This window comes from Cryptomeria japonica, chromosome 6 (assembly GCF_030272615.1).
Source record: "Cryptomeria japonica chromosome 6, Sugi_1.0, whole genome shotgun sequence".
In the NCBI taxonomy this organism is placed as follows: domain Eukaryota; kingdom Viridiplantae; phylum Streptophyta; class Pinopsida; order Cupressales; family Cupressaceae; genus Cryptomeria; species Cryptomeria japonica.
Window position 1 is genome coordinate 676,549,390 of NC_081410.1, and position 144,179 is coordinate 676,693,568.

The 144,179-nt window shown below is 37.4% G+C and overlaps 2 protein-coding genes across 6 annotated transcripts; both read left to right on the forward strand.

Annotated features, from left to right (window-relative positions):
• Positions 1 to 5,679: 5,679 nt before the first annotated feature.
• Positions 5,680 to 96,146, forward strand: LOC131044306 (phosphatidylinositol:ceramide inositolphosphotransferase 1). Of its 5 annotated transcripts, none has more exons than XM_057977607.2 (13): positions 5,680 to 5,789; positions 37,908 to 38,170; positions 38,267 to 38,356; positions 39,454 to 39,540; positions 39,933 to 40,001; positions 42,901 to 42,981; positions 93,356 to 93,427; positions 93,613 to 93,673; positions 93,778 to 93,880; positions 94,926 to 95,021; positions 95,189 to 95,238; positions 95,363 to 95,493; positions 95,708 to 96,146. In XM_057977607.2, the coding sequence occupies exons 2-13, from the start codon at positions 38,138 to 38,140 to the stop codon at positions 95,786 to 95,788; spliced, it is 954 nt and encodes a 317-aa protein (XP_057833590.2). In that variant the 5' UTR covers positions 5,680 to 5,789; positions 37,908 to 38,137; the 3' UTR covers positions 95,789 to 96,146. The 5 variants fall into 5 exon arrangements, with proteins under 5 accessions (XP_057833590.2, XP_057833591.2, XP_057833592.2 ...); XM_057977604.2 differs by having other exon boundaries at positions 5,715 to 6,101; XM_057977605.2 differs by lacking the exon at positions 5,680 to 5,789 and adding an exon at positions 6,298 to 6,433.
• LOC131856151 (uncharacterized) lies at positions 53,625 to 54,976 on the forward strand. Its single transcript, XM_059207571.1, has 2 exons — positions 53,625 to 54,378; positions 54,494 to 54,976. Exons 1-2 carry the CDS (start codon positions 53,755 to 53,757, stop codon positions 54,875 to 54,877), a joined length of 1,008 nt encoding a protein of 335 aa, XP_059063554.1. The 5' UTR covers positions 53,625 to 53,754; the 3' UTR covers positions 54,878 to 54,976.
• Positions 96,147 to 144,179: the final 48,033 nt, after the last annotated feature.

The following is a 144,179-nucleotide window of genomic DNA, read 5'->3' on the forward strand; positions in this document are numbered from 1 at the left end:
TAGTGAATGATGCTAGAAGAGATTGACATATTCAATTGAACCCTGCTCTATGGGCCTACCATACTAGTATCTGCACACCAACAGGTGCCATACCTTTCTCTCTTGTTTATGGATCAAAAGAAATACTGCTAATCGAAGTAGAAATACCTTCTCTACAAGTATCATTAAAAGGTATTATCCCAGATGAAGAACAAGTATCTAGATTGCAAGAGTTAGAATTGATCCATGAATGAAGACAAAATGCCTTTGATCATTTAAAGGTATATCAAGAAAAAATGTGTCGAAGTTATAATCACAGGGTCAAACCACGAGTCTTTCAAGTTGGGGAACTAGTACTAAAGGAAAATCCATGAAACCAATCAGATCGAGAAAAGAAATGAAAGTTTGAACCAAACTAGTTAGGTCCATTTGTGGTCACAATAGTATTTGGGTCAGGAGCATATCAACTATCAACATAGGACAAGGATCGGCTCGACGAACCCATTAATAGCATGCATCTGAAGAAGTTTTATGTCTGAAAAAGCAAAAAATCCCAAAACAGTGAAAAAGCAGAAAAATAAAAAACAGTGAAAAAGCAGAAAAATAAAAAATAGTGAAAAAACAAAAAGTCCAAAAATAGTGAAAAAGCAGAAAAATAAAAAATATTGAAAAAACAAAAAGTCCAAAAATAGTGAAAAAGCAGAAAAATCCCCCCAAAAAAGTGAAAAAGAAGAAAATAATAAAAAATCAAATATGAGAAGAAGTGCAATAAAAATAGATGGTGAAAACTTGACAAACATGCGTTATCTGTCTGCTAGCTATTCCATCTATTAGTTCATGCATCCTTCCGCTTGCATTCATTCAACACTGTTCATACCCATAATAGAGCCTTGTACATATGCAAACATCCTGGGTGGCTTCTTGCCATGGTTTGGATCATTGGGTATATCATACTGAATTTGTTTCTAGGCTTGGGGCAAAATCCTGCACCTAGCTGGGGGCAAATTTTTTTTATGATCATTTTGAGCTTAATCAAACATGTAGAACAATAGTCGTGTAACTCTTATCAAGTGAAAACTGAGACACATCCAACATTGAACACAAGATCAAATTATCAACTATCAAACTATCACAAAGTCAGTCTAAGCACATTTGCACACTTTTCAATGGATGATATCTTTTGGATAATGATTTTAACATGCTTGTTCAACTTTTCTATCTTGATTTTCGCTATCATGATTTTTGAGTAACTCCAGGATGTCTCTGACTAGAGGAACAAGGAAGGAACATGATATTTTTCTTGTCTGCTATTTGTAAATTAATCATTAATATGTGCAAATTTATCTCAGGACATGATCAATGGAGTGTTGTCAAAGACATTTATGATTTGTGTATTGAAATGATTAATACTGCCTGTTTTATGCAAGCAACACTCAGGTCATCTCAGTTCAATTATACCTCGATGCTTGTGCTAACTTGCCATATCAAAATCTAGGAAAGTCGTGCTCAGGTCACCATGGTTTAATTATACCATTGATGTTAGCACTTACTTCCCACATTTAAAAAAGCTCAATGATGACAAAACGCAATAACCCAACGACTGGTCCGGTCATAGCTTTGCATTTCATTTGCATTGGCATTTGCATTTAGCTTGCATTTCATTCTTGCAAGGGATCCCACATGCTCATTTTATTCAAGGTTAAATCTAGCGCAGGAATCATCAAGGTATTATCATAAGTGTACACGCAATCAGAATGATGACTCATCTCTCTCCAGATATTATTGACCTAACAAAAATCTTATGCTACCCTCTCAACAGAACCAACATCAACATATCTGAATCTTTCTACAACTTGATATCAACAAATTGTCAGTTCTATACCCAATCAACCTTATCAATTCTATTAATCAATCGCATCTAAATTGATTCTATCATGTCTTATACATGATGTATCTTTCCTGAAACCAGATGTTTTGATCATGTCTTATACAAGATATATTGTTCCTGAAACCAGACGCTTTGATCATCTTTGTCTTATACAGGAGGTGTCATTCCTGAAACCAGATTGAATCTCGATCTTATCAATCTAATCAATTAAGCTTTATCAACCATCACATCAAAAACCACATCACCATGATCATAAAACTTGCACTTTCATCAACCACAGTTGTAGACATCGAATCATTTCTAATCTGGATATCAATTTCGCAAAGATCCAAACACTCCAAAGGTCAATTATCTCAATTGATCTCCCGAGGGGGCATCATCATACCGTATTCTATCAATCAATGTCTGGGGCATCTTATCGAACCAATATCATCATCAAAATGAGATTATTCTTTGAATCAACATGTCATCACACCTCGCTTCAAAGAGGGGCAAAATGTATACACCTAAAAATGGTCTCAAGATAAATTTTTTTTTAATAGATAAATAACTGCAGAGGGGCAGTACCCATTTCTATTATCTATTAACAAAATTACAACCTGATTTAAAAAGGAGTGGTAGGGGGAAAAAACCAGGGGAAGAAAACCCCCTACCATAGCTCCAGAAAAACCAACATACTTGTTAACAAAAAGCTGGATCATATTTTTAATACAGAGCTAGGCCCGTGACGTTCAACCATCCGCCATGCTAACTGTAATACATAAGTATCTATATATTTTTACAAAAAAGGGATAGTAGGCCAATGACCATATTCATAATCTAACTAATTCATATTCTTCATAATATAATATGATAGTAGTCGCAGAGGGAATTATAGACCTTTATTTTAACAAAAACAAACCAGAGGGTCCGAAATTTGGTCTGGAGCGAGATCAAGAAGCCTCGCCCTAAGTACTGCTCAGACCTCCAGTGTCAAGGGTTGCTTCCTCGTCTGAGCTCGAGTCAAGGGAACTATGCTCCTCCGCTAGAGTAGCATCCAAGATGATGGGACACTCTTTACCACAGGTAGCGTGTGCTGCCGACTGAGCTTTATCTTTGGGATGTCTGCATTGTCTGAAGATAATTAATTAAATAAGCAGTTATTTAATTAATCCCCCTTCCTAATTTAATTAAATTCATTAGGAAATTTGATTAAATTCTCCCTTTCATCTACTTATTAATAAATCTAAGGATTTATTTAATAGGTTCATTTCCATAGTCCCCTTTGATTAATTAATTCAAAATAATTAATCTTCCCCCCATTTAAAATAATTCTTCTAATCCTCTAATTAATTAAAATAAATCAATTTATGAGTTGTTGAGAATTAATTAGTCTTTTCCTATTATTTGAATTTTTAAATTCAAATTACCCACATGCCACCTAACCTAACCATCCCTGTAACCTAACCCATTCCACCTAACCTTGGGTTTAACTAACCCTATCTTATTTTGCACATTCTAACCTCCTTATCCTAACCTCCTATGGTGTGGATATTTTCTTCTTGAGACACATGGCACTTTGGCCACATGTCTCCTCTCTTGGACACTTGCCCTTTTATGAGCAAAGCTCCTCGACACTTGTCACCAGAGAGATGACAAGTGTCTCTTCCTCCAACCTCTTCTCCAACCTCCTCCAATTTCACCCTTGATATCTTCAGACTCAATCTTGACCGTTGATTCCAGCCACCTCACCCCTGGCCTTGGAAATCCTATAAATATCCCCCATTTTGGAGCAACAAGGACCCCATCTCATTTTCATCTTATGCATTGTTACTATAGGCATATCATTTGAGCATTGTATTTTTAAGCAATTGCATCTTATGTTTAGTTTAATTTGATAATTTTTTAGCATAATTGTTGAATCATGTAGCTTAATCAATCTCTTTTCTAGCTTAATTGCATCATCATCATAGCTTAATCATGCATATCATTAGCTTAATTAGTCTCTTGGATCAATCCAGCATAATCCATCTCATCTTTGCATATCATTATCATTTCAAATCCTCCGTCTAGGTGTTGTCAAGTCACTGGGATTGCTTATCTAGATCTGAGAGCAAATCCATACTCGCATCTCTTAGGAGGCGATAGGTCGCTTTGTCATGGTGCATCTTTGTTTGCTTATTATTCGCTAACCATGCTTGTAATGATCTATTAAGTGTTTTGTGTTGCAGCTGTAGGTATCACACTTCACAGGCACGACATAATGCATTTTTTTGTATTTTATTTGGTTTACACACTAACCATTAGGCCTTAGATATTCCCCTCTTCATCTCCTATACAAATTACTATGATATGCATTATCCTAAATTAACTTAAGTAAAATGCAATTACATGATACATCAATTACACGAACTAAAATCTTGGGCAATGATGCTGACAATGAAGGGAATTACAAGGAACTGTTTAAGTTCCTTACTAATGATTGGAGCCATATGCTCAAATAGCCACTAGTTGGCTGGTTTTATTTCTCTAGGCTTTTTAGTCTTTGTTGTTAAGATTTTATTTTATTTTGTAATGTGGTCAAGACTCTATATGGTTTTTGATAATTGTTGTTAGAAAACGATTAGTCTATGTGCTACTAATGTTAATGCTGCCGATGACTATTAGTGTAACGGGTCAACACCCTTGTTTTGTTGTTTTTAAGATTATATATATATATATATATATATATATAGAGAGAGAGAGAGAGAGAGAGAGAGAGAGAGAGAGAGAGAGAGAGAGAGAGAGAGAGAGAGATTTTGAGAGAGAGATTTTAATTATAATTATTATATAATTAATTATACAATGTTAAAATACATTTAAATTATATATCAACCTACCCCTACCTCCTACATGTACAAGTGCTAGTTAATATTAATATTTTGACATATAAATGATTGCCAAATTTAAGTTTTAGGATAAAAGTTTTCAACACACTCAAATCATTACAAAGACCACCCCTTACTTTCATTAGAGAATGCTTCATTAAAGATGTAAAAAAAAGTGAATGAAAAGTTTAAAATAATACTATGAAAGAAAAAAACAAATAGAAAACAATAATATTATATTATATAATTCAACCTAACTTACAAATATTATAAAAAACACATTTACAAATTGAAATCAAATTTAATTAAAAAGTCCTCAATGCTTAACTAAAGATTATCTCTAATTAACACATTAAAAATATGTGAATAAAAAAGTTTTAAATAATATTATGAAAAAAACCAAATAGAAAACAATAATAGTTATATTATATAACAACCTAACTAAAATTATTATAAAAGACACCTAGAAAAACTGAAATCAAATAATAAAAAAATGTCCCCACTTCTTAACTAAAGATTAACTCTAATTAACACATAAATTTAACCTAAAAGAATAATACCTTAAAAAAAGGTTGAGAGGATTTGTAATTTTACATAAAAGGAATAAAGAAACATTTTATCCATCAATAGTATTTACCGTACGAGGATGGATACAAAATAAAAAGTCACTGGGTACTATAAAGGAATTATTTGAAAAAACAGATTATAAATATAAAAATAAGTACAAGATGGCTTCATTCTATATTACAACAATATCATGCATTGACTAATTAAATAGCACATTTAAAAACAATAATGTAAATGCATGTAATTTAAATCCAGATACAAATCAGATGAATTTACTGTTTTTAAATAATATCAACATTTATTTTTTAAATTTCAATATCATATTATTGTAAGTTTGAATATTTAAATTAAATAAATAAAATAATTTACTGAAAAAGCAAAAAACTGACTTCTAGAACAATCAACATATGCTGGTTTTTTAAAGTTAAATACATTCTCCTAAACATGCGGCGTGCTTGAAGCAGCCATGCAATCAATTTCTCGTCACATAAACTGTTCGATTTGTGGACGTAATTAAAATAATTTCGTCTCAATCAAATTTACTTTTCAGCTGCTCTTAAAATTCAAATTGCATAGTGTGTTCTGTTGCGCGAGCTTCCCACACGCGACGTCAATATTGTACAGATTCCGCTGTTAATAAAATAATATCATGTCCCCTGCGATTTTATTTTTCAAACAATTTTCGTTTTATTATCTGGCTATCAGAGCGAGTTTGTTCGATCTCTAGAAATCAGCAATTTGACGGTAAATTCTGCCGGCGAAAAGCTGCAAATTCTTAGGGTTTTGCCCGGAGTTTATCGGTGAAGTTCGGGTTACGATTCGTAAGTTTTATCCATACTTTTAGTTTTGTTATTTCGTAATTTTGTAGTTTCGTCAAATTGATAGGTCGAATTGACGTTTCTGTAACCTGAAGACTTTTTTGGTTTTATTTTTTTAAATTTTTTTTGTGCTTTCGGCTTGGAATACAACAATTATGATGAAGAGTGAGGATTTTTTTTATTATTTAGGGTGTAGCGCCGGGAGTCCAGAGTGGCAATCGTAAGGATATTTTTTTGCACGTTTGGTATGCGCTGAAGTTTGTTTTACAGTTGAAGTGTTTTTTGCATTCGAGTAATTAGCCATGAAGTTCAAGAAGAGAAGGGACACGGAGGCTGTAAGTGATACTGTCCTCACTAATTTTTGCACGTAACTGTATTTAATGCAATTTAGAAGGGTTTGAAGATTGAGTTAGTTTACTTTTTAGCACTTTAGGGTATAAATTTTTGAGAATTCAGGAGTGAAATCAGGGTTGATTTGCGTACTTAGTAGAAGTGTATAGAAAGTTCAAGAATTAGGTTTAATAGGGAAATTCTATGATTACGTTATCCCCTGTCAGACTGATTGACAAGGTTGGGTGTACTTCCGAGGTAACATATTATATATAAGGTAAAGGGAAAAAAGCCCCCGGGTAGGCTTCGTTGAGGGGGTCTCACAATCCAGATTGGAATCTGGCTTGGAGTGACATAAAAAAAACCTTTAACTTTTATCTTTTCATCCCTATTCTGACATCCATGCTTAAGGTTTTTTTTCTTCCTTTGGCTGGTCCTTTTCAAGTATTTACAATTCACCTGTGAAATTGGTTCTACATTTTTGTGACTGCAACTTTTCGAGTTCCTTAAGAAGAGATTCTTTTCATTGAAAATTAAAATATTGCCTTAAAGTGGTTGACTACATGTTTTGAGATTTCAATTGTGAAAATAAGGGTCAAAAAACAAAAATACCATAGAGAACGTGTATTCTTTGAAGGGATGAGATATGCTTTTAATATCCTCTAGGCAAAAGTGGTCTGTTAAACCTATCAATCATGTCGATATGTTTAAAAGAGTGCTTCAACTGGTTTAGTTTAAAATGAATCCCCCAAGCTTTTTTCTTGATTCGCTTTATTGAAGATTTAGAAGAACTAGGTTCTGATTGCAAATAGTTGTGTGCTTTTTCCTAGCAGAAAAATTACAGCATTGTCAGTCATTATTCAAAAATTGCCTTTCTGAAAATAAAGTGTTGATTAGCCTTCCACTAGCTGTGGTCTGTTGGACGGTGAAAACTCTGGTTTAGGAGAAGCATTTACAGAGAGCTTATTTTGATTCAAGGAGCCATGTCTGTAATTTAAAAAGCTCAAAAAATTGGAACTAACATTAGACATCTTTCTCTGAAGTGTAGTGCAATAGTTATCACACAACATGACATGTCAAAAGAAAGGAGTTAGAAATGCTGAAGGATTAATAAGTTTTAGGCAGCCTTAGGTGTCCAGTGTCAATATTGATGGACCAAATGCATGCTTAAATACCATTTCTCAGACTTCCTGTCAAAAATATTGTAGGGATGGTGTGCATGCACTCCAAGCTCTATAGAATGAATTGGCACCTTTACGTGTTTGGAAATTTCAAATTTGAGCCAGTTTAGTGATCACTGGTGGAAAAGGATTTAACAATTCGAGTGAAGGATTTTTGTCATATTGTAATAAAATCTGTCATAACAAATTAATCAGTTGCTGCTGCTGTTATTATTTTTGTGCAATATTTGGAAACTTTCAAACTGGTAGGGTCTTCTATTTCCAATAATCACAATGGATTAATGTAAAATTTATGGATTATATATTATATCTATAAAAACTGCAGAAAAGCTATGCATTGTTTATTTTCATTCCTTCAGAATTTATTAAATTTGTATGCATTTCAGTTATATTGCTCTCCATTTGTGTCATCCTCTTTTCTGTCAAATCCTTTGTACTTTCTTTTTGAGTGATTTGGTTTTCTTGTTTTTTAGCTTTTAGAATGTATACAATCATTGGCAAAATGTTTTGATTGACAATTTTCTCCATTGCAATAAATTTTTTTGAAAGACGCGTTCTAAAATTTTAAAGCATAAGGGTTCATCCCTAGACCTTCTCTTCAAAGACCTGTTTTCTCATCAATGATCAACATTGTATTTAGTAGATGACAATGGGTGGGGGTTTTTACTGACAACATTTCATGGTAGCCCTAACATATAATGACACACGGGTTATTTCAATCAAAACAATCTGTCAGTTGGCGAAATTTTTAGCTGACAAGCTTTTCTAACAGTCAAAATTCTGGAAGCTTTGTTATATATAGGCTTTAGACCATACAAAATTTTAATTTAACTAAGGCATGCCTTAGTAATTTTTTAAATTCAATGGAGGGGAAAGAATCTTTTGACATTCAATGACCATTGCAATTTTAATGAGGTAACTTCATCCAGTACCAGAACAGGCTCCAGAAAGTTTAGAGTTTGATGTATTGTTTATCAGCAGTCTGTGGGGATGCACTTGTAATGGCCCTAGTGCAGGCAAAATTTTGCTAAGGATTACCTCACGCAGAATTTCACATGGGCTAGGTTCATAATAAACAATTTTTTGACTAAAATGCAAGCTTTGTTAAGTCAACAGTAGCCAAGCCATTTAGCAAAATTTCCAAAGAATAACACTAGCTTGAGAAAAATTATAATTATTTTTTTCAAGGTAGAACTTCATTAAATTTTTTTAAGCTCTGCCTAGTTAAGGGATCAATATATTATTATATAGCTAAGCCGCTTTACTTCAAAAGGCATGGTTCTGCCACATAATTAAAAGGAAATATATAGGGTTCTGCTATAGAAATCTCCAGCAAGCTTTGCACCATAATATATTTTCAGATCCAGGGCCAGACCACATCTAGAAGCTTGTCAGGAGCAAAGCCTCAAAGTTGCGCCCAACCATATAGCTTCTGGAAAAGGGGAAATATTAAAATAAAATGCCCAAAACTTTTTAACAGTAGAAATGGTCCTGAAAAAAAAAAATAAAGCCTTTAAAATATTATGCTCGGAACCATAAACGGGAAAATAAAATCTAAATCCTGGCATCCAATGGTCAGTGAGAAAAGCTTTAGCAAGATCAAGAATGAGGAAGCTATGAAAACCTGATTGAAGGTCTGTATAGTAAAAAGGGGGGAATGGTCCATCATTATTTTGAATCTGAAGCATTCAGTTCATAAAAAACTCATCAACAGCCAATGAGTTGAAGAAGTCCATTTACAGAGATAAAAAACTGCCATTCCTCTTTAAGAACCTTCTTAACACTATTTTGAAGACATTAGATGCAATTCGTGAAAAAGAACAGTGAAAGTTTGTACTTCATAGTCTTTCTCTGCTCAAGAAAAATAAAATTGCCATGCATTTTTGCGTGCTTGGCATCATTATTTGAATGCTAATTTGTCTCAGGCAGGCTATGGAGCTTGAAAATTGAAAGCTGGTGCTCCCTATCATACACTCATCAGATAAAAAATCACATAGACAATCAGTTACTATGTGACTTAATAAGCTGGCTGCCAAAAAATGTGAGTTAGAAATGTCCATCAATGCCAGTGAACAGTTCACATACTGACACTTGTTTGTCGCATTTTTATTTTATTTGGATGACAATTTCTTTGTGATGGATGTGGTTTTCTTTATCATTTCAGCCATGATTCTTTTAAAATTATTTCCTTAGAGAGTGAAGGAAGCTACTGGAGCAAGTAGGTGTGGTAAAGCGGCTGTGTGTCATTAGAGCCAGATCATAGAGCCACATGAATGTTGCATCTCAGTTTAAAATGCCCAGGTGTCACTGAATTCCTTTTATTCTTCTGCTGGACTTTGGACCAACTATTACTTTCTGTGTAGCAGTCTGGGATATAGATGTGTAATGCATTAGAATGACCAGGAACACGTGTTTTTGTGATGTTGTTATTGATATAAACGAAATTACCTAAAGAGGCTCAGATATTTGTATATGACATAGGATAGTAAAATATTTTTTTATATTTTTATAGGTTGATTTTATTTTTTTATACATTTGCCAACTGATAAACTATTCCTATAAGCTACACTTAGAAAGGTCAATGGGCAACTGGGACATCACTAAGCCAATTGATCTTTATAATACATGAATATCATGGACCCTAAAGTTTTTATCACAATTGTGTAGGAGCTTTTAAAAAAATTTGTCATGTCCCCTCTTTAGCTCTGTCTAGCAGAGACATGCGAGTCAGCTTATTATGGGGTCTTGTAGGCTGACAGTGGTGGATAGAGACTTAGTGAGGATATTCAGTGTTTGGGATTTGGTGCTCTGGCAATAGTAGACCAGTTTGGAGCAGTTCCTTAATTTTAGGAGGCAGTTCCTACATTTGTGGAGGCTATTCCTACTATTTAGGAGGTTATGACAGTATCCAAGGTTGGGTTTCCATGAGACTATTCCTTGGTTTCAGTTTCAGAAGATTTGGGTATGTTTCCTGGTTTTTAGGAGCATCCCTAGATTTTAGGGATAAGATTGCCAGTGGATCCATGATTTCCGACTTCAGTCATAGACAGGTGGCAGGTTCCGTTTCAGGCTTTTGGAGTCATTTGAGCCTTTTGCAGCTATTAGGGTTATATTTTTAATATATTTAAATATTTCCTAAGTTAGTGTTTAATTAATTAAATAAGGCTATGTTTATAGCCATTTTGGAGTAATAAGGGGTTTTTGGCTTCATCTAGATGCATATGCCCATGTGTTATAGCTTGTTGGAAAGGTCTTGAACTTTTCTAAATGTTTCCCATTTGTCAGGGACCCTTTTGATAAACGAAATTCTTTTATATTAAAAAAGTGGCGTTTTCTCTATACTTGGCGACTAAAAATGAGAAATAAGACTTTATAAGCCTAAGCGCACTTTTCATACACTTTTAGGGTTTGAGCTAGAGGGGAGGAGTTATAAGGAGATGGTAACCTAATTATCATCCATCTTTTACACATTTCATCTTTGATTTGGAGAATTTGCTCTGGAGAGCGATTTGGCATCTGGGACAAAAACCCCAGGGTCTTGCTTGTCTGGGACATAGCCCCCAGCACAGTGGTTATTTGGTTCTTGCATTCAGTTTTCAGTGCCTTAGAGTTGGTACGACATCTTTTCTAGAGGATTCAGTGGACAGAGTTAGGGTTCAGCGTGGAGATTGGGGTTTCCAGCTTGGCGTCACCTAATAGCCGTACGACTGTACTTTACAGCCGTTTTCCTTCCCATGTGGAGCTATGTAAGAGCTTTGGGCGTTTGCCATAGCCTCCTTCTTGATTACAGTATTCACTCTTCATCCAGGTTGGACTCATTGCTTATTGTAATCTTCCTAGAATTGTTTGGAATCACTATCTAGATAATTATTTGATTTAAATAATCAGAAATTTGCTTGGTACGATTCTGATTTGGCTGTGTATGAACATTTATTTCCAGTACTCTTTTCATGTACTTGTTCTTCAATTATTACTTGCTGAAAAAATATCAAAACATAAAAAGAATTCAACCTTCTGCAACTTCTGTCTATTTCTAGAAGATTATAGTAATAAACAGGAAATTCAATTAAAATAATTAAAAAACTACAGCAGATCAGCGAAGGGATCCATCAGGGATATTTCAGTGGTAACAGAGCTATTTGCCTGCCAGCCTGTGGGGCTAAGTTTTAATTTTCTTCTATGCATCTGGGAAGAAGTGACTTATACAGATACTATACCCATAGAAGAGCTCAGTACGAGCATGAGAGTGGAAGAGAACAGGAACCTATCATGGCAGATGAACAAGTGGGTGTCGGAGTAAATCAGGCTGAGGAAGACAGACAAGAGAGAGAGATGATGAGGACTCTCATCACTACCCAGCCCAGGATTGTTCAGACCTTAGACAGGATACAGGTTACCCTGGAGCGGTTGGAAGTGGACAGACACAGAGGCAGACAGAGTAGATCAGTATCTGTGGCTGGAAGCCAACATAGTCAGGGATCTCATACATTAGCTGGGAGCTCTCATCATTCCCCTAGGCGTGAGAGACATCATACACCAGTTAGGGATAGACCATTACTTCCTCGGTTTATACCAGGTGAGCAGTCGATACAGGTAGAGCCACCAGAGGTGGATTTTTCAGGATTCAGTCAGGGCGGCTACAACTGAGTGGAGAGCCCTACCCCCAGAGGTTAGGGATGTTTTTCCTTTTCCACAATATTGTGCACAGCGTAGAGATACGGCCAGGTTCAGAGGAGACCGGGGCAGAACTATGACCTCAGTAGAGCTATTGGGAAGATCACATTGGCTACATATGATGGGACTTGTGGTACGAGTGCACGAGCATGGGTGCACAAGCTGGATATATATCTATCATTGAGACCCATGCCTGAGAGTGATGCTATTCAGTTTGCTGTCGTACATTTAGATGGGGTTGCCTATGACTGGTGGCACCACGGATTGGTCACCCAGGACCACGCCATGGTCCAGTCCTATGCAAAGTTCACTGAGCGCCTCATTTCTAGGTTTGACCGTAAGGACACAGAGCTCTATTACAGGGAGTTAGCACATCTGAGACAGACTGGGCATGCAGAGGCGTATATTAATGAGTTCTAGCGTATTTCAGTTATGGTACCTGATATGCCCCAGAGGCGCAGTGTGATGCTATTCATTGAGGGACTACAAGACAGACTTAAGGGATGGGTACATGCTTTCAAGCCGACCACTCTTAAGGACGCCATAGATGTGACATTGAGATTGGACACCACTCCTACTTCTTATCAGACAAATAAGAAGCCGTTCAGGGATTCACAACCTCCTCAGAAGGCCAATACCTCTCAGTTTAGAGATGGACAAACAGCTAGACCTCCCAGGATGGACCAGGAGACACAGAATGATCTGTGAAGGAGGAAACTATGCTTCTCATGGAAAGAGCCTTGGGAGCTCGGGCACCATTGTATGGGCAAAGGCAAGGTTCATTTGATTGAGGTGACATCTGAGTTGGGAGATGAGGAGGTACCTGACTCTGATACTGAGGATTGTACAGAGGAGGTTGAACAGGAGCAACCACAGGTGGAGATAGGCACCCCTGAGCCTTTGGCATTAGCCAAAGTGACTATTGCTACCCTCTCCAGTTATCCCAGGTTTCACACCTTTCGATTGAAAGGTACACTTAGGGGTCAGCGGGTTATGAGTTTGGTAGACACAGGCGCCACGCACAATTTTATTGATCAGAAGCTAGTTGATAGGCGTGGGTTATAGTTTGAGGAGTTGGGGGGGTTTGGAGTTAAGGTTGCAGATGGTGTAGTTTTGGGCTGTACTAAACGGATTCCACAACTTAGTATTCAGATGGAGGATTATACTCTGACAGATGACTTTTATGTGCTTCTGTTGGAGGATTATAATTTGGTTTTGGGCATGCAGTGGTTATAGGGTATTGGGCGATACATTATTGATCACCATCGTATGTAGTCAGAGTTCCTTTCTGGAGGGAAGAAAACTATCTTGAGGGCAGCTTCAGACGGTGGACCTAAAGAGGTGTCTTCTCGTAGGATGGAGACTATTATTAGACATAATGATGTGATTTGGGCTACACTTTGTTTTGTGAAGTTCAAAACACCTACACCTCAAGATAGCAGGGCATTTCATGTTGATATTCAGTCGGTGATGGACAGTCATGGGAGAGTCTTTGGTGACATACCTCCTGGTGTACCTCCAGATAGAGGGTTTGAGCATGGGATAGAGATGGAGGATGGAGCTAAGCCAGTGATTACCACTCCGTGTCGTCATCCTAGAGCCTACAAGGATGAGATTGAGAAGACTATTCACGAGTTGTTGGACATGGCTTTCATTCGCTCGAGCTCTAGCCCCTTTGCTTCTTCTGTAGTGCTTGTTAAGAAGAAGGATGGGACTCTGCGGATGTGTATAGATTACAGGGCTTTGAACAAGAAGACAATCAAGAACATATACCCTATTCCACGCATTGATGAGTTGTTGGATGAGCTTCATGGAGCTATCTACTTCTCTAAGATTGATCTTCGTTCAGGTTACCACCAGATACGTGTACGAGCAGAGGATGTACACAAGACTACCTTCCGTTGTCACTATGGGCACTATGAGTTCCTGGTAATGCCTTTTGGCCTCACCAATGCACCGGCCACCTTCCAGTCTTGTATGAACCATATCTTCAACAAGTAGTTGAGGAAGTCGGTTCTAGTGTTCTTTGACAACATTTTGATTTACAGTCGCACTTGGGAAGACCATCTCAGACATGTTGAGGAGGTACTTAGCATTATGTGGGTTTGGATTAGAGAGGTCTTATATTTGGGTCATGTGATCAGTGCTGATGGAGTGAAGGTGCATGAGGAGAAGATTCATGTTAAGATAGACTTGTCTCTTAATCAAGTTAGTTTAAGTCACAAGTGCATAGAGATAGATTAATTATGGTTAAAACAGGTCTAAACCTAGTAGGGGGCATTACATGCCCCCTCAAAGAGGCCTAGGATTCATTAATGCAATTATATTATTTTAATGCTATAGAGATCTGTAATGTCCCCTCTTTGAATAGGATTTAATTATAAATAATAAGAATAAATTAAAATACATAAGAATAAAAGTAAGATTAAAATTAAGTAATAAAAGAATAAAATTAAAATATAATTAAGTTTAATGAATGGTCAAGAGGTGTGAAATGAAAACTTGTGAGGGGACTCCCTCAAACATGAGATATAAAAGGGAGAAGAGAACATCATTTGAAAGGAGGATGGGGGGAGGAAGAAGAAAGAAGGGAGCATGTGAAACAAGGAGGGCTTAATGGAAGTAGAAAGGAATGGGTAGAAATGATGAAGATTTGTAACTCTTTCTAAGGGTGATAATTATTAGAGGTTGTGAGCCTTGCAAAGGGAAGATAGGATGAAGAGGTGTGACTCTCCCTCACCTGGGAAGATATAAAGGGGAGAAGATTTCATTGAGGAATACATCCATCGGAGATCAACTTGGGGAATAGAAAATAAACATTTTAATGAAAATCAGAAGTGCAGATCTGATTTGAATAATAAGACAGCGACGAGGAGACATGGCCCGTTTGAATGGATATCTCTTTCCAAAGAGATGTTTCCCCTCTATGAGATATGAAGGTATAAAAAGAGTAAGCAATAATGGAAGAGGATCATCATCGAATCTCTCAAGCAGAATGACATTCCAAGCATAGTCAGTAAATAAATACATTTGCCAAGGAAGATTGAAGTATTCAGCATAACAGCACTTTGGTCCAGGATAAACTCATAGAGGTTGAACAGCATATAAACCAAAGTGAATTCATTTTCAGATCAGGCATAATACAACAGACTGCCTTTCTCAACACTATCCTTTTTACAATCACTTTTTGCTTATGCATAATAGATATTGCTTATGCGTATGTTCCTATAGAATATAAGATATGCTTGATTGTCTGAATCTCATCTTGTAGGAAGGGCCTGGGGTGTAAGATAAAGGGGTTTAAGAGGACTAAGTAAGCTGTCCTAGAGTTGACCATAATGGCTCCTAAGACCAGAGGGCACTTACGTAGAAGAGCCAAGGAACCCACTTACGACCTTTTTGCCCAACTCCGTGAGATGGCACTTGTCTTTAGGGAGATGAGACATTGACGGGGAAAGCAGGTACAAGCAACCAAGTAGGCCACCTCGGTGGATGTCCTTATTGACTGCCCACCAAGGTCAAGAGGGCTCTGGCATTCACTCCGCTCTTGGGGGCTTAGTGTATAAATGTCTTCCGGTGGATCCATCACGTCTCTTCCTCCAAACCTTAATGTGCTTGTATAATATTATTGATAATATATGAGTAGGATGTGATATTGTTTAACCCTAATAATTGGAAGTTCGAGTATATATATTGTAGGATTCAAATTCATAATCACATTATTTAAAGAGATATTTTACTTGGTAAGATTTAACCCTAACCCTAATTTGTTGCAATTGTGATTCTAGGGCAAATTAGGAAGGGGACATTACAAATGGTATTAGAGCATGATCTTGCTATCCTATAGGGTAAAGATGAATCAAGGAATCATTCTAGTCAATGAGAAAGAATCTAACAATATGTGTATTCGCGTGTATGCTCCGTTTTTGCATATATCCATGTGTATGCTTCATGTTTTCATGTGTATTCGCCATGTTTGGTTTAGACCTGATGTATTTCTAGCATGTCTATCATGTTAGCACAAGTTGACATAACCAAGATACATCACAAGAAAGAGTACAAATTCCCAAAGGTTGATTTGGGGGATCCTCATTTTGGTAGATGACTCAGTTTGAGAAAATTAAAATTGACATAGTATGCATTTTATATTTTCCATATTTTTGGTATTGGAATAGTATTTTGTAGGGAAGTTTATTACATCTGATATCAGAGCCCTTTTGAGGGAAAAGGGGGGACAATTTTTCTGTTTCTGATTTTTTCCATTTACAGCTGAATTACTTGCAAAGGGTTGAGTGCCTCATATTGGTCTTCAAAAAGGGTGATTTTGGATCCATTGGAGGGAAGACTTCAAGTGCTTTTTGAAAAGTGGGTACATTAAAGATTTGAATTAGTTTCAAGGGAGATATAGCGATATGAAGTTGACTTTGAAATTATGATTTTTTAGAAATTTTTGATGCATGGATTTTGGAAGAAAAATCATATCATGTAGTCCAAGTGAGGATATTTTATTTTGTTCTTTTGCAAGTGCATAGAAATATTTAAATATGCTTTTCAAAATTTATTCTTTTCAGATCTATTGTAGGAAAAGAGATTTCTTGTAAAAATTATTTTTTGAAACCCTAGATTCATGCAGTTTCTTAAGTTTGATGGAAGTAGTAATGCATGAGGTTGGATGTGTTTGTAGAAGATTTGCTTGTGATTGCATACTATAACAAAAAGCTTGCATGAGGTTTTAAAAGATTTGCATGTGATTGCATACTGTAACAAAAAACTTGCATGAGGTTTTAAAAGATTCACATGTGATTGCATGCTATAATAGAAGGCTTGCATGTGGTTGTGGAAGATTTGCATGTCATAAAAAAACTTGCAAGCCATCATAGAAAGCTTGCATGTTGTAAAAAACATAAATAACAAAAATTCAATTTGTAGTTTTTATGGCTACTTTAAAGAATGATTTAGCTAAATTTATGGAATTGATGAAGGCAATGGTGCTTATATTCATTCCTATGTGCAAGAAGAATATGAACATGAAATAGTTGTTTGGTTAGATAAGGAGTATAACTGGGAAGAGTGGTATGAGTTTTTTTTTCAGCTGGATGAAACCAATTTATTGTGGCTTCTCTTCCAAGAAATCCCTCTACATGTTGAAAAAAGTTCTTCGTATACATGGTTGGGTGATTCTCCTCTTTTTTGTAAGTTGACTGATGAATATGTTATGCAAGAGGATTTTTCAACAAATAATATTTTCTTTATCTTCCACTAGGTATCTATGTTGTTCACACATGTTATGTCATCTCAACAAGCAATGACTAATTTTGATCACTTGTTTGTGGGAGTCATCTCCAAGCAACAAAAATGGAAGCAAAAGAAGAAGAAGACGAAGAAGATGCATGAACTAGCTTCAGTTTGATCCTTAAGTTTTGGGGATATTATATTTTGTTATAACATATTTGGTACACGAGCTATTTCCTTCTAAAGCTCTGTTTAGTCCTAAATGTATAGTTGGTGAATAATCAGATAACACAGTAGTTCCTATATGTACCAAGCATTCATGGAACAAAACAATTGTACATCATAACATAAATGACAAATGATAATAATTAGACCAGAAAGTTATATCTTTATTCCGATGTCCAGAATTGTCCATACATAATCTCCCTGCCGAGGTTCCAACCAAACAATATATAGACCCAATGGTTGGCCAAGTTGCCAACCGTCACCAACTCCCAACTACCCGACGGGAACCTCTCGGCAACAGCAAAACATAAACACACATAACACACTTATAATTAATATTCGTACTAACATACGTTTTAACCCAACATTAGCCCCCCCCAAAACGTAGTCGTCTTCCAGACGACTCAGACAATCGAAACTGGAATGAAAAACATAGCTAAGACCAAGAAGAGGGAGGAGGCGTCCCTGTAGTGGTTGCGGTAGGAGGCTGCTGTCCGGCCTGGAGTTTCAGGTTCTTTTCTGCTATTAACTGCCGTTCCCGAGCTTTCTTTACCATGTGAGCAACTTCTAGTAGCTTTTTATCTTTTTGTTCCAGCTGTGAAGTGAGCGTCGCCACTCGGGTTGCTAATGCTTGTGCCTCCTTCTCCTGTATGCTGCAGCGGGCCTCACAGGTAGTCATCTTCATTTCCATCTCCTTCCTCAAGCTCCTCTCTACTGTGGCCAACTTTGCCTGCTTCTCACCCTCCTTTTCCAGGGTTGTTATGTACATCTGCTGAGCTTCTTTTTCCACCTGATGCTGCTGCATCTGTAAGTACACCTCTCGGAAGGCCCCCTCCATGCTGCGGAAGGTGGTGCCCAATGTACCTCCTATCAGGTGCCTATGGGTCCAATTCTGAATCATCTCGGGCATACTATGGCCTGGCCACCCCTGCTGCTCAAAGTGCTGTGTGAACTCATCCTTGCACCCCTTGGTCATGAAGTGACACAGCTGTGTAGCGTCGGTTGAATTGCCGGCCTCCATCTGTCCAGTAAGCCGAGCCATGCTGCGTGCAACATCAGAGAGCCCTTGTAGCTCCTCTAGGAATCGTTCGAGTGAGCCTACTGGGTCATCTGGGTCAGGTGGTGTAATATGGAGTCCTGCAAGAGCTCTTGCCAGTCCACTGCTCTGCTTGTCCCTTGCCGTTCTTGATCAGTGGATTTCTCTCCTGCTAGGTCTGGGATAGAGGTCTCTCTATCTGTGGTCATGCTTGGCCCAATGGCCATGTTATGTGGTGTAGGGGAAGGAGGAAGGTGTGGGGTGAGTGCGAACTGCACTAGCCATCCATCCAGCGAGGCGTCTATATCTTCATTTGTCAGAGTGTCCAAGGCTGCCTCTAAGTTAGCTGACACCGTACCGGTTCCTGTTGACACCGTACCAGTTTCTGCCTCCAAGTCATCCGTACCAGTTTCTGCTGGTACCGTACCGGTTTGTGCTGGTACCGTACGAGTTCATGCTGGCACGGTACCAGTTTTTGCTGGTATCGTATTGGTTTCTGTTGGTACCGTATTGGTTCCTGCTGGTACCGTACTAGTTCCTGTTGGTACCGTACCAGTTCCTGCTTGCATAGTACCAGTTCCTACTAGCACAGTATTAGTTCTTGCTGGCACCGTACAAGTACATGTTGGCACCGTACCAATTCTTGTCGTACAAGTATCAGTTTCTGTCGTACCAGTACATGTTGGCAACGTACCACTTCTTGTTGGCACCGTACCAGTTTTTGTTGGCATCGTACCAATTTCTGTCGTACCAGTACTTGTTGGCACAGTACCAGTTTTTGTCGTACCAGTACTTGTTGGCACCGTACTAGTTTCCACCGTACCAGTTCATGCTGGCACCGTACCAGTTCCTGTTGGCACAATACCAGTTCTTGCTAGCATCGTACTAGTACATGGTACAGTACCAGTTCTTGTCGTACCAGTTCCTACAGATATCGTACTAGTACAAGTTGGAGCCGTACCAACACTTGTTGGAACAGTACAAGTACCTACTGACACTGTACCAGTACCTGTTGATGTTGTACAAGTACCTAGTGTGGCCTCCTCTACCATTGTCTGGTTTGCCATACTAGTACGGACCATTGGACCAATTCTTCCTCTACACCGTACGGGTTAACTCGTGCACTTCCGCTCCTTGGTCGTACGACCTCTTCAACTTGTGCCACCCCTTCACTCAACTCCTCATGGATGGCACAAATCTCTGCACAGATACCCTCAAACTTTTCATACAACTGCTCTATGCGTGTACGAATGATGCGAAGGAGGGGATTGTACGGATCCTGCATGTACGATATGTCTGTTTTCTGACTGTACAGTCTTTCTCCTTTATTCGTTGCTAGTTGTACAAGATCGTATGACTTAGTTTCCTGTGGGTGCAATGTTCCGCCGTACGATATTCTTCCCCTTGCAGGTCGTACACCGTACGGGCTATGCCAGTCTCCCTTCTTTGCTGACCGTACGCCGTATAGATAACTCAAACACTGCCAGTCTCCCTTCTTTGTCAACCGTACGTTGTACATATAAATCAAACACTCCCTCGATTGGCGTACGTCGTACGAGTGATCTAGTACAGGGTTCCAGTCATCCCCTACTAGTATCACCTGCGGGTCCTTGTACTTGCGTAGATTGATTTTTTTCACATCTCTTTCCTCGTACTTGATGGGTTTATCCCGTTCAAACTGGTGGGTTGGTGTGTCGTCCATCCGTGCCATTCCCTCTTGGTATCTACCGCACTCTGGGGGAAAGGGTTGTTCTTCCACCCCGCCGCTTGATTCTCCTATCTCACATATTTGAAGCATGTGATACTCCGGGTGGAAGACCTCATAGTCCTCCATTTGCCAATGAAAAAGTCCTGCCAGTGAACTGGTTCCATCCTCGGAACATCCGTCCAGTTCCAACACTCCTTCCTCTTCAGGTGCTTTCCCTCCTCTGTCTCCTTCAGAGCTCCACTCCCATCGATTGGAATCTTCTGAGTCGGAGTCCGATGACGCGAGCTCTTCGCTGACGGACTGGTTCCTGAGATCAATTACATACTTATGGCCGTCATTCTCGATTGAGAGCGTATTCCTTTTCCAGTTGTGGTTCGCTCTGGCCATGATCGGCCACCCCCTTCCTAGAAGAGCGTCGCACGCTTTCCTTGCCAAAGGAGTGACTACAAAATCGATAAGGAATTGTTGTGTCCCAATTATCACCTTTTGTGCCATGAGGGTGCCAAGGGGTTTGATGTCGTGCTGATCCGCCCCGACCAGGTGGAAGGTTGGTGGCCATAGTGTTGGTTTGCCGAGGCTTCGCCAAGTTTCCTCGGCTAGTACGTTGACTCCGGACCCACCATCAACAATGGTGTTTGTCAGCTTTTGTCCCAATATATCCATCTCTACCACTGCGGGTTTCTGTCTGACGCCCACCGCTAGTAGCATAGGGTTCGTGGCATCCGTACCGGATCCCTTCACCGGGTCCATACCAGACGTTGTCATCGTTTGGTGTTCCTGACTGATGGTATTGTCCCCGGTTACATTTGTCAGAGCCATCCTTAACTGTGGCATGGTTTGTAGAAGGTCAGACACCTGTACGGGTATTGTGGTTTGTAACATCTGCTTGATGATAGTCTTCTCTGGTTCCGACCGGATTGGTGTATCGGCAGCCAGGTGCGAGGCCCTCCGCTCTCCAGCCATCGCCCACTCGATATCCGCCCTTGCCTCCTGGAGTCTCTCTTTTTCTGTGTGAGGGTTCGGGTACATGGCTTTCTTGTTCTGCAACCTTGTGATTGCCAGTACGTCTTCTCTTGGTCCCTCCACATCGAGCATGTTCACCCCTTTTTGTTTTGGACAATCTATGTCGTGATTTCCTGGACCACGCCATCTGCATAGCAAACTTCCTACATCACCTCTGTTTTGGCATTCTCCGGCAAAGTGAACCCATTCGTTGCACTTCCTGCACTAAATCATGGGTCGCCCCTTCTCTTCATATTGAATTATGCTCCTAGGTGTGTTATTGTTGGATCTATTGTTACCCCGCCGATTGTTTCTGTACCCTCCAGGTGAGGTGTCAGAGTTTGCTGTTGGCTTCGACGGTGTCGCTGATGGTGTGGCTTGGTCGGGTTGGGCATAGAGCACTTGTGTGCTCCGTGCTTTCAAGTTGTACGGGCATCCTTAGTTGAATGTCCCATTACTTGGCAGATGTCACAGAAAACTTTACGGGGACAACTTCCTTTAGTGTGTCCTTCAGTCTTGCAGTCAATACACCATAGTTCTTTTCCTTCCCTACCACTTTCTTTGTCACCTTTTAACAATTCCATCATCCTCATCATATCCTTCTGGAGTGCTTGCACGGTTTTGGATCCCCTGTCGTTGTCTTCGTCCATGCTGTCACCATCACTGGTCCGTCGCTTCCCCCGGGATGTCTTGTTTTTCACTTTCAATATCCATAGCGCGGTTGTATGCTTCATCGTACGATGGCGGAGGGACTACTTTCATCGTCCTTCTCAGGGATGGTACCAATCCTTCCACGAACCACTGCTTCTTGAGGTCACCTGCCGGCTGGTTCTCCATTTTGTTAAGTAATTCCCTCACCCTTCTGTTATATGCGCGCACACTTTCGTTTTTTCCTTGTTTGGTGTTGTAAATTTCCGCCACAATCTTGTTGTCATCCTGTAGGAGTTTGAATTCTTCCTCGAAGGCCTTCAGATTGCTCCAGGGTATTTTATGCTCAGCATCAAGGTCTGTGTACCAGTCAATAGCTATTCCTCGCAGAGTGGCCGGAAATGCCTTCACCCAGTAGTCCCGGTCGTCCTGGCCATTTGCTTCCTAGATGGTGACGCATGTCTTGCAATGCCTTACAGGGTCCTCTGACTCGTCACCCATGAATTTTGGAAGTTTTTGTTTCTCCGGGGTGTGTGCCATCGTTCTTTTCTGCGCGGTTTTATGCGGTGCCTGGAAATGGCTATATGTCGGGAAGGTACTATGTGCCCAGAGGGTACCGTACGCTCCTGGTCTGGTTGGGCCCCTGCCAACTGGGCTTTGGTCACCTTCACTTTTGTAGTCCCTCCTTCCCGGGATTTTCGGATCCGATCTTCCTATTTTGATACCCTCTGACAAGGACAAGTTTTTAATGGCGGATAACGTTGCTTCGAAAATAGTGGTGATTTCCTCGTGCAGGTCTCGTACCGCCTCCTCTCCTTGTTTGGAAAATTCCGATTGGGTGCTTTGTGATTCGGTTCTGGAGTCTTCTTCACTTGACGTCAAGTGTGGGGCTTGGTTGGCGAGATCTTCCTCCGCTACGTTTGGAAGTGGCAGGTTCCTGGCGACCTCGGCCAACTCCTTCCACGTACACGGTTTTTGCCTCTCCCGACTACGACTTCGACTCACACTCCGAATTTTGCTGTGCTTCTCCGGACTCCTCAAGTCGGCAACTTGTCTTAGTCGTTGTCTCCTGTCGGCCTATTATTTTATGCGGAGGGATCGTCGTACAGTTCCCTCGTTTACTCCTTGGGTAGCAATGGTACGTCTGTCTTTGTTCGGCCGTAGGGGCATCAAGTGCCAGAGGTACGACGCTGATTGGCCTCCCTCTCCTCTTCCTCCCTACGACTCCGTTCCTCGTACCATCGGAGAACTTGTTGTCGCCGAAGTTCCTTTGCCGTTTCCTCCCTTTGGTCTTGGAGTGCAATCAAATTCCTGGCGAGTAACCTTGGAATACTCCCGAGTAGGTCAAAGACGGGGGGTGTTGACGGTGAGTTCACCACGTACCGTACCTTCCGAGACAACTCTCTCCTAAGCCTCTCGCCGTACGTACTGCGTGATCGACACGTCCCACAACTCCACCAAGTCTGCCGTCAACTGATCCTCTCATTCCTCTTCCGCGGTACTCTCTTCGTGCATGTTGCTGTCCATGACAATTAATTACTGGTTAAATGGTCTGCCCATTAATTGCTTCCGCCTGCCACCATGGTTATCTCCAGGTTCGTTCAGGCAACGATGCCAAAATGTTTAGTCCTAAATGTATAGTTGGTGAATAATCAGATAACACAGTAGTTCCTATATGTACCAAGCATTCATGGAACAGAACAATTGTACATCATAACATAAATGACAAATGATAATAATTAGACCAGAAAGTTATATCTTTATTCCAATGTCCAAAATTGTCCATACATAATCTCCCTGCCGAGGTTCCAACCAAACAATATATAGACCCGACGATTGGCCAAGTTGCCAACCGTCACCAACTCCCAACTACCCGACGGGAACCTCTCGGCAACAACAAAACATAAACACACACAACACACTAATAATTATTATTCGTACTAACATACGTTTTTACCCCTAACAAGCTCCAATTTTGTTGCATGCTATGTGGTGACTATTAGGTATTTTTTCTCATTTTTCAAGGACAAAACATTCTAAGGAGGTGGGAATATAATGTTCTTAAGGATATGGTATTTGGGTGTGCTAGTATTAAATAATTTGGTAGTTATAAATAAAAGATACTATCTAATTAGTGCTTATTCCACATGTATGCAAAACAGTAGTTAAGTTTAATAGAATTAGTATAAATAAGAGGCATTGGCTGGTGTACAAGCATCAATGAATTGTATTGTGAAAGAGAATTGCTGAAAAGAGGTTGCCCCCTCAAAGAGGTCTGCAATTCATTAATGTGATTCCGTTAGTTTAATGCAATACAAATCTTCCATTTTTGTATGCATTTTATATTTTCCCTATTTTTGGTATTGGAATAATATTTTACAAGAAGGTTCATTACAAAATCCAATATAGCAAGACTAAAGTGGCCATGAATTTATATGATTCATGTTCGCATTCTAATGTTTTTATGTGGGAATATAAAATAATGAAAAACTACACCATTAATTAATGCCTAGAGAGTGCAATACTAGGAATATTTGGAACAATTTATGCCTCAATTATTTAATGCCCATTTGGTTATTGGAGTGTTGTAAATTTGCTCATTACTACTCCTTTGGCTATTAGATTCTACATTTCGGTCGGGAGAAAAGAACATCCAATATTCAATTGGATCACATTCTACTAGTTTGGAAGCGTTGGCTAAAAGCTGGAAGGACAATTATATTTCTAGCAAAGTCTTTACACACCTAGTGGCTTATTATGACAACAATAGCGTTGACAAGAAAATAAGCTACCATAGAAACTATTTCAATTTCACAATCTTTATCTCCACTTGACACACAAACTAGCCAAAGTTATGGATAGAGTGGCATTGTTTATTTTTTCTTATTCTTGATCAGCTACTTCTATAAATTATCTTGTAACTGGTACATCTATAATGCCCCATTTGAAGCATGTAGAAGGCGTTCTTTTTAGTTGTAAGGATTGTACATTTGTATTTTTGCTATAGTGTAATATTGTGTAAGAGTTGAGTGTAATTGAGAAGACTAGGGAATAGCCTCAAAGTCGTTTAGGTGTTTGGGCATCATATTCATCTTGTGAGATGTTTGTGAAGGCCTCAAGCAAGCTATAAACCTTTTAAACAACAATGAATATAGTGTCTATAGAATGTACAATCTCATTCTTTTATAGTGTTTATTGGGTTTCTCCAAATCAATTTTTGTGATTTCTCTCAATTTAAATTGTTTATGTGCTCTCTTAATAGGTTATAATCTTTCTTAATTTTGTTTTAGATGTATAAACTATAAACTCTGATTGTATGGCTTTAGGATTGTTTTTTATCTTTTCACCTCAAAATTATAAGTAAATGCTACACCCTTAATCTTATAGTGTGCATAGGGATATGAGTAGCCAACTTGTGGCTATTGAACTCTAAATTAAGTTATATAATTATTAATATAGTCTTATATAGGTAGTCAAGTTTACTTGGGTAGCATCTAGGGCATAAGTATGGTATATATAGGAGGTTTTGGGTTTGATTTAGATCTAAAGATGGATTGTCACCCGAATAATTCTCTTTTAGGTACTTCATGCCAAAGATGGATATGTAAAAATTCAAGCAATGTTCCAACCAATCAGCTTTGTGAAATGGAATAGTTCTTTGATCTTCATCACGATCCATGTTAACAAAAGGTTGCAATGACTTCCTTATACTTGGAACTAGATCAATTCATTTAGTATCATTGGCTATTTGAAGAGAAGAAAATTTTTGGGTGTGCTATCACATTGTCTTTTTTCTAAGAGGAGCTCACTACACATTATGGTGACAATATTATGAATAGGTACTTTAGCCAATTTACCAAATTAAAGAAAATAGGTACAATCAAGGAGTCTGCTAAATAATTCCAAATTGGCTTTAAGAGTGGAACATGTAATAGGTGGAAATTTGAAGGAATTATTTCTAGGGAGTTTAAAGGACAACCTCAAATATGAGGTACACATGTTGTGCCTAAATTTTATGTCTCAATCAATTATTATGGCAAAGCAAGTAGAGGAAAATCTTTTAGCTAATAGAAGTGAGGAATTCTCTAGCAAGAGAGATTGGAGGACTCTTGCATCTTCATTTCTTTGACCTATGAGATTGACACCTCAACAAGTTGTAGAAAAAAGGGCAAAAGGGTTACATTTCAATTGTGATGGAAAATACAAGAAAGGACTAAAATGTGTTGAGAAGAAATTGCTCTACATTGAGGGCACCTATGATGAAGAAATAAATGAAGAAGAGGCAATTGTGGTGATAGAAGACTCAACAAGATGTCCAACCAACAATCCCTTGCCATGCTTTGTTAGCTATTGATTGACTTAGGGAGTACTCGTAACTTCTTCGATAGCAAGTTGGCAAAACAATTGAATTGTTTTGTTTACCAACCCTAAGATTTCAGGTTATGATTGCAGGTGGAGGTATAATTAGTTATTCAAGGAAATGTCATAGCATTAAATTCATCAAGGAAGGCTACATGCTTTATTGTCCAATGTTTGCTATTGGAGTAGACATTGTTTTGGGAGTTTAGTGGTTTACTATATGAATATTTGAGATGAACTTCTACTAATTGTTCATCTAGTTTTACTTAGAGTGAAAAACATTTGAATTGAAGGGGTTGCATGTAAAGTATCCACAAATGGTAAGCGTGCACCAAATGTAAAAGATGTTTAACGAGGAGGTAGATAGAGGTATGCCTCAATCAATTTCATTGGAATTGCAATAGTTAATGATTTCTATATCACTAAATATTTAAGCTACTTTGAAAGATGGGCTAAGAGGATTGCCTCCCAAAAGAGATCTTAAACAAGTCAGTCAATCAATACTAAGGTACCATTTGCCATGCTTAACTTTTTTTAAGGTATACCAAAAGGTTAAGAGCAATGGAGGAACACATTCAACACCAATAAGGGGTACTTTGTAGTCACAAGGAGAACAAGGCAAAGGCGCATAATAAAATAAAATAGCGAGTTAATCAACTTAGAATTTTAACGTAGACAATCCTACCTAAGCTCGATGTTGAGGGAAGTCTCATCTTAGAGCTTGAGTTAATTTTCTAGAAACACACAAAGGACCTGAGGACTAGTGACACATAATTTGCTTGTTTTGCAATTGATCATCACTGAGGACAACACTTGTGTGAAGATGTAGGGGGGTGGGGGGCATGTTATGTCTTTAATCCTATAGTGTGCATAGAGATACGAGTAGTCGGCTTGTGGTTACCATAATTCTTAATTAAGTTATATATAATTATTAATATAGTCTTATACAGGTAGTTAAGTTGGCCTAAGTGGCACGCATGGCATAAGTATGGTATATATAGGAGGCAGTGGTTAGTTTATTATCATCATTAGTAATGTAAACCATTAATTGTGGTTGACTAGGCTAAATTTTCTTTTTGATCGTATCAACTTAGTGGTTGGGTTCTATATCTTTTCTTCTTGTATTTGCTTTGTTGTCCTCTTTGGGCAACAATGTATTTTTTGATTATACGCATGAAGGGCATGAACCCCTAGTCCACATGAGCTCACGTTATCTCCACAATTGTCGTCGTCGTCATCGTCGTTGTCTCCCATGAATTGCATTGTTTCAAATAAAAAAGGATACGGTTTGAACACCTCCTTCGCCTTGCCTTGATCCTCATCAAAGCTACTACAAGTATTGAGCACAATCTTGAACTTGACTATAGACTTCATCAATAGCCCCTCTTTGGTTTCATAAAGAATATTGTTTTGCCTCCATTAAGGTTGCAATCTCATACGATGTAAAGCAACTCCACCTTCTATGCATTGGCAAATAAATCATATTCTTCTATGGTATTGCTCAACTTAGGGAAATACAAGTCCTAAATGTATGTGTGTGCCAAAACCTCCACAATGACAACCTCCTTGATAATGCCCTCCATGTGGATAGGTAAATGGAGGCCACATTATTGTTGAGTCTGTGTTAACAACTCATTTTGAACCACCTTTTTGATTGCACTTTCTACTTATGGGGAGTGAATCATAAAGACTCACTTGAGCCAATTGAAATAAAATTGAGCCATATTTTGTCTTTCCCATATGGTAGGTTCTATGTGGATTGTTAGATTCATTTTAGATGTCATTGCACTTGCCAAAATAGGTGTTTTGTTCTTGTTCTTGTGCCATGCAAACTGGTTGTTCCACCTATATATAACTCAACTTCTCCAGAATTCTCATGAATCTTGGACATTCAAATATGTCCTTGTTGAGATTAGAAGCTCAAGTCCAAGTGTTACATGGAAATTTTCTTCTTGATCCTAAGATATTGTAGTCCATCAAGTTTTCAACTATATTGTAGGAGGGTACTATTGCCATGTATGTTCAAAGATGATAGTTGCCCCTTTAGAGCTTCACACATTCAAGTCTTCTTATGCACTTTGCGTGTTATCCTAAATGTGATGAAGGCCATCACTCATCCCATCAAGATGTGTCCTTTATGATCACTTTTTTTGGTCCTTATTGTCAATGGCTTGGGTGGCAAGGAAATGGGCCACATGAGTGGCTCTCTGCAACAATAGCTTCATTTGTACCTATGAGAATTTGCCAAGATCTAGAGGCAATGGAAAGCTCAAATAAGAGAACAAAATGTGACAAGAATAAACTGTATTCCTATCAATGATGTAAAATGTGATCGACTGGGTCATCAAGATTCTTGTTACATACAATGTAGGATAAACCTTCTTATAAAGGCAAGGCTAAGAGACAAGAGAGCACACAATGATGACATGTGGCTCAATGAGATGCAAGGGTAGGTACGGGTAGGTAGGAGAAATAGTAGAATATTCCATATGAGGTGGATCACCCACCGAAGGTGGAATTATCACTCCACAATAAGTGGATATGATAAGGTAACAACAAGAGCACACCATAAAAGGTGGAAATTCTTCTACATACACACTCCAATATGCACATCTCCCTAAGTGTTTTATATGCAAACTACTATGATATGCATGTACCTAAGTAAGCTTAAGTAAAGTGTAATTATATCCAAGATGAATAAATAATTACACCAACAGTACTTTATGGATGAGCTCAATATTGTCCAAGTTCCTCTCAAAATAATGTTCGATTTTCAATCTTGGAACCTGTTGATGTGTATTTTGTACACGACCAAACACAGAATAAAATACTTGAAGGTACCTTATCCTCTCTTGATTAAAGTCTCCGAATGCTGAAGATGTCGCGAAAATGATCAATCGGGATGACTTCAAGGTTCTTTTTTGTAGGATCTCTACGTGTGGATAAGCACCAATGGTCGTTATGTTTGCTGTTTCTTCAAGGGGCCTTACGCACTTTCAAAGAAAGCTTGTCCGTGTTACTTCCTTTCAAATGAGGGAACAGGATTTTCCTAACACTAACAGATTTTCAAAAAATGTCAAAAGATAAGGGTTTCGGGGAATAGAGACTTAAACTGATCCTAAGAATGACTCAATGAAGGCTAGACTTGATAAGATTCTACCAATTTCAGTATCGCCAAGAAATTACAACTCTACTGGAATTGATGCGATCTTCTAAGGGGATTCAATAACTTTCAAATCATCAAGGATATAGATACTATCATAGAGATACATATCAATACTTCCAATAATGATTGAATTCTTAATCAATCTTAATGTTTCCAGTTGACCACACAAGGCGTCCTCACAATCAGTAAGAAGCTAGTGGTTTGGAATGTGAATCTTATCAAAGATCAAGCACAACAATTCGTCCTTCAAACTTAAAATTTAAATGCTATTTCAACTGAGAGTGATTCAAGAAGATAAACAATCATGAAGATAGCCACAAGTATTGCAATAAAACACCATAATTTCAATATTTTATTGATCTCATAGCCAAATGGACAACAATTGTTCAAAATTCTTTCTTCACTACTCAATCTTGCTACAAACAATGACTAATTTCTCTCCAACTTTCTAACTTTCTAAACTTCTAAACTCTTTTTCTAACCCCTAAAAATGAAATGAGTGAGGGCATATATAGCATCCTCAAATACAATGAACGGCTTGGATCAATTCGAGATCAATGGCCAAGATTTTACAATGAAACCCTAATTAGGGTTTGTTACAACAAACTTAATTCTGACCAATGAAATAATTGCATTATTTGGACACATGTCCTCTTTGGAATATTCGACCAATGGATAGTCGGGGTAGGTACATCGAAGTTTGTGCCATCTTTAATGAGTCAGGTACATTGAATCTGAACATGCTGAGGTGGACCAACCCGATTGGAGGAGTGATGATTGGGATGCCACCTTGTCTAACACTTGGTTGATGCTCAATTTGGTGATGCTTTCCTTCAAATGCTGGACTGGAAGATAGATGGAGAAGGTCATCCTTAATGAAACTGGATTGGAGGAGGTCGTCCTTAATGATGCTGGAGTGGAGGAGATCGTCCTTGTTCTGGCTTGATCTTCTTTGATGAGAGTCTGCCAAGTAGTTGATCCTCCGGCTTTGGGGGTCGTCATTTGATGCCTACACAAAAATTTAAAATTAGTCTTTGAACATCATACCTTAAAGCATAGAATTTAAGACCTTTCAAGGGAATGATTTAAGATATTAATTTGAAAATGACATGATAAATCCAAGAATTATAAATTTTCAAATTAATTACAAATGGAAATCAGATTTTACAAGACTTAGATTTTTAAAAGATTGTTATGAAATCAAAATAAGTCTTGAATAGAAACTTCAAAAATTTGATTCTTCATACCTCCTTCCTTGAAAGCTTAACTACGAACCTTGGAAAATGGAAGAAAGAAGATCAGATTTTGCTGGATAAGAATTGAATTTTGGTCTCCCTTTGGATGAATTATGCCTCAATTAATCTTCAAAAGAACTTCGCCTTCCACTAGCCTCCAACCACTTAGCAAATTCTGGAAATTAGCCTCCAATTTAGCAAGAAATTCGCCTCCAATCTGGTATAATTCGCTCCTCCAATCTGCTCTTGAAATTCGCATGAGAAGAATAATGAATGAATGATTTGAAAGTGCTACAATGCTCCTCTCTTATATAGGGCGCTCACCCTAATTAACCATGAGGCCGACCTAACAAATTAGCAATAAAATAAGATAAAATCCGTTTTAAAAGGGGGCCGACTTGCTCGTAAAAGCAAATGAATGAATTTGAGCGCTCACCTTTATTTTTTAAATTTTAAAATTAATTTTAAGGCTTGAAAGGTGTTCTTTTTCATTTGTTTTAAGGCTTAAAATTAATTGATTTAATTACAAATGCCTTAATTCATGTGAATTTGATCTAACTTCCCAAATGTCTTAATTTTGACAAATTTAGTGAAAATTGAGGAATATTGAGGTTTGATCAAGGCTCAATGAAGCTTCTTTCCTCCTTAGGCATTGAAATATCCAAGATGATGAAGGTCTAAACCACTTCAAGGCTTGTTTGAACTTTACATCCAGGCTTGTTCACTTCATGAATTGAAATTTTCACAACCAATATTTGCAAATTTAATGTCCTTGTCTTCACAATCTTGCAATTTGTCCTTGACTCAATCTAACAAGGTTGAATGATAGGTTTTTTGATGATTTCGCCTTGGACCCTTTGGAAGGGTCAGGAGCGATTTTTCCAATTAGGTCTTGAATATCTCATTTCTTGACTCCAAAATCTTCCAGAAGGCGAGCTCATGTTTGTTTTGACTTGACAAAGTCTTGCATTCCAAATTTTAGCATTTCTCATGAACGAATTAGATGAAAATGTGATTTTCGCCCTGGACCCTTTGGAAGGGTCAGGAGCGATTTTTACTTTTTAGGTCAAAATTCACCTTAGTTTGATCATTAACCTCCTCCAAGGCAATCTCCAGGGTCTATTCATCTCAATCATTGAGTTGGCTTATCAATTTTTGAAGGAAATATTGTTCTTTTGGGAATTTCGCTCTGGACCCTTTGGAAGGGTCAAGAGCGAAATTCTCTCCTGAGCTCAAAATTCTCATTTTTTGAAGGTCTAAATTTCTTCAAGGCATTCCGAATGGCTTCTTTTACTGTAGTCCAGGCCTAGTTTTACTTGAATTTTGGAGGAAAAGGTGTCTTTGATGTTTTTCGCCTTGGACCCTTTGGAAGGGTCAGGAGCGATTTTCCTTGCTTAGGCTTATTCCTCCATCATTCTGACTTCTATCCACCCCTCAAGGCTAGGCAATGGTCTTCTTCATTCACTCCACCCAAGCTTGGTTTGTTCTTGCAAGGCAAAATAGGGGATTTTGAGATTTTCACCCTGGACCCTTTGGAAGGGTCAGGAGTGAAAATTAGGTTTTAGGCAATTTTCCAATCCTCTCATCTTCAAATCACTTCCAAGGCATAAAACATCTTGCCTCCCTCCTCTCCAAGTCATGAAAATCATAATCTTGTCTTAAATTTGCAAGGAAAAAGGAGAATTTAGAAATTTCGCTCTGGACCCTTTGGAAGGGTCAGGAGCGAATTTCTCTCTTGGCTTCAAAACTGGCATTTTAGCAACCCAATTCCACTCTAAGGCAATCCAAATTCTCTTCTCACACCCTTGTCCAAGCTTAGTTTTGTCCAAAATTTGGAATAAAGGATAGTTTTTAGGATTTTCGCTCTGGACCCTTTGGAAGGGTTAGGAGTGAAAATCATGTTCTAGGCTCAATTGCTTCCTCTTTTCAACCTCAATCATCCTCAAAAGGCAAAAACACACTTCCTCATACCCATTCAAGCCATAAAAACCAAAAAGTTGTCTTGACCTTGCAAGGAAAATAGGTGTTTTTAGGAATTTCGCCTTGGACCCTTTGGAAGGGTCAGGAGCGAAATTCACTATTTGGCTCAATTCCTTCACTTTTCTATGATTTCTTAGCACTTCAAGTCATTCCCAGGGGCAATTCCTTCTATATTTCACCTTATCCCACACTTGACTTAGCAAAACTTGATAGCAAAGAGTGATTTTGAGAAAATTCGCTTTGGATCCTTTGGAAGGGTCAGGAGCGAATTTCTCAATCTTGACCAAAATCCTCACTTTTTAAACTTGAAACTTCTTTGGAAGGTGGGATTTCATGTCTCATTGTGCTAGGAATAGGATTTCATGTCCAAGAAAGGCTAAAAAATAGGTTTATAAGGAATTTCGCTCTAGACCCTTTGGAAGGGTCAGGAGCGAAATTTCCTTTCCTGGCCATAATCCTTCATTTTCATGACTTCTAAACATGCCCAAGGGTTTCAACATGCTCTTTCTCCTTTCATCATGTCGTAGACACCTCAATTTGACCAAACAAGGCAAGAAATATCTCTTATAGAGATTTTCGCTTTGGACCCTTTGGAAGGGTCAGGAGCGAATTTCTCATTTTAGGCCTATTCCATCATCATTTCAAGTTGAATTCATCTCTCAAAGGAAGAAAACACTACTCCTCTCTCATCCAAGCCATAAAAACCAAAACTCGACTTGATTTTGCAAGAAAAATAGGTAATTGAGGAATTTTCGCCTTGGACCCTCTGGAAGGGTCAGGAGCGAAATTCTTCTTTTGGGCAAAATCCTTCATTTTTCCAAGTTAAAACATCTTCAAGAGGCAAAAGCAAGTTGTTCTTGTTTCATTCATGCCAAAAACTTGACCTTCTTCACTGCACAATAAGAGCTTTTGGGAATTTCGCTCTGGACCCTTTGGAAGGGTCAGGAGAGAAATTCACCATTTTGTCCAAAGTTCTTCATTTTTACAGGCTTCCAAATCTTCAAAGGTATCAAATAAAGTCCAATCTTCATTCCAAGAGACCCTGCACATCAAAACTTAGCCAAAGTTAGGAAGAAATAAGCTCTAATAAGATTTTCGCTCTGGACCCTCTGGAAGGGTTAGGAGCGAAATCTCCATTCCAGGCCAAATTGCTCAATTTTCAAGTTTCAAACTACCTCACAAGGCAAAGTTAGGTCTTTTCCAAGTTAGGAACAAGACTGCAAATCTATCCACGACAAGAAATAGGGTTTAGGATGAAATTCGCTTTGGACCCTTTGGAAGGGTCAGGAGCGAAATTCTCCTTCAGGTATCATCTTGCTCTTCAAAAATCAATCAAGTCCCTCTCCAGGCAAGAACATAACAATCTACCCTCAAACATGCCCCAGAAAGCATCATTCAATCAAAAATGAGAAGAAAAAAGAGGTTTACAATGATTTTCGCCCTGGACCCTTTGGAAGGGTCAAGAGCGAAAATCCTATTTTAGGCTTGATTCTAGACATTTTGAACTCCAATTTTCCTTAAAAGGCAAACATAGACTTTTCCTCATGTATCTCCATCAAGATCCTGCTTTTCACTAGGCAAAAATGAGAGCTTTTCAAAATTTTGCTCTGGACCCTTTGGAAGGGTCAGGAGCGAAATTGATATTTGCAGGCTAGATGTTACCTTGATTCGCTTCATCCTCCATCAAACTCGATCAAACCAACTCCTTTTCTTCATTGGCTCTGCTCAACTGACTTAGATAGGGAAACAAACAAGACTCTGACAAGAAAACCCTCAAATCTAGTCCTGACCTGACCTGAGGCCTATTCACCTTGTTCCTTGATCAAACCAACTTGACTCCCCTGAAAGGCATGCTTCATTATAGCAATCTTGAGGTTTCAGGCAGACGACTAACAACTCTAAAACTAGGCTAGACTCAGCTTGAAAGAAACCCTAAAATGAGCTCCAGAGATTAGCCGTAATCTAGCCAGCCTAGGCAAACCACTCACTCACTTAAAAAAACCTAGAAAACAGAGAGAAAAACAAGCAAAGAGAAAGCAAAACCTAAAGCAAAAAGAGGGGGTCCCCATTCTAATGGGGCGATGTGTGAAATGGTCACAACAAAACCCTTTTTCGAATTGCATTTGTCATTATCATTAGTCACCTGCAATGATGAAGTGAGTAATGACGCAATTCTTGGCCATGGGCCTTGGGTCAAAGCTTGTGTCTTAGCCTCTTTGTTTGTGCCCCTTTGTAGCTTTACTGAGGCAGGCTTGGTCAAGAACCCTCGTGAATCCTTGATCATGAAACAAGAGACGATCTTGGGTTGCCTCTTCGTGCACCATCGAAATTGATTTTGGAGAAGCCTTCCAGGGGTGGTGTTCAATTGACCCATGCTTTGTCAATTTTTGTAGTTTTATCACCTACAAGCTCCTAAACAAGGGAATTTATATATTAATATTTATTATTATATACGAGCAATTATTTATAAATACATTCAAAAATATTATATTAAGTATTTAATTTGTAAGAATTTATATATTTGTGTTTGTTCAGTTATTATTTTTTGATTGGTAATAGATTGTTTTTTATATTAAGATATCGGGTTTAAAACCTGGCTTGAACTAGTTGGGGCTACAACCATGGAGCCACCTCCCCACAAACAACAAAGCACCATAGTGCAAAAACCTATTAACAGGTAATAATTACTTGAATTTACCTCCTCCCCTATCATGTGAGCAGAGAAGCATATTAAAGGTACTTTCTTCCTTACCTCTCTTGACCCTTGTCCCCTTCACTATTGTCCACCCTTCGTCTTGCGCTTTAGCATTTAGCAACACCTCCTTAGATGCCCCATCAGAAGACCTTACCCTCTCAACCAAACTTTGTGAACCAACTTGTTTATCCTCCACCACAGAGCAGCCTCCCATTTTATCATGAGTTTTAAACAATGCCTCTGAACCACTTGAGGCCTTTGTGAGTTTAGGAACCATTCCTTGCTGCTTTTCCACAACACTATCTCCTGAGGTTTGGGAACAGTTTTGACCTCCAGTATCTTTCTTCACTATATAATGATGTGGAGAGACCTTGTGCCACCATGAAGCAGGCTTGTCCAATCTATGCCTGGAGCATTGGGCTGCAATGTGTCCTATTTGGAAGCACTGCAACATCTAAAAGGAATCCCTTCATAATCAACATGTTGCAACAACCCTTGGCCGTTTTCAACGAGATCTCCTCAAGAAAATCTCTAGTCATGTCTATTTAAACTAATAAACGAGCATAAGTAGTGTGAAGAATATTTGAAGAACCCTGAAGAATATTTGAAGAACCCTCATCCACCAGAAAGAGTCTTCTTAATGAATTACCTATGGCCTCAAAGCAAGATTCAAAACCAAAATTGAAATGGCAAATTTGGCAACCTTACCAGGATTGGAACCTTGTCAAATGATTCCGTAGCAGGGTTGAAAGTTGTGTACCAAGGCTCTAGCATTAGCAAGTGCTTGTCCATCTAGCTTCATAGGTAGTCACATAGAATCTTGTTCTTTTCCTATTCATTGTCAAAGATTACCACAAAGAAACCTTGGGCACCCGGATAGATTTGAACATCCCCTTCAAGAATGGGACCCCAGATTTTTGAAATCCATTTATTTAGATTACTAAGGCTTGGCCAAAACCCTTTAAACCTCCCAATCACACCTCACTCTGCTAAAAACCTCTCATTTTCTACCATTTCATTTTCCATCTCCTCATCTAATGTAACTGTTATTGCTCTAGCAGGCTGTTGCCCAATACAGAGTGACTTTGCCTTGCCACCATCCACAACATCACCTTTGAAACTCCTGCTTTGCTTTCCATAAAACCCTTGCCTCGCCATATTCTGGGTACACTCTGCTGACACATGATGCTTACATCTATTTGCCCATGTCCCCTCCGCTCGTTTTGATCACTCACTCACATTAGGGTTGCAGTTCCATTTTGACAACTCGTGGTTGAAAGGGGGATAACAACATCCACTAGAAGAGAAGTTTCCCCCCTTCGACGCTCACCCATATCGTGCAAACCTACCACCATTGATAGCATTTCCTGTCCATTGTGGGGATCTGCCTACACCAGACACCCGACAGCCCACCTTATTCCTCTGATTTGCAGTTGCAGATCTGCCCTGCACTCTCTAGAAAGCCTTAGCCGTGGGAGTCTCCTTTGGTAGCAACGACATTATTTCTCTCCCACAATACACAAGAAATTAGGTCATTTTATGTAATTATATGTGTTCATTCAATTGATTAAAACTAGTATAGTTATCTTAAATAAATCTATTTGAAAAGCGTTGACAGATATAGTATAATATAATTAACAGAATATATTGTTTTTATGATTATAAATTATTTTTATTTCCTATAATTATTAATTATTTTATGATATTAATTATTAAATAATCATAATTAAACTAATATTATTAATATTATATTTGATTTTAATGACTATTTTTAAACTAAATATAATGCAAAATATATTATTGTAATATTTTAATTCTCTCTATAAATAATATATTAATTTTTCCTTGTTATTATGATGTGTAAATGACTAAGCTTCACTCCTCACATTGGAAGGCTCTAGACTCGGTTGTTAGGTTTTTATTTTTTTGGTTTACTTATTGTGGGTTACTTTTACAAGTGTGAGATTCAACCTGGTCCAAATCTGCAACCATGGTTTTCATCATCAAACTTGAAAAATTAAATTCAATTTTGGACCTCAGCTTAGCTTGGATGAAAAGGTTGTTAGTCTTATCGCTCCCTTCGTGTAGTTCAAGAAAATAATAATTAAAGCATAAAAAAAGGTACAAGCGTCTTAGATTTTTCTAAATTTTGAAACTGATATAAGTTTAATGTCTTTTCCAACATCATTTGAATAAAAGAGAAGCTAATGCAATGACAAGTGTGTAATCTTTCTTTTTTTGAAATTAATGTAAATTTTGTCTCATTTTTAACATCATGTCAATACAAATAAATCTAATGTTATAGAGGATTATTGACACTGATGTTGTCATCTTGTAGGTCATGTAAAAAGAAAAATTTAATGCGCATCAATCAAACATATGTACAACAGGCAGAACTCTGAATGTATATAGCCCCTGCCATTGCTTGTACACGCTACTTGTAATACCTAACCACAAGCATCCCTAAAATATAATTTTTTTTAGGACACCTGTGTCTCTACATCTCAGTCTTGTGGCAGCATTAGCACCCGGACTAGCATTAACACTAACTCGCATACAAATTTGGGGATGCCGCCTTATATTGCTCGTGCAACTTCAAAGGTATGTGATCATTCATATTCACTTTTATGTTTTTATAGGGTTTTAATTTCTATTTTGGATTAATAGTTTACTTGTCTGCCTGCTGTCGGAGTCTAGGTATGGAGAAGAATAAGTATGGAAACAATGGTAGAATTGCCACTCTTCCTTGAAAGATGGAAATTTCTACTGTTCGGTCTTCTATGCCAGGTCACCAACTCTTTTCTTTTTGGGGATTGAATAGCAACCTCTTTTCTTTCTTTCTTTCTGTATGTATGTATTATATTAGGGCAGGGCATATGTGATTGGTATTTGTAGTACAAATGACACAAGTTGGTACCTAATTTTAATGTGTGCATATCATATGTCTAAAAAAATCCTAGATTATGAGGTAGGTTGTGTCTAGACTCTAAATGCACAAATTAGTACCTAATTGTGACATGTATATATCATAAGTCTCAATCAATACTAGATTGCCAGACAAGTCTTGTTGAAGCTATCTCATCTTACATCTACCATTTTTCTACCATTTTTCTTTAGAAATGTTTGTACACGAATCATTTATATGAGGGAATTGATTTAGTTCTATATTTTGCTAAAGAATTTGTGGATCATCAGTACATTCCCACTTCTTTGATGATTATAATCCTTATAAAAATATCTTACAAGATCCTCATTCACTTTTTGGCCAGAGGAGTCTATTTACCATCAATGCTAACCCAAATTGCTAGACAACAGGTTCTGCATAAGTTGAAATGCAGTTTTAGCTGTTTTGATGATCTTGTGAGGAAGGAACTTGATCCCCAGTCTTTACTTGATGAGGGTAGAGCCCTATATCAATGTTTGTTTGAAGACCGTCGTTTTGTGCAGATAGAAATTTGTAGCGCACTTCCAGCCCTGCTTTTGAGTTTTCTAATAGCATTTTGATTATGATTGAATCCCATTTTCTCAGGCTTTGTGTAACTGTTATTTTAGCAAAGGTTCATGTTTTAAAAATATCCGTAACACAGTTTTCTTCATAAATCAGAGTTAAAGCAAGCATGGCAACATCCTAACTCACCTGTCACTATTATTGAGTGAAATTATATATCAACACATTGGATTATTACTCATTCCCTATGATGAACAAGTTAAAGAGACTTGTATTTCCTATTCTCATTTGCTTGTTCTCATAGATTAAAGGTTCTCTCAATTGCACGAAAAGGCTAACTTAATCACAGAGCACTTTGAGAACTATTCCTTAATTACAACCTTTGAAAAGTTCCATGAAAGATTTACTAACTATCTGTATGTTTAACATTTTGCAGTATCTTCATGGTTTAGCTGCTCGAGGAGTTCATTATCTACATCATCCTGGGCCAACTCTTCAAGATGTTGGGTTTATGGTTATTCCCGTAAGTTCTGCACCATTGTGTAATAGATTTGGAATGTTATATTAGTCAAGATTGCTAGATTGCCTATGTGACTGTCTTGTTGATATGAAAAGGATGAATACTTGTCTAGATTTGATGATTGATTCATACTAAACTACTAATAGCTTGGATTTCAATGAATTTTAGTAGCTTGTGAATGGCAAACTTAACCTTTAGGCTTTATTCTTGTATGACAATTGTTTCAATATAAAATTTTCTTTTTTGACATGTTTCCTTTTTTTAATTTCATGTATTGTTATCCTTGTTCAAAATAATTTTGCATTTACATTGAGTACAAATTAACTAAGGAAGTCACAGCTTTATCCTCATTGTTGCCTATAATGATATATTCATTATTTTTTTAATTGCTACAGGAACTTGGGCAAGAGAACGCCTACATCAGTGAGACACTTTTCACCATTGTCTTTTTTACCTTCATCTTAGTAAGTTTGCTTCTGTTTCCAGATTTATGTTTCATATTCACAATTCAGCCTATTTTCAGTTGTTGTTTGACATTAAGCAGCTGATAAGTTTAAAATATCATGATATTCTTAAATATCCTTTTATTTCTTATATTTGATTTTTTTTCTGTAAGTACATCATAAATGACAGACTGAAAAAGCATGTGTAAGTTGATATGTTAAAGGTCTTTCTACTTAATGAGTTAATTCTGGATAGATTATTAGTTTTTCACAAACTTGTATGTGGTTTAGATCAAAACCTGGCTGGTGAATAAAATAAAGAATGTGAGGAGGTCAGCTCATATTAGTAGGTTGCCTTAATGTGACAAGAAATTAAAAACACTTTTCATTGCATAAATTCGTTCCCTGTGGGTTTGGACATACGTTATATACTTATTTATATTGACATAAAATGGGCATACTATTCTCTATCCATATGCTTCTCTATATTTTCTGTCTATTGAGTTCAGTATGTACAGAGTATGTATCTGTGTTGAGATACAGTTTAATGATAGAAATGGATATTGAACTTCTGAAAACAAATAAAATTGTTTCTTATTCCCATGATTACATGGGGCATGTATTGTGAAGTATCCTACTGATGGGATCAAAGTGTATTGAAAAAAGTTAATAGAAAAAGTTGAACATGGATAAATATTCGAGTCTTATATTAGAGTGTTCTAGACTTCTGATCGGGTATAAAGTTCTTTTACTGTTTTGTTCTTTTGAACATTTACTGCCTTAGGTTCTATATGTGTAGCTGTAATGTCCCTTTTTTTCAGTGCCCCAGTTTTTGCCCTAAAATCACAAATCCAGAATGAAATAAGGGCAAACATAGTTAGGGATATAATCTTCATTTAAGAATAAGATGAGATAAGCCTATTTTTTCGAAAACCGCAATGAGATTAGTCAACAATGTAGATATAACTCATGAAATACATCCAATTCTAGGGTTAGGATATGTATATATTGATCCACACAACCCATAACAACAATTACATGGAAACTCAACCATAACGAGGTGTGAGTTGGAAGACATGATGAGGTGTCCCACGTATCTTGTACCCTAGGCCGAACAGCAAGACCTTATCCTCTGTGGCCTAATGTGGTCCTTAACTGATAGTCCTCAACCATCATCATGAGGTGGCATACCTAGTGAGGGCTTTACACCATTCCCCTATATCATATCAACCTCTCACCTCTTATGATTGATTCACTTTAACAATTGATCCATGTGGAGATAGTAGGGAAGCTCCAATAAGGTGCCTTTGACTGTCATCTAGTCATCATCCTAATACCTTAACGATTTTACTTCTTGTATTTGTGAGCCATGGTGGAGAAGAGGGGAAAGATTGCGGAGAGAGCCCTAGAAATGATCTCTTCCTAGACCCAAAGACCGTACCCTTTGTACTCCTTTGGCCTCTATGGGCTCATCTTGTCCCACTTCGAGGTGGCGTATCTAGAAGAATGCTCATACGCTGTACCCCTCTAGCAATGCTCTCAGACCCTCCTTCACCATTGCCTATATATGTATAAGTGATAAAGAATCAATACATGTATTATAACAATAATTGGTTATTGCTGAATCCATTTATCGGATTGATATTAACAGTGTCACTAATAACATTATTTTTGTGTTGTATTATTCACATTGTTTTATGTAACTTACATTTTATTATATTACATTTCAGTATTGTGTTGCATTGATAGTATCTTACTCTATTAGCAATATTATATCAGATTTTGTTAACCGTATAAACCTCAGAATTTATTAACATCATAATATTATTTTTGTGATCTTTATATTATATTACACTAACCATATTACTATGCTAATATATGAATAAATTAATATATTGTATTATATTAACAGTGTTAGCAGTGTGTCATATTATATTAGCAGCACCTTATTATATTAACAACATTGTATTATATTTACTGTATCATATCATATTAATCATACCAAATTAAATGATATTAATAATATAAAACACCATCGTATGATATGGTTAACAATCTCTATGCTCATACTGTAATGTATCCCAGTCAGTGTGACTGCAGACCACAATGGTCTTCCGTGTTCCTATTTTCATATCTCCCATGAGTCCCATGCCGGAGGAGGTCAGGCAGGACGTGTCTCCTTGGGCATGTATCCTTTGGATCGTGTCCTTCCAAAACAAAACTACCAATTCATACATGTATAAACAAGTCTCGGTAAAACCGATGCCTTTGTAATATTTATGTTTGCTATATGTAATACACATATAAATAATAAATTGTGAATAACTCTATAAATAATAATACAACTTTAATAATAATAAATTAAACTGTGGATAATTCTTATATTAATTGTAAATAATACAATAAACTTTTAACGATAATAATGTACAGAAATAACTAAGAAATCAACTGAGTGGATATGCACATATATATAGAATATGTAAATGAACATAATATAAGGGACATTACAGTAGCTAAAAATGCTGTCCCAAGCTTGGCCAAAAAGTAATGACTGAGCTCAATGAGCTGCTTTCTTATTGGCTTGATGAATGATTTTTTTTGCAGTTGTCACTGCATTAAACATATTATTTTGACTATCATCGCAAATTATAATTGCGTTTTGAGCACAGTAAGCAAGGCAAATTGTGCAGGAGGTATAACATTCAGCTAGTAAATAGAGTTAATTGTGGATGGCAATTTCTTAATTACATCTTTCATGTCAGATAATGTGGAGGATTTGAAGTACAGAAACTAATTATACTTCTTTTTTTAAGAAATCAAATTTGATTTCTGATTTATTTTTTTGGTTACTATTGTATAGTTTCATTTTGAAGGATTCTCATTTTTGTATCTGATTATTGCTGTAATCCTGACTGTGCAGTGGACTTTTCACCCTTTCATATGCCATAGCAAGAAGTTCTACACGGTGCTTTTATGGTGCAGGGTATTGGCATTTTTGGTGGTAGGTTTGTTTGCTCGTCTTTCAGGTTTATTTCCATTTTTGTAAGTCAGATAAATTCTTTGGGTTCAACCAAAGTCTTAAGCTATTGAACTCTAAAAATGTTAATTATAAAATTTCTCAGAAAATTTGCGGGAGTTGTCAAGTTTGTAATCTTTTCACTAAGCAAAGGCCAACTACTGCCCTTGCTTAGGAAAAAAAATGAAATTTGGCAATGATTATTTTTTTCAGCGTTATAACTTCCATGTAGAAGATTATTGTTTGTCAAGTAGGCAAAATCTTCCCATGATTCTTGGCAATCACATAAACTTTTTCCTAAATGCATTTTTTTCTTGAATCTCATATTTTTTTGATATCAGCTTTTCTTTACTCTGCTGGTTTTTTACTATTCCTTGATATGAATCTAGTGAGATTTTTTTTTAGGAAATCTGCATAAAAATTTTTCTTCACCTCTGATAGGTATTGACATGTTGAAGAGATCAAAGCTAAGAACATTTATTGCAATGTTTCCTACCACAAATATGAAATGATCCTACGGTTTCATATTCTGCCCCAACCTTTACAAAAAAGGTCTTCACACCACATAACACTGACAGATCTGCCTGCTTCATTATTATCTGTTAACCCAAATAAAAATTTTAACACAAAGAATGCACAGCTGATAACAAATTCAGATGATAAGTAATTCAGATCTGAGTCAAAAACAAGATTCAGGACCTGGCATATAACTCATCAAAGTTTGCTGTTTTTTTTCGTTTTGAACTAATTACATATGCCTGCAACCTATTGTGTGATAGTTGCTGGATGATTAAAGTGCTATTGCCTTCGAGCACCTGCAGTCGCTTTCCTATGAACACCTGTCCTGAGATTTGTGGTGTGAAAATTCAACTGGCAGCAACCTTTTTGTCTGATATTTGGTAAGCTTCCATGCAATGAAGTGTCCTGAATGTAGTTGCACGGTTGCACCTTCTAGAGTTGATCCTTGCTGTGATACTCTTTCCCAGATTTGTGGATCTGGTCTGAAATTATGCATATACCCTTTAATGACCACTGCAGATGTCCAGATTTAATGGATATTGTCCGAAAAACCTCCTTATGTGGATGACGGTAGGTGTTTGGGTCTGGTGAACTATATTAGGCCTTCACATTGTAGTTTTAAGACCTGTTTCCTGCTGTTTTAGGACCTGGCAATTGCTTCAGCCTTCTATTATAAGGCTTTAACCTTGCAGATTTAAGACCCGATTCATTGCTGTTTGAGGACCTGGCAGCTGCTTCTGAGCAGTGGATTACAGTAGATAACTCCAGTGACAGATCTGATTGTCCATTCGCCCTCCTGTCTTTGACTGTGGGCTATCCTCAAGTGGGGCAACTTTACTTTAGGTCAATCAATTTTCAGTTAATGAAATGGGTATTAAAGGGGGCTGAGAATAGGGATTTCAGCTTACCTTAGGTTGGCTGTGAACTAGGGTTTTTGTTCCAGGGCATAGCTTAGAGAATTTTAAATTTTATTTTATCCTATGTATTATTATTTATTAATCATTAATTATTGTTATTTTTTATTTTTTCTCATTTTAAAATTTATTGGTGTTGAAACTTGATAAACACTTTTAAGAGGGCCCAAAATGTGTCAAAGTTGGCCCAGGAGAGGGGACAGGACAAAATAAAAGCAAGGGAAAGTAAAGTACATTTTTTTGGTCCATGATGCATTGCATCGTATGCACCTAATTGTGTTAGATTCTACACATAAGCAATAATGCCAATAAACTATCCAAGACCTATTCAAGAAATAAATAAAATGAATCTGTTACAAATGATCTAGAATCAAATTGCAAAACAGAGTAAGAACCTGACAAATGCGAGAGATCTGCAAAATGCTATAAGAAAAGCACACTCTCCATCTGATTATTAGATATGAGAATAGGATGCTGAACATATAGCAATAAGAGAGGTGAAAACAACCAATAGGAGGAGTAACTCTAAGTACCAAAAATATGTGAGAGTTAACCTAGTTGGAATTGTTAAGTTTAATTAAATTCTGTGATCAAGAGGCTAGAACAGATGAAAGGTACAGTCTGGAATTTACTTCGAACTGCAGTAGTGTGAATGAAGGAAGCACAACACTTATAAATTTTCGGTATTGTCCTCCTCCCCATTATATGTGTGTTATATATCTAAGTGAATGAGAGGGTATGTAGGGAAGAGATATGTCTTCCCACGTGGAAAGACACATCTCTCCCTATGTACCACTCAGCACGTTAACAAACATATCGCGATTTATTATAAATCGTTTAACCCAGCCCGTTATCATTAAGGAGTGTAACCGGTAGCATAAATAATATCCCCAACCCGATAACATAAAGGGGTGTGACCGGTGGCAATCACCACAATAAATTCGATTTATTTATTGTTTATTGTTAACGTGTAAACTAAAATGTTAACAAGTAAGCATCGGAATTTTGAAGTTGTACGACCGACGTTACCGGAATTAATGCTCCCTCTTAACTAGGGAGGACACATTTAGAGAAAAATCACAATCCATCCATTGATTGTGAAGAGAAGAGATATCACACCATAGTGATATCCAAAGATATGGTTCAACAATGAATATCAAGTCTCATGATACTTACCATAACTCATAGTTATCAAGTAAGGTATGTGCACTGGTATCAAATCACATGATGCCTACCATACTGATAATGATTCATGGCATGTCCACGAATATCATGTCCATAATATTCACCATGAAGATCTCTATCATAATTATGGTTTATTTAATGATACCAACCAACTGATATCTACCATAATGTCTCAGATATATATATATATATATATTATCATGACATGTCCACAGATATCAAGTCACATGATATCCATCAAGATAGATAAATTGATAATTGTAAAATCGTCACCTTAGAATATCAATTTGAAACAAGTGTTCATTGTTGAAAAGTCGTCACCCTTCAATAATGTTCACAGGAGGGCCCATGAAGTTATGGAGTTACACACATGACAAATAAAAGAGCTTACACATTAAACATCTTAAATATATTAGTATATCAGAATAAATGAGACTCTATCTCAAAATTAAATAACATTTTCAACCATACCAAGTTTATCTCTAAAGTGTTCAATCTTGATTCTGAAGAGAGGCTTGGTAAGAATGTCTGCAATCTGATCACTTGTACTAATATAATTCAGTCGGTTCACATTCCTTTCCACCATATCTCGAACATAGTGATAAGGAATCTCAATGTGTTTGGACCTGTCATGAAATACTGGATTCATTGAAAGTTTGATGCAACTCTGATTGTCGCAATAGATGACAGTAGGATTTAAGGGCTGACCAAACAGTCCTACAAGCAGTTTCCGGAGCCATACTACTTCTCTTGCTCCCATGGAGGCTGCAATGTATTCAGCTTCTGTAGAACTCTGAGCAATTGAAGACTATTTTCTACATATCCATGAGATCATTCCTGATCCTAAACTGAAGCAACATCCTGACGTGCTTTTTCTGTCAACTACGCTTCCAGCGCAATCGGAATCAGTGGATCCATGTAGGTCAAGGTCTACATGTTTATATTTCAGACCAAAACCAATAGTTCCTCGAAGATATCTCAGAATATGTTTTGCAGCAACGAGATGTATTTCCCTAGGTTCACACATGAACTGACTTAGTGCATTAACAACATAACATATATCAGGTCTTGTGTTTACCAAATATATCAGAGATCCAATAATTTGTCTGTAGAGGGTAGGATCTACAAACTCTGATTTTGCAGCTGCTTCCTTTAGCTTGTGCAGATTTGTCTCCATAGGTGTGGTCATGAATCTACAATCCATCATTCCAAATCTCTTGAGTATATCAATGGTGTATTTTCTTTGATTAAGGATTATACCATCTGCTTGCTGCCAAACTTCCAATCCAAGGAAGTAGTGAAGAATTCCTAAATCCTTCATATCAAACTCAGCGGCTAATTCTTTCTTACATCGAGAAATACGATTATCTTCTCCTGTGATTAGTAGATCATCAACATAAAGAATAAGAATTAATAATTCACCATTGATTACTTTGTAGTAGAGATTTGGATCTGCTTCATTCTTGGAAAACCCTAATTCCAAGAGATAGTGATCAATTCTTTCATACCATGCTTTGGGGGCCTGTTTCAGTCCATATAAGGCTTTCTTTAATCTGCAGACATGTGATTCAGCCTTATGAATCACAAAACCTTCAGGTTGCTCCAAATAAACTTCTTCTTCAATCTTACCATTTAGAAAAGCAGTCTTAACATCCATTTGATGGACTTTCCATCCTTTAGATGCTGCAATAGCCAAAATTGCTCGGATAGAAGTGTATCTGGCAACAAGAGCGAATGTCTCTTCATAGTCAATACCTTCTTTCTGTGAGAAACCTCTGGCAACAAACCTTGCTTTGTGCTTCTCAATGTTGCCATCTGTTGCATGTTTGATTGTGAAGAGCCATTTAGAAGATACCACAGATTTGCCTTTAGGCCTAAGCACAATATCCCAGATATCATTTTTCAGAATTGACTGATACTCTTCTGACATAGCATCTTTCCAAACTTGATGCTTGAGAGCATCTCCAACACAGGAGGGTTTTGCATCAATTGTCTCACTCATCAAGGCAACATAACTAGAAAATTGGTTAGGTCTCTTACTTTCTCTGAAGGTCCCCTTTGGAGCAGCATAATTTTTAGCTTCTTGAAGCATCTTTTTAGCCTAGAGTGGTCTCTTCCTAGTTTCGGGATAATGTTCTTCTAAAGGTAATTCTTGAACTTCATGCTCAGCATTTTCAGGGCCTCCCTCTGAATCTCAGGGGTGGGATCCTCATCCATGCTTGTAGGAGGATCTTGGTGTTCTAATTCATTAGAGTTTTTGGACCTCCTGAATGCTATGTCTTCTTCAAAGATGACATCTCTGCTTAGTTCAATTTGCCTTTGTCCAGGTATGTATACTCTGTAAGCCTTAGAGGTTTCACTGAACCCAACAAATACCCCTTTCTTTCCATAAGGTTCTAATTTTGATCTCTTTTCTTTGGGAACATGAATATAGACTGGACACCCAAAGATCCGGAGACGAGTTATGTCAGGTTTGTTACCAGTAAAGGCTTCTTCAGGGGTTTTATTATCAAGAAGAGAATGAGGAAATCTATTTTGAATGTACACAACTGTCCTAGATGCTTCAACCCAAAATGAGGTTTCTATATTTTGGTCAAACAACATAGCCCCAACAACTTCGACTATAGTCCTATTCTTTCTTTCAGCTACCCCATTTTGTTGTGGGTTATAAGGTACAATTAACTCCCTCTTAATCCCAACATTTATACAATAATCTTTAAACATATCAGAAGTGTATTCCCCCCCATTGTCTGTTCTTAAGGTTACGATTTTCTTACTTGTCATGTTTTTTGCAAGAGCTTTGAATTCCTTAAATTTAGAAAGGATTTCTTCAGACTCTTTGTACTTCAGAAAATATATCCAGGTCTTCCTAGAATAATCATCTACAAATATTACATAACATAAAAATCCTCCTAAGGAGGGTACAGACATGGGTCCACATAGATCAGAATGAACTAATTCTAATACATTTTTGGATTTATTATTGCTAGAATTGAAAGACGCTTTTGTATTCTTTGCCAAGGCACACCCCTTGCAAGCTCCTTCGGAACTGTGACTTAGCTTGGGTAGGCCAATCACCATCTTCTCTATTTTAGATAGGGCATGGAAATGAAGGTGCCCTAATCTTCTGGGCCAAAGTTCATTCAAATCTGGGGTCTCATGAATCAAGGCTTGAGGTGGAGTGGTGCAAAGTCTGTAGAGGCTCCCTTGTCTTACTCCAATGGTGTGGGCTTTCTTGATGGTGGAGTTGTTTGGCCAAGCAAGTACCTTTCCTTCCATAAAGGTTAATTTGTAACCCTTATCTTCAAGTGCAGAAACTGAAACAAGGTTTCTCTTCATACCAGGCACAAATAGAACTCCAGTCAGCTGTAGGGATATGCCTGACTTTAGGTTGATATTGCAGGTTCCTATTCCCATAACTGGATGATTTGAGTCATCACCAATTGTCACTTCTTCATTTGAATTTTCCACAAGTGTATCTAGGTGCTCACGAAATCTTGTGATGTGTCAAGATGCTTCGCTGTCAATCACCCATGTGTTGGAACTGGAGGTGACTTGACTAGAGAGGGCTGAGTAGAAGACTAGTCTTTCAGAATCACTCCCTTTCTTAACTTCTACCATTGAAGCCCGTTGTTTGATCCTGTCTGGACACTTCATTGCATAGTGCCCATATTGGTCACATCTGAAACATTGTACTTCAGAAATGTCTCTCTTCTTCTTTGAAGACCTCTTTCCATTTGAGCCGTTGTCCCTTCTTCTCTTACAGTTCTTCTTCTTTCCTTTCTTGTGGGAATTTGAGTTTAGAACTTGAATGTCCTCATTGCCATTGTTTTGTTTTATTCCTCTTGTGACAAGTCGAGATTCCTCTTGAATGCAATCGGTTTTATTTGATGATTTATAGCTTCAGTTAGATAAAATTAAATGTTAAATTGGCCTTAAGGCCTTCAACATTTAATTATATATATCATTATGTTATTTATTATTATTATTGTTAAATTGATTAGATAATAATAATTAATACTATATATTTTGGTTATGTTCATCTATCGATTAAATCTTGTATTTAGATATATATCGATTAACATAAATAATATTAAATAATTGATTAATGAAAACACATTAAATATTGAGTTGCATATAATATATCGGGCTGCATATATTATCGGGTTGCATATGATAATCGGGTGGCAACATAATGAAGATCACCGATAGTTATCGGTGTGTTGCCAATAACTATCGGCTGTTAGCATTAAGCCAACACCGATAGACATCGATTGTAATACTACTTACACCGCTTGGCATACACCGATTATATCGGGTGTAAAAGGAGAGAATGCTATGCTGTTTGGAAGTATATACAAATGAGTTCGTGGCCTGCAGAAGCATATCCGTGTGGAATCAGATCCTTCACTTGCTGTATAATTCATAGAGTTATTTGCTGTTCATATAGATACTACATAAGTATACAGTCCGCTGTCACAATTGGGGAAACCAAACTTATATATGCTGTGCATGATCATCAGCAAATTCATATAACTAAATTTAGCAGTCTAGGAGAATCTAGCGTCTAAAAGATGAATTAATATCCTCATCATATTAATATTTTGCTTCAGATTTATAATATCAAAGATAAATTTTAATTCTGATCCATAAATTTAACAGTTTTCAATCTATCAAACTTAGGAAATTTAGAACGAGCACTGGTTCCTTGAATGAACGATTCCCATGAGGTAGGGAGTCCATTTAGGGCCATCATAGCAAGTTCTTTGTTGTCTACGAGATGTCCAATAGTGGATAGTTGATCCCTAAGCTTAGTGATCCTCAAGAAATAGGATGTAACTGTCTCTCCTTTATTCATCTTTATATGGTGTAGTTGATTCTTCAAGGTGAGAGCCCTGCTAGTGTTGTTGATTTCATAAATGTCAGCTAGAGCTTTGAACATCTGAAAGGCCGTCTCTTATTTAGAAATAACTGGCACAATGTGGTCTCTCACTGAATCCACAATTATCTTAAGAGCCTTCTCACTGTCCTTGCTCCACTGAATTTTCTCCGTATCATCAGAGGGTTGAGGAATTTCACTTTTGACATGGGAGTCAATTTTATTTTCTTTCAAGACAAGCATGATCTTGAATTTCCAAGATACAAAATTTGATGCTCCATCTAGTTGATCTTCAAATCTAACTCTGGTTGCCATTAGGATTATAGGAATGTGATCTACTAAGAGCCGGGTGAATGTCTATCTAATCGTTACAGAATTTAATTTGATCTTCCTTAACTTAGCTCTGATACCATGTTAAGTTTAATTAAATTCTGTGATCAAGAGGCTAGAACAGATGAAAGGTATAGTCTGGAATTTACTTTGAACTCCAGTAGTGTGAATGAAGGAAGCACCACACTTATAAATTTTCGGTATTGTCCTCCTCCCCATTGTATGCGTGTTATATATCTAAGTGAATGAGAGGGTATTTAGGGAAGAGATATGTCTTCCCACATGGGAAGACACCTCTCTCCCTACGTACCACTCTAACACGTTAACAAACATATCACGATTTATTATAAATCGTTTAACCTAGCCCATTATCATTAAGGAGTGTAACCGGTGGCATAAATAATATCCCCAGCCCGATAACATAAAGGGGTGTGACCGGTGGTAATCACCACAATAAATTCGATTTATTTATTGTTTATTGTTAACGTGTAAACTAAAATGTTAATAAGTAAGCATTGGAATTTTGAAGTTGTACGTGTAAATGATGTTCAATTTACATTAAATATGCAAGTTATATTCTATTGGCTAATTTTATTATTTCCTTGATGTATATATCTGACTATCTTCTTGTTTGTCGTAGGTGAGAGGAGCATTTAAAATTTTCTATGTCCTATCTCACGAATGCCACTCAATATAAGTATGTAACAAATGAGTCACGATCAAGCAATGCCTTGATGGGTCATGACCGATCAAGACATTACTTGATCGTGGCTCTTTGTTTATACTAAACAAATGTATGTTCCACGTTAATGCCAATCGGTGGGAGTAGTATTACAACCGATGTCTATCAGTGTTGGCTTAATGCTAACAACTGATAGTTATCGGCTATGATACCGGTTCTCCCCTTTTTTGCCTGGGTCCTGGTCCTGGTCCGGTTCGCCTTGGGTCCCACCCGGGTCCTGCCTAACCCAGCCGCCTGGGCAGGACCCGGGTGGGACCCAGGGCGAACCCAGGAGGACCCGGGTGAACCCAAGCCCGTGGGTTCCCAAAAACGGGGCCCACGGGTTAGAAAGCATTTAAAAACAATAAAAAAACAATATTTTTAATCTTCTAAATACATCTAAACCCTAATCCGCCCCTCTATAATGCATTTCATGCATCAAAACATGCATTCAACCTATTCTACTTGCATTTTTGAAGATTTTTTCTCTACAATCAGGGTTCTTAGTTTTTGTATTTTTCTTCGAAGGTGACGACTACGAAGGTGTGAGACACGCATCAAAGGCATAGGAATCACTGGAGAAGAAAGATTTAGCCATTAAAGGTAAGTGAATCTGAATTTTTTTCAAGTTTTCAAGAATTTTTCCAAGTTTTTTTCAAATTTTTAAATTTTTTTAAAAAGTTTTTTAAAGTTTTTTTAATTTTTTTTAAAGAAGTCTTGTATATTTTTTTACACTTTGTATGCATAGTATGGGGTTATAATACCAAAATTTTAATAATTTTTTTCAATAATGTTGTGCATTCTCTTTTCATTTTAGGTGCACTATTCATATAATCATACATAATGGCTGGAACTGGAAGTGCAAGTGCAAGCTCTAGTTCAGTTGCAAATGTCCGAAATGAAAATACCCCCTTTAAAATTGATCAAGATTCACCACTTTGGCATTATACAACAATGATCAAGCCAGTGTCTGGTGGTGGGGGTTTTGTTTGGCAATGCAACCATCGTGGCACTGAGTATACCAGCTCATACTATCGAGTGAAAGGCCACCTTTGTTTCATCCCTGGGCGTGGAATAAAATTTTGTAAGGGATCAGATGGCAAGGGGCTGCCAAAAGCTCTAGTTTTGGGATATATTAGAGAACAAGAGGAAGCTGATAGGAGAAGTAGCAAAGCAAAGACTGATCATCCTCTTGTCCATCGAAGCTCAATGTCTAAGAGGCCTTCTAGTAGCATGGGCTCCACAAGACCAGCTGGTTCACATCCTTTCATGCAAAACCCACCAGTTGATGCAGTAGAAAATCAGAATGTTGTGGCTACACGGAAAAGAGGCCCATTGGATTTTGCCTTCAAAAATGAACTGAGAGAGATTGCAGATTCCAAAATTGCACGTTGCCTTTATGGCAATGGGCTTCCTTTCAACCTTGTTAGATCACCTTACTTTCGGGACATGGTGCATACTCTTTGCAATACACCTTCTGATTATGTTTGTCCAGGGTATGAAAAGGTGAGAACCACCTTATTGGCAAAGGAGAAAGCATCCATAGAGTTACAGTTGAAGGTCATCAAAGATACATGGCAGGAAACAGGTGTGACCATTGTTTCTGATGGATGGAAAGATTGTAAAAATAGGCCATTGATCAATGTTATAGCAGTGTGTCCTAAAGGGGCAATGTTTTTGAAAGCAGTGGATTGTGAGGGGCAAGTGAAAGATGCAAGTTTCATTGCCAATATCTTGATAGAATGCATTGACATGGTGGGGCCTCAAAATGTTGTCCAAGTTGTAACTGACAATGCTAAAAATTGTAGGGCAGTAGGGACTATAGTGGAGGCTACATATGGTCACATCTTTTGGACACCATGCGCAGTACACTCACTCAATTTAATCATGCAAAAGCTTGGCACACAAATTGATTGGGTGAAAAAACTATATGCGGAGGGCGAGGAGATTCAAATGTTTGTGACTAATCATCATATGTCACAAGCCATTTTCAGGACCTTCTCCAAGTTGGAGTTGTTGAACGTAATTTATAATTACTAATTTTACATTTTATTTTTTAATTTTTTAGTTTTAAATTTGTATTTTTTATAGACTTGCATTTGATATATGTTGTGTATTTTGTTATGTCATGTTAGGTTGCTGAAACACGATTTGCATCTCACACGCTCGTCTTAAGACGACTTCTGAAGGTGCGAGACGCCTTGAGTTCTATGGTCATCAACAGCTTGTGGAGTGTATGGAAGCAGTCCCACATAGAAAGAGCTCTAAAAGTAAGAGCATTGATCCTTAGTGAGAAATGGTGGGATGATGTGGAATATGTTTTGAATTTCACTGAGCCCATCATGAGCATGATCAGGTATGCTGATACTGATCGCCCATGTTTGGGCGAGATTTATGATGGCATGGATTGCATGGTGGAAAAAATAAAAGAAGTAATAAATAGAAAAGAAAATGACCCAACGGAAACATTTTTCAAAGTTGTGCAGAAAATTGTTGTTGACCGTTGGAACAAGATGACCACCCCCTTACATCTCTTAGCATTTGCTTTGACGCCAAAATTTTATAGTGCAGAGATGCTTGCAACACCAAGGAGGGTGCCACCATATAGAGATGCAGAGGTTGCTTCTGGCTATAGGGCTGCCTTTAAAAAGATATATCAAGATGAGGAGACAAGAAATATTGTCATGAGGGAGTTTGGCCAATTTGTATCTGCAAAAAATCATGATGTTGTAGCTCTTAATGCTAGATATGGGATGGATGCTGATGAGTGGTGGTATGTACATGGTCAAGGCTCCATTTACTTGCAGCCTCTTGCAATTAAACTTAACTCCCAAGTATGTATCTTTTTATTTTTTATTTTTATAGTTTTCCAATTCCATTTGATGCTATCATTTTTTTATTTTATAATTTTAATTTGTAAATTTCTAATTATGTTTTAACTTTTAACAGGTTGCAAGTTCTTCTTCAGCTGAGCGGAATTGGAGTACATACTCCTTCATCCACTCAGTCAAACGTAATCGTTTGGGTGCAAAGAAAGCTGAGGATTTGGTCTACGTACACTCCAACCTTCGTTTGTTGTCACATAAGGACCCTGAATATAGTGAGGGTGTAACAAGGAATTGGGATCTAGCCCCTGAGTGTGCTGATTTAGATGCTACAGTTGCACAACTTTGCCAAGTCTCTATAGACGAGGCGGTTATGGAATTTGAGAGAGACATAGCTAGTGGGAGTGGCATTCCATTTGATATTGGTTCAATTGATGCTGAATTTGAACCACTTGATGACCGTGAGCTTGGGTTGGATGCTTCAGATGAAGATGAATATGGAATTTAAATCCCATAGATGGCTTGTAATTTGAATGTTTAACTTTATACTTTATTGTGTCATGACATTTTCACATTTTGAAACTTGAAACTTGAATATTATCTTTTTTGCAAATTATGAATATGATATTACATTTATGATAGATGATATATCAATATCAGAATATTTATTGGCATTGGCAATTATGGATTTATGATTTATTGATTTATGATTTATCTGTTATCATCTATGTATCATTGTATGGGAAAGTTACATTGTATGTTTGATGTTTCATATTTGTATGTTTGAACTGTGAACATATATAATTTTGATGTTTGAAGTTTGAACATATATATATATATATTAAAAAAAATTAAAATATATATATATATATGTACGAACGAACCCGTACCCGTACCCAATTTTTTTTTTTTTTTTTTGCCGAATCCGCGAACCCGTACCCGAATCCGAACCGGAACCGGTAACTTAGGTTATCGGTGTTATCGGTGTGTTAGCCTTAACGACCGATATCTATCGGTGTAGACTAACACACCGATAACTATCGGTGATGTTATATTGCCACCCGATATATCATATGCAACCCGATAATATATGCAGCCCGATATATTATATGCAACCCGATATTTAATCTGTGTTTTCATTTAATCATTTTTTTAATATTATTTATGTTAATTGATATACATCGAAATTCAAGATTTAATAGATCGATGAACCTAACCAAAATATATAGTATGATTATCAATAGGTTGTTTATATGCAAATGTAGAATGACTATTAAAGAGGAATTAATTTCTTGAAGGTTTTATCATTGTTTTCGATATGATAAATGATTGAATGAGAGACTTCATTTTCTCTCTCATTCAATCATTTATTTTACCGAATCTATCATGCGTTAACACCATGCGTTAACACTCCCTCTTAGCTAGGTAAGATGAATGTAGACAATATATTCAAGCATCACAATTCAATTGATAGTAATCATTTTAGACATTCATGGGAAATCATACCACCTAGTCATATGGTATGAAGTATCACCTAAACATGTGATACTAAAGTACATCGCATCAATCTTGTGATTTACAGAATATCACCTTAGCATGTGATATCAGTATTGCCTACACACGCAATACTTAAGGATAATCATAGGAGGAGGATTAATCTCTCACCTTATCCAAGTTGTGATATGTGCACTAACACTTTATACAAATGTTTTATCACAACACAATCATGGCACATCCATGACACACCAGAGATCCAACATGATAACTGGTTTGGACATTACAAGATCGTCACCTTATAATGTCCCCATACAAGTGTTCACTATCTTGAACCTAGGGGATAGAATCCAAAAATTGTCCTAACATGACAAAGAGGTTTACACATTAAACATCTTATAGGTATGCAAAGATAGATTACAATGCAAATTACCTTTCTATCATACCTAAACCTTTTCTGAAGTGATCAACCTTTACTCTGGAAAGGGGTTTGGTCAGAATGTCTGCAGTTTGATCTCCTGTACAAACATATTCTAGTTGGATTGCATTCCTTTATACCATATCTCGCACATAGTGGTATGGAATCTCAATATGCCTGGATCTGTCATGAAATACTGGGTTTACTGAAAGTTTTATGCAGCTCTGGTTGTCACAGTGTATAACAGTGGGTTTCATAGGTTCTCCAAATAACCCCACAAGCAACTTCCTAAGCCATATTGTCTCTCGGGCAGCCATAGAAGCTGCAATGTATTCTGCCTCGGTGGAACTTTGAGCTACAGAAGACTGCTTCCTGCTGATCCAAGATATCATAGCTGAACCTAGACTGAAGCAACACCCTGAAGTGCTTTTCCTGTCTGTCACACTTCCAACCCAATCTGAATCTGTAAATCCATGTAGGTCTATATTAACCTTATCGTATTTGAGACCAAGGTTTAGAGTACCTTGTAGGTACCTCATAATGTGTTTCACTGCAACCATGTGTATCTTCTTTGGTTCACACATAAACTGACTTAGATCATTAACTGCATAACAAATATCTGGTCTTGTATTTACCAGGTACATCAGGGACCCAATCATCTGTCTGTATTGAGTAGGATCAGTGGGTTGTGACTTTGCTGCCGCTTCTTTAAGTTTATGTAAGTTGGTTTCCATAGGAGAGGTCATGGGTCTACAATTTTGCATTCTGAATCTCTTCAAAATATCCAAGGTGTACTTTCCTTGGTTTAGTATAATGTTGTCAGAATTCTGCCATACTTCCAATCCTAGGAAGTAATGAGGAGTCCTAAGTCCTTCATATCAAATTCTTTGGTTAGATCATTCTTGCATTGATTTGTAAGATGATCATTTCCTGTGATTAATAAGTCATCAACATATAAAATCAACATTAGCATATCACCTTTATTTCTTTTGTAGTAGAGGTTAGGATCTGCATCATTTTTAGAGAAGCCTAGTCCTAAGAGATAGGTGTCAATTCTTTCATACCAGGCCCTGGGAGCTTGTTTAAGCCCATAGAGAGCTTTCTTGGGTCTGCACACATGAGACTCTGCATCATAAATTTCAAACCCTTCAGGTTGCTCTAGGTAGACTTCTTATGAGATCTCACCATTTAGAAATGCTATCTTAACATCCATTTGGTGTACCTTCCATCCTTTTGCTGCTGCAATGGCTAATACAACTCTTACTAATGTGTACTGGCAACAGGTGCAAAGGTTTCTTCATAGTCTATTCCCTCCCTTTGTGAGAAGCCTCTGGCTACAAATCTGGCCTTGTGTTTCTCAATGTTGCCATCTGCAGCATGTTTGATTTTGAATAACCATTTAGATGAAACCACAGATTTCTTGGTTGGCCTAGGAACAATCTCCCAAACATCATTTTTCATAATGGATTGATACTCTTCAGACATGGCATCCTTCCATACTTGATGTTCAAGTGCATCTGATACATTGTTTGGTTCAACGTTAGAGAGGTCATTCATAAGGGCAACATAGCTAGTAAATTTATTAGGCTTTTTGCTTTCTCTGAAGGTTCCTAAGGGAGCAACAAACTTCTGAGCTTCTTCTACAGTTTTGGTGGCCCATAGTGGTCTTTTCTTGAGGTTTTCTCTAGGTGGACATAGAGTTTCACTCATAGTTTCCTCAAGATTCTCCCTCTGAAGCTCAGGAGTAGGATCTGTATCTAAGCTAGGGTTGGGAATATAGACTTCAGGAGAGCTTTGGGCTCTTTTGAAGGCTAGGTTTTCTTCAAATATCACATCCCTACTTAGTTTAATATTCTTTTGACCAGGTATGTATATCCTGTAGGCTTTGGAGGTTTCACTGTATCCTACAAAGATTCCCCTTTTTCGAGAGGGCTCTAATTTTAATCTTTTCTCCTTAGGTACATGAATATAGACAGGGCATCCAAAAATCCTAAGGTGGCTTATATCTGGTTTTGATTTAGTAAAGACTTCCTCAAGAGTTTTGTCTTCAAGATGAGAGTGAGGACATCCGTTTTGAATATATAATGCAGTGCTAGTTGCTTCTGCCCAAAGATTGATATTTAGATTTTGATCAAGAATCATAGCTTTGGCAGCTTCAACGATTGTCCTATTTTTCCTTTCTGCTATCCCATTTTGTTGAGGGTTGTAAGGTATTGTTAACTCCCTCTTAATCCCTGAATTTTTACAAAACTCTTTAAACAATTTTGATGTGTATTCCCCCCCATTATCAGTTCTTAGGGTTTTAATTTTGTTTCCTGAGTAGTTCTCTGTTAGTGATTTGAATTTTTTAAACCTAGTAATGATCTCTTCTGATTCTTTACATTTCAGAAAGTAGATCCATGTTTTCCTATAGTAGTCATCAACAAATATTACATAATACAGAAATCCCCCCAATGAATTTACAGACATAGGTCCACATACATCAGAATGAACTAATTCTAAAATTTTACTTGTTTTCCTAGTACTACTCTGAAAAGCACCCTTAGTATTTTTACCTAGGGCACATCCTGTGCATGCCCCTGAATGATATTGCTTTAGCTTTTGTAGACCTGTGACAAGGTCTCCCATTGATGATAAAGCTCTAAAATTTAGGTGGCCTAGTCTTCTATGCCATATTTCATTGACATCTGTAGTTTCATGAATTAGGGCTAAGTTAGGCTCTGTGCATAGCTCATATAAGTAGCCTTGTCTTTGACCAATTGTATTAGCTTTCTTGATAGATGAGTTCTTCGGCTAAGCCAACACTTTGTTGTCCATGAAGGTCACTCTGTATCCATTGTCCTCTAGTGTTGATATTGAGACAAGATTCCTCTTAATGCTTGGAACATATAGCACTCCTCTAAGTTGAATGATACACCTGACTTTAGTTTGATGGTGCAGTTTCCAACTCCTTTGACAAGGTGTGTGGAGTCATCTCCGATGGTTATCTCTTCATCATTCTCTTCGTTCATGGAGTCTAGTACTTCTCTGAATCTTGTGATGTGTGTGGATGAGCCACTGTCGATCACCCAAGTGTTCACTTTGTTTGATGCGTGATTTGTGAGTGCTGAATAGAGTACATACTTCTCTGAGTCCTCTTCCCTTTTCGATTTTCATGTTTTGGCAAATGTGGCTTGTTTAGCTCTTTTTGGACATTTGGCAACATATTGCCCAAATTTGTCACATTTGTAACACTGAATTTGATAGAGGTCCTTCTTGAAAGAGTTCTTGCTGTGACGACCTTTTCTCTTCCTGAATTGCTTCTTCTTGCCCTTTCCGTCTGAGTTCGTAGTTAGAACTTGAAGGTCTTCATCTATAATCTTTTGTTTGATTCCTTTCTTATTTTTCCTTGATTCCTTTTGGAGACAGTCAACCTTTAGCCTATCGAATTTTGGAAAGTTATCCCTTGCACTGATGCCTTGGACGAATGTTTCCTAGATACTAGGCAACCCATCTAAAGCAATGAGGATTAATTCTTTGCTTTGGATCTCATATGCAAGAGTTGCTAGTTCATCCCTTAAGGTAGATATCTGCATGAAGTAGGCATTGACTGATTTATCTCTCTTTTTAGAGCCAAGGTTCTATTGGCATTGGATATCTCAAAAGCGTCTTCAAGTGCTTTGAACATGTTGAAGGCTGTTTCATGTTTCTTTATAATGGGCATAATATTGTTCCTTACCCCATCAACTATTATTTTGATAGCCTTATCATTTCCTTCTCTCCAAATTGCTTGATCAGTTTCAGTCTCAGGTTCTTTAGTTTCGTTCTTTACAAATGATTCAACTTTGTTATCTTTTAGAATCATTTGAATTCTGAATTTCCATGTGGAGAAGTTGTCTCCTCTTGCAAGTCTGTCTTCAAATCTGATAGCACTGGCCATTGATAGGATTGTGATGTTGAATATATACTTGATTTGAATTTTACGTAAAATTGAACAGCCTCAGGTTCGATATAACTATAGCTCTGATACCATGTAAATGATGTTCAATTTACATTCAATATGCAAGTTACATTCTATTTGCTAATTTTATTATTTCCTTGATGTATATATCTGACTATCTTCTTGTTTGTGGTAGGTGAGAGGAGCATTTAAAATTTTCTATGTCCTATCTCACGAATGCTACTCAATATAAGTATGTAACATACATTTGTTTAGTATAAAGAAAGAGCCACGGTCAAGCAATGCCTTGATCGGTCATGACATTAACGTGGAACATACATTTGTTTAGTATAAACAAAGAGCCACGGTCAAGCAATGCCTTGATCAGTCATGACCGATCAAGACATTACTTGATTGTGGCTCTTTGTTTATGCTAAACAAATGTATGTTCCACGTTAATGCCAATCAGTGGGAGTAGTATTACAACTGGTGTCTATCGGTGTTGGCTTAATGCTAACAGCCAATAGTTATCGGTGTGTTAGCCTTAACAACCGATAACTATCGGTGTAGACTTAACACATCGATAACTATCGGTGATGTTATATTGCCACCTGATATATCATATGCAACCCGATAATATATGCAGCCCGATATATTATATGCAACCCGATATTTAATCGGTGTTTTCATTTAATAATTTTTTAATATTATTTATGTTAATCAATATACATCTAAATACAAGATTTAATAGATCGATGAACATAACCAAAATATATAGTATGATTATCAATAGGTTGTTTATATGCAAATGTAGAATGGCTATTAAAGAGGAATTAATTGCTTGAAGGTTTTATCATAGTTTTCGATATGATAATGATTGAATGAGAGACTTCATTTTATCTCTCATTCAATCATTTATCTTACCGAAGCTATCATGCGTTAACAGTACGACTGATGCTACCCGAATTAACAGGAATATATGAAATTAATGGTTACATCTTCTCAGAAAAAGACAATTAATAGGTTATAGCTAGTACATCAAAGATTGGGAGTAATTCCAACTACCAAGAATAGGTGGGAGTCAATGCATTTGTCACTTGTAGAAAAAGCCATGTATCCCGATTCCTAATAATTATCATGTCTAAATAACCTAAGCAAGCTTTATAATATGTAGTGAAAATAAATATACCCAAACATAAGGGAAAATGAAAAACCCAGACTAAAAAATTGTGTTTAGAATGTGGTTAGTACTAGGCATATGAGATCAACTATGCACTTAACTTTGCTTAAAATACAGGGTGTATATACCCTAACCTCGCCGAATTTGGACATGTACCTTTAAGATGGTAACATGGGTAGGTGTACTGGCGCCAGTTTTATTGTATGAGTGAGGGTTATTGTTTGCAGTATATTGTTTTTTCTTGTTCTCTTTCCCAGTTGCTTTATCTTTAATTTATCTAGAAAACATGCTTATGGAAATGAAAAGCATTTTTTTTCTTTTTGATGCTGCAAGTACTTGAACTTAGTTAAATGATAGCGGTTTTAGTGTGTGTTAAGAGTAGTTGTTGTGTACATGAAAAATGTAGATTACATGCATAGCCATGCACAACATAAAGATAAAAAAGAAAACCCCCAAAAAACCACATAACACAAGGTAGAGAAAACTAGGTGGAAGTGGTAATTGCAAATCTTCCTCTCCTTTCTTGACCAATGAAACACAAAGAGCTGTAAGAGCATCAACTCACATTTTCTTTGTCTCCTATCTTTATATTGCTATGATGGAAAAATTTATAAGATGCATAGAGTAGTTCCAAGTTTCCAACTAAAACAGTTGGTCACTATACCAAACATCATCAATTCACTGCTCCATGCAGAAACTCGGTCTCTCCCTCCTCTATTTGTTCCTTAATTGAGATTTATATCATGTTTATAATGTTGGAAGTATCTTATCACATACCAAATGATTCTCAAGCATCTCGAAACTGAAGAGACATTGTTTTTTGGCCATTCCTTTGCTTGCAAAATTATCTTGATGAAATCACTGCATTAAGCAGTTGACAGTGACAAAACCACAACTTTATGCAGGCATCAGAAAAGAAAGTGTCATTTGACAGCAGTGAAACTGCCACTTTTGCAAAATCAGCCCTTTAAACAGACCGGTCTTTTTGAACAGCCACTGGACAATTTGGAATACTGTTAACTTTTCACCTAGTTTTGTAATTTGTTTTGGTCTCTGCACACTTCCTATTACAAAACAACTGGCTCACACATCCCTCGTGTTAATGCATGATAGCTTCGGTAAGATAACTGATTGAATGAGAGATAAATGAAGTCTCTCATTCAATCATTTATCATATCGATAACTATGATAAAAACCATCAAGCAATTAATTCATCCTTGATAGGCATTCTACATATGCATATAAACAACCTATTGATAATCATACTATGTATTTTGCTCATGTTCATCGATCTAATAAATCTTGTATTTAGATGTATATCGATTAACATAAATAATGATGACACCGATTAATATATATTGGATTGCATATATTATATCGGGTTGCATATAACATATCGGGTTGCATATAATATATTGGGATGCATATCGGGTGGTAATATAAAGGTCACCGATAGTTATCTGTGTGTTAGTCTACACCGATAGTTATCGGTTGTCAAGGCTAACACACCGATAACTATCGGCTGTTAGTGTTGGGCAATCACCGATAAACTTCGGTTATAATCCTACTCCACACCGATTGGCATTTACGGTAAAACATGCATTTGTTAGTATAAACAAAAAGGCACGATCAAGTAATGTCTTGATCGGTCATGACCGATCAAGGCATTGCTTGACCGTGCCCCATTTGTTATATACTTATAGTGAGTGGCATTCGTGAGATGGGAGATAGAAAATATTAAATGCTCCTCTCATCTGCCACAAGCAAGAAGATAGTTAGATATATACAATTTGGCAATAATAAATACAACAAAATTAGATAATAGAATATAACTTGCATATTGAACGTAAATTGAACATCATTTACACCTTGTACATTCCAAGGAAATGCCTTTCTAAGTCAAAGTATCCAAGATAGATGTAGTGGTGCAATCTTCCTTCTCATGCAACATGGAAGGATCCTAAGAATATGTTCATCCTCAAGGCACATTCTTGAAACCTACAATAATATAGCCTTCCTCAATTTTGACGAGCAGTGGCTTGAGTTGGCATGAGTGTTCTTACTCATTCAACATTGAAGAGTGAATCAATTTGCCTCGTAGAGTTGGTTGTTACTTGTTCCAGCCTCTTGCCTCGTTGAAATATGATTGATTTTGGCATCTTTACGAGGGTTCTTCCTCAAATGTTGTCAACTCATGGCTGATCCATAAACAGGGAGGATATTCCTCTCTCATGTTCATTGACAATTGATATCACTTGAGGAAACCCTATATAACCTTCTAAAACTCTCTTTAACCACTAGAAATGGTTAATCTATGTTGTTTATTCTTCAATCGGACTTGTAACATTCATGAAATAAAGTGAAATAAAGATGCATTGAGACAACATGCAACCAAAACACACAAATTATAGTTGGAGAAAGAAAAGCGATTGAAGCTCCCCATGTCACTATATTAAGTTTTAACTTTAACAAAAACCTAAATGTGTCTTTCATTTTCATTAAAAATACGTGCTACGAAAGGCGGAAAAGATGACGCGGCGAGGGCACCAATCGCAGGGTTTTTGACGCGACGAAAGGCGGAAAAGACGTGTACGACTAGGGCACATCGATTGAAACAAGATTGCAGAGCAGGTTTTTTACGAATTTTTTTCATACTGAAACAAGCAATTCGAATTTTTTTTGTCTACGATTCTGTTACATTTAGATTAAATTTTAAATTATAATATAACAAATTATAAATAACAATTAGTGTTAACTGTTAACTGTTATTTAGAAATAACAGTAATATAACAAATTATAACAATTTAAATTGTAATATAACAAATTATTATATTACAATTTAACAGTGTTAACTGTTAACAGTTAATTTGTTAATTGTTGTTAACTTATTATATTACAATTTAACTATTATTTAGAAATAACAGTGTTAACTGATAACAAATTATTATATTAAAATTTAATATACTAAGTAGTAAGTTTATTAACAGTGTGTTAAATTTTTAATAACCTATTATTAATTATCACTGTTATTTAAAAATAACTGTGATAATAAGTTATTAACACTGTTATTTTTAAATAACAATGTTTATAACCTTAGTATATTAAATTTTAATATATTAAGTTATCAACACTGTTATTTTTAAATAACAGTGTTAATAATTTAATATATTAAATTTTAATTGTTATTATTTATTAACACTGTTATTCACTGATATAGATAGGATTAGGAAAGTAATAACTAATAAGTTATAACAGTGATATTGTTCTCTAAATGTCGTCTCTCTCTTTTGCTAGGTTCTCTTCCAATTTTTTTGAAAGAAAATGGCTTCTAGTGGCAAAAAGCGAGACCTTTGTTGGAAACATGGGACACCAGGTCCAAAACGAGGAGACGCCATTTGTAACCATTGCACCAAGATTATAAAAGGTGGCATTAATAGGTTCAAATATCACCTTGCATAGATTGAATGCCGAGATACTAGAAGATGTAAGAAATGTCCTGAAGAGGCTACGAGGGATGCAATAGCAACGCTTGAAGCATATGATCAAAGGGAGGCAACAAAAAAGAGAACAACAGAGGCAATGGCAGATTTGAGTTCTATAGGGTCACATATAGATGTGGGGGCATCTAGTTCTTCGGCTTCCCTTGGGCCACAGATATGAGGAATGGGAAGTGTGGGCAGCCATATGGAAAACTACTTTGTTCCACGTAACACTCCTAGTGCACAACCTGGATTGCTAGGCACTGCATGGAATAAAGAGGCTCACCAACAAGCAAAGGTGGCGTGTGCTAGATTTTGGATCTACAACGATGTTCTGATCAATGTTGTTTCTAGTCCATCTTGGGACCAATTGGTCACCGCATTGATTGTGGCAGGTAAGGGGTTCAAGTCCCCAAGTCGTTATGAGATTAGTGGACCGTTATTGCAAGATGAGGTACAAAACACTCACGCAATAGTGGAAGAGCAAAGGAGTATTTGGGAAAAGAATGGCTGCACCATTCTTTTAGATGGGTGGACAGATGGTAGGAATAGGACACTCATCAACTTTCTAGCTTCTTTAGGGGGACAACTATTATTTTTAAAATCAATTGATGCCTCCAATGAAGTGAAGAATGCAGAGACCTTGTGCAACATGTTGGATGAGGTGGTGATGGATGTGGGAGTGCAAAATGTCATACAGGTTGCGATTGATAATGCAGCTGCATATGTGGCATCCGACAAACTTCTAATGGCTAGACATCCGACATTATTTTGGAGCCCTTGTGTTGCCCATTGTCTTGACTTGCTCCTTGAGGACATAGGGAAACTAAGTTGGGTAAAGAAAGTGGTTGAAGATAGAAGGAATATCACCAAATACATCTACAATCACACATGGGTCATTAATCTTATGTGAGAGCACAATGATTGTAAGGATCTTGTGCGATTGGGGGTCAAACGCTTTGCTACCAATTTCCTCACCTTGCAAAGCATACTTGCTACATTGCCCAACCTGAAGCGGATGTTTGTGAGTGAAAGATAGTTGGGGAGTCCTTATGCTACAAAGCTTGAAGCGGAGAAGGTTGTGGTTACCATTTTTGATTCTAATTTTGCCAAGATGGTGGAGGAGATCATCAATGTAAGTTTTGAAACTTTAATTGATGATTTATTATTTAATTTTCTAATATTACAATCTGCTGATTTTGTTAAATTTTTTATATCTAGGTGTCAGAACCTTTGGTGAGGGTGCTACGAATGGTGGATGGGGATCATAACTACATGGGGTATCTATATGAGGCCATGGATAAGGGCAAAGAGGCGATTCAACACTTATATGTGTCAAACAAGACCAAGTATGAACCCATATGGTGCATAATTGATCGGAGGTGGAACCATCAACTCCACCAACATATTCATGCTATTGCCTACTTCTTGAATCCCAAGTTTTTTTACTCCCCGAGTTTCATAGTAGATGCAGAGGTTAGAATTGGCCTTGACACATGCATACGAAGATTAGTTGATGATGAGAACCTTCGAGACCTGATACTTGATGAGTTGTAGAGCTATAAGAAGGCCATAGGGCCATTATTGTCTTCACTTGATTGCAAATGTAGGAGAGACACCTTACGACCAGGTGAAAAAAACATGTTTAATTTTATTTTACCATTTATTTCTCTCTTTAAGATTATTAAAATCTTTACAATAATAAATGACATTTTTTATCCTTGCAGATTTGCGGTGGGAAGATTATGGTGCCACAACGCCTAATCTTCAGAAGCTTGCCATCCGCATATTATCGCAGCCTTGTAGTGCTTCTGGTTGTGAGCGCAACTTGAGTGTTTTTGAGGCCATCCATACAAAAAAGCGCAATAGGTTGACTCAACAACGCTTGAATGATCTTGTCTATGTGCGATACATCATTCGATTGCATGAGAAGAAGGTGCAAGGGTAAGATTCACATGAAGCACTTGACTTGGATGACATTGATCCATATGCAACAAAATGGGTTGCTGCTCCTGATGATGTTGATAATGATTTGGATCCATTCCTTACTGATGAGCAGCTAAGTGAGTTGGAGAGGGCAGGAGAGGAATGGGATGCGGAAGTGGTAGCACGTGAGGAGGAGCACGAGGTTGATCATGCAGCAAAGGCACCTGTTGAGGATGTTGCCACTACTTTAGCACCACCCCCCCAGCAGCAACACTCTTTTTTGAGTTTTAGTTGTAGGCGCAATTTATGATTTCTCATTTTCATTGATACCAAAACTTGAACTTGATATTTAATCAGAATTTCAGAGGTGGTTGTTTTGTGGTCTATGACTCTATGACTCTATGTCACTACGAGTATGATACATTGAAATGTATTGAACTCTTATTCATATGTTGCACTTGTTTTTGGGTTTATGCTATGTATTTAACTCAAACTTTGATTTATATATTATGGAAATCAATATATGTTATACAAATTTGCTGTAAATGTGTGTTTTTGAATAATATTTAAAAAAAAATGTATTTTCAAATGTTCGATAAAGTTGCCGAGTATTGCCGAGTTTTGGTGAGTCCTGAGTTTTTTTAAAAAATTGGCCTTGCCGAGTGATTGCCGAGTCCGAGTTTTTCAACCTTGGTGGCAACAACCCCTTTGAAAGGTCACCACCTTTCCTTTCTCCTTAATCGGCGGCAGTCACACTCATAACAATCATAATGATTTAATAATAATACCATTAATAATTGATAATAATTATTCTTATTTAATTAATTAATTAAATAATTATTGTTAATAACTTAATAGTGTATTTATATTCTTGGACTTAATTATTTTATTTATTTCTGATTTCATTGGTATGTTAAGAAATATGATTATCATATAATAATCAATTAATTATTAAGTAGTTCATTCAAATCTTTAATTTGAATGAACAAATAACTCATAATAAATTTATTAAATAATTAACACATAAGCATATTCACATAGTGATTATTACTATTTGAAACTATGGGGACATCACAGTCCCACGGGGATATTCTACTGCTCCTTATGTCTAATAATGCCGTTGCATCTTCCTCTTCCTCAATGAAAGAGTGACAAACTTTTCCCTGTCCTTTTCTTCTTAACATGGAGAGTAAGCTAAGAATGATGCTGTTACAACTCATTTGTTAGTTGAATGGTGTAGGGCACCTAGCACTCCAAGAATGTAAGCTTTGATTTCTTTATAGTTTGTGAGGTAATGTGTGATGTGATAATGGACCAACCATTGAGGACTCAGTAGAGCCATGGTTGAGTTGTCCAAATTTTGGTTTGAGTCGATTCTGCTCAGGATGCTGTTAGCCTGAGAAGTGATATGCTTAGGTAATTCACAGGCAAAATACTCCAGATGAATGTATTCATGATTTAGGAGTCAATAGAGTTGTGTTTAGGTCTTCTAGGGTGTTTGAGGACCTTTAGGAGTCTTAGAATGCAAGAGAATGCAAATTTGCATCCTGGAGCAAAAGTTGTCAAAAGTTGCTGAGCAACATTTGCAATTTCTTGCAAAAGTTGCATTTTTGGTTATGGGCGTCAGGAAGTTGGTTGAACCGACTGAAACAAGTGGATATAAGCCAAGTGTCACTTCATTGTAAAGGTTGGAAGGATTGGAAATGCAAGAACAAGTTTTTGGTTTGAGAAACAATCTTGTTTCCACGGGTTTTTGACAGTTTTGTCTTGTTTTTCATTGCTTGTATGGTCTAGTACGGACTGGATGGTGTAAACTCATTGCCATCTTTGTATATTCATTGTATTTGCTTTCAATAAGGTTGATTTGCAGGTTTGATTGTTCCAGGTTGTAGAGATTTCTCTCATTCTTTGCAACTAGGAGCAAAACCTTTGCAAGTAGGGTTTAAGAGCAAGAAATGGCTCTAGCCTAGGCATTCTTTGATGGCACTTGTTGAAATCATTAAGATTGCTAGGTTAGGGTTTGTATATAGTTTTGGAATAGGGTGTGTGATGTTGCAGGTCCAGGAGGAGGAGAAACAATGAAGACCTAGGCTCATCGCAGGGAGTAGGTGAGTTAGGACAGCAAGCAAAGTGCGATTTGTGAGCACATGGAGATTGATGTAGGCCCAAGTGGCATATGAATGGAAAGCCCTCTGAGTGCCCTTGAAGGTTCCCAAGGTGTTTAGAGCAGGAGATTTGACTAGTGAAAGGTTCTAGACCAATTTTGTCAATCCATCGGTTAAGCCTAAAACCCCACAAAATAGTGCAGCATTGGAAACCACACTTGTACGGACAACCTGTTGTACGTTGCACACGCTCCCTGTCGCCGACAAGGTCCCCCTTTCCTGTTTTGAGTTTTCGATCGTTGTCCTAAGGATCCAAGCGGAGTTTCTCGTGTCTCTTCGAGCGAGCTCGTGACCAATCCGTAAGCTGATTGACGTTGAGGAATGAACCAGTGAGTCCTCCTGACTAGTCTAGCTCTCGGGCGTGAATGCCAAGAGCTTTGTTCCAAAATTTTGAAAATTGCCTTGGATAGGCGTAAGATGGTAGGAACTAACGGATCCCGCCAAGCCAGAGCTATGAGACTGATTACATAAGGTTTGCTACCCGACCTTTGCAAGGTTTAGGCAAGGGATGATTTTCGCCCGCTAAAAAGGATTGAATTGCCCAGCTGAGTGCCTTGGTATTCTGATGCCTCCTAGGGCCAGATTCGTGGAGCCTGGCAAAGCTAGTGGCGGGCCCGACGTTTCGTGCAAGTTTCCAAAATTGTCTAAGGGGCAGATTTCGGGCCCCGGAGCGAAACTTCAAGGCAGATGCTCCCTACTCAGTTCGGAAGCAACAAAGTTCTTTTAAAGTGTTGCAAGAATAGCGGTTCAAACTCAGAAAATCACTTAAAACCTTATTTTCGGACCCCCAGGTCCGAGGTCTTTTTGATAAAGGCGAAGTGTTTTAAAAAGGACGCACTAGGTCCGAAAGTCCGAAAGTCAAGTAAAAACGATTTTCGGACCCCCAGGTCCGAAATTTAAATCGTGCAATGTTTTAAAAACAAGATGGTGCTTTGCTCCGAAAAGTCACTTAAGTTCTTTTCGGACCCCTGAGTTAAAAGTGAATCGCGAAATGTTTAAAACGCAAAACAAAACGATTTTCGGACCCCCTCCCTCGAGAATAAAGTAAGGCGCGAAGTTGAAAGAAACCTTCCTTGGTCCGAAAACGCCTCCGACCCCCGAGAATCACTTAAAGCCTTCTTTTTCGGACCTCAGGTCCGAGTTTTTTTGATAAAGGCGAAATGTTCTAAGGAGGACGCACTAGGTCTGAAGTTTAAAACGCAAAATAAAAACGATTTTCGGACCCCCAGGTCCGAAGTTTAAATCATGGAATGTGTTTTAAGGCAAGATAGTGCTTTGCTCCGAGAAGGCACTTAGGTCTATTTTCGGACCCCCGAAGAAAAGTTTAAAGTGCGAAATCCTTTAAAAGCGCCCCCAGCTCCGAAAGCGCGAAGAGTCCATTTTCGGACCTCTGAGGATGAATGATAAAATAGCGAAGGATGGCATAGGTAGAAGTTTGGCGAAACTTGCGGATTCATATTAACTCTTCGAGGTTTCGAGGGCATTCGGCTTATGCGGCGAGTCCTCCGAGGTTTTTCCCAAATTGCTGAGGTTTGCGAAAATGTGTTCCGGCTCCGAAGTTCCAAGTTGCGGAAGCATGCGAAAAAGGGGGGGGCGCTCAGGTCCGAGGTTTTGCGGAGCTCCGAAAACGTCTCCAGCTCTCCTAAAACTCCAGGGACTTCCGGAATTCACCAGCGGGTTGAGAATCTCCGAGTTTACAAATAGCGTTCAAGCTCCGAATTTCGTGCGGGCTGGGTGAAACCAGGTTAAATTCCGAAACCTCCTAATTCGTCAGAAATCCAAAGTTGAAGAGAAAAGGCAATTCAAAATTTGAAGGAACTCTCCAGGGTCCGAAAATAGGAAGGTAAGGCGCTGCATTCCCCCCTCGACCATTTAAATTCAGATTGCAAAGGGCAGAACCATTTAAAATTGATAAATTCTCTCTCATCCGCCAAACCGCAAAAACTTAATTAAAGGGATAACCGTTGGGATTCAAACTTTGCAGGATCATCCGTTCACTTCACACGACAGGGTCGGGTGATCTCTCGCTATCCGCTCCCATCAGGTAAGTACGCTTTATCGCGTATGATCATTTGGAAATGCTCAAATCCAGTGGGCAAATGCGTTAAATTTGATCACAATGCTTGAATTCTTGAAATCTGCATTTTTTTGTTTTCATAAAGCGTTGTTCAATGCATTCGAAATTTAGAATTCACTCCCAAGGTTTAGCCCGAAATTGCATCTCTTTTCAAACTCAAAGAAAATTTCCATGTTTTGCCTCTGTTAAAATTAATCCAAAATCCGAAAGTGATAAGTATAAATGCGTAGTCGCAAATCTTCAAGAATATGCTGCGGTTAAAGGTAATCAAGTTGTTAGCTAAAATGATATTGCTCCATGTCCGGACTAAACTCTAAATTAATCCCGGCCTGTTGGAGCACTTCTTTTGTTATCCAACCCGCATTACCGTTCTTGTATCACCTGGTAATCCGCATCCTGCTGTGCAGGATAGATGCCTAAATCAGCGGTGGAATCATCAAAGACACCCGCTGTAGCCGGAACCTCACGAGCATCCAAATCAGACATCTCGCGTAAGGTTGAAAGGATGAAGTATCAATATCAAAGGGGAGGATTAAGGGAGTTAAAGGTTCAGAGCGTCTGGGACAACATTGGTGACACCGACCTTGGCCATATTGATATTCAGGACTTCAAGAATCGGGTCTTCTCACCCAATGCATATGGCAGGCCTAGGCAGATGGTGGAAAGTGGCATCGCCCAAGCAGCGGGTTTTCCTCCAGCAATCCAGAACTATGAATTAGTAGTAGAGGCTGCTCGGCATTACGAACCAAAGTCTAGATTAGTGCTTCTGGAAAATATGACTATCGCTGACTTCTCCCCTGAGGCTATCGGTGATGCATTTGACATCCCCTTTCCGAATAATCCCACAGCTACAACCATAGACGAAGCACAGGGGGCGTATGACATGAATCCGGCCCGATGCAGGGCACTGGTTAACGAAGAATGGTTCAAGGAGAAAAGGCCTCCGAACACCAGGATTGTGAAAAGGACCCCCAGAAGTGATTTTCATAATGAGCATGGGGATATGGTCACCCTACTCAGCCGGGTCATGGGACTTCCTAAGTCTAGTTACTTTGAAGAATGGATGTTCTGTTTTACAGAACAGGTCTTCGCCGGAAAGTCCAAGTTTGACTGGGCCTAGATCATAAGCGATAACATCCACATTCAGCTGATTGAGCTTGAAGCAAGGAAGTACTTCACCATGACTTCCTATTTGGTCTATATGTTTGCAAAGAACCAGCCACTGCCAGGGTTGATAATGAAAGGTGAGATCGGGAATGGGCCTGGTCAGGTGAAGGTCTATGATTGCTACCCACAGCTGCACTGCCAGGATATAGCTCAAAGGGAGAAGAACAGCCCGGCTTACGCGGTTGGTCAGTATGAACGCGTCAACGATGCCTTTACAATGCGCCTGGTCAGGCTAATGCAGGGAGGGTTGCACATAAGGCTCTCGGAGCAAGCTACCACTTTAGTGCAGAGGTATGGGGCCTGGTTCATTCAGTTCCCAAGATTTTCCTACATCTGAATAGCTGGCTTCGATGGTGCCCCCCTTCGACTTCCACGCTACCCAATCAATAAAGTAATCCTTATGGAGGTGGCAAGACAATCACGCCCCGCCGGCATCTTACTTCGAGAAAGCAAGCAGGCTGGATTCACATTTCCTATGATCATAGGCAAACATGATGTCCAATTGAGATCCCCCACCATAGCAGAGGAGTCCCTGGCAGAGCTGGCCTCTTATGGCCTCCAAGACCATTTCCCGAGAAAATACTTCGACCACAATAATTTGGCAAAAAGGGCCTATGGTCGAAGATACAGAGCAAAGGAGTCAGTTGAAGACTATTGGAAGAATTGCTCTGATGACTACGAAGTCAGGCGATGGGAGTATTCTAGGTTGAGTGTGCAGCAGATGTGACTCTTTGAATACCGTCAGGTCACGGATCAGCTCACGGACTCAGGAAATTGCCTCCAAGTCTGAGAATTCGAGGCAGTAAGACACCTCTTGCCAGGCGTTGATTGGTCTCAGGATCCAATCACGGATTTCGAAGCAGTTATGGTAGCCCCAGCAAGGTACACAGATCAGTGGTTACATCATCAGATCGAGAGGCTAGTTCATGAGGGAGTCCAGTTCACTTACCACTTGATGGGCAGTCTTGACTCTCAGTCTTCCGAAGACGAAGGGACATCAACTGAGAAACCAGAGAAAAGAAAGAAAGCTAAGGCTTGCAGAGGAACTCGGACATCCAAAAGAACAAGAAGGGAGAAGATTCCCATAAGGAGGCCAGAGGCCACTTCATCTTCAAAAGACCCCAGTTCGTCCGACGATGCCATAGAGTTGGATTGCGTACCCGCTCCGCCTTCCCAGAGCGACATCGATGCGTTCGAGGCCAATGATCCCCCTGCACCTGATGTACTAGACACCGAGCCAAAAGGCCTCCAGTTGACCAAACTGGGTAATCAAATAAAAGAAGGAGAAATCCCATCCACCCAGGGGGTTGAAGTGCATGAACCTACCCAGCAGAGCCGTCACGAATTGCTACTCCTTAATACAGCCAAGGACAACTCGACCGTCGAGGGAGAACAAAGGATAGACGAAATTCATGAGCCCGAGAGAACCAAGGAGCAACCTTCACAAGAGGATATCAGACGGTTGTTCAGCGAAATAGGGGAGAACTCAGCTGCAAGCAAAGAGCTTCCTCCCTCTTTCACTCCCCCGATGGCGGGGCAGCTACGAATTTGTGGTCAGCCGGTTGAGAGCGTAGGAGAACAGGATGCTAACTTGACCCTATCATCGACCCAGACAGTGCCTCAAGAGTGGCTGATCGCCAGAGCTCAGCGTAGGGCCGCCACCAAAGCACCCATCGATCTAGAGGATATCTTCTCACGAATGGATCAAGCAAAAGCTAAAGGGAAGAAGAAACCAAGGGCATATTCTAAAGTAACCGGGCATGAGCAAAGGAACCGCACTCTTCATATCGCCACCCCGCCCGTGGACAAACCAGCAGATCAAATAACACTGGCAGATTATAGCATCACGACTGTCCCCATTGGACGAGCTACAAAAGAGCAGGAAAAGGAAGAATTTAAGGATTCAGTGCAAAACATACTCAGACAGCTCGAGGAGATCACAGCGGAAAAGGATATGTATCGGGCCCGTGCTGAACAGGCTGAGGGATACATCGATCAACTCCTACGCCCACTGCACAACCCCTCCGAATCCCATATCCCCCCAATGGCATTGGCACAAAGGACCACGACTGAATTTGAAGGAATTCGGGATACCGCAAAGGCCGTCAAGGAATGGATGCAGGACATCAAGAAAAAGGGAGAACAGATCCTTAGGGAGGTGAAAGAAATGGCTCTCCATCGAGAGCTCACTCTAGTCAGGCTGTTGGAGGTAAAGAGGGAATCCCTTCACATGCACGAAGTGGCAGCCTCTACCCTTCCCCTCATAAGGGCTCTTTTCTGGACACATGCGCAAATTCCCACATTATCTCACATCCTGGATCCCCATGGCATTAGTGTTCTCAAGGAATGGTACTGGACCGTCACCATGAAGAATGACGCCCAGGAAATTATCGACAAAGAAAATGACGCATGCGAGGTAATTCTCGGGAACATGCAAGAACTAGGTAAGACCATCCTCCGATCAATGGTTTCAGGATGGATAAATGACCTATCCGACAGTGTAATCCGGCCAGACTGGGAAGAGAGGTTGGGAGCAGATAAGGTTTCTTATTCTGTTGGGGACTTGAGTTTTGCTGGTCAGTTCCATTCAGACATATTATGCTTCGAGCGTAATCGCTCTAGCTGGAAGGACGGTTTAAAGCATGTAGACCAGTATCTCGAGGGCATGCAATACAAAATTCGCCACCCTCCCATGCCTCCTTTCAGTCTCCTCTTCCAGTTGTGTATCAAATTTCAGGAATACGTTCGCAAGGAGAGGGTAGCAGGTCGTGATTTATGGCAGGAGTACCTGCATGGCGAGGACCAGTTTCTAAAAAAAGAGTGAAACCGAAGTAGAGAAAATAGTTTCTCAAAAGTGTTTTTTCCCCTCAAAATCTTAAAATGCACTTTTGTCCTAAAAGGTGACAATTGACTTTTGGTCAACAAATTGTAAAACTTTTTGTGTCCCCTTTTTTTGATTTGTTCCTAATTGTTGTAATTATCCCTTTTTTTGGGTAGTTATTGCCCATTTTGGGGTAGTTGTTGATATTTGCCTCCCATTTATGGGTATGGGCAGCACTGCTTATGGATGAATCTGGGCCACTTATTTAGATTTAATCTAGGCCATTCATCCTTTTTGAGACCTATTTAAGGGACTGGTTTTCCCTCATTTTGTAAGAAGTTCTTGGATTGTTGCGAAAACTCTGAAGGAATAGGCAGGAATTAATACAATGGATTAAGACTATTTTCAAGTTTCCTTGTGAGTGCATGGTCTCCTTCTTCACTTAATTTTGAAAGCTTTTAATTATGTCTATTCATTTTGCATAGCAGTTCTTTTTTTTTAATTAAGCATCTGATAGACCTTCATAGGCCATACCATTAGAGGATAGCTGATTGCTTTTCCTTTCCGCATGGTTAATCTGGACCATTTTATGCTCAGTTCGATTATCGAATATAGAAGTTCTGATATCGTATTTGGTATTATGAAAATCTGGTTTCTCCTTTGAAGATTGCACTAAGGTTATGCAAGCATTGTGTCTAAATGGCTGATGATGCCTAATCTAGTTTTCTGGAGGTGTCTGTCTGCTTGATCGAATCTGCTGTCTTAGGTAGAATTTGCATTCCATGTCTCTCTCTCTCTCCCTATCCTTCCTTTCTTTTCTCCTTTTTTATCTTTTCGGAAAATCTGCAGTCCTGCTAAATCAGCTTCAAATTAACCAATATCATTTGGTGGAAAGATCGTGAAAGGTTCCAAGGAACTCATCCATAGAATCGCCAGTCAAATGTAAGTCCCCCTTGTGTTTCCAGCATCAACACATCAAGCCACTGAGAGATCCCGCAGTCAAGACCTGACAAAAGAAACCTTGAGGTAGTCTCCTTTGATCAAACTTAGAAAACAACATTAGAGACTTCCTTATCTCAAGAGAGAGTAGGATAATCAGTCGGCTATTCTATTCTGCGTTGGCCATATGGAGTTTGCAGCAATGCGATTTCAGACACGTCAACACAACCCAGATGCACTTTTACAGTATTGTCTACAACTTCCAAAAGGGTACTCAAATCCATGATTTATTCCTAGGCTTGTTTGGGATTTTTGCAAATTAAGCCCCAAAAACCGCTTAAGGAGGGCTAATGCAATTAGGCCTATTTAGGTGCCGGTAGAGACCTAGAAGGCTTGAGAAACCATGGCGATGGAATTGGTGAGTCTTAAACTTCAAAACACAATGAAGACTCCTTATTAATGCATTGGGAAACTATAAGAAGATTTTGTGTGTTAAGATCCTAACAAGAGGGGTTGGAGCCCAGAAGGGTGTGTGTGAGTAACTGAGGTGACAACCTCAAGTGGAGGAGTTGATTGTCCAGAAACCATTGGCTATACCTAGGAGGCAAGTCAAGAAAGTTCAGACCTTGGAGGTCTCATTGTCATAACCCTTGCCAAGTGCCATAGGAAGGACTTGAGTAGTTGTAGGGTTGAGTAGGACAAGTCACTCAAGAAGGTGAAACATTCAAGGCTCCAAGACTCTTTAATGTATACCAATAATCCATCGGCTGTGTTGAACCATATGTGTCTGTTATATCCTGGACATAAATCTATCTGCAAACCGATCTTAGTTAAGGAATTTTATAGTGGTATCAGAGCTTAGTAATCTTGCCAGGCTGTAGGGTGTTTTTGAGTTGAAAATTTTATGTGTAGCTGAGTATGCACCAGGGAAATTATAACTTTCGGAATACTAGGGTCCGACAAAACAGAGGTCAAAACTTGCCTTTAGCACAAAGTAGCTCTTCTATTCAGTTTGAAATTGAAGACAACCATACGACAACTGACGAAGAGATTATTTTTGAAATAAACAGTATGGGAGAACCTGAAAACAATAGGGATCTCATAACAACTTTAATTAGAAGTCAACAAGATATGCAAGACAATGTCAACAGAATGACTAATTTAATGACCCAATTTATTAATCAACATCAAAATAATGGAAATAATCAACACCATAATGTTGGGGCAAACAATGGGGGTAGAGATGAGCATTCTGTCAATAATAATCAGCCGGAAAGAACAAGAACAGCCAAACCTTTTATGCAAACTTTCACTGTTAGGAATGTGCAACCAGAAAACGAACCGACAATTAGAGAATTACAGGATGAGATACACCATGATTGGTTATTATTAGGGGATGATTTTAGGTCAACGATGACATTTAGAGAGTACTTGGATGTCAGAATGAAACATAGGCCAAGAGGACAGCGAGGGAATAACAGTGAATTACAGAGGAAAATCGGTAAGATGTCGATTCCTTACTTAGATGGGTCAGGGAAAACTGCAGCTAGGGCTTGGGTGCAAAAGTTTGACACCTACTTTCAATTAAATCCTATGTTGGAAGATGAAGCAATCAAATATGCAGCATTACATCTTGATGGTGTAGCACATGAATGGTAGCACCATGGGCAAGTAACTTTGGGTCATAATCAGATTATTACATATGTTGAATTCACTGAGAAACTTATTGATAGATTTGATTTTAAAGATCCTGAACTTCATCTAAAAGATTTAACTCAGCTTAAGCAATCTGGAACTGTTGAACAATACATTTCTGAATTTGAAAAATTGGCAGTTTTAGTAACTGAAATTTTAGAGACACACAAAATTGTGATATTCATAGATGGGTTGTCTGATTCTCTCAAAGGCTGGTTAAGTCCTTGAACCCTCCTACTTTACAAACAACTATTAAAAGAGCAAGAGAATTGGAACCATTCTCAAAAGGGAAATTTTTTAATAAAGCACCTTAACTTGAAAAAGACAAACAACTTTTCAATAAAGATAATTTCCCTAAAAACAAGTTAGATAAAGAAGAGAGGGAAGAACTCAGAAGGAAAAAACTATGTTTCAGCTGTAGAGAATAATGGCAGCCAGGACATAGATGTTTGGGAAAAGGAAAAATTCATTACATTGAGGTTATGTCAGATAGTGACGATGAAGAGAATGTTGAACCTAACACAGAACCTGCACCACAGAACACAGAATCAGAGACAGGTACTAAACATGGAGAAGGGGTAATAGCCTCTATGACAGGAACACCACATTATAATATTTTCCGAGTTAGAGGAGTTTTGAATGGGCAGCGTGTAGTTGTCATGCTTGATAGTGGTTCTACTCATAATTTTATAGATGCAGCCCTTGTGGAAAAATGTGGATTGCAAACTGAAAAACATGAAGGTTTTGATGTTAGAGTAGCAGGTGGAACTTATTTGTCCAGTACTCATAAAGTTCCTAAATTGAGTATTACTCTTGGCAATTATACGCTTACTGATGATTTTTATGTGATTGATTTGGCTGATACTAATGTTGTTTTGGGCATTCAATGGATGGAAACATTAGATGAGTACACTCAGAGTTTAAAAGATTGAAATTTTCTTTTAAGATTGATGATAAGAAAGTAGTACTTCATGGTATGTCTAACGGTGGTCCTAGGATCGTAAGTGCTAAAAGAATGGAGGCTATTTTGAGACATGGAGATGTGGCATGGTCATCACAATGTTTAATCTCTAACAAGGTATCAGGGTTTGAATCTAAACATTATCAGGATGGTTTGTTAAAAGTATTAGATTCACATAATCTAGTTTTTAGTGATATACCTCTAGGAGTTCCACCAGACAGAGGGTTTGAACATACCATTGAATTAGAAGGTGGTGCCAAACCCGTTATCACAACTCCTTACAGACATCCTAAAACATTCAGGGATGAAATAGAAAAGGCAATTAAAAAATTGTTGGATATGGGGCATATCAGACCTAGTTCTAGTCCTTTTGCGTCATCAGTAGTACTGGTCAAAAAGAAGGATGGAACTCTTTGCATGTGTATTGATTACTGTGCTCTTAACAAGAAGACAATAAAAAACGGGTATCCAATTCCTTGAATTGATGAATTGTTAGATGAATTACATGGTGCTGTTTATTTTTCTAAAATTGATTTGAGATCAGGATATCATCAAATTAAGTTAAGAGATCAAGATATTCATAAAATTGCTTTTCGTTGTCATTATGGTCATTATGAATTCTTGGTTATGCCGTTTGGTTTAACAAATGCTCCAGCGACATTTCAGTCTTGTATGAATCATACTTTTAACAATTAGTTGAGGAAATTTTCGCTAGTTTTCTTTGATGATATATTAATTTACAACAAAACTTGGGAAGATCACTTGAAACATATTGATATAGTTCTTGGTATTATGGAATCTCAATCACTTTATGCAAAGGCTACTAAATGTGAATTTGGAATGACAAAAATTTTGTATTTAGGGCATATGATCAGTGCTACAGGTGTACAGGTTCATCAGGATAAGATAAGAGCTATTTTGGATTGGCCATTGCCACGAAATCTTATAGATTTATGCGGATTCTTTGGATTATGCAGTTATTACAGGAGATTTGTTAGAGGTTTTTCACAGCTTGGGTGACCATTGACAGATCTTACCAAAAAGGGGGCATTCCAATGGACTGAGGAAGCACAACAAGTTTTTGAGAAACTTAAAGAGGTAATGAGTTCTTGCCCAGTACTTGCACTTCCAGATTTTAATCAGCCTTTTGTCTTGGAATGTGATGCATCTGGTGAGGGAATAGGAGCAGTCTTAATGCAAAATAAACATCCTATAGCCTATGAAAGCAGGAAACTTAGTAACCTAGAGAGATTGTATTCTATCTATGACAAAGAAATGTTGGCAATCATGCACACATTGGCAAAATTTAGACAATATTTGGTTGGTGGCAGATTTGTACTAAGAATTGACCATAACAGTTTGAGATATTTCTTGGGACAGAAAGACTTGAATGACAGGCAGCAAAAATGGATTAGTAAGATCCAAGCTTATGATTTTGAAATTGAATATGTGAAAGGTAAAAACAATGTTGTTGCAGATGCATTATCTAGAAGGCCTGAAATAAATGCATTATCTGTAGTCATAGCTGATTGGAAATCTTTATTGCTAGTTGAATATTCTAAGGATTCTTTTGCATGTGATTTGCTAGATGGTAATATACAAGATGATAAATATAAGGTTGTAAATGATGTTATCGGTTACAAGGACAAGATTTACTTGATTCCAAGTTTGAAGTTGAAAGAGAAAATCCTCCAATCAGTGCATGATATTCCTTTAGCAGGGCACCTCGGGTACTTCAAAACTTACCGGCAGATAAGGGAACAATTCACTTGGAAGCTAGGTTACCGGGTTCGCCTCTGGGCCCCCCTGGTACGGGTCCGGGTTCGACTGGGTCCGTGGTATGAGTCCGGTTCGACCTGGGTTCGACTAGGGTTCGAAAAACCCAGAGTGGGTTCGACCAGTCGAACCCGGGGTCGAACCCAGTCGAACCCGGGAGGCTGGGCGGCCCGTAAAGTCAAAAAACAATGCAAATTTAATTTTTTTTTCAATTCCGCCTTGTAAAAAGTGAAAGTTATAACCTAAAAAATTAGAAAATTAGACGTCTTAAAAAAGCAAAAAATTGATGCACGCCATGGAGTTCCGTATGGGTTTGAAGGTTGTGATTTGGTGTTGGCGACGGGGGCGCTGCCCCTCGACCCCGCCTTGTACCGTGACAGGGAGCGCGCCCTGGGCGCTGCCCTGGGACCCTACGAGGGGCGCTGCCCCCAGACCCCCACAAGGGGCGCTGCCCCTTGACCCCGTTGGGGGCGTTGCCCCAAACCCCCATTAGAGAATCCATTTAATGATCAAACTTTAAATTGTTGAAAGTTGAAACAATGATACTTGAATATTTTATCATTTTGATATTAAACTTGATGTATATGATGTTGTTATGGTATGATCATGATGCTATGATTACAAGTTTATGTTGGTTTTGTTGTTTATATGATGCTATGTGACATGCTAATCTTAATTCATGCTTATAGGTTGCATATATATATAATTTACATGTTTTTGTACTAACGAACCCAAATGAACCCAAACCCCTTTTCAAAATTTTGCCGTACCGGCGTACCGGATTCTTCGAACCCGAACCGGTAACTTAGCTTGGAAGGGACTAAAAAATGATGTCCTTCGTTATGTCAAAGAATGCATCACTTGCCAACAAAATAAAGCAGAGCATACTTATCCTGCAAGTCTATTGCAGCCATTACCTATACCAGAACAAAAATGGGAAAGTATATCAATGGATTTCATTACAGGGCTACCGCGATCTCAAGGTAAAGATTGCATTTTTGTTGTGGTTGATAGATTAACTAAATTTGCACATTTCTTATCTATCACTACAGATTTCACAGCTATCCAGCTCGCAGAACTGTTCTTTCGAGAGGTGTTCCGTTTACATGGTTTACCGAAAAATATAATCAGTGACCGAGATAGCAGATTTTTGAGTATATTTTGGGGGGAACTGTTCAGACTGACAGGTACAGAGTTGAATCACAGTATGAGTTATCATCCACAAACCGATGGACAAACAAAAATAGTAAACAAGTGGGTTGAGGGATACCTTCGTAATTATGTATCTGGACATCAGAAAGCTTGGGCTCGTTGGTTATATTTGGGTGAATACTGCTATAATACTACATATCATATATCTATCGGTATGACTCCTTTCAGAGCATTATATGGGTATGATGCACTATCTTTTATTGATCTTGCTTTTGATCAGAGTAATGTTCCCAAATCTCGTGATGTGCTTCAGGAATGCCAAGATATATTGAAAGCACTTAAGGAAATTTGCAATGTGCTCAGAATCAACAGAAAATTTATGCAGATAAGAAGCGTGTTGAGCGACAATTTGAAATTGGAGAATTGGTGTATCTCAGACTACAACTTTATAGGCAGTCATCCCTCAAGTGTAGTGGGGTTGAGAAATTGAAGCCTCAATTTTATGGGTTGTACCAGGTGGTTCGAAAAGTTGGTGCAGTGGCATATGAATTGGATTTACCTGCAGAAAGCAGAATACATAATGTATTCCATGTATCTTGTCTCAAAAAAGCTTTGGGTCAACAGGTGACAGTTTTAGGAAATCTACCACCACTGGATGAGGAAGGGAAATTAGAGATGATACCCGAAGTGATTTTGGAGACCCAAGACAGGCATTTGCGGAATAGGACAATCAAGGAATATCTCATTAAATGGTAGAATTTACCATTGGATGATGCTACTGTTTTCCCTCACGGGTGAATACTTAAAGCATAAAGTACGTAATGTAGAATAATGCCATAGATATCAGACAAGTATCAGATATGTTATTCCATTCATAGTCGTTGTCCTTTTTACAAGCTACATTCCAGAGTATATAAAGATGCCGAGGGGGTGCGAGCGCCAACCATCGCACGGCAACTGCCACCCCTCGACTGCCAACTAACCAACACAATTACAACTTAATTAACTAGTTTTATTTCCGTGTACAATATTGCCGCCAACATCATCCCCCCCCAAAAGAAAAGAAGTTGTCTCCGGACGACTTAATACAAAATAGAGATGACATTAAACAAAATTGCTAACGCTAGTTGAGCCCGAAACTTATACACCTGCTGCGTCCCTACCCGAAAACCCTTTTCTGCTACCATCCGATGCTCAAGTGCGGAGTTCACCATTATTGCTTCCTTCAACATCACAGTCCTCCTGAGCCTAAACCAAACTTGTCTGCAAAACACACGTTTCAGTCTCAGCCTCCACCAACTGCTACTCAAATGACACTGTCTCCCTAGCCAATTTGTCCTCGATAGCCACCCGCGCTGCCCTCTCGGCATCCAACTCCTGGGTATGCTGAGCTAAGTCTCACACTAGTATTGCCTCCAACCTGGTGGTCAGCTCCTCCCGAGCCCTCTCTGCATCCACCAAGGCAACCTCACATCCAGTCGAGACATACTCCAAGTTCCTCAAAGCATACCATTCCTGCCTAGAGGTGGCCACAACCTGCTGGCACAAAGGCTAGGAGACACCTCAAATCCTCCATCACACTCTCCAAAGGCTAATAACTGAACTGAATAACTCCCTGCTGTCATACAATTGCGCGGACTTGCAATGCCTTCCCTCACCAATGCTTAGCTTCAGGCTTCCTTCTCACAATACGGACAACCACAACACTTACTGTGACATCTCTAATGCCCTTCGCCCAACTCCAACAAGTGTACTGTAGCTCAAAAATAAACTGGGGTCTGGGGGCAGTGCCCCTAGCGGGGTCGAGGGGCAGCGCCCTCGCGGGGTCTGGGGCCTAGAGAGTCGTTGGCTCGGATCCCCCGTCTCTGGGATCGCCCTTCATCCTTCTCGGTTTTCCTCGCCCAAGAGTCTCCCGCGTTGGTCCCGTGCCTCTCAAGTCGCCTGCCCGGCCTCTCGAGTGCCCTTCCATCCTCTCGGGTCCCCCTCCGGCCTCTCGGGTGTCCTTCCGCCCTCTCGGGTCCCTTGCGCGCTTCGTGTGGTAGGGTTTCAATTTGGACCCATTGGTGACAAGTCTATTTTCAATGGCTATCCGAAGACCTGGAACCACAAATTCTACGGGGACCACGGCCTCCTTCCCGTACATAAGAAGAAGAAGAATAATAAAGATTTTGAAAGCTGCGGCCTTCCACATAGGGTTCCAATCGTTGTCGACACGATTGATCTTCGGATTATCTACGTCACCGAAGTTTGGGGCGTCTCCCTTCCAATATTCTATGTATTTTGGTAGGCACACCTCCTCTGTTACTTGCTCTGGTTCCTCTTCTTCGAGCCTGTAGCTCTGGAATATTTCATAATCCTCCATGTGCCAATGGAAGAGCCCGTTCAATGACCCTGTCTCATCCTCGGAGCACTCTCCTAGTTTGAGAATCCCTTCGTCGTTGGGCTCCCTGCAGCCCCGTCCTTCGTCCCTCGGGTCGCCTTTTCCTTCATCCTTCGATTCCGAAGATGATGCCAGTTCCTCGTCAACAACCTGGGTCCTCAGATCAATGGTGTACTTCCGCCCCCCTTTTTCCATAGAAAGGGTATTCTTTTCCCAGTCGTGGTTCACCTTTTCTATAACCAGCCACCCTCTGCCTAAGATGGCGTCGTACCCCTTCTTCTTGAGTGGGATTACTACAAAATCTAGTATGAAAGGTTGCGTGCCGATGGTGACCGACTGGGCCATCAGGGTGCCGAGTGGCTTGATGCCATGCTGGTCTGCACCTACCAAGTTGAACGTGGGTGGCCATAGTGTTGGCTTCCCCATCTTCTTCCACGTATCCTTTGGTAGTACATTCACCCCCGAACCTCCGTCCACGATGGTGTATTTGAGGATAGCCTCGAGAATTCCCATCTCTACTACAGCAGGATGCCGACCACTATTTAAGGCCAACAACATTGGGTCAGCCGAGGGGCTGACCGGAACTTCCGCTCGTGTGGCACGCAAAGGTGCCTGCGCGGTGGTTTGTATGGAATTAAAAATGGCGGTTCTTAATTGTGGCATTGTTTCTAGAAGGTCCTTTACCCTTATAGGTACTTCCATCTGCAGTACTTGCCCAATGATGTTATTTTCCGCTTCTGTACGAGATGATGTACTCGCCACCTCGTTGTCCCGTCGTTCGACCGTCATCTCACATTCAATATTGGCCTTTGCCTCCCGTAATCTCTCCTCCGTACGGGGGTCGAGATTACTGGCCTTTTTCTTTTGGGCGCGGGTGATCGCCAGTACTTCTTTCTCACCAGTCTTCTCAGCCTTCTCAATGTTGAGGAGATTAACCCCTGCCTGTGGGCAATTTGCGTCCTCATGGTCGCCTGGCCCACACCATCGGCAGAGGTGTTGAGGGGTGGCTTCCTTCCTACAATCACGAGCGAAGTGCCCCCACTGATTACAGGCCCTACATTGGATAATTGGCCGGCCCTTGGCGTCATATTGGATACGGCTTCCGTTATTGTTATTGTTGCTATTCCTTCCGCTGCCGCGTCTGTTGTCCCGGTAACCTCTAGATGATGCCGTTGTGTTGGTTTGCTGGGCCGTACCCGCTGGTGCGGATGTTGTGGCTTGTTCCGTGAACAACACTTGGCTCATTTGCTTACTTCGGGTTTTCATGTTGTATGGGCACTCCTTGGTGGAGTGTCCCATCACTTGGCAAATCTCGCAGAATGCCTTCTTCGGGCAAGTACCCTTTGTGTGCCCCTCCTCTTTGCACTTAGTGCACCATATGTCCCCTTGGGTCCGACTGGTGCTTCTCACTATTTTGAATTCCCTCCTCATTTGCTCCATGTCTTTCTGGAGTGCTTGCACCCGTTTGCTAGCCTCGCTTTCGCTGCTGCTTTCCTGTGACGAGTCATCCTCCTCGGACGAGCTATCCTTCTTCTTCTTCTTTTTCTTTGATGTCTTGGTCTCGCTCTCGAGATCCATTGCTCTATTGTATGCGTCTTCGTACGATGTAGGTGGAACGATTTTCATCTTCTTTCGGAGGGAATGCTTTAGTCCCTCCACGAATCATCGCTTTTTCAACCCATTTGTTGGTTGATTCTCCATTTTTCCTAATAGTTCCTTCAGCCGTCGACTATAGGCTCGGATAGTCTCATTCTTGTTCTGCTTCGTTCCATAGATCTCGGCGACTATTTCGTTGTCATCTCTCAGGAGGCGGAACTCTATCCCAAACTCCTTCAGGTCGGGCCATGTGCCAACTTTGGCCTTGTCCATATCTGAGTACCAGTCTATGGCCACTCCCCTTAAAGTTGCTGGGAACTGTGTTACCCATTCGTTTTGGTCGGTAACACCGTTCGCTGACCATATGGTTTCGCACGTTCGACAATGGCGAACGGGATCTTCCTTCTCGTTGCCGTTGAACTTAGGCAACTTCTGTTTACTGGCCATCCCACCGCTCGGTCTCGCTCCTTTGGTGCCTTGTGTGCTTGTACCTGGTGATCCTCTGCCTCCGCCTCCTGCACTTGACCCTCCACTCGTGGGTCCTCCGGAGAAGGTTGTTGACCTCGAACCGAACAAATTGTGTCCTGTACGGTACCCTTGTGCTCCCTCGACACCGTTGGCTGTACTGTCACCTTCGATCGTCTCCCTCAGGTTGTCCTCCGAAATGGACAAATTCTTTAGTACGCCTCTGGTAGCGTCGATCAAGTTTAGATTTCACCTTGTTTGTTCCACCAACTCTTTGCGACTTCTTACCCTACAGTGGTGGTATTCAGGCGAACTGTAGAGGTCGCGTTAGACACCCTCTGTGACTCCTAGGTTCCCTTCGGTCAACCCTACGACAGTGTAGAGATTGTACTTCTCTCCATCTATCTCTGCCTCCGCAACCTTCGTGACACCTCCTGGGTTCCCTTCGAGCAACCCCTCGGCCAATCGTCCCTCGGCAAGCTGCCTTAGCCTACGCCTTCGTTCTACTTGCTGCTCCATAATCAAGGCCCTCTACGCGACCTCCCACTCGTCCGTTTCTGTTTTTTTATTTATTTCTATCTTTATTTAATACATTGGGCATAAATCACTTCCGTACATAGCAAGCACACGCCATGTACACACAAAAAAAAATAACTTATATTATTTTTCCTTTCGGCCACAATTTATCTCAATATTGCGTCGGGATTATTACAGGGTTCAATTTCCCCTTTGCCTCTTGCCATCACGCTTTGCGTCCCACGACGATTGTTTCGTTTGCGCGTCGTCGGCCTCTGGGTTAATCTCACCGACGGGTAGGCCCATCGTGTCTGTGCGCCATCCGCGTTTTCCGTTCCCGAGTACATCTAGGCAACGGCGCCAAATGTTTTCCCTCTCGGGTGAATACTTAAAGCATAAAGTACGTAATGCAGAATAATGCCATAGATATCAGACAAGTATCAGATATGTTATTCTATTCATAGTCGTTGTCCTTTTTACAAGTTACATTCGGGAGTATATAAAGATGCCGAGGGGGTGCGAGCGCCAACCGTCACACAACAACTGCCACCCCTCGGCTGCCAACTAACCAACACAATTACAACTTAATTAACTAGTTTTATTTCCGTCTACAATATTGCCACTGACAGCTACTTGGGAAAATGAGCAGGTTCTTCAGCATCTTGGATTGCAGTTGCTTGTGGGCAAGCAACATTGGGCAGGGGAGACTGTAACCCTAATAATTAAGTTGCGAAAAGTAAATTTGAAACAATATTAATTATTTTATATTAATATTCCAGCCATAGATTAATATAAATAATTAATAATATTAACGCATTGGTGAATAAAGTATTAAACACCGTAATTATCCTTAACTATTAAGGTAGTTTCCTACGGGAAATAATAAACCTTCTTATTTTGAGAATAAAAGCATGGCATTGTAGTGGATGTATATGCCTGAATAAAAAATGATTTGTTATCAGTGTGAAAGATACACATTGAATTGATTCAGATTGCCTTTTGTCAGTTAACCACTGGCCTATTGGATGCAAGATTTCGGAGAAGAACCATGTTGGATCGAAGCAACAGAGTAACTAATGGAGTGAGACTTTGTATGTGTTGCGGGCACGTGTATTTCTTTACACACGAGACTATTACAAACCACTAGAGGCTAGGTGAATACGACGCACTTTTTATTCTGTGCACCACCAGAGACTAGGTGAATTCGGCACACTCCTTCTCCCCTGTCCCGTAACTTGTTAACGGATGCAGCGCAGGGTTGTTATCGCCGTGAAGGGAAGCCGTGATCCTCGTGTAGAGGTAATGGAAGTATCACCAGAGACGATGCAAACCATAATGTTTTCATGTTCTAGGTTGGGGCGTGCAAGTTGATTATCCAGTGGGACTGAGTGCGGGAGAACTGTTGGCGACTATCGGTGTCTCCGTCTGCATTAACCATCGGTGAATGAATGGTTAACCGTAGGTGAATGAATGAAGACTCTTGGTAGTATTCTGCAATACGTTTGGCACCAACGTGAATGAACAACCGACAGTCACAGCGTATCTATCAGGTGCACCATATAAAGAAATTCTTAACCCATTTCCTGATGGAATATTTTATCAATTGATATCAACTTCATTGAATAATGATTGTTCAGTTTCCTGTTGGCAATTATTATGTTTATCAACAAATATGAAAGTAGAATTGAGACTGTGTAATAAACAATAAAACTGTTTAATGTATACCAATAATCCACCGGCTGTGTTGAACCATATGTGTCTGTTATATCCTGGACATAAATCTATCTGCAAACCGATCTTAGTTAAGGAATTTTACAAAACACTTCGTTCACACCAACAGTTTGTTGTCTTGAAGTTCCATTCTTTTCCAACCCTCTTTGCTATACAAAAGTGGTGATAGAAACTGAAATAATGTATTGTTGTTTCTGCAATTTATCCTGAGTGAATTTGATGTTTGATGCTCACTTTGACAAGTAGAATTTCCATACTTGCTAATTCAGGTGGAGTTAGTTTCCTATTGCTCTACCAACTATGTAAATTTCCAACAATTTGAAAGATGCTCAAATAAAATGTTAGAATGGATGCCATTCCAAATTGCCTTGGTTTTGCTTACTACAAAACATTCCTATCAAAAAAACATACAGGTACTATGAAGAATATGAAGGGCAACAGCTTGCTTCACCTTGTGATGATTCCAACTACTAACCAAGAAGTTATGGAATGTGCATGCTACAATAGCATAAATATGTAATTGAACTTGTTGTCCATCAATTATGATGTCCCTTTGACCCCTTGAAATTGCTTCTTGTTTGGAGTTCCTACTCTTCATTAACGACTATTCTTCACCATCCTTGATTAGACACACTTCAGAAGCAGTGAGATAAAACATGAATACATAACCTGTAGAATGATTGAATTTTCTACCTTTCTTGGTGGTTTGTAGCCTTCCCATGCTTAATCTCAAGCTGTCTTTCCTCCTCGTGCTTGCCTGAGTGAGCTTGCTGCCTTTGCTTATTCTTGATGAGTGCCTTTCACCACTTACTTGATTTAACCATCTGGGATTTAACATTGCCCTTCTCGTTCATAGTAGGCCTGCTATCCCCTTCTCATTCTTGATGTGTGGGTTTCTTGCCTCCCTGCTTGCTCAACAAATGTAGTTAGTTTGCTTGTTCCAACAACTGAAAACATAAATCAATTTGAAGACACCTTTGGAGTGCTATTCTATGCCTATACGTATGAATGCAACTCAACGTTCTTTTCCAATCATGTAAATGGTGAATTCAAAAGTCAAATGAAATTGACTTACCACTACTCGCTTCCATTGGTCATGAAGACACATACAAGATTTGTTCACTCCTTTATTCTTGTGCTTTTGTAGTCTTTTCTTTTCCTTTTGATTGTGGTTGTCATTTCTGGGTGAAGATGTGTTGTGCGAATTGCACACCCATCCCCGTCTTGGACAGGGACCCCCCGGTTTGTGCCTTTCTGTCTTCGTGGAAGAGGAAGGGGATATGAAGGGTCAAATGCCGCTAAAACCAAATTCGGCCTCATGGGGCTGTTGTGACGTATTCACACATCGCCCCATAAATGGGACCCCTGCTTTTTACTTTTTGGGGTTTGTTTTTCTAGTTTTTTTTTAAGGTTTTGTCTGTTAGCCTTTGCATGATGAGTGCTGTCAAGGGAGTCGTTGGGATGGTAGGCTCTACTTGAGCTAGGGTGAGTCAATAGGGCCCCAAAATTAGGGTTTCTTTGAGAGTCTTCCTTAGGGCCTGGTTTTGCTCTTGTTGCTCATTGTGTCTTGCTTGGTGAGTGAATATCATCCTTGAAGGTCTGAGTTAGGTCAAGTTGGTGAGTGATGGAGTCTGGAATGTCATCTTGATCTTCAAATGCCCTGAAATTTGGCTGTCTAGAATGTCCTAATCCTGAAATTTGACTAAGTCTGGAAAACTGAGGAATCCTCCAAAAACTAAAAGTTGCAAAAATTGGCTAGAGGTCCGAAATTGCAAAAAGTTGCAAAAATGCCCATAAGGTCCGAAAATGCTAAAAGTTGCAAAAACTGGCTAGAGGTCCGAAATCGCAAAAAGTTGCAAAAATGTCCATAAGGTCCGAAAATGCTAAAAGTTGCAAAAATTGGCTTAAGGTCCGAAAATGCTAAAAGTTGCAAAAATTGGCTTAAGGTCCGAAAATGCTAAAAGTTGCAAAAATGCCCAAAAGGTCCGAAAATGCTAAAAGTTGCAAAAACTGGCTAGAGGTCTGAAAATGCTAAAAGTTGCAAAAACTGGCTAGAGGTCCGAAATTGCAAAAAGTTGCAAAAATGCCCATAAGGTCCGAAAATGCTAAAAGTTGCAAAAACTGGCTAGAGGTCCGAAATTGCAAAAAGTTGCAAAAATGCCCATAAAGTCCGAAAATGCTAAAAGTTGCAAAAACTGGCTAGAGGTCCGAAATTTGCAAAAGTTGGCAAAAGTGCCAAAAGGTCCGAAATTCACTTAAGTCATCTAATTTCGGACCCTGGGGCTGAAATTTAAAAAGTGAAAAAGTTGCAAAAAGTGCCCAAAGGGCGGAATTTGGGCCTTTAAGTGAAAATCTGAAAAGTGAAAAGTTGGCAAAAATGCCCCAAATGGCCAAATTCGGACCTTTAGCCAAAATTTGAAAAAGTGAAAAGTTTGCAAAAAGTGCCCAAGGGCCGAATTTGGGCCTTTAAGTGAAAATTTGAAAAGTGAAAAGTTGCAAAAAGTGCCCAAAGGGCCGAATTTGGGCCTTTAGGCCAAAATTTGAAAAGTGAAAAAGCTGGCAAAAATGCCCCAAATGGCCAAATTCGGACCTTTTAGCCAAAATTTGAAAAAGTGAAAGTTGGCAAAACACTCCAAAATCCCAAAGTTTGCAAAAGTGCCCAAAATCCCGAAATTCACCATTAAGGGGCGAAATGTCAAAGTTTTTAAAACTTTTCGAATGCCCCTCTTGCTCGAAATTGCCAAGAACAACTAAATTCACAGGAGTAAAGCGTTAAAACTTGGGAAATTTTCAAATGACCCTCCAGGCGTTAAATTTTAATATTTGTTAAATTAAATTAATTAAATTTTCAAATTGATTTATTGAAATGAAATTGATCGTTCGTAGGTCGCAGGACGTCATTAGAGAACCAGGAGAAAGACCTGACACGCAAATCGAAGAAGGATCGCAATCAAGGCCAGGCATTGAAGACTGGAAAAATAAAAAGATGTGGGAAAGCGCTGGAGGAGCGCGAGAGCAACCAAACATTGGGAACCGTGCCATTGAACAAAGATGAAGTCCACCATCGGGACCAAAGACCAAAGAACACTCTGAATGCTGCAAGTTTATGCCTTCTCGAGAAAAAGTACACAGCTAGATTTAATTCCAGGAATTCAATTTCTAAAAAGTTGAAATTGTTTTATTGTAAAACTGCTTGTAGGTCCCACTCAGATATTTTGAAAGAAAGGGGAAACAAGTCAGTTGTGGACAGTTATGTCCAACTGCCAGATAGACTCAAATTGAAGCCAAATAGTGGTAGGTAGTTGAAATTGTGGTTGAATGGATGAGTGAGAATTTAATGGGCATGGGTTAAGGCTGCCAGCTTTTGGATGGCAAGTTGCAGCCCTTGGATGCAGTCCATCCTAGCCTTCGATTCAAAATTGTAATATCTATAAAAGGGAGAGGCCTTTCTTTTGTAAAGGGTTAGATGGTTAGATAGTTAGAGATTGTTAAATAGTTAGACTCTGCTGAGAGAGTTAGATTTTAGAGTTAGAATAGGTTAGATTTTAAGCAGTAGCATAGAGATGCTGCAGAAATTGTTGTAATAGGCAGCTGAAATCAATATATAGACATTGATTTGGTGTTTATTGTCTTGTTTTCATCCTGTTTGCATGGTTTCTCTCAGCATTTTAGATAGATCTTTTTGTTTTGGGTGTGCAAGTATTTGATAGATTCAGGCTCATACCTTTTGTATGGTTAACTTGAGCCTTTAATTGTGCTTAGTTCAATTGCAGATGTCCGTCTGAGCTGCGCAAAAATTGGGTGCTTAGCCGTGCATCTCCAGTTTGAAAATCTTCCAAGTCCCTTTGAAGATTGCACTGTTCCTGCAAGGTTGTGAGCTATTTTGGTCAAGCAGGAATTGGTTATGTTGAATCCATCTACCCGCATACCCGTGTTGTTAGTTTTAGATCCCCTAACCCTTTCCTTTTGCTCTTTATTGCGTAATTCGAGAATCGCAGCAGACCAGCTTGTTGCAAATTGTAAGTCCCCTTGTGTTTCCAGCAAAAACACATCAAACCACTGAGTAGTCCCGCAGTCAAGACCTGACAATCGAAACCTTGAGGTCGTCCCCATTGATCAAAGAAACAGCATTAGGGATTTCCTTATCTCAAGAGAGGATAGGATACTCAGCAAGTTTATTCTATTCTGTGTTGGTCGGATGAAGTCGCAAGTTCAGCGATTTCAGACACGTCAACAAGATGTGGATGCAATCTCCAACATTTCCCATCTCAAGGCCCATTAATCTTACAACGAGTACAAAAATTGTTATAATTGTAATGTTCATGTCAAGTGGTTTCTTATCTTCTTGGAGTATGTCTTCTCCTCTTTCTTGTTTACTTGAAGAGGGTAGTTTTCTTTTTCCTTAGTTTTGAAAGGGTTTGGGCTCCTTAATGGTGATTCTTTTGCACATGACCAAACAATGTTACTCATAAAATGAAATTGCTGCTTTATGCATTTATCAGAAACAAAACTGTCACACACAAAAATACATCTTTAAACAGATTGGTCGTTTTGAAATTGCCACTTAACAATTACAAAGCTACATCTGTGTTGTGGACGAAGTGCTGTAACTTATGGAGGCAATGGGTTTTCCATACAAACTCAAAATTGAGTGCTTTTTTTTAAAAGTGCAGAACTTATCAAGAGCAATCCAAGATATGTAATAATAATAGAACTCATGCTGAAGCATAACTCACTTTTCACTCTGTCAAAGTTGACAATATTATTGTTAGTAGTAACAATGCACAACATGTGTCAACTTTCCTATCTTTTGTTGATATTGACACATCTTGGGAGTATATAGAGTATTTTGATGACTTTCTTGGATCCTTACAGATCATTTCCTATGGGTTATTTTGTAGGTTTGATTAGGGTTCATTCTGCCAGATCGAGTTTTAGTTAACTGGCTCTTGGATCCAAATTTCTGAAATGGGTACACAAAACTTATGGCTTAGATAGCCTGAGAAAAGAATGATTGGAAAACACATAAAGACCTTTGTCTTTTAAAGTGTTGATGGTTTGTGTCACAAAAATATATATAGATGATTTGACCACGCAATTTTGTTTCTAACATTTCATTTGATTTCCAGGTTTCACAATTCTTGAGAGTTATCACATTCATGTCAACTCAATTGCCTGGTCCTAATTATCACTGTCGTGAGGTAATTCCCTTTGTTCTTTCTGTACTTGTGATTGTTTTAGATATCACAGGTTTACTGATGCTATTGACATACTCTTTCAGCCATTTATGTGAGTTTTTATATGCTTTATATGTCTATTGGTCATTTATATCTGTTCTATCTATGCCACTTGTATTATTAACACCCTTATGTTCTTTGTAATACAGGGTTCAAAACTTGCTCGTCTTCCTCGCCCTGATAGTATACTCGAAGTACTTCTGATAAATTGTAAGTTTGTATATCATGAGCTTGTGAGTAAACGTTATCAAAGAATGCTTGCTTATTTAATCTCAGGAGATTTAAGATCTCAAATTCATGACCTTATTACACAGTTCCACGTGGATTTATCTATGGTTGTGGAGACTTAATTTTTTCATCGCATATGATCTTCACCCTGGTTTTTGTACTCACCTATCAAAAGTACGGAACAAAAAGGTAAAATAACTTGTTTCTTATGCTTACTGTACATTAACTTTTAAGCTTTATTTTTTGTTATTTCACATCATTATTTGATAGTTTTTTTAATAAAAAGGGTAAACGCTTTTGACCAGAGCTATGAGCCGGTGAGGCCACAAAAGGGGGACCTCAGCCCACATGAACACTCAGCAATAACACCCCAGTAGGGGTTTGAACCTTGGTGGCAAGAATCACAAGACCACAATTTAACCATCACACCATGCCATTACTGGCATCATTATTTTATAGTTGTTCCTATGAGTCCTAAGGGATTAGTTATAATCATTTTTCCTGTATTATCTGCTTTATTTATCCAAATTCTTTTGTTGTATGATCAATGATGTAGAGTTTGTTATGCGCCAATTATATATATTTGCAGCAGGTGCAGAAATATCTACATACTGAATAAGAATATAAATAATAAAGTATGAGAAAAGTGGATATTTATGATAGGGTTGATTGGGTTTTTATGAGTCAAGGGACTTGTAAAATCTGTTTCCATCGAATTTTGGAATGATTGTGGGGATGGGTTTTGGGCATTACAAATTTTTTCTCAAAATTTGGGGATGGTGGGTGGGGAAGGTGGTGCAAATATAATAATATTTTTGAAAAATTAATTGAAAAAACATAGTAAAGGAAATTATAATTGATCATTAACAATAAGTAAATAAAGTAAATAATAATAATTATATTACTATTTTTTTGTTAGAACTAAACAAATGAGACTTGGACTTGACAAGGGTGACCTGACTCGAGACTCGGGACTCGAAAATAATTTTCGGCACAGACTTTGCCAAGTGAAAAACCCAAGAAATTTAGAGATTTTTAAGGATTTAAAACATGTTTTATGTACCCTTTATTAAATAAACCTTAAAGACACAATAACATCATCAAATTAAAGCTAATTTGATCACATACACAAGTATACATCGATCACATAAGTATAAACACAAATTGTCATTTAGGAAATAGCACACTTAGTCTTTGAACTTTGATCCTAAAAGTCTCTTTTTAAGTTTTGCAGGTGGATCAAACAGATAGCTTGGTTGGTGGCCATTATACTCAGCCTTCTGATAATAGCTTCTCGCAAGCACTACACTGTTGATGTTGTTGTTGCGTGGTGAGAGAGATGGTCCCTGCTATATTTCCTTATTGTACATGTTTTCTTCTGATATTTCTTTCCTAAACACCTATATTTATCATTTGGAACTGCATGACTTCAAATTGAAGTTCAAGTTTAATTTATTTTAGACATTGTTTGTTATTTTTCTTGTGGGGTATATGTAGGTACACTGTTAATCTGGTGGTCTACTTTGTTGATCGGCAGTTGCCAGAAGGTTTATCTTCCCTATTGCTTCCTTGGATTATTGACTTTCAATCTAGCTTACCTACTAAACTTGGCGCTTAAATAAATTTAATCATACAGAGCTTTTGGCCTGAGCTTATATTTTACACTTGCAGAAGTGATGGAACGGTCTGGTCCTGGTGGTTCACTACCCTTAATATCTATAAATGGCAGAGACAAAGACAGCAGAACAAAAGAAGAACACCATAAGCTCATGAATGGAAATTCTGGGGATTCACCTGATAGGGTATGTGAGTGGTGTATTTGCTTGGTTCAGCATTTGATTTCTTGTTATTATTCATTTTGTGTTTCCATCTTCATCTTGCAGTTAGTAATTTGATTATGCATGGTCAATTTTATGATTATCTGTGTTACTGATTAATGTACTGTCGTTAAAAATTGAGATTCATAAATTTATTAGTTAAAAGTTTTATTTGAACTTCTACAAATATATATTACAGAGGCAGAGGTCCCAGGTGAATGGGAAGTTCCTTGAAGACGGAAGTCCCATTGTTTCTGAAATCATCATTAATGGAACTTGAAGAGTGTATTTGACATGTCATTTATGTTTGGGAAAGTGCTCAGGAAGCCGTGGATGCAAATTTCCATGTGACAAGCTGATAACTCTTACCCTTCAATCACCAGAGTAGCAGGTGACAAGAAATACTGCATATTCTGATATGTTTATTTCTAGGAAACGAAGGTTTCCTTGATGATGTGCATCTTTGGCTTCAGAAGCTCCAATGAGTTAAGGCCTTATTTGCAATTTGTATTTTATTCTGCTACTGGGTTTTGGGTCTTATGTGTTAACGTTTTCCTTTATGCTTTATAAATTATTTTATGTAAAAATGCATTTTTTTGAGCAAAAGCTAGCATTGGTTAAATGCTCATTCTTCTTCACAGATATGCATGATTATTTCTAGTTTTGTTCAATTTGTATCTTCTAACTGTTAGAACTTTGTATTAATGGAAAGTACTTTTTGCTTTTTCCCTGATTAATTGTCATTTTTGTTGAAAAATATGTAGCAATGGTCGGATGACTCTAATCGTTCAAATATCTAATTGGCCTAACGGCCTTAGACATTTGTATGATAAATTCTTTTATTCCTACCCTTGATCGTACTTCACTGAATATCTGTATTCTGATCACAGATAACAATATTATATGATGATTGATTTGCTCCATAATCATCTATATGACAATCGGATTATACATAGTATCGATTATATTTGTATATCGATTAGCAAGTGCGATGATTAAATGTTGTGAAATATCCCAGACCAATTTTTTCAATTTTTCAATTACAAAGAGTAATGCAACACACATCCGTTAGGGTTAGCACTTAAGCCAAAACGATGCGGAAAACAACTCTAACCAAGAATGTACACCAAGATCCCGGGTTGGGCAAGGCGTGAGCATATGGTCAGAGGGTCTTAAAGCATTCTGAAAGTAACTCTAACCAAGAATGTGCCCAAGATGGACTAACATATGGTCAAAGGATCTTGGTGCATGCTGAAAGCAACTCTAACCAAGAATGTGCCCAAGATGGACTAACATATGGTCAGAGGATCTTTACAATTACAACTGCTGAAAGGAAAACTCGACACCAAGCATGTGCTTTCAAACCCAGGGTTGGAATGGAGATGCTAAGAACTTAGAAATGGAATTAAATGTAAATAACAAGCGTGAAATGAAAATGAGAAGAAATGCTGCCAGTACTGCTGTTCAGCTTACAATATGATAGTAAATGCTTGCCAAGATCATAGGATTAAGACTTTACAATGCTGTAACAATATAGAAGGCTCTCCCGGGCTTAACAAAAATGATAAGTCCAAGAATTTCTACTCAAGGATCAATCTTAATATTCTGATTTATGACAGACCTGCACGTGAAATGCTTAATCAGCAACACATGGAATCACTAAAATACTCATTACTCTCTCCATACTAGTCCGAATGACCCAAAACCAAAAGCAATGGCTTCCTATGGAGGCGACCCAACCAATACCAAGAAATCAGACATTAACCCAACAAATTATTTATCACAAACCCCAAGGCAATTTCCAACAGTGATGCCAGGCAAGCATGGCGATTCTTCTCTATAAAATTAAACACTTAATATTAGAATCTGCAAATTTGCACAAAGGAGCGCCCAGCCAAAACAAGAGGAAATATGCAATACCCAGAATGAATATGTTTTTATTTTGAAATATATGAGTGAAACTACAAATTTGACCTGCTAATCGCGACTCCCGAAAATGAAATGAAATGCAAATAATTGAACTTCAAGCACAACTCAAGCTACAATGCAATCCCCACTACAAACTCTCACAGCTACACTAAATCACCACTAGTTGCTATCTTTCAAGCAAGAAGCAATTCCAAGGCTAGGAGGCATTCATTCCTCGAAGCAACCCCAATAACATTCCGGCAGAGTAACATTACAATAGACATAAGATGCCAAATGAAGGGAAGAGGCCTCCATTTATAAGCTTAACAAGGGATCTCTAGAGGCTTCTAGAAAGTGCACCCTAATTTCACATTTGAATTTTCCTCCAAGAGATGGCGCCACTTTTAAAAGCTTAATTACCCTTTATTTTAATTCACTTCTCTTCATAAAGTTGGCACCCCTTTTCAAAAGCAAGATTTTAGACCTTAGGAAATATTAAATCCCTTCCATGATGCGTCCACCCTTGAAGACCACCTTTTGAAACAACTTGAAGTGATGAAGCTAGGCCAAGGGGTCAACTTTAAAATATAACATTAAAACATAACATTATTTAAATGAAATGAACTTATCTCTCCAAAAACATCCCAAGGCCAAAAGTGACGAAGCCAACTGAACCAACTGAAGAAGAGAACCAACTGTGTCGAAATAATCAGGACCACTGCCAGAAATAGAATTTACTAAAAATAGTAAATTCCAAAAAGTGCTCGGAACGCAAAGCCAGACATACCACTGCAAAGCCCTTTGAAAACCCAGAAAGAATCCGCAATCCAAACTCTAATTCACGAGCAACAACAATTTCCAAAATTGGAAACCCTAATTTCACCCATCGAGTAGCCTACGAGTCTCCGAAATAGGCCATCGGTCAACTGAAACATTACGCCTGAGAAGGGGACATTACATGTTGTTTATTAAATCATAGTATCGGTCACACTAATTATACCGATTACAAATTATTTGATTAAACATTGCTTATTATTATCGATGGTTATCAATGGTCATTGCTCCACATAGGAGTCATGACTGTATGTGGAACCATGTCGGTTCCACATAGAGCTATGACTCTATGTTGACCATAGAGTGCATATATCATCGGCTCTATTCCATTCGATTGATAGACAAGAGGTTAATATTATCAAGTGCAGTCGGTCGGTTCCACATAGAGCTATGACTCTATGTTGACCATAGAGTGCATATATCATTGGCTCTATTCCATTCGATTGATAGACAAGAGGTTAATATTATCAAGTGCAGTTGTTATTATTAAGAGTACAGTTGATATCATTGTGGCATAAGTGAGCGATCTGCAATACACTAAGTTTGTGATATTGTGGAGAATATTGTGTGATCTACAGTTACATAAATAATATAATTCAAACTGTGAATAGTTCGATATATATAGTGTAATCAGCTTTAAAGGAAATCCTGATTCATATATACTACTGTGCATATAATTCAATATTACATTGCAATCTGAAAATTTATCAAGACATTTGTAATCTATATTATATTCTGTAGTATAGTATTGGATTAAACCTAAGTGACTATAAATTTGAAAAATACCATATATATAAATCTGATCCAATTTTAATTTTGTTCCAGTTTTCACTTCCAATTATGGAGTAATTACCCCGAGTGTTGATAATTATCTCTTCCAGCATTAATTTTACTAAAGTGGCAATACAAAGCAAATAAATTGAGACAATGTAGAGCATCATGGATGTTTGAGATTGCATGGTACGATACATTTGCCAGATTCCATTGCAACGGTCAATATTTAAAAGTACATTGAACAGAATTTATTTAAATTATTATTTAGGAATATAAGAATGTGTGAAGCAATGGGGGACCTGTCAACTTAAAAGGTTCTATGAAAATGACAGATTGTGTATTATTATCGATGGTTATCAATGGTCATTGCTCCACATAGGAGTCATGAATCTATGTGGAACCATGTCGGTTCCACATAGAGCCGTGACTCTATGTTGACCATAGAGTGCATATATCATCGGCTCTATTCCATTCGATTAATAGACAAGAGGTTGATATTATCAAGTGCAGTCGTTATTATTAAGAGTGCAGTCGATATCATTGTGGCATAAGTGGGCGATCTGCAATACACTAAGTTTGTGATATTGTGGAGAATATTGTGTGATCTACAGTTACATAAATAATATAATTCAAACTGTGATTAGTTCGATATATATAGTGTAATCAGCTTCAAAAGAAATCCTGATTCATATATACTACCGTGCGTAATTCAATATTACATTGCAATCTGAAAATTTATCAAGACATTTGTAATCTATATTATATTCTGTAATATAGTATTGGATTAAACCTAAGTGACTATAAATTTGAAAAATACCATATATATAAATCTGATCCAATTTTGATTTTGTTTAAGTTTTCACTTCCAATTATGGAGTAATTACCCGAGTGTTGATAATTATCTATTCCAGCATTAATTTTACTAAAGTGGCAATACAAAGAAAATAAATTGAGACAGTGTAGAGCATCATGGATGTTTGAGATTGCATGGTACGATACATTTGCCAGATTCCATTGCAACGGGGTCGGTGTGTTTTGAATTTCTGAGATTCTTAGAGTGACTTTTTGTTTTAGGATAACCGAGATTATTGATCTTAGACCCACAAATAATTAAGTGAATGTGCTGGCTCCATTGTAGATTAAACATACCAAATTGGAGTCACAAATATAGCTAAGGAATGTAAGTTACCTTTAGCATGAAAGTTTTCTTTTTCTCGAGCACTAATTGACTTCTTTATTCTATCGTTGAAGCAGCCACATGTGGACATGTCTGTAATGCTGAAGTGGACAAACTTAGTCTATTTTGAAATTTCTAGATTCTTCATAGGAATTTTTTTTGTTTAAGATAACTAGGAATAGAAACCTTAGATATGCGAAAATTTGAGTGAAAATGTTGGCCTCAAATGATATTGTACCAATAAAATTGGATCCAAAACTAGATTGAAGGATCTTCATCACCAAGGCACAAAAGCCAATTTTTTACTTTACCACTTTATGTCAAGCACTAATTTGCAGTAGTCTAATATAAACTTATCTAAGCAACTACACATTGTCACAGCAACAATGATCTGAGCTTCCCAGCATTTGCCATGTTAAATTGACTTGAGCTTTTATTGGCACCAATTGTTGATTAAAATGACCTGAGTTTTGACTAGCAATGCTAAGCACAAACAAATGCAGTGCAAAGACATTGCTTCCTTTTGCGATTTTGCGCACAAAAAAACATCAACTCCAGATCATTCAATCTCAGTCAATCTCTTCTCCAACATAAATGACATTTACAAACTGAGTGCTCCTCTAAACTCATCTCTTCAAAAAAGATGCAGATTGATCAAACCTCATTGAAATCATCTCTCATCGATCTTTAGGGTCCAAGCATTTTTTTCTCAACTAAAAGTGAAATACATTGATCCTTGTGTATCAATTCCTCAACCGTGGCAGAAATGAAGAAGACAAAGGTGTATAGAAAACAATTTGTCAATACGAATTCCGATAATTTGGTTATAAGAATTAGTATCCAACAACAAAGATTCAGTTATTATAATTTTTTGATACAAAGGGAATCAGTGGCCCAGTGACCTGGTGCCCGCTTAGAAGGTGTTGAAATGTGGGGCAAATCCTAGTAACCCTGTGGTCCTGCCTATAGAGGTCCCACTCGTGTGGGGGGAGGGGGGAAGAGAAGGGGACAGGGAGGCGGGGAGCCAGCATGTTAATTTTGTTTCAAACTCATAACCATCATCTTTGTATTTTAATGGCTTGACCATCCAGACTATTATGCCAAAGGGCACAAAGAGGTCAATTATCCTTTTAATATTCTCCTCCGTATTGGCTCACACGTTCCATTCAAGCTTTGTGGGTTGTTTCTCACAATGCAATGATGTATCACTCCTCTCTTTCAAGTGCATATTTGTGATGTCCCCAAACCAAACAAGCCAACAAGGAAGCTCCTTATATTATCTTTACCAATGAAGATACTTTACGAACGAATACACAATGACCAAGACAGCCAATCTCCATGTATGCAGCGATCCATAATATCAAATAATATCTACCCATGTATTTGTATGCATAGCTATTTGATTAAAGAGTAGCAATTCAATGGAAGGATAAAACAGAAATAATGAAGAACATACAATGATTAAACAATTGAATGTGGTGGTCAGAACATTATGCTTATTCAGTTTAGACAATCAATTTTATGTGAACGACTTTGACAAGGCAACGATGGTACTGTTTCAGAATTTACAAGACGATAAGCAGCTACTAAAATAAAGGATGTGAAAATTATATTCACGAAGCAATGATGAAGAGTTATTGTATGACTGTAACCAAGATAAAATGTATTATTTTAAAGAAACAACTAAAAGACAAGAAACATAGTTAACACGGGGTGGCATTAAGATGCTGACTAATCATTCAAGGGGTGCGTTTTAATTAAGTGACTAGTTGACTACTCTTTAAAGATGCATTTTGATATTCCCTATAGGTGCGAACTAGTCTACATAGAAAGATACGATTTTGAATGGTGTATGTTTACAAACAATTATTATGTGGAAGGTTAAGGGCAGCGATTAGGAATAACAAGTACGATTTGTATAAGTAACCATTATTCATGAAGAGTCACAATTAAGGAAAGGATATATCTATTCCAGATCAAGAGACACAACCGCTTAGTATCATGACATATTTAATAAGGATCCCACACTCTTTGGAAACTTATTTTTATCTCTTGTATCCTTTATTGGATCTGCTCGCAGAGCATCAGCCTATGGGAATAATTCGGTTGCATAAATCAAAGGTATCAATTAGAGACAGCACCATTGTTGCAAGTGTAAACCAACTACATTAGAAATGGCATCATTACCATTGTTGCAAGTGCATGTCGACCATATTTGAAACAGCATCATCATCATTGTTGCAAGTATACATATTCAGATCTGAAATAGCAACATATTGTTACAAGTAATATTAACATCATATATCCACATTGCACATTTTCAAGGATTGTAATTAGAAATAGCAATTCATCGTTATAGGCGATTGGAAGACAAAATAGCATATTTTCCATTGTCAAATCAGACAAGGCTAACATCAAGATCACCCTTGCATAATTGTATCAGTTTATATTAGATATGGCAGTGATCAACATTCAATATACATATATCTTTCTTTGAATAATATTATCATTTATATATAATCTTATCAATTGCACAGTTTAACATTCAAAGTGGTATAATAAATCATAATTCATAGTGATATTTGAGACTTAAAGGAAAGAAGTCTCTTGCAATTCATCTTTGCAAGTTAATTGTCCCTATTTCATAAGGGGACATTACAATATTGCAGGTTGAAATAAAAACTCAAGATCTAGAGATTATTTCAAAGGAGATGCAAAGAACTATAGTAATGACTCTTGCAATCTACCTAGCTCAAACGTTTAGAGGGACTGGCATTATAATCCCGCAGCTTATCATGTCTTCTCATGGTGTTTCATCAACTCTCAAAGATTCCTTGATAGTTCAGAATCGATGCAACTATGAGTGGCATGATTTCCTTTTGTTTTCTTGGATGTAGCATTAGTATCTTCTTTCCATTCCTAGAGACTGATTTGTAAGCAAAATTTAAACAAATGATATCTTGACATCCTTATTTAGTCAAGGGAGGGTAGTGATATGAATGTCAATAATGCTGCTAATTTTCAATAGACCCTAAGTGATTACAGGGCATGCATATAACATTAATGGAGTGGTCTCATTTATTAGAGTAAAACCATTGTATCTTAGGTACCAATCATTTACACCTAGCGTCCCCAAAATGGTCATTTCAATTCGGTGCTCTCCTAGTTCAAGGGATAGGCAGTACGCACATTGGTCAAATGAAATCCAGATATCCTTATTAAAACAAAGGAGGGTAGTGATATCAATATGCTGTTATTTTCAATAGAATATTAGTTTGCAGGGTTGGATGGGCACATATATTAGGTCATTTGAAAGACACTCTTCATATCCTCAGCTCTATTGATAGTTTTGCAATGTTGTCACCACATCATTTGACTTTGTCAATAATTTACACAATTCCATTAACTATTCTCATTATGCCGAGAGGCGTTCTTACAGCCACAACACGGAGAAAAGATTGTGTAGACAAAACTCAGACGTGTTTTAATGTGACGTGCATTTCACTATCATTGGCGGTTGAAATCTGCACTTAAAGAAGGTAGGGCGTTACATGCAACCGCAAACTGACGGTATTGGAAGAGTCGCATAACTATTCATGGAATTCTATCATTATTTAAGATATGTTCAATGTAATAGACGCAACATTATTGTTGCGTGAAGATTTTTTGGCTCAACAGGCAGCCTCAAACACAAACCCTAGATGTTTCCATATCCATTCATGAGAAAAGATCTATCAGAACCTGCAGCCAATGGAATTTTGGAATAGCTTTGGCTGTGGGTCGCCCAAGCTTTGCTGCTGTTCTAGTTGTAGCTCTCTGCTTTGTGGACCTTGCATTGGCATTTAAGATATCGGAATTGAAATTTTAATCTCTAGCTATTGATTATAAATGTCTTTTTATTTGTGGTTTTGCCATGATAGTGGTTCTTTGACAAGAATGAAGTGCCTGATTTTTCTTTAATGGTGCTCTCCTATCATCTGGGTTTGCTAAATCTGATTTGCCCTACATGGATTTTATTCAATTCTTCTTGAGGTTGAAGTTCTACACATGGTTTTGCAATTCACATTTTAAAGGAATTGATTGATTATCAATGTCAATTGAGATTGCCTTGTTAATGGTGGGGCTTGTTCCATTTGTAGTTATGAAAAATGGGCTACTCATTTAGGAATTCATCTATCATTAGCTGTGATTTATCGTTTATGCATGGTTGATTGGTAACTCTCACACTTGAATTACACAAAATAATTACATAGGAATGAATATAAAATGGAAAGCTAAAATGTTAATTGCTCATATACAAAAGAATTACATAGGAATGGATATAAAATGGAAAGCTAAAATGTTAATTGCTTAGATTAGAACCAACTCATATCTACTTAGATGTGAAACTGGAGGATGGATGATACCTGAACAGGAGTGGGCATATAGAAATTGTAGATATTGCACCCAAGGGGTAGTGGAAACAGAATGGCACTACATCATGGAATGCCCATTTTACAAGGATATTCGGATCCACTACATTGACACACTAAATGTAAACACCTTGAGAGATCTGTTTGAAGAAGAAAAGATAAAGAGTCATAGATTTCTTGATCAAGTTACACAGTTTAAGATCCAAGGTGTAGAAGGAAAAGGAAAAGGAGGATTAGCAGACAAATTTTTATTCTTTGCATACTTTTCTTTGCTAGCTATTCGTGGGTCCCATAGGCTGTTTGGCCTCATGGACATTATAAAAAACATTCATTCATTCCTTGAAGTTTTTGTGAGGAATATCAGTTGCATCAAAATTCACCAAACATTTGCTCTTTATATTCACATCGATCGTGTTCTACGTGATTGCGATGACATTAAATCATGGCTTTGACAAACATTCATATGATTATTTTTTATTTTTTAAAATATTATTCAATTTTGTATCTGTTTTGCATTCCAACCAAGTGATTGACCATGTATATGCATTTCATTTTGGTAAAACATTTGGATTGATTTAAGTACGTTTTGGTTTTGTTAATTTTTTTGTTAAAGAGATAGGTATCAAGATGGCTCAATTATAGTGAAGGTTCAATCTTTTCAGAAATGATATATCTTGGTGTATTTTACATAGATTTGTCAAAATATAAGTATGCTAGTATAATACAATGATTAGACCTATATCCTATGTGTTTTTAATTCTTCAGAGTAGAATTAGATTTAATGAATTATTTGAGAGTTAAGCAGAAGGGATTATGGATACTAAATTAGGCCTCCATGAGCAAGTGGATGAAGTGGTTGCTTTACGATGAGATTTTTATGCTATTGTAAGGTGGTGAAAATTAGAGTTTCACCATTTAGGTTGATAAAGCCACTAATATTCACGAGATCACCTTACATTAAGGGAACGAAATTGAACTTGATTGACCCAGTCTTAAAAGGATTGAATTCAGATTAGGTTAATTCTTCCCTTGTTTGAGTTGAAATTGAATTTGAATTAGGGTTAATTTGCAATGCTAGATCTAGGATAAACAATGAAGAACTGACATAAAACAACAATAACGAAATGTTCTAGATATCATGTAGAGCTATAAACTGAGATCCGAGGAGGGAAAATGAATCAGAATGTATGATTGAAGATTAAGGCTAAATTGTTGGGACCAAGGGGAGTAGGTCGTCCTAGTCGTTTGGATATTGAGGGCCATTAGACTGGATGATTTCTGGATTAAGATAACTCATAGAATTCATTGTTGGAAGACTGCCATAAATTCTTGGGATTGAGGGGAGCCTTTCGTGCCTTAAAAATTTGATTTTGATTGTCATCATCCACACTACCTGATTCCTTGCTCGCAACTCCTTAGACAATTCCTTGCACATAGAAAGAAGGAAATAGGTTTGGTTGATGGGGTTTTCCTTAGGTCAAACCTTGGTTGAGGTATTAACCTTGAATTGAGTTGATAATTGAAATGAAATTGAAATAGTATGGTTTCTGTATGAGGGAAAGACTATATTTGATTTGAAAATGCTTGAACTTGATACCTTGATGAAGTTTTCTTGAAAAGGTGTGAAATGTCTTCATAGAAGGTTGATCATGGATGTTTGAACATGAATGTTTGATCTTGACTTCACCTTCTCCTTCAATGCTTACTCATATAGGCTTGAATTGATCTTGCTAGAGTGTAATTTTGAGCTCACTTATGATTTCCTTTCTCATTTCTAGTTACCAAATGAGGGGGTAGGCTTCTTTTTATATCTAATTGTGTGTCAAATGTTTAAATTTTCAGAGCAGGTCGACACAAATATAAATTTCTTGCCCACATCAAGTAACCATTGTGAGCTCCTATTTTGGGTCCTGATTGGGAGGACTAGGGTGCCCAAGGTCTCCTGGTCTTGTCAATCAGGAGTCGAGATGGGACAAAGGCTAGGTGAGGAGTTGAAAATTTAGATTTCAAGATGGTATGAGCACCTTCGAGGCATACATTGAGCACTAGAGGTTAGGATGCCAAGGTGAGGGCTAAGCAAGGATGAAATTGTATACGGATACAATTTATGACACTACAACTATGTCAAAGGAGAAAGAAAAGCTCACTATGTCTTGTTAGGATTTAGCATATACATTGATGGATTGGGTGTTATTTATTTGGAAGGATGCGTGCAAGTGGTTCCAATCTCTTCACTTAGCTTGTGGTCTTCAAGGGTAATGTATTTCGATCCAAGAGTAGATCTCATTATTAAGAGGAGAAAAATACATCACTACTTACTTCTAAGTTTTATGCTACTTATAGATGTCTTCAATGATTGATTTTGACACTTATTTTGCCCTTTTTAGTGCACTCATCAATACTAAACATGATCCACTCACCATGTTATGCAAAATCATCCATATCAAACCATCATTTATCTAATTTCTAAAACACTTCCTCTCTTGCTTTGAATTGTATCTATTTTATTTTCCCTTGGATATGATTGGCTATAATCTTCCCAAATTCAAAACTGTTTTTTTTTTCTAATTCAAAGACCAACAATATCAAGATATAATAATTTACCTTAGATATGGGTGTCAAAAAGTTGAAATATGTGTTTAGGGTTGAGTATTTATAGACAAATATTTCAATCATAAAATGATCACAAAATAATATCTCACTTCACATAGCATCATGTTGATTAGCATTAGTCTTAGTTTGTATTAGTCTTAATTGGCTTTGGACATAACTCCATAATCATCTCACTTCCCATTTTGTTGCTATATCAATTATCAATAATGGAATTCTTTATAATCATCTTGCATCATCACTTAGGTTACATCACACCTAGTTTGTCCTAGACCACCTATTTGACATCCATCGCCCCTTATTCTCTTTCAATATTGTAAGTTAACATATTTACTTGATTGCCATTAAGCAATCTATTTATTCTTTTGTTTGTACATAGATGCTTTTAGCACAACACGATTTTCCAAACATAAGTATGCATCCAAATAGATATTTTTTGGAGTTAGAAATATTAATTTTGCCTCGAATGAAATCATGCCACCTAGAACAAAATTATGTTAGTTGAACCGAATTGGGGGCTACAATTAGTCCCACACACTTAAAAGCTTAGATGCTAGTGGCGAGGCCTAATTCTATATCCAATATTAGTTTCTAGTTTATAGGTTTCTATAATAGTTGTCAATGTAGTCATAATCATCACATTGACTTGTAGAGAAATCCTAGTCCCTTTTGACTTTCATCTATCATTTCTATTTATTTGTCTTAGTACTTTAGATTCAACTTATATTATTTTAGGGTCTAATTACATTGATTGAATTATCATGTCTATTTAGATTATTTAATCTAAACTACATGGTTTGTCTTTTTGCCCTAGTTTTTTGTGAACCCTACACACTCATCCTTTAAGGTTGGGTTTTATTTCTTTCTCCAAGTTTCAAATATGTTAGTGACAAATTTCTCTTTATTTTCCAAATTTGATGGATCCTTGTGCGTTTAACACATTATATAGGGCTTAACCCTAGATTGATTGTGGATACTTATTTTTAGGCATTTTGTTGTTAAATTTGAGTCATGGAATGTCATTGGTCTTCATTCATGCCTATATTAAAGATTTCAATGTGTTCTTACAATTTTTTACATCTAATCTTTTGATCTTTGATGAAATCATGTCTTTCTACCTTAAGAATGGTGAATTATTTTTCTGTGTGCAACTTTTAATCCTTCATGGAACTTGTGATTTTGTTTTCTCCCCTTTTTGATACTTTAATCATGTCAATTTTCCATGTTAATGTGGATTATACTTTTATAATGATGAGTGATATTGACTTTCATGAGCTTAATATCGAGTCATACTTTTTTTTATGTTGTGATGACGATTTGCTCGAGTACCTTCCCCCCTTTTCATGATATATCTAGCGAGGAAGACCAAGATGCATGCATTAGTGATTTCTGTCACATGCTAAAATTCATGAAATGTAAAATAAACTAGGAATACCAAGGAAATCATGAATCCTTATTCTAATTAGAATTCAAACAAACAAACAACAGAATAACACAGAAGCAAGAAACAAGAATATAATTAAAATCAATCAATTCCCCCTATTCCAAGACTGTGTATAACTTCCATTGCTCTTCTCCTCTTTGTGGTATGGTGGATCTTAGATATCGCGCTGGCAACCTGCAAATGACACAAAGATTCAAACTTCGTGATTATTGAAAATGGAGATTGAATGCTCAATTTATAGATTATTGGAGAGGATTGATTGAAAGGTGGAACAAATTGACCAAGAGGTGGAACTCAGGTGAGCTCACATGCCGATTGATAGTTGAACTACTAATTTAGAAGTGGAACATAATAGATTGAATAGATAAATTGAGTTAACTAATTGAGAAAAAGTTGTCTGAAAGATGAAAAAGAATGATTGGAGGAAATAAAGATGAGGAAATAGTTAACTGATTGAAAGCTGATTGAGAGCTTTATTTAGAAAAAACTAACTAAAAGATAGAAATAGAGGTTGAAGAGACAATGATTTAATTAATTTAGCATGTGCTTGCACTTTACTTGGATTTTCAATTTGATCTTTGCATGAGAATTAATTCATATATTGAACTTATTTTACATTCAATTTGTTATTTGAATATATTTAGAACTTGACTTTGATTTTCAATTTGATTTTGGAGATCATGCACATGTATTTGGAATTGGAAGAAATATGAAATTAAATGAGATTAGAAGAATTAATGAAATTAAATGAAATTAGAATTTGGGGAATTGGAATTGGAATTAGAGGAAATAATTAGTTAATTAAATAAGTTAAAGAAACTATTTAATTATTTAGAAATTGAATTTAATTAAATAATAAAGATTATTTAAATTAAAGGATTAAAATCACAATTAATTAAATAATAAATATGCAATGAATATTTAGAGAAGGGTTAACCGATCAAATGATTATAGATAGAAATTGAGAATTCATTAATTTAAATAATAAAAATTATTTAAATTGGGGAATTAATCAGAATTAATTAAATAATAAACATTTAATTAATCATTAGAAAATGATTAAATGATTAAACGATGATAGAATTAAAAATGAATTAATTAGTAAGATGATGAGGAAATATGAATTAGAAGAATAAGATTAATTAACTTAATTAAACAATTAAAGAATTATTTAATCAATTTAGACGAATAATTAGTACATGATCAATGAGACATTTTTAGGTGTCTACATTTGCCCCTCTTTGAGACAATGTCAGACGACGTTTTTTAAAAGAAAACAAAAAAAATTATGCCTCAGTATGCCTTGCTACCACTGTATAGTGTAAATATGCCCCCTCAGAAAAGGTGGTCGAAAAATTCAGAAATTGAGACCATATTTTCGATATAAGTATGAGCAATCATTTGAAGTTTCGTGCATTTTTGAGATCGTTTGAGTAGCCTACGAGCTGTTTGAAGTTGATGGAGACCATGGGTGTCAGAGTGAAAAAAAACCCTAATTTTGAGCTATAAATAGAGATTTTAGCTTTTCATTTGCTCATTTGCTCATTTGCATTGTGGTGAGTTCTTAGAGACCCTTGCGAGTTTTTTTGCTTTCCTGCGAGTATTTGATCATCATGGTTGGCTATAGGGCATGAGTGCACTTGTTTGACTAAGTACGTTCTTATCAGAGACCTCCGGGGACTGGCGGCATGGTATTTTTCTAAATTTTTTCCTAATTTTTGCCTTTTTTTTTTGCAATTTTTCAATTTTTTTCCAGAGAGCTAATTTTTATTCTTCACGCATATGCCTGTCGGTTTTAATATATTGGCACTAAGTGTCACACAAATGCTATAAATGTACCGCAAAAGCTTAAGTGTCACCAATAACTGCTTAGAGTTACACATTCGCTTATCTGTTCATGCACTAGTTGTAAATGCTACGCATCTGTTGCAGTTGTTATGCATAAGCATTAATTGTACTGCAATAGTGTTAAATGTCACACATAAGTATTTAACTTCACACATTTGTTGATAATTAAAGTTTTTGTCATGCGTTTGATAATTTTTTGTAATCGCATTATTCGATATCTAACATTTTCAATATTTTCTTTGTGCAAGAGAATATTGGAATGTTATACTGCTGACAGAGCAGACCCAGTGGACTTGATCTTTGAGGTGATTTACTTGATGAGGAGATTGCACATATCCGACATCTAGGTTTATATCATGTTTTACATTTGCCAGAGGTTACGGCCAACAGGGCCTTGATTACAACTTTAGTAGAGCGGTGACATTCCGAGACATGTTCCTTCCATCTTCCTACTAGTGATGCATCCATTACCTTAGAGGATGTTTGGCGTATACTGCATATTCCCATTCATGGTGCGAGAGTTGTATATGATCATGACGATGGCATTGCTGGACTGTGTGCCCTTTTTGAGTGTGGGGGGCAGGATTTACAGATCAGTGGTCATTATGATATCCCTTGGGCTTGCTTGGACTATGATGATCTTACTATAGTATTGTGTAGTATTGTAGGTGGTTTGTTGATTCCTGACATATGAGGTCATGGATTTCCATTTGGATGGGGCAGAGTGCTCCATGATATGATTGTTCATCGTCGAGTATATGATTGGGGTCCTTGTCTTTTAGCCATGGTTTATTATCTAATGCACGACATTGTATACCTGGGATACCGATCGATTAGTTGTGGTGTGACCTTGCTCCATACTTGGGCATGGGAGCACATTTCTATCTCGAGACCAGTTATTCATGTTGACTTGTAGTCTAATGAGCCCTATGTGTTCAGATAGACACCTAGTATTAGACACAGGGGTTTGGGCAACACCTTGTACTGACGACATCAACTTGATATCTTGCATCATTTCATTTAGAGACCATATTTAGATTGCCCTGGTTGGGTAGATGATGCACAACACTTGCCTTTCTGCAGACAACATATATATCTGATTGGGAGGACTATTGAGACTCGGAGGATTATTGAGATGTCTCTTTCAGGACGGGTACTCAGATAGTTTGGAGAGATACAAGTGACACCTTATGTTACATCATACTTTGCGTGTGTTTCTCGTGAGGTTTCTGATTGGGGTGTATGCATACAATCACATGTGGCAACTGTCGAGTTTGATGCTCTTCAGGAATTATAGTGGGGTTGGAGTGCAGGTGCGGAAGATCCAGGGACTACTCCTGAGTATGATGCATGGTGGGCCAGACATAGGCTTATTCCACTGACTGATTCGACTGTTTCGATCACAGCGCAATAGATACAACATCCTAGATAGCGACTGAGGATCAAAATGGGAGAGAGGAGAGGAGATGATGAAGGAGAGGAGGGAGGGTGAGGAGAGGAGGGAGGAGATGAGGACGTAGACATTGGTGGAGACACCGAGTCTATGAGCAACAAAGATGATGATGATTCTTCAGAGTCATCAAGCTGTGAGGACGGGGATGATGATGATATGCCAGAGCTAGAGGACGTGCTTGTTGCAGAGGGGGGAGGAGGAGAGGGTGGTGATGGAGATGAGGATGATCTGCAGATTCTCAGAGTGCGCATTCAGAGTCTAGAGGATGAGGTTGCCAGACTTAGGCAATGACGAGATGCTGAGCGGGAGGTATTCTGCGAAGACTATGGTGCATTAGAGACTGAGAGAGATTGTCTCCAAAGGGAGAGAGATGAGGCAGTTAGACGGTCACAAATGATTCAGGATGCTTATGATTAGCATTTTGCTCCAGGTACTGATGCACACAGACAGTCTGACATACTCTATTACGCTGCATATGAGGCTTTTTATTATCGACAACTCTAGTATGACACTGTACCTGAGGGAGAGAGAGCTTCTAGATTTAGTGAGGTTAGAGGTCATTCTGGTTCCAGTAGGAGTTCTACACAGAGGACCAATAGTGGTGGTGTCATGGGTCCACCTCGACATCCTGGGGAAGGATCTAGTGGGCAGGATCCACCTGTTGACAGTGGCAGTGTCAGTTGAAACATTTAGATCATGTTATCTGAGCATTCAGGCTTGTTTATGCTTATTGTATTCAGACACATTATCATTTTTGAGTTATATATATGATATGCAATTTTTTGACGACGGTCTATTATGCCTTGTTTTTCATGTATGTTATATGATGCTATGAGTTATGAAATGCATGTCTATATGATTTATGAATGATGTTTATGAATGCAATGGTTTCTACATGATTTGTGAATGTAATGATTAATGAATGGAACTTAAAACTATATGGATGTAATTTTAACTATATGGATGCAATTTTTGTTTTTGTACGATAATGCCAGAATATTCTTTTAACTCAGATGTATCTTGAAGAAATGTTAGTAAGAGAAATTATTGAAGAGATTGATGAAAGAATAATGTTAGAAAAGAAAATTATTTAGAAAGAAGATGAGAAATCAACAAATTATCAATAACATATGAGATGAGAATGAAAATGATTGAATCACGAACCTGTGTCATTATTTATTGCACAATATATATTCATCACTGAGCCTTATTATTGAATAATGAAGCTTAGCACATCAGGGTATAAGGAGCCAAGATGTAAAGATATCTCATTGAAGAAACAAACACATAGCAAACAAGGAGTGAACCCCTCCATTATGGGAAATACACTAGGGGTCGAGGTATGTGTGGCATTCACTAGCTGAATGCTTCTATCACAGACACCCACTAGAGAAATTTCCCTAGAACTTCATCGGTTCACACCACAAACATCAAATAAAGAAAAAGATGATGCCCATCATGGCTCCTCTAGTCACTTGTGGACATCCTTGAGTAGCATGGGAACATGATCTGTCGCCAAATGATAAAAGATAAAGATTGACCTGGACAAAATTCAACAGCTATACTGACCTTGTGCCTTCGTTCTCAGTTGCTTGATGTGATGGTTGATAATGTTTGATCTCAGAAAGTTGCAGACCCCATTTAAGACTGACCTGTCTGATTTTGAGTGTCTCCTCTTCTGTTTAAGACAAGATAATGATCACTTGATATGGATATGATACGATTGATAAGATAGTTTGATCAGTTGATTGCAAATTTTTGACTGGATAGTCGTATCCTTTGTTAACTTCATGCGAAGCATTTGCTGGATTTATGCTAGGGTATTTGTTTCTTGCGAGACATTTTATTGCAAGTTTTTTGATTGATTGATTTTTGAGTGTTTTTGGATTTTGTGGATTATATATGAATGTTTTTGGTTGATTTTATCAGGACATTATATGGATGTTTTTGATTGAGTTTTTCAGGACTTTTTCAAAATGTTTTTTGGATTTTTTGCTTTCCCAATGGTTTTGGATTTTGATGTATTCCCAATGTTTTTGGATTTTCAGATTATATCTGAATGTTTTTGGATTTTATGGATTATATTTGAATGTTTTTGATCGATTTTTTCAGGATCAGATTTGATTTTTAGGATTTTTTTTTCAAGACTTTATATGATTTTTAGGACTTTTTCAGGACTTATATGTTTTTTAGGATTTTTTCAGGGCTTTATATGATTTTTTAGAATTTTTTCAGCTATGCCCCCAGTGTGCAAACCTGTTTGACATGATGATCTGCAACATGCTTGCAGAGACAATGAATTCTTGACATGACCTATGTTAATGCAATATGCATTTCCTATTCAAACAAGGATGACTGTGTTTGTTTAGCATTTTGTAATACACCAATTGAATTGGAGGTACAAAACATTTCATAGATAAGGGGTCAATCAATCCTTAAGGTCCCTTGGAACATCCAAATTAACACACTTAGTGACTAGGATTTACAAATGGAGACGCGAAAAACTTCCCCATTGGTTCTTGAAACTTTGATCTTCTTTTGCCCATGTGTGTGCAAATGAGTTAATTCCTACTCCTGTGTGCACTAAAGATCCTTAACATCCTATATGACTAGTTACATGGATTATTCTAACTTCAAAAGCATCTCGAATAGAGCCTCGCTGCCAACAAGCTTTTAGAGCTTCGACGAGGTTATAGACTGTACTTTCTCAAATATTGCTCCATTGCCAACATGCGTTCATAGCCCTGTTGGAGTTATTTGCATGTTCCCATAGTCAAGATTTTTGTCGCATTTTGTATGCGTGAAATTTCATTTATATATAATTTTTCTTTTGCCTTGAGATGAATATTTGGCATAGCACTTTTTCTTTTTATTTTCTTGCCTTGACTTGTAAGTAATGAAACCTACTTGGGTGTGACAATCAAATCGACGCTGAAATAAAATTTTAGATTTTTCACTAGTCATATGATCAACTAGGTGTCTAGAATGAATTAGAGATTTAACGTGTTTGAGATATAGCGATTGATAGATTTTGGGTTAACAAGTCTCAAATAGTGAAATTACTACCCAACCATAAGCAGAGCGTTGTCATAGGGTAATGTTAAAAATGAATGACCTTAGGACTTCAAAGACTTCATGTCCGAATATCCAAGAAAGGAGACAACACTTGTTTCTCTTTAATGTAAACAAATGATAAAATTGGACAATTGCCTTGTTTTATTGATGTTGCTATATGCAAATGTTGATACTTTGTGAATGCAATGCATTTGAAAAAGAAACTATATGTGATGCAGTGCTTTGAATAAAATGAGATGCAATGCGGATAGCAAAACCTAAACTAACCCAACCCTTAAATATAATATCGTTTAAAGTGCATGCTGCTCATAGGGTCAGGGAGTGGATCTCCCTTCATGGTAGCCAAATTGAATGCTCCATTTGCTATAACCCTTGTTATGATAAAAGGAACTAGCCAGTTAGGTTCAAACTTCCTTGGCTTTTCTCATTCTGCTAGGTTCCTTTGGTTCTCCTTGAGAACTAGATCTCCCACTTCAAAATTCCTTGGGCATACTCGTTTATTGTAACTCCTTCTCAATCTGTTCTGGTAACCTTGTAAATGATTGAAACCACTCTCTTTTCATCGAGCGTTTCTAGCTCTTGTAATCTTGCAACTCGATAGTCTTCCTTTGATATGATGTTTTTTAAGGAGACTCTTAAAGACAATAGTTCTATTTCAATAGGTAGTATCGCTTCTGTACCATAGACCAAGGAATATGGTGTTTCTCCTGTAGGGGTGCGTACTCCTGTTCTATAAGTCCAAAGAGCGGGATTTAACTGGAGATGCCAGTCCCGTCCTGCGTCAGTGACAACTTTCTTTAGGATCTTCAATATTATCTTGTTTGTTGCCTCTACTTCTCCATTGCTTTGTAGATAATACGGTGTTGCAAATATTTATTGTATTTTAATTTTTTCACACAATTCTCTCATTTTTTGATTTTTGAATGAACGTCCATTGTCTGTCACTATGCACATTGGAATCCCGTACTGGCAAATAATGTTATTAAGCATGAATTTTGCTATTTGCTTACCAGTGGTGTATGTAAGGGGAATTGCCTCAATCCATTTAGTAAAATACTTAGTAGTTGTTAAGATGAATTTGTGCCCATTGGAAGAAGTAGGATTGACTTTACCAACTAGATCTAACTCCCATCATGAAAATGGTGATGGTGATGTAATAGGTTGAAGATCTTGTGTCGGTGCATGAATGAGGTCTCCATGCATTTGAAATTGTTTACATTTTTATACATATTTATTGGCATCCTTTTCCATAGTTGGCCAATAGTATCTTGTTCTTAACAATTTCTTTGATAGTGGCGGGCCACTTTGATGCGCCCCACAAATTCCATCGTGTACCTCCTTTAGGGAAAGTTGTGCTTCATTTTCATCAAGACATCAGAAAAGGGTTCCATCAAAGCCCTTTCTATACAATATGTCAGCAATAATAGTGTGTCTATACGCCTGCCGAATAAGAGTTTTCTTTTGATTTCTAGACAAATTAGGAGACATATACTGAGTATGTAAGTATGTGTATATCTCATTATACCATGGGGATTTAGGACCCACAATTGCACATATACATTCCAATGAGGGAATCTCATATGCCGGTATCATTAATTGTTCTACAACAAACTCAAATTGAGTTTCATTATTAGGCATATTTAGCAGAGACCCTATTGCAGCCATGGCGTTGGCTGCCTTGTTCCGCATCCTTAGAATTTGTTCAAAAGTGATGTTACTAAAATGTTCTTTGTAATCTTCTACCATTTGTTTATAAGGCAACAATTTATCATCTTTTGTGTTATAGTCATCATTGACTTGATTTACAATCAGTTGTGAGTCATCGTAGACTTGTAATTATTTTATCCTCCACTGGACAACAATACGAAGTCCTATGATGAGAGCTTCATATTCAGCTATATTGTTCGTATAGGGAAATTTTTTTTCTGAATGACTTAGGGATAGAATCACCTTGAGGGGTGATGAAAAGAATCCTAAATCTAGCTCCATGATTTGTATATGACCCATCAAAGTATAATTTCCACATGGTAGATGCTGTCAATGTAAACATCGATTCATGAAGAAAGTTTATTATTAGCGAGTGACTGCCTTGCAAGGGAGCCTCTGCTAACTGTTCTACTATAATCGGTCCTTTGATTGCCTTTCTGTCCACATACTCTATATCAAACTCACTTAAAATCATGACCCACTTAGCCAATCTTCTAGTCAATGTTGCTCTTCTTAACAAATATTTGAGTGGATCAAAACGTGCAATGAGTTGTACTTTGTGACTCAACATATAATGTCTAAGTTTCTAAGATGCAAAAATTACTGCTAGACATGCTTGTTCTATAGTAGTGTAATTAAGCTCATATCCAATTAAGATTCTACTTATATAGTAGATTTCTCTTTCCTTTCCTTGATCATCATGCTGTGCCAACAAGGCTCCTACAGATGAGTTTGTTGCTGATATATATAGCGATAGGGGTTTTCCTGGAGTAGGTGGAACTAACACTGGAGTATTGAGAAGGTAATAGTTTAAAGCTTGAAAATCTTCTTGGCACTATTCTGTCCATTTGAAGGTAACTCCTTTTCTGAGTAAATACTTAAATGGATGACCTTTATCTTCTAGCTGTGCTATGAATCTCCTTATGGATTGTAGTCTTCCTTGCAACCCTCTTAACTACTTAAGTGTTGATGGAGGTTGCATATCCATGATTGCTCTGACCTTTGTAGGATCTACTTCAATTCCTCTGTTAGACACAATAAACCCTAAAAGTTTGCCTGCTGTTACACCAAACACACACTTTTTGGGTTTATCTTGACATTGTACTATAATCAATAAAATATCTTTGCAAGAACTTCAAGGTGACCACCTCTTGTCTGTGATTTAGCCAGTAGGTCATCCACATAATCTTCCATGATATTGTGGATCATGCCATGAAATAGTATCGTCATAGCCCTTTGATATGTTGCTCCTGCATTCTTAAGACCAAACGACACGATGTTCCAACAATATGTCCCCCATGGACAGGTAAATTCCGTCTTGTGTTGATCTTCCGGTGCAATTCTGATCTGGTTGTATCCTGAGAAACCATCCATTAATGAAAGCATTTCATTCCCAACAGTTAAGTCAATTATCATGTCTATGTTGGGTAATGGGAAATCATCCTTAGGACATGCTTTGTTTAGATCTCGGAAGTCGGTACAGATTCTTATGCCCCCAGTGGGCTTAGTCACATGTACCAAATTGGATATCCATTCTGCATAGTCAATAGGTCGAATGAAGCCCACATCCACCAACATTTGGAGTTCTATTTTGACCAGTAATGCGATCTGTGGATGCATCTTTCTTAGCTTTTGTTTGTACAGTTTAATTCTTGGTAGCAATGGTAAATGATGTAACACCAATTTTGGATCTAAGCCTGGCATATCCGCATAGGACCAAGCGAAATTGATAGGACATTTTTTGAAAAAATATATGAATTTGTCCTTTTCTTCTTGGTTTAATGATTTTGCCAAGTGGATATTATGTACAATTTCTCCTTTTTCTATATTTACTTCTTCAGTTTATTCCATGAGTAATGTTGAATTCTCTTTTTCAATAGGGAGGTTGTATAACTCACCCTTTCCATTGTCATTACTGTGATCTATATCTTCTGTTATAGAGGTACTTTCTTCTCCAAAGTATGTTGTTCTATCCAGGTCTATAACAAATCCTGCCTTGTGATCACCTTGTGGAAATCCTTCTATGACACCAAGGAATTCTACAATTGCTTTATCATTCTCAAACCAATCTATAGTTGGTTTTCCTTCTCGTCCCCAATCAATTAAATGTGAATGTACAAGGGTTAATTCATTACTCCCTTATATTGTAACTGATTCCGATAACATGCATGCCTGGTTATTTGAGTGACGTGGTATATTTTCATCATCTATAGGCAATTTGTGACCCTCTGTCATGTCTATTGCTTCTGGGATGGAATCATGATCAGATAGGAATTTGTATTCGTGAGAGTCTATCTCATTTTCTATACATGTTTTGGTTTCTGAGGTTGTATCACTTATCTCCTCTTGTTCTTTTATCCGATTGTGTTATAGATTTGCGGGCCTCCTTTGTATGGGGGTCACTCTTCTTAATCCCGGTATAAGTTGTTGTAGTTTTTCTTCATTTGATTCATTGGGTGGAGCTTGAGTTGTTTTCCTTGGAAAAAGTATTGACAACAACCAAGAATTAGGCTCAATTACTAGTGCTAAGCCTGTGTCTGTTACCATATTTACTTGCGCGGATGTGTCAGATACTATATTGCTGGGTGATTTAGTGCTAGGTTCTTGTAGAAGTTATCTCATATCTTCACCATCTGATTCCGTACTAGGCGATGCTGGTACTTTCTTGCTTGTCTGAGATGAAGAAGGAAATGCTCGTGTTGACGACTGACTTTGAGATATGTATTCTGACGGTAGCCTTGGTCTATTCAGTATATCCAATGTATGTTGTCTTGCTTCCATTATATTTGGTACATGTTTATATCCCAACCCTTGATTCTTTGGATTGTTGTTTGGTACAACGGGTTCTAATCTTCCTTACTTTTGTAACCCCAAGCTTGAGGTACCATCATACCTATGTTTTTGTAGAATCTTGAATCCATTGCCATACTGATCTAAAGGTAACCTGGGTATTGCCATGTCATCTTCTTCTCTATAAATCCAGTGATTGACATCTTCATTTAGAGATTCTTCTTGTAAATCTCCCCACCTAATGAAAGAGCACGAATCAGAGTATCTGACTATTTCCTTTCCTTTGTGTTGTTTCATTATTGTGTTTTGAGGTTTCCCAAAAGACCTAAGAGAAATAGATAACTGTTTTCCATTTGAGGTACTTGAAATAGAGTATTCCCCACAACCAATATCTTTTATCTGCAAAGAAGATGATGTAGGCACATTCTTCTATATTTATGTGATCATTAAGGACTCCATTTGTGTAGTGAGGGGTGCTGTTTGATTAATGGGTACCTGGTTATCTACACTTGCCTTCAAGTGATTACAATGTTGGAATGGATTTGGATCACCCTTTATGGTGATTTTAATGCCATTGTACGGGAATTTGACACATTGATGAAATGTTGATGGTACAGCTTGCATGGTGTGAATCCATGGGAGGCCCAATAACATGTTGTACCCTAGTTCTCTTTTCAACACTTGGAAAGTAACCTCTGTTGTTATAGGTCCTATTTTCACTGGTAGCATAACTATACCTTTTGAGGGATGCTCTTCATCATCATATGCTTTGATGTTTATTCTTTTTGAAGGATCAGTATGAAGTTAAGAATATCCCAATGCCTTGACCAACTTTAATGGACAGATGTTGAGACCAGCTCCCCCATCTATAAGTACTCTTATGATTCTTCTCTTCTGTATGTAAGCTTCTAAATGTAGTGGGTCATTATGGAGAAGTCTATCACTAGGAACATCATGTTCTGTGAACGTAATACAGGTACCCTGTGCCAAATTCACCACCATGGATTGGAAGGCATTTTCGTTTATATCTATATCAACTGCTGAATCTTGAAGCACTTTGTCCAGTGTAGCTTTATGAGTTGGGGATATATGTAATAGTTCAAAGAGTGATATCTATGTCAGGGTTTTCTTGAGTTTCTCAACAACATTATAGGTCCGTACTGCTGGTGGTGGGTTTGATGGTACTCCTTGTAAAGTTACTTTAGATTTGCGAGTAACTACTGCACAGTCTCTGTCTCTAGGAGTTATCAAGATTGTAGACACTGTATCATATCTTGTGAAGGAATTGTCTGTAACATATGTTGTGTTATCAAGGTTTATGTTGTATCCCTCCCTATAGTCATCATGTGTAAGTCTGACATCCATGATATGTGCTATAAGTTCATCTTCAAACCATCTTGAATGAAATGGTTCTTCATGCACCCAATCCATAAGACAAAGATTCTTGTCTTCATGATATTTAGGTGCTTCTGAAAAAATGCAAATTTGGTTATCATCGTTGTAAATCTCTTGATATTTCTCATCATTATCAAGTGCTTCTTCTGAATCATCATTTACTACATCTCCTAAGCTAATGGCATGAATAGTGTAGTCGTATGAGACTTTTGTGTAGTTAGCTGTATTGTCTTGTGTTCCCGATGTGGATTTCTTCCCTTTGTCATGTTTGACAAATGGATCCTTAAAGACAGTATGATTCATGTTTGCTAACATTTAGTTGGTGTCAATCGTGATGTCACCTTGATCGATCATGTCTTGGATTAAGTTTTTCAATTTATAGCAACTCACAGTTTTGTGACCTTTAGTACGATGATAGTCACATAAATCACTATCATTCCACCATGTAGGTTTGAAAGGACCTGGTTCATATACTCTTACTTCTGGAAAAGTAATCATGTTTGTTTGTATCAACTTTTTTAACGCTGATTCAATAGGTTCCCCTAGAGGTGTGTAATTCCTTTTTGAAGCATTTACCCTTGGAAATTTTGTGTTCATAGTTTGCGCAACATTTACATTTGTCGATACAGTGTTATTCTCTGTGTGTGGACTAAATGATTGACTTGGATCTTGTAAAGACAAAATCAATTGAGTTATGTTCACTGTACGAGTGTCTACAACACCATTGTTGGTCACATTTTTGTTCTTCGACCAAAATTTGGATTTATCGTTGTTGTTGTTATTGCCATATTTTAAGAGACCTTGTTCTACTAGTCCCTTCTCACACTTTAGGGGTTTTTCAGTGATTTGTTTAAATATGGTCTAACATTGCATTTGTATCGGATACTTGATCTTAGGGATTAAGTTTTTCGTGAACATGTCAACTTTCTCTGTTTCTGGAATAATAGTCTTGCACCTCCTATTGAGAGCTCTCCATCATTGTATGAAGGACGTGAATGTTTCATTCTCATATTGTTTTGCGACACATAAGTCCATCAAAGTGACTGGGGTTTCAATGTTATGCGAGAAGTTAGCAATGAAATGTTCAGCTGATTCACCCCATGATGTGATAGTTGGTGGTAAATGTGAAAATCACTCCAAGGCTGAGCCTCCCAGACTTTTAGGAAACAGTCTCATTAGATAAGTGTCTTCGGTTGCAACCTCTGTACATGCCGTAAAAAACTCTCTGATGTGATCTCTAGGATCACCTTTCCCTTGATATCTGTCAAATTTTGGTGTTTCAAAGTGTGGTGGGAAAGGCGACATGTATAATGTGTGATCAAAAGGATAAGGACGTAAGTCCTGCATTGTGTAGCTCTTTTTATCATTACCGGCTTGCATAATTGTCATTTGTTGTTGTAGATTTTGTACTTGTTGGGACAAAATATCCATTTGAGTCAGAGGTACACTTTGCACATGTATATTTCCCACAAAAGGATTCGTGGTAGTATAACTAGGAGGTTGTTGAAAGGTACCATAATTATAATTATGCGTGTTATGAGTTCCACTAGGTACTGTGAAATAAGTGATATGTGAACCCACGTTTGACTGAGTTGTACTCATTGTATTAGCAGAACCTAGGTTTGTATTTTGATGACTGTATGTAGATCCTATGGAATAGGAAACCAGAGGTTGAGTTGCACTTGTTGTATGAGGAACTTGTGTTTGAATAGGTGCTGAGACACTTGACATTATTGGTATAGTTTGTGTTGGTGTGCTAACGTTTATTATTGAGGATGATGCACTTGATTGAGAATTCGCGTTTGAAATGTCATGTGTTTGTATATATGATGGTGCATTTTGAGGAAAACTTGAGGTCGTTGCTTGTGTTTGTGTCATATGTGGTATTTGACTACTATTTTGACCTAGAGTATTTCCTAGTGGTAAGATTGTTGTGATATCAAAATCTTCAGGTACTTTGGCCCCATTTTGTAATAACAATGAGAGATACTTGTCCCTATCACTATGTATAAGAGCATCTAAGATCATAAGGACATGTGGGTCATGTTGAGTTGATTCAATCTCTTCGCGTGTTAAATTTTGTTGTAGTTGTTGTATTGTGGGCATTGCTTGAGAATTTGATTGTTGACTAGTTGATATGTCCATGTTCCAAGTTGGATTTACTGACAGGTCGTTGTTTGGGTCCATCTTACTTTTTTCCTTTTGTGACCTTGTGACGAGCATTTAAGACTTTTATATGAGGATTGTTTGGAACCTAATGCAAGATGACACTAATTGAAGAGTCTAGACCTAAATATGTAATATGCAACACTAGACCAGACTCTTTATTGAGGATTTGATGTGAGACTTGTTGAGTATTTTGAGATTTTTGCAACGCAAGTTTTTCAAGCTCTTCGCTTAGATGTTCTACAACAATTTCTCTATCAATTCTACGAGAAATTTTATACTCTATATTTAGTTCTTACTCGACTCCTATATAATGAGGTGCGTTTCTCTTTAATTGCCAGACCAAGTTACCTAAACCGTCAATGATTTCTCGTTGACCGCTGTTTGACACTAGATTAGGTTGCTCGAAGGGGAGCAAACCATCACTTGGGAGACCCATTAAGACACATGCTATGAATTTCTAGGATGATTATGCAAATGATGATGGACTAAGATAGTCATATATGAGGTCTAGACAAGGACTTAATCTAAGGACGTATATGAGGACGATAATGAGGACGTAAATAAAGATATGAAAGGACTAAGGACGTAAATGAAGACTATGCAAGGACTATGCAAGGACTAAGGATGATAATAAGGAAGTAAATGAAGACTATGCGAGGACTGCCTATGGTCACAAGTATATAAAATTTTGAGTTTGTAGGACTGTCTGACGTTTCAAGATGGACTTTGTTTCTAGTAATTCTGTGTATAGGAGAAGTTTGTTATTTTTCAAATTTGAGAACAATTGTTTGAAGGTAGGTATAGCTGATTGAACTATGTTATGACCGATTCTGAAAATTCAAAGATATGTAAGGTAGGGCTTGAAATAGCCCAAAAAACTGACTCAATATTGGTCTAGAACAACGATACATATAAAAGAACATAAGACAATCTTAGGCTGGAAATTGGAAATCATTCAAATGAGGCCCTTACAAAATACCGAAACAAGATGAACAACTAGAGAGTCTGGCAGCATTGGCTCCACTCCATGACACACACTTCTCTGGCATGCTAGTCTCTCTTACCCTGAAGATCCAAGGATCTTATCACCGAGGGATTTCTGTCTCATAATGGAAGATACATGAAGGGAATCTATGGGGTGCAACACATTAGATGCAATACATTTGCTGATTCCCTAGACAAATAAAGCACCAAAATATTTGAGCTTGTCTTCATACAATGACCATACATGTCACCACCAATACTGCTCAACATCAGATTATAAACCAACATAACCAATTCAACAACCTTAATCAGGTAGGGTTTAACAAAAGCAACTGGCAGGGTTTACCGATTACAACAATAGATAAGGTTTACACCATTACACCATTTATCGGTTCTCCTCACAAATTCTTCCTACCAGTTACAGTAACAATATTACAACAATATCATTACCGGTTCAATTGACATCAATGACAACATAACATATCATTAATGCAATCTTCATGCAAATGCCAACAATTTCCCCATTTGACATTGATGGCAATACAAATATCAACACCATTGATTGCTACGTGATTGTGAATAGGAATCCTGGTTTATATTACCAAGTATTCACCATGCACTCCATGTCTTCAACTTGTCACTGATTTTCCTTCGCATAATCACATAATTCTTCTCCCCCTTTGACAACAATGCCAAATTGAAAGTAAAACATATGATGTCAAATTTTTACTTTGCGTCAACAACATACTGCAACTTGATGCTCCCCCTATGGAATACATCCACTTCTACACCAATTCTTGAAAATTCTGCAAGTGGTTTAGGGTCTGATGTAATCAACATCATGCTCAACTAACCTCATGAAGGGGTACAACCCCTAGTTGACTTCTAAGATACTCAAATGTAGTCTTAGGTAGAGGTTTGGTAAAAATATCTGCAAGTTGTTCCTTGGTAGAAACATTCTCTAAGATAACATCTTTTCTTTGAAATTTTTCCCTCAAGAAATGATACTTCAATTCAATGTGCTTGGTTCGTGCGTGCAAACCAGGATTCTTGGAAGTATTTATAGCACTTGTATTATCACATAAAACCTTTATAGGTTCGGAAATATTCATCTTAAAACCTTCCAAAATGTATCTCATCCAAATAGCCTGTGTGCAATTCATATAAGTTGCAACATACTCAACTTCAACAGTAGATTGTGAAGTACTACTACTCGATGAAACAATCTTTCCTCCAAGAAAAAATGCTCCACCGGTTGTTCTTTTCCGGTCATCAACATTTCCTGCCCAATCAACATCTGTGTATGCCTTCAAATCAAAGTTTACTCCATATGGATACCATAATCCATAGTCAACAGTACCTTTCAGGTATCTAATAATTCTCTTGGTTACTATTAGATGTGTTTCCTTAGGATTCTTCTGGAATCTACCAACTATGCTAACTACATGATCTATGTCTGGTTTGTTGTGAACAACATAGTGCAATTTGCCAATCATTGACCTTTATTCCTTCTCATCAATAGACTTAGATTCATCTTCCTTAGATAACTTGCAACCTGTAACCATTGGTGTCCCAACTGGTTTACAATCAGTCATGCCAAACGCCTTCGAAACCTCTTTCACATATTTAGATCATGTAATGAAAATACCATTCTTCATTTGTTGTATTTGCAAGCCTATGAAATTTTTAATTTCCCCTACTAAAGACATTTCAAATTCATTTTTCATTTCATTTGCAATAGTATTCCTCATGACATCATTACCTCCAAATATGATATCATCAAAAAATACTTCACTGACCAGTATTTCATCTCCTTTAGTCTTGAGATATATGTTACTATCATCACTAGTTCTCAGAAAGCCTATCTTCATCAGATGTGTAAGAAGCCTTCCATACCATGCTCTCGGTGCTTGCTTTAATCTAGATAAAGCTTTATGCAATCTGCATACCATGTCTTTCTCATCAGTCAAAGCATAACCATCTGGCTGCTCTGTGTATACTTCTTCCAATATCCCATTAAAAAATGCAAACTTAACATCCATCTGGTATAACTTGAATTTCTTATGGGCTCCAAATGTAAGTAAAGTTCTGACACCTTCTAGTCTTGCTACTGGTGCAAAATTTTCGCCATAGTCTTCTCCTTCTTGCACATAACCCTTGCAAACCAACCTTGCCTTGTTGTGAACTACAACACCATCTTCATTCAACTTGTTCCTGTATACCCATTTAGTATCTATAACATTCTTATTTACCGATCGGGGTACTAGGGTCCAAGTGTTGTTCTTCTCAATTTGATCCAATCCCTCCTCTATGGCTTTAACCCAATGATCATCACCAAATACCTCCTTATCCATTCTTGGTTCAATAGTGGAGATCATGCAAGAGTTCTCTCCGATTCTTCTTCGGGTTAGTACTCCAACATCCTTATCCCCAATAATCTGTTCAAGATTGTGATTCAGTCTCACATATCTAGGAATAACATGATCATTATCTTCAAGTTCAACTTCTTCGTTATCATCATCTTCTTCTGAATTTATCTGTTCTGGTTGAACAAGTGCATCAGAATTTGCTTTGTTGGTTTCAGATTTCACAATTTCTAGTTCCAAAATCAAAATGCAAGGATCTTCATCCTTTTCCTCTAAACTGGTTCCTTCCGATACTTTGAGAAATTCATCCACTCAAACATCAACACTCTCAACAATTCTCTGTGTCCGGTTATTAAAACACTTGTAGGCCTTACTCTTGGTGGAATAGCCAAGAAATATACCTTTATCACTCTTAGCCTCAAATTTGCTAATGTAATCACCTCTCTTAATAAAACATTTCCTTCCAAATATCTTAAAATAGCTAACATCAGGTGATCTTCCATACCAATATTCATAAGGAGTCTTGTCCTTACCTCTCTTCACCATAACTCGGTTCATAGTGTAGACAACTTCTCTCCAAAAGGTTTTCGCTACACCTCCTTTTATCAACATTGTTCTAGCAGCTTCAACAACTGACCGATTGTTCCTCTCTGCAATACCATTCTGTTGTGGTGTCCTTGGTGCAAAAAGCTATCGTTTGATACCGTTCTCTTCACAATACCTAGTGAATTCCTCAGAAGTAAATTCATCGCCTTGATATGTCCTCAGACACTTTATCTTCTTGCCACTCTCTTTCTCAGCTAAGGCCCTGAATGCCTTGAACTTACCAAAAGCTTTAGTCTTTTCCTTCAAGAATGTGACCCACATCATCCTTGAGCAATCATCAGTGAAGATCATAAAATACCTGTCACCTTGAATACTTTTTGGTCTTATTGGTCCACAAAGATTTGTATGAACCAAATATAACAAATGTTCCGCTGAAAAAGATTTGCTCTTGAAAGTTGAAGAAGTCATCTTCCCTAACTGTCATTCTTTGCAAAGAGCATTAACCAGTTTGTCTAACTGAGGCAAACCTCTCACTGTCTTGGAATTACTCACTTTAACAATGTTATCAAAGTTTATATGACAAAATCTCCTATGCCAAAGCCAACTATCATCCATCTTTGCAATTAAATAGTTGTCAACTTTAGGAATAAGGTAAAATGGGTTACCTTTAGTTTTCTTCCCGGTTGCAATCAATTCACCTTTGTTGTCATAGATCTTGCACATACCATTTTTAAACTCCAGTGGGTATCCTTTGTCATTGAGTTGTGCCACACTTAAAAGATTGTTCTTAATACCTTCAACCCAGTAGACATCATTTTCACTGCTCTTCCCATAAAGAGAAATAACTCCCTTACCTTTAACCATGCAGGGTGAGTCATTTTCAAATCTAACAACACCATCATCAAATTCCTTTAGAGAAAAAAATTTGCTCCAATCACCGGTCATATGATGTGAACAACCACTATCAATGATCCAATCAGCGGAGTTGTCCATCCTGGATACTAATGCCTTTTGGCCAAACATCTCTTCCTTAATAGCTACAAACATAATATCTTCACTAACATCACGATCAGATTCTTCATTAGTGATACCACTATCAACAACAATAAGACAATCTCTCTTGCCTTTACCTTTATACTTCCTGAATTTATCTCTCTTGTGTTGATTATCACCATTAGGACAATTAGCAACAATGTAGCCAATCTTGTTGCATGCAAAACATTTCAAAGGTAATTTACCTCTATATTTACCAGTGCCTCTAGGCAACCGCTTTGCCAACAATGCTTCAAGATCCACTAAACTGTCTTCATCATCAACTTCTCTGCTGGATCTAGATTCATAACTATGACTAGTATCTCTACTTTTTCTCACAGATGGGTTAGAAACAAAAGCTCTAAATGCAAACTCAGATTTCTGTACACTACCATCATAACCATTTAATTCAAAAGCAGTAAGCTTGCCAATGATGGAGTCAAGAGTTACCTTAGTTTTGTTAATGGTCTTCAACTCTTGAATAGTTGCAACTTGAATAGCATATACCGGTAGCAAGGTTCTCAGTACCTTTTTGATCACTGTGACATCTTCCACTTTCCCTCCTGCACTCTTAATCTCACTGACTATCTCTTTTATCCTTTGACCATACTGTTGGATGTTCTCACCTTCAGTCATCCTCATGTCATCAAACTTTCCTCTTAGACTCTCATCTTTAGCAATCTTAAAATGTTCATCACCGCTATAAATCTCTTCAAGTTTTTTCCATACCTCATATGCAGTTTCAAGACCATGAACATCTACATATTCAGCATCAGATAGGGTACTGATAATAGCTTCTAATGCTTGATGATTTTCTTGTTGTTCTTTCTTCTGATCATCAGTCAGAATCCCAGTGGGTGCAATATAATTAGTATCTACACTATCCCAATACTGGCATCCTAGAGTATTGATATAAATTTTCATTCTGTCACTCCATATCCTATAGTTTTCTCTGTTAAACTTCAGACCTTCCTTCTTCATCATGATCTAGCAAATATTTACGTCAAGCTGTTAGGCTTAGGCCTTAGAGGACCTGAGAGCTTTAATACCAATTGATGGTATGATGAAAGAATAAGTATTCGGTAGATTACTGAGGGGGGGGGGTGAATCAGTAAATAGAAAAACTGATACAAACTTTCCCAATCTCAATCTCTATCACACAAAGTAAACTTATCAATGAAATACCACTGTCAACATGAAAACTCATAAGAAAATCGATTGACTGTTACAACAACTTAAGAGTAAACATCATTAAACTTGTAAACATCCAAATTCTTTATCATATGTCAACATACTTCATTTCTCAATGCTTCCGGTTATCATGCCTTATCAGAAATAGTTAAGTAGTTAATCAAATCAACCATAAGATAATAACCACAAAACATTAACCACACGACACAAGTATTTTTGACGTGGAAACCCAAATAGGTAAAAACCATGGTGAGATGAGACTCACAAGATAATATATGAACTCTTCTGAAGTTCACCCTGTTAGGAGCCAAGCCTGTTAAAGCTTTACAAAATTTCTGTTAAGAACTGATCCTGTTAGGAATCACCCAGTTAAAGGATTGACTACAAATTGTTTGCCCTCTCGGGTGAATAACTTAAAGCACACAGATAGTAAACGTAATGCAGAATAATAATGCCATAGATATCAAATGCAATATAAGAGATATTATTCCATTTATAATTCCTCGTTCTTTTTACAAGTTACATTCCGGAGTATATAAAGATGTCGAGGGGGTGCGAGCGCCAACCGTCGCACGGCAACTGCCACCCCTCGGCTGCCAACTAACCAACACAATTACAACTTAATTAACTAGTTGGCATCATTTCTGTGATATTTTATGATGTCAAAACCCTTCTTCTACACTCTAATATTTTCAGTGTCCTGGCTCCAGATGTCATCGAATAATTTTTCAATCTGGTTGTCGTCGTTTTTTTTTTTGTCCACTCTAATGTCCCCGATGGCACCCCGACCATACCCGTACGATCAACAACCTCCTTACCATATGAACACACCTCCAGCGTACGGACAACTCTCTGTGCGGTCAATATCCCTCCACCGTATGACTGTGTTTGTTTGTGCGGTGTACCTGGTGTGCGGGTGTGTGCAATCTCCTTCCACCGTGTTGTTTCCCTTCTTTATTTATTTTCCTCTGTTTGCCTCTTTGATTGTGCGGGTTAAAATAGCCACCGCACGGTGACCCCGCGGTGCCATCACGTGATGGACACACGGTGCCACTGTACGGTGGGCATGCGGTGCCACCGTACGGTGGGCACGCGGTGCCACCGCATGGTGGAAGCGTGGCCCCACCGTACGGTGCACTTTGCCTTTTTTTAAAAGTCGTACGGTCACCTGGTGTACGAGTTTTTTTTTAGCAAGCCGTACAGTCACTTGGCGTTTGAGTTTTTTTTTTTTTTGGTGTAGGCCCATCGCGTCCATGCACCATCCGCGTCTTCCGTTCCCGAGTACGTCTAGGCAACAACGCCAAATGTTTGCCCTCTCGGGTGAATAACTTAAAGCACATAGATAGAACACGTAATGCAGAATAATAATGCCATAGATATCAGATGCAATATAAGAGATGTTATTCCATTTATAATTCCCTGTTCTTTTTACAAGTTACATTCCAGAGTATATAAAGATGCTGAGGGGGTGCAAGTGCCAACCGTCGCACGACAACTGCCACTCCTCGGCTGCCAACTAACCAACACAATTACAACTTAATTAACTAGTTTTATTTCCGTGTACAATATTGCCGCCAACACAAATGCCTTGTTAGAAGCAATACCCTTTAACGAGTAACCTCAGTAGAGGTTTTGAAAATCCAAGCTAATGGACTACCTTGTTAGAGGATTTAATAAGTAACCAAGCTTGTTAGAGCTTACCCGGTTAGGGGATTTCAATTCTGATGTAATTGTTACAAAACAACAAGAGTTTGCTGATCTGTCTGAATAACACTACACTTGCTTGATCATATCCTTTAATGCTCCTATCGCCTTTACTCAAACTGTAGACTCATCATCCGGTTTGACAACCATACACTCAACTTATCTCTGCCAAAACCTTCGACTAGACAACTTCATTGACCTTATAAACAAATCAATCAGATCGATAACACAACCAAAACCTAATTCACTCATAGAGATTACAAATAAGTCGGTTCAAGTATGACCGTTGGATTACATAGCAATCTCTACACATCAATCAAGAAAACCTCAACCGCTCCTTGATTACCGCTTCATTGAGCTCAGTAACTCATCACATGCTTTGCATTAGATGCAATACATTTGCTGATTCCCTAGACAAACAACACACCAAAACATTTGAACTTTTATTCATACAATGACCATACGTGTCACCACCATTACCGCTCAACATCAGATCATAAACCAACATAACCAATTCAACAACCTCAATCAGTTAGGGTTTAACAAAAACAATTGGTAGGGTTTACCAGTTACAACAATAGATAAGGTTTACACCATTACATTGGTTACCAGTTCTCCTCACAAATTCTTCGTATCGGTTACAGTAACAATATTACAACAATATCAACAATATCATTACCGGTTCAGTTGACATCAATGACAACATAACATATCATTAATGCAATCTCCATGTAAATGCCAATAGAGTTAACTGATTGAGAAAAAGCTGACTGAAAGATGAAAAAGAATGATTGGAGGAAATAAAGAGGAGGAAATAGTTAACTGATTGAAAGATGATTGAGAGCTTTATTTAAAAAAAAGCTAACTAAAAGATAGAAATAGAGATTGAAGAGATAATGATTAAATTAATTAATTGATTAAATTAATTAATTTAGCATGTGCTTGCGCTTTAACTTGGATTTTCAATTTGATCTTTGCATGATAATTAATTCAAATATTGAACTTATTTTAAATTTAATTTGTTATTTGAATATATTTAGAACTTGACTTTGATTTTCAATTTGTTTTTTGAAATCATGCACATGTATTTGGAATTGGAAGAAATATGAAATTAAGTGAAATGAAATTAGAATTTAGTGAATTGGAATTGGAATTAGAGGAAATAATCAGTTAATTAAATAAGTTAAAGAAACTATTTATTTATTTAGAAATTGAATTTAATTAAATAATAAAGATTATTTAAATTAAAGGATTAAAATCACAATTAATTAAATAATAAATATATAATTAATATTCAGAAAAGGGTTAAAGATTAAATGATTAGAGATAGAAAATGAGAATTAATTTATTTAAAAAATAAAAATTATTTAAATTGGGGAATTAATCAGAATTAATTAAATAATAAATATTTAATTTATAATTAGAAAATGGTTAAATGACTAAACGATGATATAATTGAAAATGAATTAATTAGTAAGACGATGAGGAAATATGAATTAGAAGAATAAGATTAATTAACTTAATTAAATAATTAAAGAATTATTTAATCAACTTAGATGAATAATTAGTACATGATCAATGAGACATTTTTAGGTGTCTACAATTTATATTATTTATTCTCACCCTCAAATTAAATTTCTTTGCTTAGTGGTAATTATACTATTTGTATGATATGTGATAGTGACTTAGCCCTAACTTTTGTTGACACATCTAGGGGTCATGTTTCATGTGATGATGTTATACTTAATGATGATATTTCTATACATCTCATGATCTTTTCTTAACACCTTTGAACACCCCTATGCATGCACCTAATGATTCATGATTTCTTGATGATTTATCTGATGGGGGTCTTAGTGATGCTTGCTTACTTGATGAATCTACACCACTTGTTTTTATGATAAATTGCTATGGATAAAACATGTCATTTTTTACAAAGTCACACATGATGGTGATATAAATGTTGAGAATGTTTTAGGTCTCACTTGCCCTTTATAATACATATTATTAGGGATGCAATGGTAGTTGGATTTAACAAAGACCAAAATGCATACTTGTATTCAATTATATGTGCATGCTGATTTTAATTTAACATTTTTAAATTATACATGCTTCTCCAAATTCCTTTTTAGATTTAAAATAGTTTATGCATGTTCTTAATCATATTTGAACACTTCAATATTATACAATCACTATATTTGTTCATGTATTTATCAATAATTGGTATTAGAGCCTACAATTATGATCAAGAATAGATGCATTTTGGAACTGATTTAGTTTTAGTTTGTGAAAGTATTTAATTTAGTGAGTTATGTAGAATCATTTGTGGATGTATTCTTGTCATCCACTTCTCATTCAAAAATTGAGAAGTTTAATGATTTTGAGTATGAGCTATGGAAATTGAAGATGTAGGATCTCTTGGAAGAAAGAGATCAATCAAGAATAGTTGCATAGGTAAAAAAAATATGAGGGTATTTCTAATAAAGATTGAAATAAGCTAGAAAAAAAGGCATGGGAAACCATTCAATTATGTCTTGTAGATTCCATCTTTTTGAGTGCCTTAGAAGAGATTATCATATTCACACTATGGAAGAGAATAGGTGATATTTATCAAACTAAAATTTTGGCCATTAAGTTACATCTCAAAAGATATTTGTATTTAAAAATGAAGGAAGATGATTTTATTGTGGAATATTTGAATGTCTTTAATTTAATATTGACTTAGGTAAGTTCGATAGATGTTAAAATTGACAATGAAGGTAAATGCATCTTATTCCTTTGTCTTTTTGCTGAATGTTGGGATAATTTAGATGTTGCCATTAGTGGTAGTGTTGAGTCAAAGACAAACTTCCTTATTGTCACGTTTCTTAGTGAAGAGGTGAGTAGAAAGTCCAATGATGATGTTTTTAGGGATTCTCTACTTGTTTGGGAAGGACTAAGGACAAAGGTGAGTTTAAATGGGAATGAAAGAAATCCAAATCAAAGTCACAAGGATAATCTAAAACTCTGAAAAAGAGAAGGATTCTGGAATAATGAAAATACAAGGCATTTGAATAGCTTTAAAACAAATAAAAAATAGATATTTGAGGACTCATAATAAAATCATTTGATGATGGTGATAATGATGTAAAATTTATATAACTTGCTTGGGTGGGGGAATTATAGTTGTTTCTACAAATGTTAATGGTTAATAATTCTTAGTTTATATATTTAGGTTGGTTCTATCATATGACTCCTCAAAATGAATGGTTTTCATCATACCGAGCTTATCATGGATGAGAGGTTTAGTGATGGGACTATGGAAATCTCTATGATACCTTGCATGTAAAACTTGTGAGAAATATTTTTTCTATATCCAAGTTGAATGATTCTAGAGTGGATGTGAGATTTGATAAGTTTGGTTGTAGGTTTGTGAGACGAAATCTAGTAATAGTGAGAGACTCGTGATGTGAGACTTTGCTTAGGCTTGATGCATCTACATTTTATAAATTTATCAATGTAATTGATATTTCTAAAATTCATGTGCACCAATGTTTTGGCTACATTGGCGAAAAAAGTCCTTGAACCATAATTAATAGAAGGTTAGTTGATTTTTTCTCTTATTCTAATGAGTTTGATTTCCATGAGAATATTGTATTTAAAAAATAGAATAAAGTTTATTTTCTTGCAAGAAGAACTAGAGAAAAATGTGCATTAAAATTTATTCATTCAAATGTGTTTGGCCTAGTGGATCTGAGTTTTATTGTTAAATCAAATTATTATGTTTCATCTATTAGTGACTTCTCAAGATACACCTAGATTTATTTTATTAAATATAAATCTAAGGTTTTCTTTAAATTCAAAAAAGAAGATGAAAGAGTTGAGATTTGATAATGGAGATGAATATTTTTCTAGGGAGTTTAATGGTTTCTATAGACATGTTGGCATTGTGCAAAAAAAGACTACTACACAAAACTCATAGTAAAGTGCAATTATAGAAAGGATGAAACAAACTTTGATAAAAAAGCTAAATTATGATGAATTTCACATACTTGGATTGACTCTTTTGGTAGAGGCTGAGTATCACTTGCTACTTGACTAATAAATATCATTGTTTGACTCCTAATGACTCTTTATGCAGTCTACATAGGTAAGGAACCGTTAATTTTACAATTAAGATTGTTTGGTTTTGAGGATTTTGTTCATGTATTTGAAGAAAAATAATATATAATGGATGCCAATGTTGAGAAATGCATCTTCATGGGATACAGTGAGAATGCACATGGTTATAAGCTTTGTAATTTTCTAACCTTAAATAATAATTTATTTTAAGGATGCAATTCTTAGAAAACTTAGTGTATGTTTTGATCCAAGATAGTCAAAGGTAAAAGAAGGCTAAGAAATGCATCTTCATTAGTTATGATGAGAATAGAAGGGGTTTTGGGAATATGCTAACTCTGAAAATACTTTGTTATAAGTATGTAGTTTTTAGTTAACTTAGAGTATTTTTAGGTAACTTAGAGTATTTTTGATCTAGGACAATTAAAGGAAAAAGAAGGATAAAAATAATGCATTTTGAGATTAAAGTGCATATGTTGAAGAAAAAAATGATGAATTAGAGGATGGATAGGAAGAAGAGGATTTAAGAGAGAGTTTTGAGTAGGCTAATATGCAAAAAACAAGTGAAGTCCGTCATTCCATCCTTGAGATAATCCATAAGACAACAAAACCTTGCTGATAACTGTAGCCCACCAATTTTTTTCTATGTATCTTCTTTTTCATGCAATGATGAAAGATCTTTAAGGGAGGATCTCTTTTTAGAAGAGCATGAATCTTGAATGGAGGCCATGTAGAAGAAGATGATGACCTTAGGAAAATGTGACACTTGTGATCTTGTGAGTTTTACCAAGGAATAGAATCCCATTGATTGCAATTGGATGTTTTAAAAGAAATTTACAGTAAATAGTAAGTTAGAGAATTTTAAAAATAAACTAGTGACTAATAGCTACTCCTAAATGGTTTTGGTCAAAATTTCTCTCTTATTATTAAATTGACTTTCTTTCAATTCTTGTGATTTTTGAAATAGAGAAAATGGATGTTAACAACTTTTTTCTTGTATGATCCTAAAAGAGGAAATTTACATGTAATAGTTTGATGGATTTATAGTAAAATGACAAAGAAAATTGGCTTGCAATTTAAAATGATCATGGTATGGTTTGAAACGGTTAGTTTCGATGTGATATTTTAAGTTTTATTACTTTGGATTTAATTTGGTTTTTGTTATAAACAAAAGTGATCAATATGTTTATATATTAAATGTAATGATAATCATATTCTAATCACTATCTTGTGTATTGATGACATGTTATTTATTGGTAGCAAGGTGATTATTTTGATTAGATAATTTGGGAAGGGAATGAACTTGTAAGAAAACCACTAGTAAGAAAAGGAGGAAGAATCTTTCAAGCGGCGAGATTGAGTAAACAAAAGCTTTTAAGTAGAGCTATGAATGACAGGAAACAAGATTCTTGACCCTATATTAAGAATTTATGTTTCACAATAGAATAAAGAGGGGGAGAAGAGGTATTGAGACCTTTCCCCTATCTACTAAAAACTCCAATAAATACTATCATCCAAACTCCCACAAGAAGGGGGAAGAAGTCCCCCCTTGGGGAGACAAAAAATAGTTGAAGGGAGAACAATAGAAAGAGCGGGAAAGAGGTGGCCATGAATCATTGAAGAAGATAAAATCATAGTGGAAGATGATGGAGAGACAAGAAGAGAGAAATCAAAGGAAGAAACCATAGTAGGGACAACAAGAAAATACAAGGCCACCCCAACTAAGCACTCCTTAGAGTCTTAAGAGGAGTCATGCATTGAAGAGTCTAGATCCTCAACAAACAAATAATCATCAGAAGCATTCTTCCACCAAGTAGCAAGTCTCTTTAATCGATGTCGAGAACAGTCTGAAGCCAAGTGACCAATAGTGAAGCAACGATGAATGGAAAGGGATGCCCTCATAATCCAAAGGTTGAGAGCATGACTAATCCCCAACCATCAGAATCACATCTCCATGAAGAGACATGGAGAGGTCAACACCCACCAAGAAGCAAGCATAGGTGGATTTTCTCATGAAGTGGACTTGTCAACCTTTAGGAACCAAAAAATATAATTTCCAATGACTTCATAATAAGATAACTCCCAAAATTGGAGGGGAAGATTAGGAAGCTGCACCCAAACTGGATGCATGTTAAGTGGTTTGGAATGGGAGTCGAAAGTATTAGTCCATGGATTAAGAGAGAGAGGATGCTCTTCCCAAGCCCATAATTTTCCTAAAACCAAGTTCCTTTCATTCAAAGAATCAAAGGAACTAATGAAGAAGCCTTTAGCATAAGATGATCCCAAAATATTAGGTTACACTTTTTGGTACATCTCAACTTTTGCGGATATCACAATTTTAAGAAATATAATGATTTAAGCCTTGAGAGGTCCCATTTGAAATAATTAGTTGAAGAGTGTTAGTTCAAAGCCTCTTAGGTCAAATTCCCCTCCTTCACACCTATCAAAATGCTGACAAAAAACCACTTTTATATTAGCTTTTAGGGGATCAAATGGATTCATTTAGAAGTTTTGTTTTGTAAGTATTTAGTCCTTATTATAAGCTTTCCAAAGAGTAAAATTTTGAATATATTTAATTTCATTAATTTATGTATTTTTAATTTCTTATTAATATAGGTTTTGCTTCAAACATTAAGGTCTTTGTTTCACACATGTGAAAAATTTAAAAAATAGTGAATTTTTTTTTTCTCTAGGTATTGATATCCTCATTTCAACAAAAAAAGAAGTTAATATAATTGCATACAAACAAAGTTATGCATTATGAAAGACACCATTGTCCAGATTACAATTACTCTGAATTCAAAAATTAACTAAAAAATATATGAAACAAAAAAATATGAAAAAATACGCATACACTAGATATTGGGGTGAAAAAATTATATTTTATTCTTTATATAAAAAATATTATTCATTACAAAATAAATGTCACTTTTGAAAAATGTTAATTATTATGAAAAATATATTATTAAAAGTCACATAAAAACATACACAATTTATTTGTAATTTTTTTTTATAATATATTTAGAATCTACACCAAAATCTCATAAATGAGTAGTTTACTTCATCTTTAAATTCTTAATGGTTTAGCTGCTATAAATGTTAAAAAGTGAATATTTGGTACAAAATGCTGATTTCAATGTCAAGTTTGGCCAAAAAGTGTAACCACGATCACCCCACAAGGGTAACGCTCTACCTTACCAACCTTGAGGGGATGCCAAGAATCCACAACCTAAGCATAGAGATACATTGGGAAAGGAGAAATACAAACAAATCTACAAACCAAGGCCCTACATAGGTAGAAATATTCATTCTCTACAACATCTTGACCACAGGCCACCACAAGGGGGCTCGACACAAGGAATACGACTAGGTTTTCTTTAGGGAGGAAGATCAACAAAAGGCCAAACAATCTAGATAAAGTGCCAAGAAACACTACCGGAAGTCAACAGACTTGAAGTTGCAACCCCAACTCCATAGAGTCCAACAAGCACAAGGGGCACCACAACAAAGACCCCATGCTAGACAACACCCAAACTAGCACAACAACACAACCTACAGAGGGCACCATAATAGAGACCCTAGTGACAACATCACTCAAACTAGCACCAATAGTGGGCCTAAACACTGACTTAAATGACCAAACATGAGCCAAGGAAAAGGCTAAAGTAGTATAAATCCTAGAAATAGGCTCAAAATCTACTAAAGGAGAAACACAGGAAGAGGTGACAACATGTACAGGAAACATAGCCCAAGTAAGAATGATATAACTAGGAGGAACACCATGGGCAAAGGCTTGAGTGAGAACAATAGGTAACACTATTTTTTGTAGCAAAGTGATTATTAAGGAGCTTGAAACTTAGCTTTTTGGTGTGTTTGACATGAATGATATAGGAAGAATAAATTTTATTTTGACAATAGAGATCAAAAGGGATTGGGTATACAAAAATATTTATCTCAATCAAATTAAATAAGTTGACACTATTTTGTCAGAGTTTATTATGCATGATTGTAAACTATTTAGTATTATTTTACCTATTGGAGCTAATATTTTCTTGGATACATGTCTTGTTTAGTAATAATTTTAAGAACATATTGTAGTGTCATAAAAATGCGACCCTAGCAATTTTTGACTGCATTAGGGTCCTCACGCATGCGAGTTCGAATCGTCTAGCCTGATCAAAGATTGCTCAGCCTTTTGAAACAACTTCTTCCTTGGCCTCTGCATCACCCCGTCCACACTTTTCCTTGTAGAAAGGGGTAGGACAGGGGCATGGTGCCACTATCCCCCCTTGGATAGGAGCATGCCACACTTATCCTCTCAGGAAAGGGGTGTGGCGCTCTTGTCCTTGCCCTATTTTGGGGCAAGACCCTTCTTAGGGTTGCATTGTTGGTTGTGCATCAGGCGGGAAAACTCCCCCGATGTTGGCCCATGATGAAAATCAGATCCACTAACATGTATTTAAGGGTAATTAATCCTCTCATTTGCATAAGTTGGATAGGTCAAAGTTAGATAGATTCAAGTTGCATAAGCGATCAAGCATTCTTTTCCAGCATTGAGCATTCTCAAGTTTCCCTTCAAGGCTAGGTGTTGCATTCAAGTCAAGGATTCAACCATTGAAAAGGAGATTGATTCCAACATACAATTCTACACAAACATTTCTATCAACATTGATACTACAACCTCCCTTGAGGTGATTTACTATTCAATCTTTCATTTACAACTACTTGCAATTCCAAAAGTGGGGTTTGACCTAAAGGCAAACCCCCAATCCCAACCCATTTTTCTCTCTTTTTTGTGTGTAGGTTGTAGGTGCACAACTGTACTTTTAGATTCGAGTTCCATTTGCAGAGGCGAAAAAACCCTTTTTGTTTCACGGATTTTTTGAAGGATCGTGTACATTCCCGTCACGGTCCGGGCAACTTTTCCTCAAATTCACAAGGCGACTTCTTCTCGATGTATTACTGCCAGATCCAGGTGCACAACTTCATCCCATATTCCGATCTCAAGTTATAATCAATTCTTTGTCACTTTTGCACTACACAAATCAATTAATTCCTTTCCATTTCAAACAAGGAAGAGGGGATCAACTTATCATTCCCATTTTATTCATAATTCAATCTACCATCTTCATGTGGAGAGATTGAATCTAGCGAATTATCTTCTCCTCATCTGAATGTAACATGGTGAAAAGTGTTTGAAGGGTAATCAATAGTGAAACTCTCATCTCTCTCTAGGGGAAAGGGTAGTTTCCTTCTTGATCTATCATTCACCATTTTCCCACCATTACATTTTGGTGAACCTGACGTCTTGCATTCTTTCCTTTGAACAACATTGCATATTTTTCATTTACAAGTTTCAAATTTCTGCAAACTTAGTGGTTAAATCATTTAAAACCCTAGTTTTTAAAATTAAAATTGAACTTGTGATTTGTAAAAATTGCTTGTGGTTATCTTAGATCTGAAAATTGTTTTGATTGTAAAATTCAATTTCCTCATTGTCTTGTTTAATTTACAAATAAAATTTACAAAATTAAGAGGTTACTTGTCAAAACCCTAATTTTCAAAAATCATCTTGAACTTGTGCAAAATTTGGATTTCCATTTAGTTTTCAGATTTCTGATTGTTCTCAGATTTGTCTGTAATCCTACAATTCAATTTTTCAATTTCCCCCCTTCTTCCCAAAATTCAAATTTCAAAATTAAGTGGTTAGGTCATCAAACCCTAAATTTTAAAATTAATTGGATTTTGTGTGAATTTCAAATCAATTTTATTTACATTTAGATTTCTTAACATTTTCCAAGGTGTCCCTATCCATTAGGTTTGACCCTTTTCAAAATTACAATTCAATTCCTCTTTTTATTCAAAACCCTAATAAGGTCCTATTTTCACATTTGTGCCTTCATTTCGCCCATCTAGAGATTGTAAAATTTGCCAATTTTTTGGGGTTAGCTTTAAAATCGTCATAATATCCATCCCTGAAAATTTCAGAAAAATTTGGTCGGACCATGTGCGTTCCTGCCACGGTCCACAACTTTTTTCCCGAAATTTTGGGAGACTGTTATGAATGTATTTCATAGCCTAAATCCAGAAGATTGGTTGATTATCGATTTTTGATCCCCCTAGAATCGGAAATACCTTCAAAATTCAACATTTCAACTTTCAAGAATTTTTTTAAAATTAAGAGGTTAATTATAGTCTACCCTGATTTTAAAAATTTTGATTTTAAAATTAAGTGTTATTCCCTTGGCCCTAAATTTTAAATTCCAATTTCCTTTCATTTTTGGAAATTGTTTCATTCCCTTTATCCAACAAAGTTCAAATTGTGTAATCATTATTTTCTTAAATTTTGCATTAACCAATTTTGTAAGCTCTGTTTCACTATTCAAAATTCAAATTTTCTCTCTAGTGCATGAGTTTTACCACTATTAGTCCTACCTATCCTATCCCCGTTAGACAAAGCATTAGAATTAAGGCTTCCCAAGGTTTAATTACTGAGGAGATGGAGCCTAATTTGGGTGACTTATTTAATGAGGATCATGCTAATTCTTCCCATCCTAATCATGTGCTTATTCACCCTATTCATGGATCCCATGATGAAGAAGAAGCTTTAACTAGGGTTTCTTTAGATCAAATTTTTACATTGGACAATCAATTTGATAGCTCTCAACAATGGATGTCTAAAGAATACCCTAATAGTGAATCTCTTCCATTAATTGAAGGTCTTAAACACATGCTTCAAAGTGATAAAAATGGAATTGATATATTGTGTGGCATTGCACATATTGTTGATTCTAATGTCATGCCTATCAAGAGTTGTGCCGAAACCCTAGGTTACTCACAACCTCCAACACAAGTTAATCCTTCAATTCCTTTGACTACCCCTATGACTAGTATTCCTACTTTCACATCCAAAATCATGGCTACTTCAACTCAAAATGTCATTCCTACAACCATGGGTCACGGGGGCAATCCCTCTTCTTCATTTAATCCTCCATCGTTACCTATGTCTTCCATGAATATTGCTATTATTCCTCAACCAATCAGTGTGACACAAGGGAGAAATTCCTTCAACAATTTTATTCCTCCTTTAAGTGTCCCTTTTCCTACCCAATCATCACCAATGCCTACTTATCATAATGTCCCATCACCTTATTCTCAGTCCATGCCTTTTTTCAATAACATAACACCACCTTCTCAATCACCTATGTCTAACATCAATTCTTCTACTGAAATGACAATTAACAATCTTGATCAAACTATGTCTTCCTTACAACAACAAGTTGCTTCTATGAGTCAATCCAAGTTTAATGTGCCCACCTTTGATGTTGTGAGCCCACTTTCTCTTGATATTGTTAAAGTCATACCACCTAAACATGTGGAGATCGCTTAATTGGAACTCTATAATGGAAAAGGTGATCCTCTTACGCATGTCAAAATATTTCAAACCTTGTGTACTAATTTTGATTATGATCAAATATTGCTGGCAAATCTGCTTACAAGAACACTAAGAGATAAGGATTTACAATGGTATTGCTCTTTTCCTTCTTATTCCATCACTTGTTTTCAACAACTAGCAAATGTTTTCATCTAACAATTTCAAAACAACATTGGTCCTAAAATCATTTTGACTGATTTAATGCATTGTAAACAAGGTGTTAAAGAAAAAGTGTCTGGTTTCATTGGTAGATATAAGAATTTGTGTGCTCAAATTTCTTTTCATGTATCTGGTAATGATATTTAAAGAATTTTCATTTCTAATTTGCAAAAAGATGTCAGGGAAAAACTTTTTTTGTTTGAGTTTACTTCCTTTTTGCAGTTGTGCGCAACACTCCATAATTATCAACTCGCTGTGAGTCAAATGGAGCAATCCACTCCTATGGATCTAAGTGATAAGGGGGAGAGTGTTCAACATCCATTTGCAAAGTTCAAACCAACAAAAAGCTTCATCAAGTTTAATGATCCAATGAACAACAACCATGTGAATGCTATAACAAGTGTGCCTTCTATTTCTAAATTTTTCCAAAGAGAAAGACAATTTACTCCTTTTAATGAATCTTTACATAGTATTATGTCTCAGTTGTTGCACATAAATGTTATCAAACTTCCTCCTATAAAACAAATTGATCCTTACAAACTTGCATTCCCTTTTTTGATAACAATTCCTTTTGTCAATTTCATCATCAACCTGGTCATGACACTGAGAAATGTTTTGCATTGAAAAATAAGATTCAAGACTTGATTGATAATAATACTATATCTATGGCAGGTGTGAATGATAAAGGGAATAAATTAGTAGCTCCTCCTAATCAAAATCTTAATATTTTCACTGATCTATTGCCTTCTCATACCTCTAACATTTTTGAGATTGTGCCTAATTCTCTATCTTCTGAAGAATTCACCCCTATGACTCCAAACTTGGTTAATATGGTAGAAACACAAGATTTGCCTAAGGATCCTTGTATTACATTTGACCCTAGCGAGACCATTAGAGCACTTGATGGCCCTTTATACATAGTTGCGAAGGTTAAGGATATCCCTTTCCGTGGTTCTCTAATTGATCCCACTTGCATGGTTAATGTCATAACTGAAGAGTATCTTTTCACTTTATGATTGCATAAACCAATATATGAGGCTTCTAATGTGGTTGTGAAGTTATTTGATGTCTTCTCTTGTCCTACCATTGGCTCTATCACCCTTCATGTTGAAGTTCATACTAAATCCATGGATGTTGACTTTGTTGTCATACCTTCTTTTGAGAAATTTCGTGTGAAGTTGGGCTATCCTTGGCTATCTTCCATGAAGGCTATTGCTTCTCCAATACAAAAGTGTTTGAAATTTCCTCACAATGGAGAAATCATAATCGTGAACCATAGCTTATTTCATCCATCTGAAAGAAGTCCTGGTGTTCCTATTGATCTCTTTTGGACTAAACAATTTCAATCTCTTCCATCAAGGAGCGATGCTCTTTTTCAATCTTATCAAAAATTGAAGAATGATATGATTTTATCCTTAAGTCAACCTAGATCTCCAACACTTGACATTCCTATTATTTTTCAAGATGACGTTCTTCCCCTCACAGATAGAACTAATCTCCCTCATAAGGAAGATTGTCCACCTATTCCTATGGATGCGACTTTACCTTCTCTTAAGGAGA

Coding starts and splice junctions, on each gene's coding strand:
- LOC131044306 (XM_057977607.2), top strand. CDS start 38,138: ATGCCGCCTTATATTGCTCGTGCAACTTCAAAG. Junction 40,002..42,900: donor TCTTTTTTACCTTCATCTTA/GTAAGTTTGCTT, acceptor CTGACTGTGCAG/TGGACTTTTCACCCTTTCAT. Junction 95,239..95,362: donor TGATCGGCAGTTGCCAGAAG/GTTTATCTTCCC, acceptor TTACACTTGCAG/AAGTGATGGAACGGTCTGGT.
- LOC131856151 (XM_059207571.1), top strand. CDS start 53,755: ATGGTCATCAACAGCTTGTGGAGTGTATGGAAGCAGTCCCACATAGAA. Junction 54,379..54,493: donor CAATTAAACTTAACTCCCAA/GTATGTATCTTT, acceptor AACTTTTAACAG/GTTGCAAGTTCTTCTTCAGC.